The following is a 120887-nucleotide window of genomic DNA, read 5'->3' as shown; positions in this document are numbered from 1 at the left end:
GGACCATGCCATATGTCAGACTGGTGCTCTTAAACTCAAATCAAATGTCTCTGGCTGTTTAAACAGCTCTGTGTTTGACTAAACAAGACAACACGGTGAAACAAAAGGCTTCTTGTCCCCAACTAGTACGTCTCTTGGCCCCAAAACAATTAGCCTCACACATGACAGCAGCACTCCGATGTGTTTGGAGAAAAATACAAATGTACCCTTTCAATCTCATTACCCTGATCCCCTCCAGCAGCCGAGGGCTTCCAACTCACAATGAAGCTGTTTGTAGAGAGCCGAGTGGGGATTTTAGGTTGACATAATTGTGATGAATATGCAACTCAACCAAGACAAACAAGCATGGATATTTTAGGATTCCACAATAATTGAATTAAGACATGACAAGATGTATCTTGTGTCCTGGCATGTTCCCTTTCAGGAGCTCCAGTTATTTAAGAATCAACAGACCACAGCTACAGAACTGTGAGCGCATGTGCACGCGTGTGCCTTGTGTTGTGAATGTGAATCCATACGTTCCTATTCTGTATGCGGTTCCTTGTTTGTGCGTACACACAAATGCATAGGCCTATGTGCATGCATGGCCTGTGTACATCGTAAGTAATTAACTCACTGTGTGACACAGATGACTTCATGTAATTGCTGGGCAACAGAATTTAATCAGTGGGACTCTGCTTACATCAGGCGACATCAAAGAAGGAGGAATGCTGGTTATAGAGGGGCTGATGATAATCTGAACTCCACAGGACTTCACTGAGGAAGAAGCCCAAAAAGGCCACTGAAGTCATGCCATTCTTGCTCTTTGCATGTTTTGAATGGAATTGCATGTCCTGTCCTTCATTCTCGCTCTAGTTGGCAAGCACACGTTTGATGTAAACAGTGTTGCCGATAGTGTGCGACAACAACACAAAGACTTTCTTATTGGTCCAGACTATAAAACAATATACATAAACTGGAGGTTAATGCTTGCATACTGTATATTTTGAAATGGACAAACAACGGGAATGTGTCCCAGGAAAAGGAATGTGCTGTAACAGAGACTTTATTTTATTTTTTTTATCAACAGCGATGTTTCCTGCAAACACAACCGCACAGGTTCATCGCTACATGCGGAAAACACGTTGAGTTGGGCCAAAGGACGCACACTAAAAACACAAACTCCATCGCGAAGAACATGGCAACTTAAAGACTACTTTCAACACCTATCGTAAATCCACTCCAACAATGCTACTGACAGCCTCTCTCTCTCTCTCTCTCTCTCAGCCTCTGGCGGACAACAAGGAGAAAGCAGGAGTGGACAGTGGTGTTAGTAATGAGAATGGATAGCTTCTTGGCTACACCGTCTCGGCCCCATTGATCGCACCGCTGTGAGGAGTGATGGAGCTGGCCGTCGGGAGAGAGCAGCATGTATGTTCTCATTCTGCTCAGATCCATTCTAATTTGGCTCCATATTGATACCTTCTCCCCTAGAACCCGCTGCAGCTACGCGTTGCGCATGTTAGAGTGCAGTTAAGAGTAAACACCCTTTCACAGCCATTGAGCAGTATTCATCATTCTGCAGAGGCGGATATAATTGGAGACATTTATGGATGCATTCAGGACTGCTAGGTGTGTGTGTGTGTGTGTGTGTGTGTGTGTGTGTAGTGGTGATCACTTGCAACCGAAGGCTACGTCGATACATGTATTAATGGTTACTCTGGGCAAATAGCTGACAAATGAATTATTTAAAGTTACTTTAACGCTCGGCCGGCTCGGGGGTTTGTCGCCATCGATCAGAATGACCACTAGCATGTCACTGAATGATGCTGAGGTGGCAAACGCAAGGATGGCTCATTGCGATGGTGACTGTATCTTTGATCAGGACTTTATTACACGTATAGATGAGTCCTCTTTCCTCTCTTTCTCCGTCCCGCAAACACACTTTCAGTCCTCATTCTGTCTCTCAATAGGTTTCCCTCCGACACAGTCGAGTGTTTCGGCAAAGGGTCACATTTGATCCAACACCGATACCCTGTGCTATTTCCCCTTCGTCTATCCTTTACTCCAGTCCATGCCTCATAAATGTCATCCCAGTCTGTCTAAGCATTAATCTCTATGAGGCTGGGGCCCAGTGACTCTCCAAAACAAACCAGTCTTGTTGAACTGCTCCCCTGCTGAATGGTAGAAGCTTGGCAGAGCTAGAGGAAACAGAGAAGTATGGATTTGGAGGGAGGGAGGAGGGGTGTCTCTGTCCATTTTCTTCTTCTTTTTTTTTTTACGGATGCAGGGGAGTGCAGCAGCAGCAGTGGGGTCTCCAGTGGGAAAATATCAGCAGCATTATGGAGTGGGCTTGAGCCTGCCATCACTATCAATGAGAGGAAGAGGCCTGTCAGAGCACACAAAGGGGGAAAAGACACAATCCTAGACAAAGAATTACGCGAGGGGACGGAGGGAAGGAGAGAGGAAAAGAGGCAGAGGGGGAAACAACACATGAGGAAGCGAGAGACGGACAAAGAGAGGGATTAAAAAGTATTCCAATTAGAAATGGAGGAGACAGGAAAAGAGCTAAGGAGAGCACTGATCAGAGACTGAGATAAACCACCACAAGCACACGGGCAAATTGAAAGAGATGGAGAAATGATAGCGAGCCAGAGAGAGGCAGACAAAGATGGAAAGACAAAGCACCAGCAAAAAAAAAAAGGCACAAGCCAAAGAGAAATTAATTAATGACTTTGCAGAATGAGGCAAAGAGGAACAATAGCGAAGAAATAGACAATAGAAGTCTAAATTAGAAGAAAGGGAGAAAAACGTCCTGTCAAAATGACACATCAGAGTCTGCATGTGGCACCCCTTGATAAGACGAGTCTTTGCCACCTTCCATGCTGGCACCCGAGTGCCCCCCCCCCTCCCTTCCCCAACCATCTGTGCCATACAAACACACCAAGCTGTCCGTCAGCGGCTCTAGCTCACGACGACGGCAGTTTTGTGACATCAGCCCGGAGTCCGGCTCCCGGTGACAACAAGGGGGCGCCCGGATCTGTGACATCACCAAACCACAAGTGAAAGGTGCCAAACAATTAGCTCTCACAGAGGAGGATTTGAGTCATGTGAGCTCCAACCGCAGCGAGCTAATGGTTATTCTGGACAGGGCACAGAGAGAAAGAGTTCACTGGGACTGCTGAGGAGCTGATCGACTTCACAACTCTCAAGTTCCGCTCTCCTCCCTCTTTCCTCTCCCTCCATCTTTCCATCTGAAGCGTCTGTGAACAGCTGTGGGTATTTGAGTTCGGCTTACACACCACCCAGCAGGGTAGCACCCGCTGGCCAGGAATGACTGACATCTGACAAAGAGGAGATAGGCGTGGAGCACAGCGTGGCAAAGTTCAACACAAGGATGAATGACAAGTAGAAATCCGCTCACCAAGAATAGAACCCCGTGTCCACAGTGATACCCCCCCCCCCCCCCCCCCATTGACGCCTCGAAGGAAATGTGTGAAATGATGGTAAAGAACAGGGTGTGGTTACAGTCATCCAGTTCAATAATGTCATCCAGGGCTGCAATGTTTTCATTACCAACTGATTTGTCAGTTTTCTTTTTGGTCTGTAAAATGTATTAAAAAAAAAAGTGTAACATTACACCCAAGCTTTGGGCCACATATGGACAGAGGACTGGAGACATATTTCAAGATCCCGAAAAGAACCAAAGCCAGCAGGACGTTTGAGCATAGATTAAGTGCAATAGCAAAAGAGTTTGAAAGAAATCTCTCTACCTAACAAATGCTAGGAAACCGGTTTGTTATGCTAGTTTTTCTCTATGTTCAACAATAACTAGTTTTTTTATGTCCTATAAGTAATTCATGTTAAACTGTGCATCATGGATTAACTGTAAACTATTTTTTTTTTTAGGTGGTGTGAGTTTGTCACTGTCGTTATGTTAATGATATTGTAGGTGATGTAAGTGGCTGCAACAAGCCCACTGCATTCTGGGTGATGTTTCTCCCCCACCTCAAGGTGGACTTCCACTCAATCAATCCTTTGCTGTATAATCATTCATCCTGAAAGAGCATTGCCATGATTCTGTGTGTGTGTGTGGGTGCGTATGGTGTGCACGTGTCTCACGAAAAACACAAAAAGTAAGAAGGGACAAAAAGGTAATGTATCCATAGCGACAAATCAAGTATCCCAGATGAAGAGCGAAAGGGGTGACAGGTAATGGGAAAGGATTAAATGGCTACAAGATATCCTCAATGGGTCAGAGACAAAAAAAGACAGCACTTTCTCCCGCGCACACACACACATATTACATGACCCATCACAATCTCGATATCCGCTACAGTTCTTGCACTGCCTGGCAGTATATAGGAGAAGCTGTAACAGTTCTTCCTTAACCCGGGCAGGTATCCAAAACAGCCTCCACAGGCTTTGATGAAGTGTCCTGTCATGATGTCATGTCCTCCATTGGTCTCCAGCTCACCTGGGACCTCCCTCACTCTTAACGTAACAAGCCCTGGCTGAGAGGAAAGAGCAGAAAAAGAAAAGAAAGAGGATGATATGGAACTGGCCTCCTCATCTACAGCCTCCTCCTCCTCCTCCTAAAAATGGCTCGGCACTATAGCGAGGGAGAAACAATTACTCATGGCGCAGGCTGTATAGACATTAGGAGCTCTGTACTCCTCTTCTCAGCCTTCTCAGGGCCATGTGTTTCTAATTAAACGGTGCACTGGAGGAATTATCAAAGCTTACGATTGCATAATGAGCACTGGCAGAAATCTGCGGCAGGCAGTGACACTCTTTGTCTCAAGAGGCACACAGTGGTTAAGATGAATTAAAAGAGAAGCGTGTCAATAAGAGTCCGGGAGAAGCAATCGGGTTTTTTGTTGTTGTTGTTGTTGTGAGAGGATTTCCTGGTTATAATCTTCAGAGGTGTTTGTAAGAGATTCACTTTACTGTTAAAATCTGATAACAAGATGAAGTAATTCATTCAAGGGTGCTTTTGCGAGGCTGTTTCTATTCATAAAAGACTATTCTGCCTTCAGATGCCATTTCTATGCCTGTGTGATGATCACTAACACCTACCCTGTTTTTTCTCCTCGCCAGTGTTCCTCTTCCATCACACAACACCAGTTGGCCGGAGACGGACATGGTTGATTTTGCGTCGCCAAATGGAGGCATGTTCGTCCTCGCACAGAGAGACACACTTCTGCAATATAGACGTCGGGTCAGCGTTTGTGAACACTCCACACCATGAGCCTGCACACACGCATGTGCCGAGCACACGAAAGGACCACATGAACGCACGCACACTCAAATCCCGGTCTCCATGGTGATTGTTTTAGTGCCCATGTGAACTTGCCCCCTTGCATCTGTTTCTGTTCCTTGTGTAGAAAAAAGAAAAAAAAAAAAAACATAATTACTTATTCATAACCACAAGAGAATTTTCTACACAGGCTTTCTCCGAGCACCATAAATGAGCACAATAAATACCCAGAATGCAACAATAAGAAATAAGTACAGGGAACAAAGAGTTCCTAAATTCCTTAGAGGCCCACAAGGTTTTGTTTGAGCCTGTTCTTGTTTTACGGAGGATTGCTTGCAGCCATGATTCACATGTTCGCCGTCGATGCACACCGTCATCACAGCCATCAGCACACTGTCCAACTTGAAGGTTTTACACTTCTAACAAGGAGGGAGGGCTGAGAGAGGGAGGCCTGCTCTACGCCAAAAAGCCCATTTAGAGCACAGAGTCCATCTGGTGGACGAAATGAGGATCACATGTAGACGCCGTAATTAACCCTAATCCTGTTATTCTAATGTGTAATGCTGAATCTAGCCAGCTCTGTGTATGTACTACAGAAGCTAATTGGATTCTCATGGGGTAACATCGCTCACGCAAACCTGTGTAAAAAAAAAAAAGAAATCTCACACAAAAGCGTATACAACTCGGTATAAAAGAGCGAGGAAGACGCCAGGAGTAATGTGAGGCATGTGTGTCCGAGACAGTCTTGACTCCATGTTATGCGTTGCATGGATCCTATTCTGGCAGAGGAAAAGCAGTGCGTGTCTATGTGTTTTGAGTGTCTGTGCGATGGTATGCTCGTTTTAGAGTCATCCAGAGTTTCCTTCATACACACACACACACACACACAGACCCCACTCGCACACTCGCGGTCAAGAGTATTGGTGAAACTTTCCTTGCCACACAGAAGAAACAGCTTACCAATGTCTGCTGAACTGTCTGAACACCAAACCACACACAAAGTTCAGACTGCCAACAATAAATCTTTTTCCCGTGTAGCTTAGAATTCAAATCACCTTGAGAGGGAAAACTGAAAGAAAGAGTTAACGCCCAAAGATCTTTTTCTTTAAGAGAGTGGGACTGTCATAACTGTCATTCCAGACGTATATCACTTGCAGGACAAATAAGGTTGTTTTAGGGTCACAAGTTAAGGGTTTGCAGATATCACTCATATCTGGAAGAATTTATAGTTTATGCGATTGAAGGTGAGCCCACTTGTTTGTTTTTTTTCAGACCAAACTGCCAGGTGGGTATACTCAAAGCTCATGACTGCTCTGCATAGTGTATGAAGGGTGAAGAGCAGGGCTGATTAGTCAACTAATTTGTCGTTTTGGTCTTAGTCAACTAAGATTTTTAGCCCATTAGTCATTTTTTAGGCTTTTTTTGCATGCGGAGTGACTTATTTCCAAGAAACTTAACACATTTCTGGCAAACCCGAGATTTAAAATGGTGCTTTTGTGCGATTCTTTGAGGAAAAACTCAGTTTTACAGAAAAATTAAATCAACTAACCGTTTAATCGTCATAAATCGTGTTAGTCGACTAAGAATTTCTTGGTCGAGGACGGCCCTGGTATAGAGTACTGAGTTTCTTCATACAGGCGTACTGGGGAGTTTTTTTCCTACATGAGTGCTACTTGCTACCCTGAACCTGAAGTGATCTTTCTTTACAAATTACATCAGCTTATAATCATTTTATTTACAGATGTTTCACAGATGGGATGCAGCGGCAGCCGCCAGGACCGACAACTGCAACATTCGAAATCCTGTTCACTATGAATCCTGATGTATTGAGACACTTCTCTTCCTAGCCAGTGTCGAAAAGGACATCCAGATGTACAGACCGTAGAGCATCCCCACAGCTGCACACCTTAAGGCCTGACACGCACCTTTCTGTCCCGAGAGAACAAAATGAAGGCGGACGCATAAACAGTATCACACGCCCATGAAACCCCATCCACTGTTTATGTTTCCAAAGCTACACTACAGCTTTGGAAAAGTCAGAATTATCTTCAAGACTGAAGATAAATAGCTCAATTGCCCTGCTGCCGTGAAACTGTCAATATGAATATTAGTCTTTGTAAACACGCGGTTCCCTGGTCGGCCATGGCATGAAGAAACCCAGAGGCTTGGTTTACATTCTTCTGACTGTATTAGAGGTATTTTAAGACGTTATTTAAGCGATGGAATATCGGATACTTCAGGCAGTAATGACTGACACGAACGATGACAGATGCTGAAGAAGACAAATTGTTGGAAGGGATGTTACAACAATCTGTATTTGGGCTGATGATAGGCCCAAGATATTAACGTCAACAAGATTTCAAACAAAGAGATATGTCAGGGAATAAAACGTGGATTTTCTGACATGGACATAAAATACATTTCAATGATTGTTAGCTCGTGGTCCCATATACTTTATATCACCGGCTGGCATTTTGAAATCATGCGAGAGGCAAAAGAGTAAAATCCTTCTTAAAGGGCAATTATTTGAAGATTTTGATGATTACCAAAAAGTCCTGCCTCAGTAGAAAAGTGAAGTTTTAAAAGGAACCGTTAACCAGCCGGTAAAAATTTATAAACTTAGCAGGAATCTTGCCTGCAGATATGCAAACATGGCAATCAGCAAATGAGCATGCTCTCTGAAAACAAACAATGTGCACCACAGTATGACGCCTGTGCTCGTTTAGTCGAAATTCTCTACTGAATTTTATGCATTTTCAAAGTCCAAACATCCTCCTCCTCCTCCTCTCGTTCAGCAACATTTGCCATCTGTCTTTATTGCCTGTATCTCGACTCTCAAGGCCATGGCGCTGTAATGGCACCGCGCCTCATGTGTAAGTGTTTACTTCCTAAAGGGCACTCGAGAGCTTGTGTACTGATTACAAAACTCTCCTTCTCCGTTTCGCTCTCTGAACTCCCGCCAACCTCACGACCGAGTCAAGGTCGCTCCCATGCTCTCCTCCATGCCATCAATCTCAAAAGAAACAAAACTTCCTCTCACGCTATTTTGTTCCTGTGCCCCTCCCCCCTCTCCACCCTCTTTTTTTTGTGCTGATGATAAATACACCCCCCCCCCTTCAAAATATTATATCCGCTTATTCCTCTCCCATTCATCTCGGAGCATAAACAAACACAGGTTGACAGACTAATCTATTTCTATACAAGTCTTATCCTTTCCAGCTCACGGCCCACTGCGTCTAAACCGACGCCGCTGCTCTTCATTTCTGAACCACTGTCATGTTTTTCATTGACCGGAGAGGTAGATATTATTGATATCATGTGGAGATCTAAATCCGCATATGCCGCAGTTGTGCGTTGTTGTAAAATAGTATTTTTGCAAACGGGTTTATTCTATGTCGTTCCAGCTTCTTATTTTTTTTTAAACACTATAAAGCTGAGTTTATCTTTGTGCATTCTAAATGACAGATCAATCCAGGGTGTAGAGACAGACTGCGGCCAGCTTGTAAAAGTTTACAGACTCCAACCCACGCTTTAAACAGAAACTCAACCCATATGAATTACAGTGCAACGACACCGTCAGTGGACGCCGAAAGGAGCCACGTTAAAAAGGACGGACACTTCCAAGCATGCAATCCAATAGCCTTGTTGGCCCGCTTCACCCACATATAAGCAACGCGACATCCATCACCCCGTTCCTCTGACCCGACAGACACTTCTCTCTGACTCGCGCTGGGAAAACAAGCCCGTCGGCTCGGAACTGCAATGTAAGCAAAATCTGATCGCAAGCCACAAATCACAACAATCTATGAGTGTTACACAAACACGGCGGTACACACATCTAGATTATGTAAGCACGGCGATTTAACTGTCAGTATTTTTCAAAGTGGTTGATGCCGGTCAAGTACACAATAGGACATCACAGGACGTTTGCGTGACAGGGAACGGACGCTGGCATCCGTTTCTACACAAACTCCTGCTTCGTGTCTCTTTCACCAGGTACCGCTGTGGCATCCGTGCCAGAGGTGCAATGCGTCACAATGTGGTCGAGTGTCCTTGCGACCACAGCCCGCCATCTGTTTGGTATCAATCAACACCCTCATCAAACATGACGCTTGTCATCATTATCAAGACAGCAGGCTTTTGAAACGCCGTCTTGAAACACTTTCTAAAGTTTGTTTCCATCTAAACTCACTCTCCCATGGACAAAGAAACTCCTACACACACACACATATATTACCTCAGAAACCACCGCTTTCGCAACTGTGGGGGTTCTGGGAATCCAGTTAGAAACAGTTAGGGGTCTGGGGTATGCACTCATAGCTAGAAAGTAGTTGGCCGTCAGTATAAACCATAAAACCAAAGCTGCCATGTCTTTCTTTAACAGACTATATGAAACATGGTGGGACATCACCCATACGTTTTAAGGGGACATTCAATATAAAGCCCAAAGTCGGGTTCATGCTGGGTTGCATTTTTGGCTCGTGGCTTCTTAAAATGAAGCTTTGTCTACTTGCAATCGCTAGTAGCAGATTGCATTATGGGTATGAGTCGTGGCCATTTCAAAAGAAAGTAAAAAAATTGTTAAATCTGGAACTCAAGATGTAAAATGATCTATCAATTCAGAAGCAAAGAAGTCAGAAAAAATAGTCTTGTGAATCATTTCATGACCCCTCAAGATTCAGCTTGCAACCTCTTATGTCCCCGACCCTCAGGTTGGGAAACACTGATTTAAGACATTAAGTTATCCTGAAACCACTACCAAGACACACATCGGAAACAGTGAACTCATTTGTTATGGAAAAGAAGTGATCACTTTGTATTTCCAAATACACTCAGAGGTAGATAAGAAATACGTTATCAAATAGGGAATAAGTCATATATGACTTAAAGTAGCGTATACCCATTTACTCAAAAAGGACAGGTAGGTTTCAGTTGAGTTGATGGTGCCTTGAAATTATTTCCACATGCCATCTTCTTCCCTACACCTTTGATCCCTGTAGAAATCTGCCAAACACATTTACGGCCGAAGCTACTGCGATGTGCTGCAGGCCGGATGCGTACTCGCTGAGGTGAGTCAAGAGTATGAAGGTCAACGTAGATTTAGAAACCAGTTCTGACAACGAACAACTTCTGGACGGAAATCGCAAAAATGTCATATTAGAAATTGAGAATTAGTCCGAGATAGTGAGCGGCTTTAAAACTGGCAACACTGGACAGGTACTCTGTCATAGTGTTTATGTGAAGGTAAATTCAAGCACCTGGAGTTTGTGTACAGATAATTAAGCCCATAATCTAGTCTTTGGTTCTCGGTTGACATGTTGCTTTGAAGTCCATTTCCAGATCCTTTTGATAGCTGAAAAAAATGCTAATTGACGTTCAACCTAATCGGAGACACCTTTGTAATTGAAATTTACATAACTTCAAAGTACTTCTCCACAAAGTGTTGACATTACTTTGTATGCATGTGCACGTGGCCTCAGGCGGGTCTAGCCGGCTACAATGGCCCAGACAAAGACCCGATCCTCGGACACCGATGTATTCCTAGTTTCACCGCAGACACGCATTGTACTCGGGCTTCTTAATGCAGACACGCACACGGAAGCGTTTTTTTTTTTTTTTTAAAGAACCACGCCATCACAACGAATCCTCCACCAGACGTGTGCAACTTCAGGCTTGTTACATTCAGCACAAAACGTGTTGAAGAAGTCCTTTCCCACACTTCTATTATGCCAAAAGTGCACACTATTCGAACACCGCAACTGGAGTTTATTCCTGCACATATTGAACACAGGTGCGCTCACTGAGCCAATGGCTGCTCTATGCCAGAATACGTTTTTACGAGATCTCAACAAGAACACAGACGCAGAAAACCAAAAACTCAAGTGCGCGATAAGCACGCTTTACATGCAAGGGGACATATACATAAAACGCATTCATTTCGAATATTAGAGATGACATCTGTTCATTCTGTTGTTGCTCATTCCAGGAATGATTTGCTTTTAATGCACTCCCCCTCTGCACATGCAAACCCACGATCACAGTCGACAGACTAATGATATTGCAACATGTGTCCTTAGGTAACTGCCCAATTTAAAATATCGCCCCTGCAGCTACAACGCAATGAGGACGGAGGGTGTAAGAATGCGAGTGCGCCTGTGAGGCCTCAACACATGGGAGCGGTGAATCTCCAGCTGCTCCTAATTCTCCCTCATGGGTCTCTTCTGGCAAAGGGTGTAAACCGCATGCTAATGTGTGCCTGGGTTGTGCGTGTGTGTGTGTGTTTTAATCTTGTCAGTATCAGTGTGCCCTTTTCCTGCATCGCAGTATATGTGGCATCTGCAGGAAATGAGAGCCATCCTCCTATAGCTGATGAAGACAAAAGGGACCGGCAGACTCTGTGGGCTCACTGAAGCCAAACTGTTGGAGAACATCCAAACTTTTTTTTTTTTTTTACTTTTTGCCACAGTGTCTCGTAAGTAATGCGGAGCTGTGGCGAACCGAAGGAAAAAGGGAATAAAGTCATAAGTCTTATGGCAACAGCATAGCACAAACAATAATGCACAGCCAACCTGTGTGCATGGCTTAGTGTTTAATAGATGGAGATCTTGCCCTAACAAGACCCTGAAACCACATAAAACATCCTTAGCTCTGCACAATGAATAAATGTGGTTTGAACTGGGAACCCTCCCAGATTGTTGCAGAATTGTGGGAGACCCCACACGTACCAAGTGCTTACACAATGTACTCTACTGGAGCCCACACACTTCATGATAATGTAACCAATCTCAACCTGAGATCTCACTCCAGCTTACATTACGCTGCGAGACATTTACACTGCTTGTTGTGCGCAGAGGGAATACAAAGAGACAGATTCACACGAAACTGTGGCGGTTAAAAACCAAATAAAAAGCATGGATGAATTTGGTTCTCACAAACATGACACTACAAGATCAGGTTCCTCTGCTGTTAGGAAATGTCACTTTGAGCGTCGGTTGTCCCCCAACTGGCCTACTTGGGTCAGCTTAAACAAAACGGCATAATTTGACGCAAATGGACAATCTTTGTCTCCCTCTAGTGGTGAATAATTAAAACTGACGGGGCCCTCAAATATGTGGGTCCACGGAGAACTGACATACAGAGTACAAATTGTAAAGCCGTCTGGGACAAACATGTGATTCTCTCCCAGATGAATGATTATAATCTCAACTACAGCACTGCCAAGCAGCAATCATTGCCGTCTGTCTAAAACAGCTGTTTAATATTCATCTTACATCAACACAATGCAATTGTTTAATGCGACAATATTTTTAACATTTATTCGTGTTTCATATTAATATTAGCACAGAGCACATGACAATGCAATGTTATTATCACATCAACAACCATCTACATATATTAGCAACCTTTACATGTAAAGCCATCGGGGGGGGGGGGGGGGGGGGGGGGGGGGGGACTCAGTTGTATTGTTGCAAAGATATAAATGACAAAAATTTAAAATGTATATTTTACTTTTGATCTTTGGAAAAGAAACGACTACATCCAGACACAATCTCTCTCTTACTATATAATCCACAAGAGCCGAGACTTCTCACTCCTACAGTGGCAACAAGGCCACTCATTGTTCCGTCATCAATGGCTGCAGGAAGAGAGATGGCGAGTGATAGATTAGGCAGTGAGAACAACACGGTGCTTGCTTTAGCTCTCACAGAGGTCAGCTTCTGCTCTGTGTGAAACCTCCGTGTTTCTAGTGAGGGATGACAAGAAGTCGAATGTTCACAGAAGGTAATGTTTGTTCGTGTTAAAGTCCATCTGACATGTACATTTATCGTTAAGTGTCACACATTAAGCTAAATAGCTGATTTTAATGTGTAGTCAGAATTCTGCACTCTTATATTACCAGTGGAAGCCACTAGGTGGAGTTATAAATTCAGGGATCTGACAACCATTTATACTGTCTAAGAATGTGTTCATGTTTGAAGGCATGAACTTCATTCTCATAACTACCCTGCCTATTATCAGGAGTAAAGACAGAACTACAAATATATAGATTGTAATCTACATTTCCTTTGCTGCCATTTATCACAGCGCATCGTCAGCTCCCTTTAACGTTTCATGCGCAGAATTAACACGTAATCATTTACCAGCAGGGTTGTGAAAGAGGCACATTGTGTTCACAAAATATACAACCAGACACATTACCTTTCTTCATTAGCGGGGACATCTTTGGGAACTGTGTCGTTGCTCAGCTTACTTACGGACTGGAATGGAATATATAAAATCTCTGCACAGTGAAAACATGACAAATCAATTTGGATCATCATTAGTTGAGCCGAGAAGAATTCATTTTGAGTATGTATGTACGTCCCTTTCTTTTGTCCTGCTCAAACTAAAGCGTGCATCTAAGCCAAGGCAATGATGCAAACAGACGTGTTCCAGTAGGCTAAGATCACAGTCAGGTATCAGACATATATGAGCCTGGACAGAAGTACTTTGTAACATAAGTAGAAGTATCAGCCTGGTTGGTAAATGGCACAGTGTGTTTCTGACTGCAATGTGAGGGACCTGGAAAGTGTCTGTGCACTCGGCTTAGATCAGCTGGTCAGAGTTCAAGAGTCAGAGGTTGAAGTTTGGGTGTCAGCAGCTCATTGTTCCATTTGCCTGTCGAAGATGGGTGTGTTGTTGGGGGGGGGGGGGGGCTGGTGTGCTCAGTAAGGCTCCATCTTGATCCTTCTGTACAAGCAGCTGGTGAACACCATCCCACAGACCTGGAAACAGGAAGTGTTAGGTCAAAAAAAGTGCTGCTCCGTGTCACTATGGAAGAGTGGAAGGGAGTCAAGCAGCCATTGCTGCAGCAGCAGCAACATGTGTGTGTGCACAGGCTAGCACAAGCAGATACAAAAGGAAGCGCTGGAGGTGGTTTATGCACAAATATTCATCACAAATCACAACTACTGTACATGAACACTCCTGAAATTTGGGATTAGACTGATCTGAAAAAGGAAGTTATCCAATAATTTGTCTGACTACATGAACAGACACTGTAGTTACAATTCATCGAAAGGTTTCTACATTCATAAAGACACATGATCTGATGCTGGAATCAATGAGACATGACTTACAGAATCACTGCACTATTCTCCGCTACCACAGAAAAGGCTCCGGAATAAAGGAAGAACAGCAGGAACAGATATTGACCTGTGCCACTGGCTTGATGGATAAACAGGCAAGTGCCCAGATTCAATCTCTGAGTCTCTAAAAGCCCTCTGAGGAAGCCTTATCGAGCGAGTCTGCGTTATGTACCGACTCATCACGATCCCTCTTCAGGCAACTTTCAGATTTTATCCAGTGATGGATATGTAGGAACAATATATTTGGGCTCAGAGAACCATGACAGGAGTGGGAAAGTGATAAAAAGCGGCCTCTTAGTTTTTGTTTTTTTCTTGAAGCCTAATTTTAGAACACATTGACACAACAAAACGATGTAACAACACTAACATTTTTCCTGAATGATGTACTTGAAGGTGTCTGAATAAAACAGAATGAAGTTCCAGCATATGATGCATTAGCTCTTCTAAAACAACATCTATCAAAACTAGGTAAGGTAACTACTCCTGGTACCAACTTTTAAATATAAGAATAAATGGGAATTATGTAAAAATAGTACTTTATAGAATAAGGCACTTCTGTACAAAGGTACAGGAGATTACTCTTGCTAACATCATTGTGCACGAGCAGGTACGTTTTGATGAATCAAGCCATTCTCATGATGTGTTTAACCCGTATTTATCAGCCACAACAGCCCATAATCACAACACACAGAGCAACAATCTGCAATACACAGCCAAAGCCAGGCAGCTGCATGCTTCACACTGAGCGAAAGACCATGCAAGAACGTGTTCATTTAGTATACGCGACGCGTAGTATACACAGTCAACACAGAGCGGACACTCGCACAAGGACAAGCATGCAGTCAGGTATCAGATTCCCGTAATGCCTTCCAACCTTGTCTCTCCAGTTGATTAAACCACAAAGTCGCTCTAGAGCTAAATCACAGCGTAACGGAGTCGTCGTCCTCTTCTTTATAGAGCAGATAAATAAAGCAGGCTGTCAAGACTGCCCCGGCCAGCTACAGCAACGCCACACGCACACAAAGACAAAACAGACATAGAGACATACTGTACAATCCTCCATGGACAGATTAGTGTGGCAACGCAAGATGTAGTTTATGCCAAAAAAAAGAAAGATGAAAACTACAGCAAAATTACAACAAATCTTTTCAGCCAGTCTGACAGACACTGGAGACAGGAAAGTGTACCAACATGTAGACGGACTGGAACAAAGACGTGCAGTTAGGCCACAGTATAGAGGAGAGCAGACACAATGCTTGGATTTACATTTATATCTCCAGGTATGTTCTAAAGATTCAGTACTCCATCTTTATATTAAGCATAATCTCTTTTGATCACTTGAGGATTAAAAAAAACATCTTCACATTACAGCTACGGTTAATGGGAAGCTTTATTACTACGTTTTTACTTTATGTGGCCTTGTTCTCAGTTCCCATCTTCCTTAATAAAACCATTTAGCCTGAACAGCATGTAAAATCATGTCAGTCATGCGAACACCACTAGACAGAATCAATGCAGGTTTGTTTGGTTTCAAGTTTCTCTTTTACCAAGAGATGGTGCAGAGCTACAGGAGGACCGTCAGCCAGCACAGAATGATAAAGACGCCCCCCCGTGTGCCTCAGTATATCTTAAAAGCTCGAGTCCATTTCAGGCTGGGACAAATCAAATAACAACAAAGAACGAAATTAGATAATGATGACTCAGAGACTGGAGTGAGATGAATAGAAATGTCCATTTAGAGGTTGCTGATCTGCGATGGTGCATTTTCAGTAATGGAAAGACCCCATCGGTCTGGGATTTTTCGACAAAGGGCAGCATTCATACACAAAAGGTAAAAGAAAAACTAATAATTGAGCTTCTATAAAGCACAGTTTACTCAGGTGAAGACTGCAGAATAGCACTTCTGCTTCTCCAACAACTATCTGAAGTGCATAGCATATTTGTCTTACCTGCAGACAAGCCACTCCTATCCCCACAGCACCGATGACCAACAGGTGGTCGGCCAGAAACTGCTCCAGCTTAGTGATGCAACCCCCCTGCACAGAAAAGCTGACAGTTAAAATCATGTAACAGATCATGCATACTATTGCACAGACAGCCATTACGCTTGCAAACCCTTCGAAAGCTTGCTTTTATCTGCATCTCTCCGTGACTAACTTCCAAATTATTGCAGCCAAGAAGAAGACCTCCTGCAGGGAATATATTGTGCCTGTAATTTCCCTTTTTATATACAAGTGTGAAGTCCACTGACCTCCACCTTGTAGATGTTGGAGGGGTGGTCTCTCTTGCCACAGTGAGGGGTGATGGTCTTACAGCAGCTGTCAGGCACCACCCTGTCCTCTGCCTGCTTTGATGAAACGTACACACTCGCCATCCAATCGTGGGAGTTGTTGCTGCCACAGCACTTGAACTGGGGAGGCAGAAAGAGGTTTCATGATGTCACACAGTGTTATAACTAAGCAAGTTTTTTTTACACTCCACTCCATCACTTCCTCAAATCATTATTCCATAAATGACAATTCTTGCGACTGAAAAGAGTGGTTCTCTTTCCACTCTAGGACACAAATAAAATGACTTAAGTTATGTTACTTTATAGTAATAGAGTATAGAGTCCATACGTCCTGTTGTAGTCTGTCCACAGCTAATGTGATGGCTTCCTTCCCTGGCTGGGCGTAGTTATCAGTCATAGTCTGGTTGAGATGCTGCTTCAGCTCCTCACTCAGCTGGGAAAGAGGAACAAAGAGAGAGAGACACACACAGTGAGAAACAGTGTGTGAGCCAGAGAAGGTGGGGGAGCATTTATGGGAGAGAACAAAATGTGCTTCATTTATTACACATGGAGCACATCGAATAAAAACAGAATTTTATGCTTCCGCCAACCAGTTAAGTTTCATTTTACATCCACGTCTGCCCACAATGTCACGTCTGGTGTTTGTGTGAAATTGTCGTATTTTACATATGAATTCTTGAGTTATGGCCAAAAACATGTTTCGTGAGGTCACAAGTGACATTCGACCGGAGAATTCCAATCAATTCATCCCAGAGTCCAAGTGGACGATTGTGCCAGATTTGAAGAAACTCCCTTCAGGTGGTCCCTGAGAATGGGACGCAATGATACAAATGTGCAGGGGCAAAGACTAAAAGTTGAGAGAGTGTTGAAGTGATAAGCTTGACAAATGTAAAAGAGTGGGTGGCTTATAGGACAAGATAGACAGGTAAGCAACTCCCACGCATCAGAGAGAGCTGCGGAAATACACAAAAACACACATCAGAAAAATGGACTTCAAATAAAGCCTCTGATGTGTGGATATGATTGTGTGCATTCATGCACATACACACACACAAAGAGAAACAGAGAGGGAAGATGAGAGCCCGTATCTTTAAAGTGATTCTATCCTGTGCTGAACCCTTTTTTCCATTAGAATAAACCTCCGAGCTTGCAGATAGACGGCGCTCTTTGCAGCTGACTGACGGGTAGATGTTTGCGAGATAACAAGATGCTCAGAACAGTGTGTCAGATCGCTGAACTCAATGCTCAGTGGAGGTGGCAAATACTGAAAACCTAAAATTTAAAAAAAGACACTGGGAAACCTTTTCACATAGGGCAAAAAAAGAAAAATAAAGTCAGTTATTCTCACTGCACACTACTTTCTATTAACTACAAAAATAAACTAGAAGGATATTTTCACTTACCCTCTGGTAATACACATAAGCCAGTACTCCAGCCACCAGTTCAATCAAGAAGATCAGCAGCAGGCAGAAGAAATACTGTGAATGGGAAACGTTGTCAGTGAGTAATGGAGAAAGCACTTCAAATGAGTCAAATCCACACATTTCAGCTCCGTAGTCATCACAACAGTTCTCTGCTGAACCAACTCGCTCGTGAAAAGTTGCTGACACTCGTGACGGCTAAATAAAAACTGCCATCGACTGTCACCGTGCTGCATCTGTCACTTCCAACGCAGACGGCGTCGCAGGAAAAGAGACAAACCAGAAATCATTTTGACAGGCGGCAGAATCAGACTTCTCTCGGGGGCATCTTTTAATAAAGAGCTCTCCACGCCGCTTATGTGTCATAATTAACTTCAAAACAACATCTCAGGGAAAACTCAGCTACGCCGATTCAGTATGAATCATCACAACGGCATTTAAACATTTGTTTATGCATTATATTCCCTTCTTTCTTCAGGAAAACAAGGAATATAATGCTTCACACATCAGATTACTAACTTCTTGATATAATTAGTATTAGCCAAAACTGAAGATCAAGAAGCTAAAAAAAATGAAATGTCAGTGAAAAAATACACTGGTGGCTCTCAGAGCTTTATCCTTCATGATAAGCACTAGTGTGTGTTTTGAGCATAGTTATATAAACTGTGTAGCCAACAGGTCGCCCACACATCTAGGGTGCGCCGACAGACGGTTGCAGAATGAGCGAGATCAAAACTACACTTTCTCACGCCAAAATACATTCAACTAATAACCGCCGCATGGGGCGCAACAGTCTCACTGACATAATATGTGAGACACTCGCACTTTGCAGTAGTTATGTCATGCAGAAACACAGTCTGCTCGGTATCTCTTGGTTACAAGATTTCAAATAACACTTCAGTCTGTGTGTGTCTGTGTGTTTCTGCAGCCCACACACAATTCTAACTTCACCCCTTCTGTACACACACACACACACACACACACGTACATGCTGGCATCAGTCATTAATCTCCCAAAGCTAATATATAAATAGCACATCAATACAGTTTGGGATTCAACCAAAATGCTCATCAGACTCCAAATCCTGTACACATCCACCTCTTCACTCCTAATGCTCCATCCATCAACAGTAGATAGATAGACCTATAAATAGTCCTGCGGCAGTGAACGTTAACCTCCCCCCCGCCCGCCTGCTTCTCTCCCACAGGGGCCCCGTCTCTGTAAAATAATGAGGACAGTAAGGTCCCTGTAAGGGCCATTTGTCAGCATCCAGTGAGAGACCTTAGACCAGGGAGAGAGTGGATGAGGTCCCTGTTACGGAGTTTCACAGAGAAACATCTGTGCTCTCAATGTAGACGTGACTATCTAGGATCATCAGCATTGTTGCCCACGTCATCGTTCAAATGGCATAACTTACGAGACAGTGCGGCTGAAGACGCGGCCAACTGGTTTGAATTAACTTTATTGGAAGTGTCAAAAGGACAAAACGGACCCGGATGTTCAGCGTGAGCGCCCACGTCGTGGACGGTCAGTTGATCCGTACAGCGCGAGTGTAAAAGTCTGATGGTGGTGATGTTTCATTCATCACTGGAGGTAAATGTGATTTGTTGTGATCATATATGATAATTCAGTCTCAAGCATAGATTGCTTTTGACCGAGGCACAGATGAGTAGATGAGTGTCATGTGTCCCCTGTCTCACCGTGGACAGGCAGCTTTTCTGCTCCCGAACGACGGCGCAACAGCCCAAGAAGCCCGTAACCACCACCAGGCCTCCGGCCAGGATGAGGATATATGCCGAGACAGCGAAAGTGCTGGAGGCCAGCAGACTCAAGTAGTCACTCTTCTCCACCAGGGTCCAGATGCCCACACCCAAAACAGCTGCTCCACCCACCTGGAAGAGAAGGGAGAGAGAAGGTATTAGAATCAGAGACTATGAATAAGAAGTGGACGTAGTCACTGTGACGTCACGGTTTTACAGCTGCTTTACAGACCCGCAGGTAAAAGATAAAAGAAGAGATACGATACAACCGATACAGGTGCAGCAAAAGCTTTCAGAGATGGAAAGATAAGAGATATGATGACTTGAACAAAGAAAGGAAATATTGTGAAAACACCAAGGGTGTCATGTCAAATAAAAGGAGAAAAGTATTCCACTCTACCGGGCAGGAAGTGACAAACAGGAAGTGAGTTCAATGCTATTAGATGAGTCACAAAATGGAACAACGTGAGAGGACAGCGGATGAGGGAAAAGGGGCATAAGAATGAAAAGAGGAAAGAGAAACAGTGAGAAGTGGCCAAGTACAAAGAATAACAGAAGGATAAGATAATAAGGCCAAGTCAGGGCATAATGACCACTTCCTTCCAAAACAGTCCTGGATAACAGACCCAGGGTGGCGTCCGGGCTCTGTTCCTGTCATCAGTTTCAAAGGCGGACGCAGAGGAAATGCCTCAGAGAGTCTCTCCCACTTCATCCTCTCATTCCATTTCCGTCATAAGCGAGATCCCAAAACTCACAAAAACACACGCCCGACCAAGGAGGTACCACGCGGATAAACAGGAACCTGAGGGGGATGACTTGTCCCAAACTACAGCATATTGAGGACTTTTATTTCTAACAAGTTTAAACCGGATCGTCAACAGTGGGCCGCAGCATTAAAAAAAAAAACGAAATCTGAATCCAGTTTAAAATCTAATTTAGTTGGCATGCATTAATCCAATCCGCTGCATCCATATCAAAAGGGAATGGATTTGATATTTATTAGCAAGATGACTAGCTGAACGTTTTATATACAGCTTTTTTTTTTCTTTTTTTTTTTAAATAGGTGGAAAAGATGTCCTGACAAAAGATGTGCTGCCCCAGAGACTGGTGCAGGTTATAATGGTGCCTGGTGGAAGGAAAAAATAAAAGATGGAGTAGAGCCTGTGGCCCAAGGAGGAGAGGGAGACAGGGTGTATGAATTTTAAGGTGGCGACAGAGCATTAACCCGAGCCTGAAGGTAAAGCTCGATCCCTCTCCTCTCTTTAACCTCTCGACACACACACAATATTCTCTTTGCCTCAGACTTTGACAAGGATTCAAAGGGACCCCAGACACTCGGCACAGCAGCTGCAAGAGCATTCACTTTTAGCAGCGAACTTTGCAGCATCATAAAACGTGGTGCCAGAGAGCCAGCCTGACACTCTGTTTGCCCACCGAACACTGACAAGCCCTAAATAATCTATGACTCACTTTGGGCCAAGTCCATAGCTCAGCGTTTTTCAGAGTCGGAACTCTCCTTAATCCTCTCCCTGTTTCTACAGGGCTCCTTTCCTCTAATGCCTCTCTGCCTGCACTTTTAAAGGAACATTGAGGCAATTTGACTGTGTTACAGCACAGAATATATGGTTCTGCTTTCACAAAACCAAATCTAGTGAAATTCAGTTTTCTTGTCTCTTTTTTTACCGTGAGACCTGTCAGTGTTACGGCTCTGCATTGGCTGCCAAAAGAGGTTGAAGTCGACGCTTATTTAATGCCGTTTGAGCGCCGCATTGCGAGTAAGCACAAGTGAATGGATGAAGACGAAGTGTCACCATTGTAAAGTAAACGGTTGCTTCAAAACATTTTACAGCTCTTACTCACCCAGAAGAGAAAGTTGAAAACAAAGAGCAGGTACTTGAGACACACGGTCAGCCAGTCCTCCTGGTCATCTTTATAAACCGCCGTCATCTTCCGTCTTCAAGATCAATTCTGAAGAGAAAAAAAAAAATGTTGTCAATGCGAGAGGAAGATGATGGGAAATACAACATTCCGCAGCAAAACGTTTGATACTGCATGGCTGTAGCTGAATGATGAGCCTCACACTTTCCTGATTGACTTCAATGTTCCCCTAAACACCAAAACGTTAAAGCACTAGCAGGGGGGAAAAAACGAATTAACTGTGAAACCCAAACAAATTGATAAACTACATCTTACTAGTTGTCAAATGATGCAGCATCCAAGTTCACAATATCATGTCCATATTGTTACGGCCACAAACCACATCTATAAATTATGCATCGCACCGAACAGCCCATAAACCTTTGAATCATTGAGTGAGTTGAGCACAGTTTGACTTCTGTAAATAAAAGGCCGCAGGGTGGGAAGCACTTAGAACCAGAGAATTGAGCAACACCACATCTTTCGGTGCAGGTTTTTTGCGTTTGTTGACCGGGGCGTCATAATCCAGCAAAAGTCTAGTACAGTCAGGGTAGGTCGTATTAGTATGAGGATTATTAATGACACTTAACCAGGTCTATACTTCACTGTGGCACACAAACAACATGGTAGTCGTACGGTTGGTTGATCCTAGCATTTAGCCATGCGGAACATTTTGGTTCTATTTGCCCAGGTTTTGGGGAAAACTGCAGAATGGAAGTTAATTGAGTTTAATCCTGTTTGTCCATAGCATTAGGAATAAAAAAAAAATAATTAACAGTGTCATCTAATACCATAAAGTTGTCCCATTGCTAGGATTATCCAGATTTAAGTGTAAACTGTTGTTAACATTGATTATTTCTTCAAGAAAAAGTAGTTCCAAACACAGTTCTTGTCAGTGCATTCCGTGGGTTCTTTAGAGTATCGGGTTACTCACACATGTTTATTGTTTTGTTGTTGTTTTTTTGTCTGTGAGCACCCTGAAAGGGGTGAAAACAGAGACCTCAGAGATGGATACATGCCTTGGCACCTAAAACCGAGCTATCTCCATGGCTCAGTAGAAAGTTAGCGACAGACGTTTAAACAGGTAGTTAACCTAACGTAATGTGGTTGGAGATTTTAGGGCGCATAAGATGAACGTTACGCACTAAGATGGTTTCTCATACGATGCACTGCTTCGGGAGATTTCGGACTTTGACCACTGCAGGTGTTCTTCCGCGTCACTAGCAGCCCATAATGCAAGCGAACGTGCGTCCTTTACAGTTTAGGACAAACTTTATTACTGGCTCCCTTGTTTTTCAGGATGGGGTGAGGCTCGTGCATCCTGGGAGAAAAAAAATGCATCCCTCCACCTGCGTCGTTGATGCGCAGTACAAAGTTGAACCACATTACCTTGTCGCCATCGACAAAAAAAACGTTTTTCGCTCTTCGCTGCAGACATACTCACCCAGCCAATGTTTAGTGGGAAATAACCTCGTTTTGTTGTTGTTGTTCCCGTCAAATCACGGCGTAGGGCGCTGCAGCAGTGAGCGTTTTGTCCCGGTCAAGCGTGTTGCTTCCAGCGTGTACGACAGCAGGTTTGTGTGGATGATGCCTTTGCGGGCAGCTCGTATGTTCAAAGTTTATAATCATGACGGTACTTTTTACACTGCAAAAAAATAGCCTACCAGGAAGGAACCAAGACATGGAGATCAAACAGCATTTGCTTCAAATTACACACACACGTCTAAAAACATAAACTTGTTTATTGATTTATTTAACGACTATTTTTTTATGTCCGACTGCCCGTGAAGGCAGCGCAGTGTTAACCTGTGTAAAGGGTCACAGAGTGGAGTGACAGAAGGAAATTGAGTTGCTACACTTAACTCTTTACGCGAGATAGGCTGAGTACCAGCGTGCCATTAACAGCATAGCCTTGGTTACAATGTAACCACATATCCCCTGAAGAATCTCTCAATGAGTTGTACATGAATACACAAAGATAAAGAGGAGAATGCACAGACTACAGTGAACAGACTTAGTGTGGGCTTTTTTTTTGTACATAAATGAATGACAAGTTGATGACCTTACTGTTGACTTGACTATAAAATGACTTCTGTGATCCCAAAGGGAGAGATTGCAATTTGGTATTTCAACATTGAGCAGATCGACATTTATACGTTTTTGTCTGGACTTGTTTGCTTTTTTCTTATTTAGAAGTCTTGTAATCACCAAAAAAGTGGAACTATACACAAACCTCCATAATAATTAACTCTATAGGAGAAAAAAAATGTGAACGTAAAAGACAGGCAAGAAGAAAATTAGGACACCAAACTCTTTAGAACAATAACTCAAGATTGTATCTTCTAAATAAAGTAACTGAACGACCTTTCTGGTCCATGTCCCTGTTTTTATCTAATTGCAAGACTTCCTCTCCAACCAAACCAGACTCCTCCCTATTTGCCTCTTTTTTTCCATCTCAGTGATTAAATAAGCGTGCAAGCTATGAGGAGTCGGTGATGGCTGCAGGGGGAGGAACTCTGCAGTGGTCACCTGGACTGCCGACAATCAGTCTACCAAAACAACATTACTTAGCAGAGGATGTCATCCATTAGGCCTTTCCCAAGTAAACATCGTCCAACCAGAACATAAAAAAGGTTCCAAATATCATCGTTCTATGGGAAATTGGAGCCTGTCTCTTTCCCATTTCCTCATATTTGCATAGGTGTCACATGGTAGAACAAACAGAAATGTGGTTTCCCTGAAAGCCAGCTCATTTCTATGCCTAGCCAGTGCATCTGCGACTCATTCTGCTGTGTAGTTAGTTTGTGGCCCGCTATGCTTTCTCCCACAGGGGGGGGTGGGGGGGGGGGGGGGGGGGTGTAGGAGCAGGGCATGACTAAGCATGCATGTCAAATACAAACTGGTTAAGGGGAAAGCAAACATAATGTGCATCGGTGTGTGCATGTGTGATTGTACGAGTGACAAAGAGAAACGGGGGATGTGTTTAAATATAGAGACAAAAAAAAAGACTTGCACACTTGTTTCAGTGTTATGCATCTATTCATTTAATCTCACAATATATTCGCCAAGTTTTAACATCTGTTTGCTTGGATTTGTGCCTGTCTCGATAGGCAATTTTGCACAAAGAGGATGAAAACGGGTTTGAATGTGTGAAAGTAGTAATTGGTAGAATTTAAATAAAAGGATGAAAAATCGTCTTGCTCGAAAGACATTTTTTAATTGGTATGACAAATGTGACTAAACAACACTGAGAATTTATACTGTTTTGGATTATTTCGTGTGTTTCAAACTAAATCACTAGTGTTGCATTAAACAGAGGTACAGTTTGAGCCGCTACTGCTTGTTGTGCCTGACCTCTTGTGGTCAGACTCACCTGGAAGCCACATTACAGACTGGCCTCTTCAAAGAGAGCACAACTCTAGTCGAATAGTCCTTTTTGCATTTAGAGAATTAGAACAGCTCTTATCATGGCGGCCACTTAGATACTTCTGGGTCATTTCACTCAGTTAGGAACCTTCCAAAAGCAAAAAGGACGATACGACCGCAGCCATAGAGTGAGCACCTGGTTTATGATCCTCTTAATGCTTTGCCTTAAAGTCCACAAAATCGGCTTCATCCGAAAGTCATCTACTATTTACAGTTACATTAACATGTTTACGTTAATATTTCTTTGGTTTGAGTACAGTATTGTCGATGCTAGTTTACTGCCAACTACATATGGATGTATTAGTGTTTAGTGATTAAAGCATTGGTGGTTGTGTAAATTTGATTTGTTGTATTTAATCTTTTATTATTTACATTGAAATACTTTGAAGCGCCTGTCCACTTTGGTTTAGGCCAGTAATATTTTATCTACTGATGAGATATTATTTAGTACATATATTTGTGTTTTGTGCTCTTTTTCAGTTTTACAAAAAATACATATTTTCCTTCATTAAGTCCTGCCAAACAACAACCTGTTTGAGCAGTTTGCAGGTTCAGTGTTCTGCACAAAGACTGCAAGATTAGCATGTTAACTTTAGCTCGTCACCACTTTATGTTGCTGATGCTACTTTTGTAATCTTAAAGGAGCAGTTCAACAATTTGGAAATATGCTAATTGGATGTGAAGATAACACTTTCATGTCTGTAGGCTAGACAAGTAATCTTTGAATTATTGAATAAGTAATACTTGACGGACAAACACACAATATCATATATTGTATATATTGGAGCCTATATCATTTGAACACAATAGCTGCCCTGCCAGACGCAAAGGATTCTTTCCACCTCTGGAAATAAGATGATATAAAATAGTTTTCTCTGGAGAAATTACAATTGTGTCAAGACTAGACTATAATTCGAAGGATATGAACATAATTAGCTATTTGTTAGAATTGAATTTGGGGGTGATGTGTATCTTTAAATTTACAAAATAGGCCCCTCTTACTCATGTGAATGGAGTCGAAAGAGTTAATTTTTCTCACCAGGAAGTCAGTAGTTCCAAAGCAGGGGAGGAGCTCTTAGTGACGTCACCATGAGGAAACGAAACTGAGTGAGGAGTTGACGGACAAGTTTTCAAAGTGTAGTTAACTTTGAGTTTTAAGCGCTGCTGCTTTTGAAAACTTCCTCTTTTACAGGTAAGAAATATTAAATAGTTCAACTGTTTTCATTTCCTTTATGCGTTTCTCGTCACACATGAGACACAGTTTCAACAGATTATTCAGCCCATTGACTTGATTTATATGAGTTGTAATCGCATTTGTGTACTTCTTGTCCAGATATGGCCACCGCCAGCAGTCTGCTGTCAGAGGACAAGTTCCTCTGTTCTATCTGCCTGGATGTGTTCACTAAGCCGGTCACAACGCCATGTGGGCACAACTTCTGCAGTGCATGTATCCACACGTACTGGGACGGCAGTGACGCTTACCAGTGTCCACTATGCAAAAGTTTATTTCCTCAGAGGCCTAAGCTCCAAGTCAACACTTTTGTGTCCGAGTTAGCTGATGAGTTTAAGACGTTGGTTCAAGTCAAAGCCTCAACTCCAGACCCACTACTTCCTGGAACAGCAGACGTTCTTTGTGATATCTGCTCCGAGATGAAGGAAAATGCAGTTAAATCTTGTCTGACGTGCCTGGTGTCCTTCTGCAGAGCTCACCTCGAGCCACATCAGAGGGTTGCCGGTCTCAAGGGCCACACACTGTTAGACCCTGTGAAGAACTTTGACCACAGAATGTGCAAGACCCACGACAAGACAACAGAACTGTACTGCAGGACTGACCGGGCCTTTGTTTGTGTGCTGTGTCTCAAAACCGATCACAAGAGCCACAATGTCGTCCCACTTGAGGAAGAATACGAAGCAGCGATGGCGAAAAGAGACAAGGCGATGGCAAATATCCAAAAGATGACACAATCGCGGTACGAGAAGATAGCCGAGGTCGAAAGGTCAGTTGATGTCAGCCAGGCGGAAGCTGAGAAAGAGAAAGAAGCCAGCGTGCAGGTCTTCACCGACTTGATCCGCTCCATCCAGAGAAGCCAGGCCGAGCTGGTCGGGGTGATCGAGGAGAGGCACGGAGCAGCAAAGCAGAAGGCTGAAGATTTGATCAGAGAGCTGAGGGTGGAGGTCGCAGAGCTCGAGAGCAGAAGCGTACAGCTGGAGCAGCTGTCACAGTCTAAGGATCACCACTATGTTCTCCAGAGTTTCCCGACCCTGCGCTCTCCTTCATACGCCAACCGGGCCGACACTGGCGTTCGCAGCGATCCTTCGTTCGAGGCAGCGAGAGGCGCTGTGACTCTGCTGAAACAGAGAGTTGATGAAATTATGGAGGAGCTTCCGGAGATCAAAATGAAAAGAATGAGAGAACATGCAGTGGACTTGACCTTTGATCCCGACTCAGCATATTGTTCACTTGTCATATGTCCGGATGGAAAACAAGTGAGAAATGCAGAAACAAAACAGAATCTTCCCTCCAATCCAAAGAGATTTGAAACGTGTACAGAGGTTTTGGCTCAGGAGGGGTTCACAGCAGGGAAGTTTTACTACGAGGTGCAAGTGAAAGGAAACACTGAGTGGGTTGTTGGAGTGGTCGGAGAGTCTGTGGATAGAAAGGGGAACGAAGCTCTGTCAGAGGAAAATGGATACTGGACCATTGGGCTTGATGAAGGAGAATATAGTGCATATCCATCATGTAAGGTGAATCTCACACTGAAAGAAAAGCTTCAGAATGTGGGCGTCTTTGTGGACTACAACAAAGGAGAGGTTTCTTTCTTTGATGTGAATTCTAAATCACATATCTATTCTTTCACTGGCTCCCACTTTAGAGAGAAACTTTTTCCATACTTCAGTCTTCAAGCCAACACGGATGGAGCCCCTCTCATCATAACCCCTGTACCTCAAACACACTGAGGTTGTTTCTTCTTTAAAGACCACAGAATAAATAACATTGGTCTCTATTAACACACGCAACAAATCTGCTTAAAGTAATACCAACACTTTTCATATGTTGTATAGGTAATCAAACCATCCTTGTTGTTTCTATCTGAAATGTTTTCTGCCCGTGCATGGATGTATAAAAGAAGTGTGACACTGTCTATTGTCTACAGTGCACTTTTCTTGTTTATATGTACACTAATGATTCTAATGTTTCACAGTGATATTGTCAGATCCTGTTGTATTATAATGTCTGAGGTTATCAGTGCTAGATTATAATGATATATTGTAAAGTTACTTTAATATTTTGTTGCTCATGTATATTTTGATAGGATTTTCTTTTTCAAATTTTCACATGTCAGACATTTGTTTTGTTTTGTCATTTGAATGAAGACATGCTGTGTATACAGCCACTACTCTGACAAAGTTTATCATAGCAAGACTTCTAGAAAGGGACAGCACTGGGGGGAAAAAGGTCCAATGTGTAACAACTTGGTCATTTTGCTGGTTTCTTGTAATTTACAGTTGGCTTTTGTGCATTTGAAACATCTGACCAGAATAAACGAGACATGTAGACTCATGTTGTCATGTCATTTCTACCTGTAAGATTCACTCACAATAATAAACTCAAAGTTGTAAAGCGTTTAAACAACTCTTGACAATAGACATGACCTATTTAACTGTTTGAGCAGTTTGCAGGTTCAGTGTTTCGCACAAAGACTGTAAGATTAGCATGCTAACTTTAGCTCGTCACCACTTTATGTCGCTAATGCTACTTTTGTAATCTTAAAGGAGCAGTTCAACAATTTGGAAATATGCTAATTAGATGTGAAGATAACACTTTCATGTCTGTGGGCTAGCAGCCAGTTAGCTTAGTTCAGTTAATCTTAGTTTAATTATGACGAATTACAATTTCAACAGTTGAGTTTTTGTGCAGATTAAACAAACGAGAGATAACGTGTTAATTAGTGAACTTCAGATCTGCTGGATTCTGTTTCCTTTGTTGAGTTTACTGACTCAAAACACAGGCGTCCACTTCTGTCCGTCTTGTGGACCGTCATCCATCTGTCTTGGTCGGGAAGAAACATTTCTTCTTTGCCGTAAAGGAAGCTCTGGATGTACTGCAGGAACTTTGAGTCTCTGTGAAAAGAGTAAATAAATAATAAAGTTAGGAAGACAAAGAAATCTTAGAATTAATACATTTGTGATTTTATATGTATAAACAGGTGTAGAATACTGGATGTCGCTCATTCACACAATAGCAAACATTACTTTCTCTTCACATGATAAAGACACACTCACATTTTTGTCCATGATGAGCACCAGTAACTCAGGTGGTTGAGTCAGATGAAGTGAGATTAATAATGTCAGATTAGTTTAGACGATAACATATTGTATAATAAACTGTTTTCACCAAAAGCTCATACTCAAGTTTATCGTCCAGCGAAAGGAGGCAGCTCAGGTGGTAGAAAATGAAAAGTAATTATTAATAAAAGACAAATAATCTTTGCATTACAGAATAAGTTAAATTATATGTATACATTTTCAGAAGCTCATACGCACCTTGTTCGTCTGAAGAAAGACAAAATATTTAGTAAAACAAGTAATCTTTGAATTATTGAATAAGTAATACTTGATGGACAAACACACAGTATCATATACTGTATATATTGGAGCCTATATCATTTGAACACAATAGCAGCCCTGCCAGATGCAAAGGATTCTTTCCACCTCTGGAAATAAGATGATATAAAATAGTTTTCTGTGGAGAAATTACATCTGTGCAAAATCTAATAGCAACGTGTCAAGACTAGCCTATGATTCGAAGGATATGAACATAATTAGCTATTTGTTAGAATTGAATTTGGGGGTGATGTGTATCTTTAAATTTACAAAATAGGCCCCTCTTACACATGTGAATGGAGTCGAAAGAGTTAATTTTTCTCACCAGGAAGTGTGTAGTTCCAAAGCAGGGGAGGAGCTCTTACTGACGTCACCATGAGGAAACGAAACTGAGTGAGGAGTTAACGGACAAGTTTTCAAAGTGTAGTTAACTTTGAGTTTTAAGCGCTGCTGCTTTTGAAAACTTCCTCTTTTACAGGTAAGAAATATTAAATAGTTCAACTGTTTTCATTTCCTTTATGCGTTTCTCGTCACACATGAGACACAGTTTCAACAGATTATTCAGCCCATTGACTTGATTCATATGAGTTGTAATTGCATTTGTGTACTTCTTGTCCAGATATGGCCACCGCCAGCAGTCTGCTGTCAGAGGACAAGTTCCTCTGTTCTATCTGCCTGGATGTGTTCACTAAGCCGGTCACAACGCCATGTGGACACAACTTCTGCAGTGCATGTATCCACACGTACTGGGACGGCAGGGACACTTGCCAGTGTCCATTATGCAATAGGGTATTTCCCCAGAGGCCTGAGTTCCAAGTCAACACTGTCATGTCCGAGTTAGCTGATGAGTTTAAGACGTTGGTTCAAGTCAAAGCCTCAACTCCAGACCCACTACTTCCTGGAACAGCAGACGTTCTTTGTGATATCTGCTCCGAGATGAAGGAAAATGCAGTTAAATCTTGTCTGACGTGCTTGGTGTCCTTCTGCAGAGCTCACCTCGAGCCACATCAGAGGGTTGCCGGTCTCAAGGGCCACACACTGTTAGACCCTGTGAAGAACTTTGACCACAGAATGTGCAAGACCCACGACAAGACAACAGAACTGTACTGCAGGACTGACCGGGCCTTTGTTTGTGTGCTGTGTCTCAATACCGATCACAAGAGCCACAATGTCGTCCCACTTGAGGAAGAATACGAAGCAGCGATGGCGAAAAGAGACGAGGCGATGGCAAATATCCAAAAGATGACACAATCTCGGTACGAGAAGATAGCCGAGGTGGAAAGGTCAGTTGATGTCAGCCAGACGGAAGCTGAGAAAGAGAAAGAAGCCAGCGTGCAGGTCTTCACCGACTTGATCCGCTCCATCCAGAGAAGCCAGGCCGAGCTGGTCGGGGTGATCGAGGAGAGGCACGGAGCAGCAAAGCAGAAGGCTGAAGATTTGATCAGAGAGCTGAGGGTGGAGGTCACAGAGCTCGAGAGCAGAAGCGTACAGCTGGAGCAGCTGGAGCAGTCTAAGGATCACCACTATGTTCTCCAGAGTTTCCCGACCCTGCGTTCGCCTTCATACGCCGACCGGGCCGACATTGGCGTTCGCAGCGATCCGTCGTTCGAGGCAGCGAGAGGCGCTGTGACTCTGCTGAAACATAGAGTTGATGAAATTATGGAGAAGCTTCCGGAGATCAAAATGAAAAGAATGAGAGAACATGCAGTGGACTTGACCTTTGATCCCGACACAGCATATTGTTCACTTGTCATAAGTCAGGATGGAAAACAAGTGAGAGATGCAGAAACAAAACAGAATCTTCCCTCCAATCCAAAGAGATTTGAAACGTGTCCAGAGGTTTTGGCTCAGGAGGGGTTCACAGCAGGGAAGTTTTACTACGAGGTGCAAGTGAAAGGAAACACTGAGTGGCTTGTTGGAGTGGTCGGAGAGTCTGTGGATAGAAAGGGGAACGAAGCTCTGTCAGTGGAAAATGGATACTGGACCATTGGGCTTGATGAAGGAGAATATAGTGCATGTAAAGTGAAACTCACACTGAAAGAAAAGCTTCAGAATGTGGGCGTCTTTGTGGACTACAACAAAGGAGAGGTTTCTTTCTATGATGTGAATTCTAAATCACATATCTATTCTTTCACTGGCTCCCACTTTAGAGAGAAACTTTTTCCATACTTCGGTTTTCAAAACAACACGGATGGAGCCCCTCTCATCATAACCCCTGTACCTCAAACACACTGAGGTTGTTTCTTCTTTAAAGACCACAGAATAAATAACATTGGTCTCTATTAACACGCTCATCAAATCTGCTTAAAGTAATACCAACACATTTCAAATGTTGTATAGGTAATCAAACCATCCTCGTTTATATCTGAAATGTTTTCTGCCCGTGCATGGATGTATAGAAGAAGTGTGACACTGTCTTTTGTCTACAGTGCACTTTTCTTGTTTATGTGTAAACTAATGATTCTAATGTTTCACAGTGATATTGTCAGATCCTGTTGTATTACAATGGATGAGGTTATCAGTGTTGCTCTCATGTATATTTTGATAGGATTTTATTTTCCAAAATTTCACATGTCAGACGTTTTTTTTTTCTTTTATGTCATTTGAATGAAGACATGCTGTGTATACAGACACTACTCTGACAAAGTTTATCATAGCAAGACTTCTAGAAAGGGACAGCACTGGGGGGAAAAAGGTCCAATGTGTAACAACTTGGTCATTTTGCTGGTTTCTTGTAATTTACAGTTGGCTTTTGTGCATTTGAAACATCTGACCAGAATAAACGAGACATGTAGACTCATGTTGTCATGTCATTTCTACCTGTAAGATTCACTCACAATAATAAACTCAAAGTTGTAAAGCGTTTAAACAACTCTTGACAATAGACATGACCTATTTAACTGTTTGAGCAGTTTGCAGGTTCAGTGTTTCGCACAAAGACTGTAAGATTAGCATGCTAACTTTAGCTCGTCACCACTTTATGTCGCTAATGCTACTTTTGTAATCTTAAAGGAGCAGTTCAACAATTTGGAAATATGCTAATTAGATGTGAAGATAACACTTTCATGTCTGTGGGCTAGCAGCCAGTTAGCTTAGTTCAGTTAATCTTAGTTTAATTATGACGAATTACAATTTCAACAGTTGAGTTTTTGTGCAGATTAAACAAACGAGAGATAACGTGTTAATTAGTGAACTTCAGATCTGCTGGATTCTGTTTCCTTTGTTGAGTTTACTGACTCAAAACACAGGCGTCCACTTCTGTCCGTCTTGTGGACCGTCATCCATCTGTCTTGGTCGGGAAGAAACATTTCTTCTTTGCCGTAAAGGAAGCTCTGGATGTACTGCAGGAACTTTGAGTCTCTGTGAAAAGAGTAAATAAATAATAAAGTTAGGAAGACAAAGAAATCTTAGAATTAATACATTTGTGATTTTATATGTATAAACAGGTGTAGAATACTGGATGTCGCTCATTCACACAATAGCAAACATTACTTTCTCTTCACATGATAAAGACACACTCACATTTTTGTCCATGATGAGCACCAGTAACTCAGGTGGTTGAGTCAGATGAAGTGAGATTAATAATGTCAGATTAGTTTAGACGATAACATATTGTATAATAAACTGTTTTCACCAAAAGCTCATACTCAAGTTTATCGTCCAGCGAAAGGAGGCAGCTCAGGTGGTAGAAAATGAAAAGTAATTATTAATAAAAGACAAATAATCTTTGCATTACAGAATAAGTTAAATTATATGTATACATTTTCAGAAGCTCATACGCACCTTGTTCGTCTGAAGAAAGACAAAATATTTAGTAAAACAAGTAATCTTTGAATTATTGAATAAGTAATACTTGATGGACAAACACACAGTATCATATACTGTATATATTGGAGCCTATATCATTTGAACACAATAGCAGCCCTGCCAGATGCAAAGGATTCTTTCCACCTCTGGAAATAAGATGATATAAAATAGTTTTCTGTGGAGAAATTACATCTGTGCAAAATCTAATAGCAACGTGTCAAGACTAGCCTATGATTCGAAGGATATGAACATAATTAGCTATTTGTTAGAATTGAATTTGGGGGTGATGTGTATCTTTAAATTTACAAAATAGGCCCCTCTTACACATGTGAATGGAGTCGAAAGAGTTAATTTTTCTCACCAGGAAGTGTGTAGTTCCAAAGCAGGGGAGGAGCTCTTACTGACGTCACCATGAGGAAACGAAACTGAGTGAGGAGTTAACGGACAAGTTTTCAAAGTGTAGTTAACTTTGAGTTTTAAGCGCTGCTGCTTTTGAAAACTTCCTCTTTTACAGGTAAGAAATATTAAATAGTTCAACTGTTTTCATTTCCTTTATGCGTTTCTCGTCACACATGAGACACAGTTTCAACAGATTATTCAGCCCATTTACTTGATTCATATGAGTTGTAATTGCATTTGTGTACTTCTTGTCCAGATATGGCCACCGCCAGCAGTCTGCTGTCAGAGGACAAGTTCCTCTGTTCTATCTGCCTGGATGTGTTCACTAAGCCGGTCACAACGCCATGTGGGCACAACTTCTGCAGTGCATGTATCCACACGTACTGGGACGGCAGGGACACTTGCCAGTGTCCACTATGCAAAAGTTTATTTCCTCAGAGGCCTAAGCTCCAAGTCAACACTTTTGTGTCCGAGTTAGCTGATGAGTTTAAGACGTTGGTTCAAGTCAAAGCCTCAACTCCAGACCCACTACTTCCTGGAACAGCAGACGTTCTTTGTGATATCTGCTCCGAGATGAAGGAAAATGCAGTTAAATCTTGTCTGACGTGCCTGGTGTCCTTCTGCAGAGCTCACCTCGAGCCACATCAGAGGGTTGCCGGTCTCAAGGGCCACACACTGTTAGACCCTGTGAAGAACTTTGACCACAGAATGTGCAAGACCCACGACAAGACAACAGAACTGTACTGCAGGACTGACCGGGCCTTTGTTTGTGTGCTGTGCCTCAAAACCGATCACAAGAGCCACAATGTCGTCCCACTTGAGGAAGAATACGAAGCAGCGATGGCGAAAAGAGACAAGGCGATGGCAAATATCCAAAAGATGACACAATCGCGGTACAAGAAGATAGCCGAGGTCGAAAGGTCAGTTGATGTCAGCCAGACGGAAGCTGAGAAAGAGAAAGAAGCCAGCGTGCAGGTCTTCACCGACTTGATCCGCTCCATCCAGAGAAGCCAGGCCGAGCTGGTCGGGGTGATCGAGGAGAGGCACGGAGCAGCAAAGCAGAAGGCTGAAGATTTGATCAGAGAGCTGAGGGTGGAGGTCACAGAGCTGGAGAGCAGAAGCGTACAGCTGGAGCAGCTGTCACAGTCTAAGGATCACCACTATGTTCTCCAGAGTTTCCCGACCCTGCGCTCTCCTTCATACGCCGACCGGGCCGACACTGGCGTTCGCAGCGATCCGTCGTTCGAGGCAGCGAGAGGCGCTGTGACTCTGCTGAAACAGAGAGTTGATGAAATTATGGAGGAGCTTCCGGAGATCAAAATGAAAAGAATGAGAGAACATGCAGTAGACTTGACTTTTGATCCCGACACAGCACATTGTTCACTTGTCATAAGTCCGGATGGAAAACAAGTGAGAGATGCAGACACAGAACAGAATCTTCCCTACAATCCAAAGAGATTTGAAACGTGTACAGAGGTTTTGGCTAAGGAGGGGTTCACAGCAGGGAAGTTTTACTACGAGGTGCAAGTGAAAGGAAACACTGAGTGGCTTGTTGGAGTGGTCGGAGAGTCTGTGGATAGAAAGGGTAGAGAAGGTCCGTCAGTGGAAAATGGATACTGGACCATTGGGCTTGATGAAGGAATATATATTGCATTTAATTCACCAAGGGTTAATCTCACACTGAAAGAAAAGCTTCAGAATGTGGGCGTCTTTGTGGACTACAACAAAGGAGAGGTTTCTTTCTTTGATGTGAATTCTAAATCACATATCTATTCTTTCACTGGCTCCCACTTTAGAGAGAAACTTTTTCCATACTTCAGTCTTCAATGCAACACGGATGGAGCCCCTCTCATCATAACCCCTGTACCTCAAACACACTGAGGTTGTTTCTTCTTTAAAGACAGCACTGGGGGAAAAGGTCCAATGTGTAACAACTTGGTCATTTTGCTGGTTTCTTGTAATTTACAGTTGGCTTTTGTGCATTTGAAACATCTGACCAGAATAAACGAGACATGTAGACTCATTTTGTCATGTCATTTCTACCTGTAAGATTCACTCACAATAATAAACTCAAAGTTGTAAAGCGTTTAAACAACTCTTGACAATAGACATGACCTATTTAACTGTTTGAGTAGTTTGTAGGTTCAGTGTTTTGCACAAAGACAGTTCGACGTCGAGGGGTTTGATCTAAAACTACATCTCACCTCTAACCCCACCCGCTAGAAACCCGTCTCAGTGAGCCCCGCCTTGCAGCTCTTAATAGTTTAGGTGGCCGATGCTACTCACAGAATAGAATATCTGCTTTGTGAGATTTGTAAATCAGTCAATAGTAGTCTGCCCTCAGCTTTCACTCCTGCCCCCACACTGGTGTGTGTGTGTATGTGTGTGTGTGTGTGTGTGTGTGCGCACACATTATCCTCGAGTGTGATGCGTGGGCCGATGTTCTTAAGCACTACTGATGGAGCTCATCCATAACTGTCACTAAAACCTGGTGTGTTTCATTGTGTTTCATTAACGGGACACAAGCCCATTTTCCGTAGTGACAAATATCTTGTGATCATTTTTCAGAGATATTTATACTGAATCTTTCGTTACAGCATGAAATGAGTGAGGGCGTCAGTAGACTCATGAAAGCGATGCAGACAGCAACCGTATGCTATAGAGAATGGAAAACAAACGTCCAAAAGTACGAGATATTTACACATTTTCCAGGTGGAAGGCAGTATTTATTGTGGACAATTTTGTTTTCATATTGTATGAATTTTAAAATGGTATTAATACAATTGCATATTTTGTCAAAATGTCTTCCTTTTACACTCTCATTTAAGAGAAGGAAATTCCAGCGAGACATACCTTTTCTCTTTCAGTGACGTCTCTCCCTGACAGACAGATGCAGGTCAGCTCTGTCATCAGGTGCAAAATGGAAGTAGAATGATTTTAGGGTTGGCCCTACGTCAGGTTGACACCAAATATGAGTCAGCGCTCTAGTTTCTTTGAAAAGAAAAGAAGCAATTACTGACTATGTTTATCATATGAAGACTTTTATAAAGAGTTTATATAGTCTTGTAGCTATGAGCTGAATCTCTCTGATGACCCGACTCCACCCACTAGACTCCAGGAGGGAGAGGTTTGCTTGGAGACAGTTGTCACAGCAATTGATCACGATCACAACACTTTGAATTTAATAACATACATTGTGCACTATTGTGACTGGTCAGTTTTTTGATTTTTTTTCCTGTCCCTGACATGAACATGAGCGATAACCCAAGAAATCAAGATGATTGAGATATACCTACATGTTGTATTGATTATCGTTTCATATGAGATTACTATTCATTCTTGTGCATTCCTGATAAATGTACATAAACGTATCCTTTTCCATTCATTTATGATTCATGATAATTCATGTACCCATATCATAAAATATCACCAGTTGTTTTGTGTCTTATCCTCTTTGTTTTATTCATTTAGTTTATAATTGCTAATATATTGTCCCAATGTCTCCTTCGAATAGCTTTCTGCAACATGACGATGAAAGACAAACTTGTAGAACTCCTTTTAGGTAACAATAGAACTACATGAATAATAAAAAAGAATACGTCTTTGAAGCGTCGATTCTGATTGGCTGAACTGAATTCTGAATTTTCCTTAAAACTGCACAGCCATGACTATGTAATTTCAATAATTAATTCATGTATCACTGTAAATTACCAGTAATGAGCAACAGGAACCTGCAAATGTCACAATATGTACTTCATTTAGCAGTACCAGAAAGCATACAACCACATAGACAAAACAAACATTTCGTAGTCGACGTTATTTTTACCCAACACATAAAAAACCTAAAATATGTTACATAAGCGAGCGGCTGAGAGGCTCATTGGTCGCCTTGCCGGAGAGCTGATTTCTTTCTTCCTCTGTGGGAAAGTCTGGTGTGAGGAGAGGAGGCATCTGTCCTTGGGAGGCAGAGATTTAGACCTTCTTCTTTCTTTTTTTTTTTTGAGACGGTAACATATTTTCGTCACGATTCATTTCGTGTCAGCCGAGGGGCTCGTGTGTGACTGCAGTGCACACTCACAGTTTGAACCCTTTTTAAACTTATTCTCCGGTAACCCCCCCCCCCCCCCCCTCCCTCCCCTCGGGATTACGCAAAAGGACTTTTTCCACAGCGCGCACGAGGATAAGAATTTCAGTCTGCGAGTCCCAATGCTGAGAGATGCCAAGCGAGTCCGAGAGAAGTAGAGGAGAATACGCGTTTTCTGGTGTGGACGTTTGTTTTCCAGACGTTTTTTTTTGTTCTGTGGGTGACACTTTACATTTCCTGGAGCAGTCTTACCCAGAGATTTTAAAACCAGAGAGCAGGTATGACCGCAGTGTCTTGCACGAGGACTTCTTCTTCTAAACGGGGCGCCCTGGTTGCTGGGTTGGTGGACACAAGGGCTCCTGCTGGGATCAAACCTGCAACCTTTTAGTCGCAGCAGAGACCTTCCAGCCAACGGACGTCTCTGCCCATCCCCGAGTCCTCGCTCCAAAACAACCTGTGTCTGATTCACTGTATGGCTTGCTGTACGTTTCATCTGGCGCAAATCCATTCAACAATCCATTTAACTTTTCTACACTTCATTTGGTGACACCAAACCTCCTTTCGTCTGTATGGCAGCCATGTATCCGGTGGCTTAGTGCTATTCATTTATTTTTGACACCTTTCTATACACATTTCTACACTTTGAAGAGTTGTAGCGCAAATCTCGTCGGCTCTCATGGGACTGAGGCATTCGTCGCGTTGTTTGCTGCTACGGCGGAAGATGGCGGAGGCGGACAGCTCGGAGGTAGGGACCTTGTGGTGTCCTGCACCCGGCAATAGCGGGACCGGGACAATGTCGTTATGCTTATCTGTATGGTGACAACACATTTGACTTGAATGTAATGAACGCTTCTTTGTTTGTTTTTTTAAATTATTTTCTTGCCGTCATCTTTAACCGCTTTGGAATCGATGTTGCGCTATGATGGCGCGCAAGCGAAGCAACGTGCATTTTCTCAGTGTCTTGCAGATGTTGTGGGTAATCTGAGTGGATCGCTGTAATTGCAATAGTAGCGATAATGCACGCAGACGGTTTGTAGTCGGGTGTTAAATGGTCAGCCTGAGATGTATGGACGTATTGAACGGGGCCGTGGCCGCTGTCCTTGGTGCTGAAATGGAACCTGCATCTTTGACCGGCTCTTCCCTGAGTCTCCACGTCTGTATAATGTCGAAGACTATATGTGAATGATTGACAGCTTATTATAGGAATCCCTTGTGGCTTGCAATTCAGCTGCCAGCCCATAATATATTCAGGTCCACTGCACATACAATCCTCACACCCTATGCTGGTTCTCTCATTCTTGTCTGTAGGTTATAATGCAAATTCTCCCCCTTTTCCTTTCTTTCCTTCTTTCTTCCCCTTAAACAGCGGCAGCAGCCTGTTACGCCCCCCCTCTCTCAGTCTGCCCAGCCCTCCCCACTGCCTAAACCAGTGCCTACTACCCGCCATGTGCCCTGCATCCCCCATACGCCTCATGTAGCAGCCCTGGCCAGCTGTCCTGGTCGGGGCAAGATTTCCAAGTTCATCAGCCCGGAGGAGATGACATCACGGGACTACTACTTCGACTCGTATGCCCACTTTGGCATCCATGAGGTAGGCAGGCCAGGCTGACAAACGGCAGCTTGGTATGTAAGACCGGAGTAAAAGAACGACCGCAGATGTCTAAGCTGATGCTCCTTAAACCGCCACATCATTTCAACCCTGTCGGTGTAACGTAAACGATTGTAAAGTAACGGCAAAGAAGCCAAGTTTCATTCCTCCAGCGCTTTCAAACACGAGTTTAAACAAAGTATGAAACCAAACATCATCAAAAACATGATGATTCCAACAACTCTCAGAAGCCAATAGCACTCCTGGTAAAAAAAAAAAAATCAGTCAATACTTACTACACATCAAAATGTAACTTAATGATGCCCCCAAAGTAAACTCCAAATAAAAACCTGTGAGGCAACTGTCCGCCTACGAGCTCGGGGAGAAAAAGAAATAAAAGAGAGTGGAGGGTGTCTCACAGCTGACAAAAGAGGAGGCTTTTCCATTACCAGCTAGCACTAAAGAAACCAGATATGTGATAATAGTCCGTGTTCAGTATTCCATCAATGAAAAGAATCTCTGTCTTTCTTTGACAGAAAGTGAACATCTAAGTATATATATATATATATATATAGCTATACCCTATAGCTAATGACCTTGATCTGCGAGGGAGTGGTGGTGGTGGGAAGGTTTGGGGACATATAGACCTTTTTTTAAATGGTGTCCACATTTAGCATGTGGGACAGGTTTTTGTCTGCATGCAGACAAAGAGTGTGCCCTGATTAGAGGAGTGCAAAGCGAGAAAGACCAGAAAGCGGCATGTGTGAATGAGCTCAGGGAGATGGATATCAGGCCGTCCCCAAAGGCTTTGTGTTTTACTCTATTTCAAGAAGCTCTGACATTGTCACTGAGGCTTTTGGCCTACATACCGCCTTATCTACCTCATTACACAAGAACATGTGGACACATTTGTATGTTCATTGTACAATATTCTATGTATTATGTATTCCTTTGGGGATTTTATGAATCCCACTATTCTTCAGGTACACCGGTTCAGTATGGAAGTGGTTTGCATGTTATTCTAGAATGCGAATCATTATGTACCACGGCTATGAGCTCTCGGTTTTTAATCTCTTTAATTCAAACAGGAGATGCTGAAGGACGAGGTGCGGACGCTGACCTACCGGAACGCCATGTACCACAACAAGCACGTGTTCAAAGACAAAATCGTCCTGGACGTCGGCAGCGGCACGGGGATCCTCTGCATGTTTGCCGCCAACGCCGGCGCAAAACACGTGTATGGGGTGAGGCGGATTGGATGCACCTTTTAGCCGCGAACAGATACAGTTTCTAATCTTCATTAGTATCATCCAACAGTTTCCGCTAATAAATATTAATGAGAGAGAGAGAGAGGATCCGCACACCTTTTCAGTGCCCAAATTGGTGTCATATCTGGCTCTGTTGTCACATTATGTTGTCATCCGTGGCCTTTCCTTCTCCATAGAAAATGAACTAATTCCTCTTTTGGGCCAGCTCCTTGTGTTCTGTTGAGAAATATCTTTCAGACAGTCTTACACACAGAGAATAAGAGACATCTGGCTCCCCTTGTCAGAGGTTATACTTTGCCGGCAGCGTCTCCCACAGTAATGTATAATGCATACACTGTAATACACTTATGGATGGGAGAGCAAAATGATGTATTAGTTTCCATGCTGCACCGGCTCTGATGTGAGTGATCAGGGGCGTTAGTGTTTGGATGGATTTGAAGGGTTTGATTAAATTTGTCCTTTTGATATTACCCCAAAGGTTAACCGTCTGTATATAGGGTGGGAAATGGTATCTAACACCAAGGCAGGCCAAGTCCAATGGCAAGAAAATTATAAAAAAAAATTCGAACTGAGGAACATATTTCTTATGAATTATTAAAATGATGAAAAGTGCCTGTTACCAGAAGATGAACCAAACAAACAATGTAGATATTGCCACACACAGTGTTCTTGTTCAGAAGACACCACCTCTGTGGTTTTGCCCTTGTGCCTATACAGATTGAATGTTCAAGCATATCCGAATATTCTGAGAAGATTATCAAGTCAAATCACCTACACAATGGTGAGTAGAAGTGGTTTCTCATTACTGCTCTATTTGTCATACCCGTCTGTCGGAATGCAGAACAGCCCGATGGCATCTGGATTAGATGCGGCGTGAACAATCGGTATATTTCACATCATTAACGTCACACAACGTTAGTCACAGTTCTGATGGTTAACTGGCAGCTCGCCTCTGATGTCAAATAACCTGCCATCAATCAGAATTCCCTCAGTGTTGGTGATTCCTATTGTAAAGTGCCACCCTTAGCGTCACATTGTTTTGTTTCATCTTTTTTATTTACATCTCAGGTATTTTAATTAAGATGATGGCCTTACTAAGGCATACGAGTGTCAATAGTGTTTTTCTTTTTTTTTTTAAATCTATCTCCTAGTTTCTCCATGGGCCAAAAAGAAAACAAGACAAATTCATGCATGAAGCACAGACGCATGCGTTGAGCGTAGTAATTAAAGCCATACTAATTCACAGAAATCCCAACGCATAAAAAAACAATGTCATCTGAGAATAGAGCTATTGTCCTGCATTAATGTGACGACGATGCCGTGTGGTAATTTGTTGCCTGCTGTACACTTCGCAGTCATTACCATCTTCAAGGGCAAGGTGGAGGAGGTGGAGCTGCCCGTGGAGAAGGTGGACATCATCATCTCGGAGTGGATGGGCTATTGCCTCTTCTACGAGTCCATGCTCAACACCGTCATCTTCGCCCGGGACAAGTGGCTGGTATGATAGTGCTGCTGGAGGCTTTAGGGATGGCTGGGTTTAGTGTGTGTGCGTGTGTGTTTAGCTGGTTGGACGAGTAAGGCTTTGGACACATAAACACACCAGACAGTGATGAAGTAGAGGATTTACTGTACGCTTGTGTGCTTGTGTCTGCTGAGGTCTTATGTGAATGATCTGCTCTAACCTCAGTAGTTGCCTGCAGGCTTTAAACTCCGCACATGTCATCGTATACTACATGGCAGGTGTGCGAACAGGAAAGGTGATGGATGGCCTTTGTGTGTGAGCGTGTGTGTGTGTGTGTGTGTGTGCATTAATACCAGACGCTTTTCTTGAATTCAGAAACCTGGAGGCCTGATGTTCCCTGACAGAGCAACTCTCTACGTGGTAGCCATTGAAGACAGGCAGTACAAAGACTTCAAGATACATTGTGAGTGATTATGGAAGATTTGTGTTTCTCTCTCTCTGTCTCCCTCTAAGCTGTGCAGTGCATTATTAATGACCGCTGTGCAGATGAAGTCAAATTGTATGTTTCCACTTTCTAATAAGCCGTTCTTTTTTAAGAGCTGGAGCTAAACGATTTGGAAAAAATCTGTTTGGCTGATATATTACGGCAGACTGCGGGAATGAGTGAGTCATTAATAAAAGGCCATGTGGTTGTCACATGTTAATGAGCTATCAGGTCAGCAGTTATTAATAATAAAGAGTTTCAACTGCAGAGTAACCCATCTGCAGTCCATTGATAAATGGATCTTGGTCAGCAGACATCAACTTACTTATTTGGAAAACTTCTACAAGTGGTCCAAACGTCTAGTTAGCTAGCAGAGTTAGAGTTACAACAGCTAAAAGGATTTTTTTCCCTACCCGGCAACTCAAATCATACATACAAGTGGTCATGGATTGACTACTAAACGGGCCTACCGGGCACATGCCCAGGGGCCCAAAGTGTCAGGGGCCTATCTGGCCTTCACCTACAAAATGTACTCAAAGAAACGTAAAATGACTCCAAAGAGACCAAGACAACTACAAAGAGACACAAAACGACCACAAAGAGACACAAAACAACAACAAAGGGCTAAACAACTCTAAAGTCTGTGTGTCTTGCTCCTCCATGCGAGAGGTGGTGGGGCCTTTGGCTGTGCCCAGGGGCCCATTGTCATCGCAAATGTCACTGATCGATAAACTAATAAAAAGTACATATTAACTATTAACAAAAGCATTATTTCCAACACAGAAACCCCGCTGTAACATTATAAAGTAGAAGAGTAAGTAGTTACACCAGCGAGGCGCCTTCATCCTGCAGTACATTCTGTGCTCTAAACTCACTTTATGTGTTCAAATATCTATCACAGCAAGAGTGCTGAGCTTAACATTGTGATCCAGATCAAAGCACCAATAATAAAGGTGCCATTCACACTTGTACTAAGGCATCGGATCCGGGTTAATAACTCCTGCTGAGTTTCCTTTTACTGCACAGGTGGCCTTCTCTGTTCTATTACATCTACGTGCACATAAAGGTTCACGCTTTCGCATAAATCCCAGAAGAATTCAGTGTACCCAAACCCTTTGCGTTGTTATTTTTAGTTTCGGTCTGCGTCGGTGGCATATTCCACCTTCTCCTCACTCAGACTTAGCGTTTGGCCCTCTGACAAGGCAAGGTGGAGTGGAGGGACAGAGGGAAAGGGGGAGGGAAAGCCTGCTCGGTGTGTTTGCAGCCCAAATTACAACATATAAAAAAGCCAGCCAGACATGGTGGAGGAGGCGGAGGAGTCCGGAGTCTATTTCCAGAGGGCCATGTCTTTCTCCACATAGGGACTGGATACACAGAAAGACAGCGTGGGGACGGCAGTGGGGGACGGCTTTTCCTGGTAGGGTTAAAGTGCTTTGTTATGATATTTTCTCTCCCACATTTGTTTTTTTTGTGTGCTGACAGCCTGGCAGGAGCAGAGAGAACAGAGCTTTGCAAGTGGATACAAATTCAGAAAGTAAAAAAAAATAATACAGAAAACACATACTCTTCGCATGTGTTACTCATATGGGTGCTGTTTCCGTTTGTGTATGCACAGGGTGGGAAAACGTGTACGGGTTCGACATGAGCTGCATTCGCAATGTGGCCATCAGAGAGCCTCTGGTGGATGTGGTAGATCCCAAGCAGGTGGTGACTAACGCCTGCCTCCTGAAGGTTAGTCTACGTCTTTGTGTACGAATACATGCACGGCGAAGAACGTACCTCAAGGGTGTGAACGTACCTCATGCATTCGTTTTTTTTCATGCCATATTGTATTTTTAAAAGCCTGCGTGCTTGAGGCAAACACCCCGACACGCAAGGTTTTCCATCTTTTGTGTTCTGCTACCAACTACATGCATCCTAAAAGAAATCCGAGACAGCGATCAATCCCCAAGTCTGGCGAGGCTATTTTCTAGTACACAATAGAGGTTTCTGGGGAGCTGGAACAGTCTTCCCCTGTGTTTCCATGCTTGAAAGTGGCTCGTCTTATATCTCATAAATGAACAGAGGATAGGAGCACTCAGGGAGGTGATAGCTTTTTTTGTTTATCCTGTCTACCTTTCACATCATTGCTTTCCCTCTTTCACTGTTCCTTTTCTCTGATTAATATCTTTTCTATTATTATTTTGAGTTACCCATATCTTTTAATCCTCTCTCTCTCTCTCTCTTTTATTTTTTTGGTTCCATATCAATTTGTAGTCACATCTCTCACTCTTCCCTTCTTAATCACTTCTTCTTGCTCTTCATCTACCGTCACATTCTCTTGAATTAAGCAATGACATGCCTCAGTAGTTTGAGCGAATAGGGGGGGGGGGTCTCACTCTGTCTCTCCCTCTGTGCGATGGTGAAATGTGACACAAGAGCAGGCGTTGAGTCACCAGGCGGAATGAAATGGACTCCTATAGGCACCCACCATCCTTTTGTGTTCAAAAAGGTGATTTATGCGTCAGGTTGGAGGGGGGGTTACTAGTTAAATGGTGATATGCCGGTCTGAAAATTTCTGTTTCACGTGTATGTATTCGCTTATTCACACCTTCCCGCTGCCAGACACTTCACCCCATCTTAATTCAAACTGCCACTCATTCCTCACACGCTAAAAATGACAAAATCGCTCCCGGGGACTTCTTTTTCTTTCTCTCTCTCTCTTCCCACAATTTGCTGTATATGACACTGGCCTGGCATCATTGGAAAGGACAGAGGTGTTAAATCACAATCTGCCATGCCGACGCCACATGGCCGAGCGATTCATAGGCCGAGGCGCGAGATGAACAGGTTGCAGTGTAAAATCCTCCCTCCCCCCCGTCCTCTTCCACACAACATCATCCACAGTGCATGCATGACCGTCTCCACTCCTATTTTGGAACCGCGGTGATGCCTGCCAGGTAACAAAATGTGATATTTAAATTGGTGGCCATATTCATGAGGCAGTGCTTGATATAGACACAAGCGCACACACACGGACACACACAAACACACACACACAGCCTCCCTCCCTTGTAGACTTGAGGGAGGACACCCACACAGCATGTGTACTGTGAACAGGCTTCGTTTGCCAGCCGTGATTCAACCTGTGGGCTTTCTCACACAAACGCTCACACATGCACAATAATTATGGGGAATAATCAAGCAAGGATTGACATACATGTACTGCATGTGTGTGAGAGATGGCGAGTGTGTGTGTGTGCGTGTGTGTGAGGGAGGGGGGGGGTGACGACTTGTGCGTGTCTGTGCTTGCACACGCTGTTTTACTCTGACATGATATGTCATGAATTGAAAAAAGCACAGCTACGTATCTCTTGAAAGACGTCCTTGCAAAAATAAAGCGGAGTAAATAATCGTTTGCCTTTCCGTGCAGGAAGTGGACATCTACACTGTGAAGCCAGAGGACCTGTCCTTCACCTCAGCCTTCTGTCTGCAGATCCAGCGCAACGATTACGTCCATGCACTGGTCACCTATTTCAACATTGAGTTCACCAAGTGTCACAAGAAGACTGGCTTCTCCACGGGTGAGTAGTGTGTGTGTGTGTGTGTGTGTTCACCCATGACCCGTAAAAAACGTACTCCGGCTAGTTGTCTACTTTATATCACACAAATAATCAAATATGGACAGGTTTTATGCAGCTCTACATAATGTGAATGGTAAAACTTTCCACAAAAAGACAAGGGTTAATGACATTTAAAGGATGCTCTGGCGCCCTGTGTTTGCACTGAGCACTTCTGGTAACGCGGCGTCGAGGACGCCCGTTATAGAGAGAGTTGCAATAAGCTGTTATGTAAGCTTATGTGAATACGTTCATGCATCCAGTGCTTACATAATGTTGCGTAGAGGAGGTTCTATGTTCGGCCGAGTCTGTTGGGCCTGAGGCTGAGCATCACTGAAGGAGTTCAGCCTCTGTATTTCTCCCACTTGGTGAGCCAGTTTCAGGTGCTTTTGCCGTCATGCCCAGGGGAGCCGAGTGTCCCTTGGAACGGTTTTGTTATTTATACATGTTCTCACGCTCACCCTTTACTCCGTTGTTCTTTAACCTCCGTACACCTTTTTCCCCCTGTTCCCTCATGTACACAATGTTCCTCCTGTCTATCTCAGCTCCAGATGCTGCCAGCACACACTGGAAGCAGACAGTGTTTTACTTAGAGGACTACTTAACTGTCAAGAAGGGAGAGGAGATCTTTGGCAGTATTGCTGTGAGGCCGAATGAGAAGAATGTGGTAAGACTCGTAAAAATAAAGCCCCAATAGATTTGAATTTCTGGCAGAGAGCTAGTTTTATGTCACATCTTCATCTAGATTTTTAACTTAGCTACAGCATAAATGTAGCCAAGTAGAAGGTACATTTCTTAATTCATTCATTTAAAATCGTGTCATCGTCTGCAGCGTGACCTGGAGTTCACTATGGAGCTCGACTTTAAAGGGCAACTATGTGAGGCCGCCATCTCCCACGACTACAAAATGCGTTAGGCGCAACAACAACCGACCAACTACCCTCAGCCCCTCTCGACACACTCCCGAGTGTGGGGGACGGCGCAGCCTCTCCAACAGGCATTCCAGTTGGCCAGCAAGGGAGCGACCGGACACATCTGATTGGATGCCATATCATGCCAGCACCCCAAGTTGATGTCATCAGAAAAGGCAAATATCGATCAGCAATAGTGCCATCACCTGTACCAGCTTGATCGACTCGGGCACATCGTTGAATGTAACATCCTAAATGAACTTGATTTCTTTCTCTCTTTTTTTCTGTCACTAATTTCTGGAAATGATGCTACATTTTGAGCATAAATGAGTCTTTGTATCGTTAGTGCAGCTAATTGAAAAGCATTGATCTGCGTGATGTCGAGAGGGTCACAGCACAGTCGTCATCTGATTTTCCTTTAGTCATTTGTTAAGATTTAATAGGCACTGTGTAATTGTTTAGAGGGTGCAGTGATTGTGTTTTATTTGTTATTCATCATTTGCCAATTTCTTTTGCTTCATTGATTTCAGAAAGGTGAGAAATGTACTTTTTAAAATTTCTTTAATTGGGGATAATTCAGAACAAACGTACTTTGGTGCCAGAATAAAACAGAGCAACGCCTCAGAACAGCAACAAACACAGATGCAATATGTCATGTAACACTTTGTTTTGATCGGACAAAGAATATGAAAAGAAAAGAGATGAACAACGATGATGAATAAAATGTCAAAGAATCAAATTTTTCTCTCATGATTTTCATTTAAAACAGCTATTTGAATGAATTCCAAATAATTTAGTTCAGTTGAAGCTTACATATAAAGTACGACTACATCAACATACACAAGACAAATACAAAGAAATCAAGACTTTTAAGCTGGCATTCATTCATGAAAAAAACTACAGTTTATTTATGATTTCTCTATCGAAAGTAATTAAAATACAGAATATGTTTCTATTTTTAAATCTTATAGACAGCACTGCTGTGATTTGGCAACACAGCGTTATGTACAGGGAATGGGGCAGCACCTTATTTTTTAATCCAGATGAGCTCTTCCTCTGAGCCTCATCGTTCAAACTTGACAGAACCAGACAGTCCTCCGTGTGGACGTCCAACATGTTGTGCATGTGCGAGTCAAAATGAAGGCTGCTTGTTAAAAGACACATTCTATGATAAAATCAAAGAATGGTTTCATCGTTGTCTTATGACGCTGCAAAAAGAGATCTAGAACTTAGTAAATTGAGTTCACACTTCACTTGCAGCAGGCTTTCTTCTTTAAGGGCAGAGCACTCAGAATGACTGTTGTGTCTCTCACCCTGTCCTCCTGCTCCATTAGCACTCTGAGTGAAGACAGAGACACAGAGAGCACACTGCATGAGCCACCGACGCTGTACACACACACACACACACATCCATTTCCTCACAAAAGGTTGCAAGGACAAAGAGCCGTCAGTAATTTAATCATGCATCTGATGACTGGTGCGCAGGGAGTCTGTACGGTGTGTTCCTAGACAGCTATTGTTGTTTGACACCCTTATTAGATTCCCAGCTGTGATCTTACCTGGCCAGGTGTGTGAGGGACTCTGTCACATTCTTGGCAGTGTAGGCGCTGACCTCAAAGAACATCACCTTGTTTTCCTACACAGGGTTTCGAAACGGAATTTAAATTTTGAGCGAGCATTTAAAATGAAACGATCCACGAGCTTTGAATAAAACTCACATCAGCCAGCTGCTCAGCTTCTTTGAATGACACCTCCCTCTTTCCATCCATGTCCATTTTGTTGCCCAAAAGGAGGATGGGGATCCCTATTCCTGCTGCTTCCTGAAAACGACGAGTCCAGTGATTGTCATAATAGACATTTTTCCATGTCGCAGTAGGAAAACAATGTTCAACATGCAACATTTTGGGAAAACTACAAATGCTATAAACCCTATAAATACCAAAAAGCATCAATTCAAATAAAATCAGTGTAATCTTCTAACTCTACACATGAGAAAAGCACGCGCTGCAGAAGACTTCCTCGGGTCAAAGGTCAGACCTGGACATTGCTGAGCCATGGTTGCACGGCCCTGAAGCTCTCCTTCACGGTGACGTCGTACATCACCACCACACCGTCGGCCTTGCGAAAGAACTGCTTGGTTATGCTGCGGTACCTGTGTCAATGACAGAGATTAACACTACACTGCACACACCTGCTAGTATTATATGATTCGAGTACACAATACTACTACTGTATCGTTGTATTGTTAAGATATCTTTAAAAGTGTAAGAAAAGGGATTTCCTTCAGTTAATTCATCCATTAAATATACTTCATAACAGGACACAGAAATCCACATTAATAGTGTATATATTTCAAAATATCCTACTTTTAAATACTTCTACACTAGTATGTGTTGCCTGGCAATGTATTTAGGGACAAATGTACACTTGTAGTAATGCTTATTAGCATACTTATTTTAAGCTTAGTACAGTGAAGCACTACATGAGGAACACCGAAATGATATTCTTAAAATGTATTTATTTGTACACTGAAAGTACAGTACACACGTAATGCATCCAAAAAAACTGTCTAGACATTATATAATTTATACTAGGTTGCAGTTGGTAAATTATAATAATGTCAATTCTACGTCTATTAATTATATGTTGATTTTGCGAATCCAAGTTGTGGTTTGAATGAAAATATATTCACAAGCTTCACTTGTTTTGTATGTAAAACTAAACAGAAACCCACCTCTCTTGACCTGCCGTGTCCCAAAGCTGCATGGCCACCTGCATATTGTCCAGGCTCAGTGTCTTCACACTGTAGTCAACACCTGAACAGCACACAAAGATCAATATCATTTAACCAGGATACAGACAGACAAAAGCGACCACTAGGGGGGTCCGGCGAGGTGTGATACCGACTGTGCCTCATTCCAGAGGAGGGAGGGGGGGAGGGGAGGGGGGGGGGGGGGGCAAGATAACAAGGCTCGAGTGAGGATTGAGAAAGATGAAAGCGAGGAGAAAAATTCATCAGAAGTGACATAATCCGCAGTACAATGTGTGCCGGGACTCTGAGACGGGCAGTGTGACTTCACAAGCCCTCTCATGTGATGCTAAGTCACGCTCCGATCTTCTGTGTTAACATCCACAAACACATGCAACACAATACCACCGCGATGTTTCTCTTCTCACCCACAGTAGCAGTTGTGTTAGGGTGGAAACGGCCCTCACAGAAGGAGCGTAGCAGGGACGTCTTGCCTACACTCGAGTTTCCAACCAGGACCACTTTGAACAGGCGGTCCGGGGCAAACAGCGCTCCTTCTTTTGTCCTCTGAAGCAGATAAAACACGGGCAAAAGCAGAGAGACAGAAAAAGAATGTTAATCTGGTTCATTACCTCTGCAGGTAATAACACATTTACGTTAGGATCAAAACATATTTGGAGCTCCAAAGATGTGGACATACTTGCTGGGTCTCCTTCCCGACAGGCTGTCCACGAGGAGACATGGGCGTCTTTTTCGCGTGGGTTGAGCGGGATTTCCTTGCTGGAGGAGCTTCTGCCGACACGGGGACGTGACTAGAGGGTGGGTTGCTGGACAGGTCTGCCGCCAAGACGACACTTGTTTCAAAGTCACTCTGAGCTCCCTCTTCCTCCTCATCGTCGCCCAGCTCGTCTTCCTCCTCACTGAGCTGGTGCAGTAAAGGTTGAGGCCCCCCGTGGAGCAGGTGGGGCAGGTGGTCCTCTTCAATGGAGATGACCCGACGGAGGGGCCACCCATCTGGAGGGGCGTCCAGGACCTCCTCTTCCGCCCCCGTCTTCTTCTTAATTTCCACTTTCTTCACTCTGTCTCTGTCTCTCGCCGTCACCCTCTTAGCGGCGGCCATCTGTCCGGGGGATTTCTTGGCCTTTGGCCTCACATCGTGCGCTTTGGGTGGAGCGGGGTTGGCGTAACCGTTGGCTAAGCCAGAGTTTCTCTTCGCAGCGGGGTGTTGTGGACATGCGGGGGCGCCAACGGTGGCGATGGAGGAGGAGGAGGAGGGGGCGGCAACGGGGGTGTCATCGTCACTACAGGAAGAGGAAGCAACAAACACGATATGAAGGTGCTCTATAGGCAGGGCCTCCAGAGACTGGTAGGACCCATCCACCAACAGTGGGGCTCTTTAAGAAACAGAAGAGAAACAGAGGATATACCGGGTCAATTCACTCGACTGAGATGGAAATCTAGAGGCCAAAGCACTCAAAGGTTTCTGATTTTAGTCTCATCTAAACAAAAAAAGTTAATTCAGTGGATTATAGAATCAGATATCCTCCGTTTTTCCTCCTTTGATACGTGATTTTCACATCAAACTGAGGCGGACATTCTTCTTTGTCACACAGGAAACACTCTGACAGATGATTTGTGTTCAGGAGTGTTTGGAAGATAAATGAATCACCTTTTCGCTGGCTGGCTGGTGTCATCAAATATATTGGCGAGGCCCGTTCTCTGCTTCTGCTTCTTTCTGAGTGAGGTCCGGGGCTTGTTTAAACAAAGGGCGTGCATGTTAGTGTTACAGAGGTATTTGTTATCAATCAGGATGACGCCACGATAGATGCTGCAGCAGTGCAGTTACATGAAAACGTATACTCACTACGCCGCAGCATATGTCCCGTTCGTCTTTTAAATGCTTGTTCATCTCTCTGGGGAGATTGAAAAGAGAAATGAATGAGAAAGATGGAATCTGCTGTGGAAAAGGATGCACGGGTTAGATATGAGCTCATGGGATGTCATACCTGAGGAGGTCGAGCTGCTTCATGAGACTTTGCTTCTCTCTCTGCAGTCCCTCGGTTACTCTGTACATTTCCCTGAAACAAGACAAACTCAATATTCAGAAGACGAACAAGTGAGTATGTGTGTTTGTAGTCTTAGAGCCGAGACACTCTTCAATGATTCTTCATACAAACAATAATTAAAGCACGTGTAATAGGCGCGAGTACCCACATCTCTTTCTCCTGCTGCAGACGGGCGGCCTGCTCCTGCAGCATGGCCAGCTGTTCCTGGGCCAGCCCCAGGTCCTGGCTGGTGCCGTCCAGAGCTCGGGACAGCTCGTCGTTGGTCATCTTCAGCTTGACATTCTCCACGTGGCTCTCTTGCTTCTCACTGTTCAGCTCGAGGCACTGGAGTTCTAACTGGGAGAGGGAGAGGGAGATATTCGCAGGAATGAAACGCACTAATGCCGGCTGAGTGTGCTTGAAGTATGTGTACAGTGGAAAGGGAGCTGTGTGGCTGCTGCTTAAACCCCTCCCTACAACAGAGGGAAGGATTAATACCATCTACATGCTTCAAATGTTTCAGCACTTTGAATTTACTTTTATTTTCCACCTCACTACAATAATAGTATCCAACCTTCGTTGTCTTGCCGGAGTTGCACCAAGCCCTTCTTGACTAAATATAGGGGCAATCATTTAAAAGGAATGTTTGATATCTAGAAGTTGTGTGACGGGACGTTGTTTATTTAATGTGAGTATGTTGAACATATATACACGCACCCGTTTCTGCTTCTGGAATAGATGCTCCAGCTCTTTCTCCTTGGAGAACAGCTGATGCTCCAGGTCGTGGCTGTGCACCTGAACACGCTCAGCGTCCTGCACGGCCAGAAGAAGAAAAGGTCAAAGAGCTAAGGAGCAGGCACATGATTAAGATCCCTTCCAGACATACACATATTCTGCACAGTAAAGGTCAAACATCCAAGCGAAGGAACAATAAACAAAAGACATTTACGACTGGAGGGGAACTTTAAACATTTGACCAAAACAACAAAGATTTGCTGCAGTTATTTGGTTGCTACAAGAGGAGTTGCATTGATAGGCTTCGTGTGTGCGTTTGAGCTCTTTGCACCTTTAGTATCAGCCGGTCTTTCTCGTTTTTGATCTGCGCCTCCATCTCTTCGTATAAATAGCGGATCTCGCTGTCGTGTGTTGCAGCCTTCCTGCACAGAGGGACAGCAGAGACATTACATTTAAGGTTAATGGGGGAGCTGATGAAAGACACGCAGCGTGACATGATATAATATTAAAGGAACAGAGCCGCATTGTTGTCTAGGTTGAGCTCAAAGCCGTGTCTTTAATTGCATGTAAATACTTGAGCACACGCAGCAACAGAGCTTCCTTTTCAAAAGAATACTGAGTGGTATTTACATTCCCTCTGACAATTGTTAAGACCCAAACAGCCAATTAGTAAAGTCTAGAGGAATAATAGCTGGTACAAAGTACCATGCAGTGCCATGGGAGAACTGCGTATGTTTTACAAACAGCTTAAATCACAGATACTACTGGAACAAAACGAACCCGAACAATTTAATTAAAAGACTGATATAACTGATATAATTAGAATAATAATATTATTATTCATTCATCCATTATTTACTCATTTTTCTCTTTCTACCGACTTGTCCTTTTATTATTTATATTAATATTACTTTTGTTATTATTATCTCCGACAGGAGAATTATGCGATCGGTCTGTGAACAGAGACACAAATGCCACTGTGAACAGTGCCAAATTTGGCAGTTTGCTCTGCATATCAAACAATTAAATATATTGACCAAGATATATTATACTTCTTATTGCTTTTGGTGTCCCTTCAGGCATAGTGTTAATGGATTTTTTTGCAACAGCAGAAGGTGGTCTGGCTTCAGAGCGGGCCTCCAGATTACTGGTCATTTGACACGGATAAAGAGGTCGTTCTATAGAGAATTACAGGGACATCCATGCAAACACTCACAGGCTGCGTCTCACACACAAACACACACACAGTCACCATTATGTCACAGATTATTTAGGTGCCTAATGAGAACATTTGCTTTAAATGGTACATGAAGTACGGTACTTAAACACTTTAAGTGTGGGAACCAATTGAGAAATGTGGTATTTTAATCCAGAATCTACTCTCACTTTTCACACCTCTTTTTCACTTTACATGTCCCGTCTTTCACACTTAGAGACGCACAAAAATGGAGTAAAACACTACATTTTGAGGGAATACAGGCTCTTCTTTTAGCCATAAGTGCAACTATCCTGTAGTTCTACCTCTGTAGGGCGCTCTCCATCTCCTTCTTCTCCTTGTGGGCGTCTTTGATCTGGTGGGTGACCCTGGCCAGGAACTCCTCGAAATTGGACAGGAGGTGAGGCTCATCCCGCCTGAGCTGAGCCCAAAGACTGCGCACCTCGCCTGGACTGGAGAGAGGGAGGGAGGAGGAGGAGACACAAAGAGGGAGATTAGTCAAATTAAAGCACACCTCAGGGTTTCAAGTATGGATTGTGGCTGTCACACAGCGTGTTTTCATGAGCAAAACACACCAAAAATACACATAAACACGGAAGGATTTGCAGTGATTACACTCACTCCTCAAACACATTACTGGCCCCGAGGCTTTCCAGCAGCATACAGAAGTGCCCCTCCTCCTCGTCTTCACCGCCCGACAGCTTGGCTTCCCATTGGCTCTGATAAAGTGCTTCTTTGGCCCTAAAGACGGGGCCGGGGGCCTGGCTTTGGTCATCGGCCACAGAGATCCTCCGGCCATGCAGGAACTGACCTGAGAAGCACCAACACCAGGAGGCAGCATGGATGTATGAATGGGTGGCAGCAGAATTTTTAGAGTAGCACGTGGACATTAGCTTTAGAAAAAAACAAAAAACACATTCTTCTTCGTGCAAATGAAACGGTGAAGTAAAACAATGCACCTATGCTTGATTGAAAACACTCGGGGGGGGGGGGGGTTTGCTGCTGCATTTGCAGCCTTACTTGCAAACTTTAGATAGAAGTTGTGTAACTGACATTACTGAGTGAGGTCATTGCCTTTATGACTCTACTCTACTTGTTACGCTACATTTTAGCATGTGTTATTATCCGGTCAACTTTACTTTTACAGCTCGACAAATTACAGTCCAGCTAAAGCATTTATTGACTTCAAACACAAAACAAAAGGAGCAACATGCATATCGTTTTCCATGAAAATATCTGAGTTTTCCTCTTTTGAAGTACTCGACACCATATTTCATTGTCATTTAAACTTGAGATTTTCAGGCCTCTGACGGCAGGAGACCTACTGAATCCGGAGGAGAACGCCTCCAGCGTGAGGTAACCAGTGTGGTCCGTATCCAGAGAGTCAAACACATCCTCCAGCTCCTCTGCAGACAGAGGCAGCCGTCTGTGGAGCCTCTGCCAAGAAAACACAAACACACGAGGCGTTTAAACTGCTTGTCGTGCTGAGCAGGAACAGGAGTCCTCAGCATATAGAGAACATGATCATAGACTACGGACGTGTTTAGTGAGGAGTTAGATTAAGACACTAGAGCTAAATCAATAAAATTCAGAGCCTTAAATCCGCCATATCCAGCTCTGTACTGCTATAGCTCACCTATCGCAGAATAAACACTGGCACAAAGTGGCTCTTTTATGTGTCGCTGAACAAACGGCAACAAAAGGCCTGATGCTCACAAGGGCCCTGTCCTAATTACACTGCAGTGTGGATGTTGTTAGCATTTTGAAGAGGCTTGTGTGTATTGTTCCTGCCAGTAAAATGATGGGTGTGTGTGTGTGTGTGAGAGAGAGTTGAGGTGAACCTATCCTCCTAAACCTTTCCATCAATGGTGCTACTCTGCCACTTCACCAGCTGCTGGAGTGTGATGAGTGGGTGAAGTGCTTCTATAAAAATGGGGATTATAAGATGAAAAAAAAAAAAAAAAAGATTTCAGAATCGATTAAAATCGGCAAACATGACGGCGTTTCCCGCCTTGCCATTCACCGACGTTACATCACGACGGGACACTTGGTTATGCCACAGGGATATGCGTGGCCCCTCGGCCTGTTGTTCTTCTTAGCGGAGGCTTAATGCATTCGCAGAGCATCAGTAGATGTTAAAAGACAGAATGTAAAACCTTAAACAATGAGTTTAAGGCAACTAGGCAAGAAAAAACCTCTTCAAAGAAAACGTTTGTGCTTTAAAGGAAATATAAAATCAGGCAGAGCTGAAACAATGAATAAATTAACTAATTAGTTGACAGAATATTCAACTGCAACGGTTTCTTTTTTTTTTTTTTTAAGAAATGAAAAAATGTGATCTAGCCTCTAAAATGTGCAAAAACGTGTCAGTCATTTTTCACAAACATCCGACCGTTTAAAAGACCAAACCATTAATTATCTATAACCAAAAAGGTATTCAGCAGATTTGTCTTTAAGAAAATAAAACTAAATTGCAGCTCTAAGAACATGACATTGATGCCTCTGGGGATAAACTGGACAGCTCAGATCCCTTAAGGTATGCAGACTTAGTCTCCTCAATGTTGGATTGAGCGTGATAGAAACACATTAACAGCGCACACACACGTCCTGCTTCTCTAACCCTCATATCGGTGCGGGATATAAAGCCATTGCCCTCCACATCGCAGGTCTGGAAGAACTCCTTGGTCTTGTCCAGCAGGGCGATTCGCCCCCAGTCTGAGTTCCTCCTCCCTGGGGTCAGTCCGCGGCCGTTCACCCGGCCTTCCTCCTCCATGTCGGGGACTTCTTTTTAAAGGTGTGTGTGTGTGAGTGGCATGAACTTCAGTTCATTCAGGAGTAGACTCAGACATCAGGCCTCCTCATTGGCCCTGTATCCGCTGCTCTGGGGCTCTTACAGTCGCCATGACGACAAAGACAGGAAGGTGATGAGATCACTGATAACTTTGTGGTTTATGAATATACCAAAAATGGTTGCAGGCTCCTGTGAGACAGAGAGAAATAGTATAAATACAGCAGTCACACTTAACTGAAAAGGCGACTTTTTGAGTGAACTGGTGGTCAAATGCACGGTTACACAAGTGATCAGAACATTAATGCAACAGTACCACACTTCTCACGACGATACAGTACTTCCCCTTTCGAATAAGCCAGCAACAAGCAACTCACAAAAGGCATGTAAACACAGTGTAAAGGATTATCTTAATACCCGGCCGTACAGAACACATGACAGCATAATGCCTGCAAGAGCGCCAGAGCCGTTTCCAAGAGGCCGAGTCACAGCTCAGTTCAGAGCTGCGAGGTATGAAACAGTGGTTTCTTGTTTTGTCGCCACAACTTAACCGCAAGACAACTTTTTGTAAAGAGCTGTGCTGCAGTTTGCAGAAATGTAAGACGCAGTCAAGATATGTCGACCAACCTCTCGTGGTGGAAAAGTTTGTTTTATTTGTTAGTGAGACGTTTGCACCAAAGAAAACGTAATGCTTAAAAACTGTAAATTAGTCATTAAATACATTACACTCCTATTAGTATCCTCATGGGACTTTTTGAACACATGCATTCCCTTCATGCAGGCTTCAAGTAAGTTAGCCTCTGTAGAATAACATTACTACCAAAAACTCTTCTAAATATGAAGTATGAAGGACACAGAAAGTTTTGGGCCTTTCTTTAAAACAAACACAAAACTTGTGGCAAATTCTCTCTGCTCCAAACCTTCCTACTTTAGCTTTAACATACTTTCTAGTCAACTACAAACGGCATCTTTAAATAAACCAGAAACAGAAGGAAAGCTCTCTTACCGTTCACAAAATGACAAGCACAAGAAACTGAAGCCTTTCTTCTTCTCTCGGTATCAACAGAGCAGTGAGCGCGCTCTGTGTTTAGGAAGTCTTGCCTCACAGATGAATGTCAGAGAAGTCATTCTGCAACCATGTGATGTCATGAGGAAGCGGCCGGAGGCTTTTCAGCCTGCGTCCGCACACTGCTCCGCCGAGGGAGGAGGTTGCTGGGTGAGTTGGCTTTAAGCGGACTACGTGTGTGCAACAGGTTTAAACATCGCCTGATGACAGCAGGCGTAAGAACAGACCAGCATCTGAAATGTTATTTACAGAGGTTTTATTAATTACAGTGGCCGTTTACAGCTCGGCATTACCAAAGTTAAATCAGAAAATAACAGATTATAACGTTTAATTCAAGGATTTGTAAATGTTTATGGGTTAATGAACTCTAAACTGGTTTACTGTTGCTAAATGACAGCTTACGTCATGATTATTTGGTTTCATGGTAATAAGCTACAAGTAGGATGTGTCGACCATTTGAAATGAAGAGCGCTTTACATGAAGCTAAAACGTTTGGTGATTAATAAAAGTCTAACATGAGCATGTTTTCCCATCTCTCCGTGTCTTACAACGCCATCTTGTGGTCTCAGTTTAAAATGAGCAATTTAATTGGTCTTTCAGGGGCAAAATAACAGCATTTAATGTGTCTGACAAGCACAATCCTGATTGTCCTCAGGTTGTCATTTGCAACAGTGATTCAATACCACAGTCGAATAAAAGTAAAGGTCCGCTCTCTTAATTCTTCAGTACCAGCTCTGACTTTGGGAGTCATTTCCCGGTTCCTTGGGTGATCTTCTGAAGCAAATAGTCCATTTGGAGGTTCAGATTGGGCTGTCCTTTCTTGGTCTTTCTGCTCAGCATCTGAAACGTCTCCAACTTTTTCTCTTTGTACTTCTGAATGGCTTCGTCCCTCTGCTGGCTGCTTTTCAGATACTCCTGGGATTACACAGGACATGCATTCAAAAGAAAAAGAAACCGGTCAGACTGCAATTCATTCGGAGTCATAGGTAAACGTTAACAAATAAAAAATAATATTTCACCTCTTTCTTCTTTTTCCGTTTTTCTGTGATTGCCTCAAATTCCTCTTTTGTCTTCTGGTAGGACGTCTTCTTCAGCACTTTTTTCCTCATGCGGTTGCTCATTGGAAGACTGGAAGAGAATATCATTCAGGCAGTATTAATCTGTTTCCCAATCTGCTCAGCACTCCAATTCAAGAAATGTTCATGTTTTCCAATTAAACTGTTCCCTTCATCACAGGTTTAGGTAGTGATTGAACTTCTCTATGTCTTTATACGGTCACTTAGATCACTTAAAGTCACTCTGAATCTCACAAAGTCAGGCTTTTAGGAGATTAGAGTCAAGACATTTTCTCACCCGTCTTTCTCTGCAGCTGCTCTTGTTTCAGGATTCTCAGTGGCAGAATCTGTCCGCTCAGAACCACCAGTAACTTCTGGATCGGGCTCCTCCTCAGCAGCAGCAGCAGCAGCAGCAGCAGCAGCAGCCTCATTCTCACCCCTCTCCTCCTCTTCCTTCTCCTGCCATTTCATTCTCAGTTTACTCCTGTTCAGTCTATTGGTCCAGGCTTCGTTCTTCAGTTTCTTGGCCTCGGCCTCGTATAGGTGCCTGAGGTGTTCCGGGTAGTCCTCCTTGTACATTGCTTTGGACTCTGGGTGTCTCCTCCTCTCCTTCCGCAGCAGCTTGTTGTACTCATGTTTGACCTTTTCTTTCCTCTTTAGAGCAAACCCCTGACCTGAGGACGGAAGACAAAGGCATACCATTGGAAATTAAGTCAACCATATATTTTAATACAGGTTTGCTTGGTGGACCTTTAAATGCTGGATTTATTGAAAGTCTGATATATTTGGCAAAATAAGATTTTAGCTAAGATCAAAGTGTGTCACGTAGAAATGCCATTTTAACTCCCATCATGTATCAAACTGTTGTTCCTCACTACTCACGTTAGTTGTGTTTAGCAATAACGTACCTTCCTTAACACTGCCTTCGTATACTTTCTGCTCGGGCACCCATTTCCTCTTCTGCTTGACACCCTGGCCGTTATTGTTTGACTTCTTCCAGTTGCCATCTTTCGCGGTAAACTTCTTAGTCTTCCTTTGTTGATCCGTCGGCGCCATTTGAGTTAAAACTTGCCAGGAAAAGTCAAATGTTTACCACAATCATGCGGGTTCGGGTCGCACGCCGTTTCCTCACAGTCGCGGTGTGATGACGCGTTTACGGCAGGCATGAATAATCGATTACGGAGCCTCCAACTTTGATACAATTTATTGAAATTTCAGAGGCAAATCTGATGCAGTATTTTGGCACATATGAAATGCCTACCGTTGTATGTACGCTACTGTGTATTTTGTTTAAAAAAAATGCATATTGTAAAATCATCGAACAGTCTTTTCGGCTGCTTATGTCTAGGCGTACATCAGCAGTGGACGACTACTTACATGCTTCACTCGGGCCTCCTTTAGAGAGCTTTTTAATATGTTTTCCGCTGAATACAGCCTCGCAGAAATTCAACGTCGAATAGATGAAGTTCAGCGGTTTCTGTCTGTAACACTGAGCATCGCCAATGCTCACACTGTGGAGTTTTACACTCACGACGCGTGGAACCGCTTCATGGCCGTGCCACCTCAGCAGGTCCTGTCAACGGTTGGCTCATGTAGTGACCAGCAGGGTGAGCCAGAACACAAAGCAAATGGTAACTACCATATAAATATACATTTACATATAAAATACCATATAAATATATATTTGCTTCATATTTGACTGTGTATAGTTTTAGTATCTATCATACACACAGAGTGAAATTCAAAGTTCCACGAGTTCCTGTGTCTGTTTCCAGAATCAGAGCAAACCGGGACCACATTTGGGTTTTGCAATGATACAAACCGGCTGGTTGACACCCGAGAACTGTTCCAGGCGGCCAAGGCCCACTCTCTCCCTGGCCTTGGAGTCTGCATGAGCAGGGATGAGCTACTGCAGGTCCTCAGAGGGAACGGGCCCGAGTCTGGTGCTCCAGTAGCAGCTATAGGTAGGAAAGAGCGGACTGTCTGAGCACATTGTTCCATGCTGAGGGTATAGGAAACCAGTCAAGGAATGTCCAGCTGTGTGTTTTATTTCGTAAAGGTACATTGCACGCAAATATGACTTTTGTTCTGTCTAACCCAGATGCTGAGCTGGTGACGGACGAGTTTATGAACTCGAAGAAATCCCACGAGGTCAAGTCCATGTCTGAGGTGGTGGCGTGTCTGGCCCAGCGCTGCAGAGTCAAACAGGTCGAGTGACATTTTTGAACTTGCAATGAAAACCTTAAAGGCTCCGTTTAGGAGAGGTTTGATAGAACTTTTATCCCAGCAACCTGATTTGGTTACTCTCTCTCTCTCCCGTCCAGGTGATAGATGTCGGCTCGGGGAAGGGCTACCTGAGCTCCTTTCTGTCTCTGCAATACCGCCTCCGGGTCTACGGCATCGACTCCTCCAGCACCAACACCCACGGGGCCCAGGAGAGGAACCGGAAAATGAAAAAGTTCTCCAGGGCGTACCAGAAACACAACAAGGCAGTGATGTCACAGGGAGAGGCCACACTTTCACCTCAGGAGGAGTTAGTAGACGTAAAGCCTGGACTAGATGGAGATGACGATGTCGTGTATGGCGATGGGGTAGGAACTGTGTCTCAGGAGGAGGAGGTGTTAATCGGCCTATCAGACGTCAACCCTGCAGTGGAAAGGCATTCAGAGTCGAACCCAGACACAGAGGAGCTCTTCCTCAGCGCCCTATCGGTGGATGTGATACAGCCTGCATCCCCCAGAGTTCCCTCCAGCCAACTGAGCGCCGAGGAGAGGGAGAGGAGGAAGAGGGAGAACCTGGAGAGGAAAGCTCAGAACAGAAGCGGCGGCGGCAGCGGCATGTTTTCTCCCCTCACTTCTTACGTTACCGCTGAAACGGAGCTCCGAGAGCTCATCAACGAGCTGGAGGTGAGCAGATCCAAAGTTTTAAAAAGAAAAGTAAACGTTGGAAATAGATCTACTGTGTGTTTGGGTGCCGATAGGAGGCCAACCGCACAGTATAGTATCAAAGCTCGATTCCCACAGCAGCTTCTGAAGTTACGAGTCTTGCCACAGCAGCTGGAGTTCGCATTACTGGAGCAAATGTTAGATGTTTTTTTGCGGTGCCAAATCTGCAAGCGTGTCACCATCAATACATTTTACCATCGATCTCCTCCCCCCCACCTCCCTCTCCCCTTCTTCTGTTCTCTCCTCTCTCTCTCCGCACGCTTTCTCCGAGATTCCAGGATGCGGTCATGGTCGGCCTGCACACGTGCGGCGACTTGGGTCCCAGCACCCTGAGGATGTTTGCGGCGAAACCGGAGTTGGCCGCAGTCTGCAGCGTGGGCTGCTGCTATCACCTGCTGTCTGAGGAGTTTGAACCCGCTGCCGGACAGGGTAACCAAAACGCACACACACACACACACACACACACACACTGGCAGTGACACACAGAGATGCAGATCACAGCCAGGGACAGATACGTGTGTGTCTGTCTCTCTGTGTGTTAGAAAAGCTGTGACAGTCACACTCCGTCCGTTTTTTAAAGGAACATATGGTTTCCGTCTTCTTCACTCACACACATCCCATAACTCGAAACACCTGCAGCGTCCACTTCATCACTCTGACCCAATCCGAAAGGAAATATTACCTTCCCACGCGAAGCCACATAAACACTTATAGTCATATTTTACAGTAAACAAGTCAAATGTTCCGCTGAGAGTCTGGAGACTCAGCCAAGCTGCCTGCTTCTGGAGATTGAGTTTGAGCTTCCGAAACTCGCCGTTTGAGCCGTCAGAGTGGATTTACGGAGTGGATTTAGGAGAGCCGTTTAAGGCTGCTGAAATTGTGATTGATTCCACGTCTAGCGTGTTGTATGCTCTTGGTTTAGTAGGACTTCACTGTTATTTAGTTAGCCTGGACTTCAGGATAATAGACCGACACCGTCCTCTTTACGAGGTATGAAGTCGTCTACATGCGTCCTCGTGCAGTGACTGCAGCCTCTGCCTCACTATAAGAACGAGCCCTCGCTACAGTCGATACCGTGTCGCGTCATCTCCCGTTAACGGCGTGACCTGCGACCCCTCGCGTCATCGGGGGCCCGTCGTGGCATCAGCCAAGAGCGAGCGGAAAAATTATATCACGACGGCTCATTGAAAACACTTCTTTCCACGCTTGTTTCCCGAACTCCAGCTTGATCTCTTAAAGAAGTGAACAAAGGCAGCCCCCCCCCACACACACACACACACACACACACACACACACGCGCACACACACACACACACGTTCTCTCCCCTGTTGGCCTTACAGTGCAGTCTGGGATGCAGGCCAGCCCCTGTGTTGGCCTGCCTCACACTAAAACAGAGCTGAAAAGCTTTATTATAGAAGGCTTAATTTATGTGATCGTGCTGATTTGGGAATGAAGCGGTTACTTAATTGCGTCAACCACATTTAGAACCTTATGTGGAATCCGGAGTCAAATGTCTGTCGTGCTGTTTACTCACAACAAGTTAAGTACATTCTGGCGTCTTAAGCTCTGGAGCCAGCGTGTCTCCTCACAAAACATTTGCAAATGTACGATGGCACCACAAGGACAAATCCGAAATATTTGTACGTAGGCCACTTCAGATGCGAACTCTGTGGCCAACATGAGGCTAGCTACTATAAACAGATCTCTGTATGTGCTGTAAAGGCTCGTCCACTTTGATTGCCTTCAGAGGGCCCGTGTCAGCAAGCCACGTGTCTGTGCGGGGGGGCGCCGCAGCTGCACATGTTACTACTGCTTCTTTTGACTGCATCCCTCTGGATTCAATGCGCCTTGGCCTCAGTCACTGACCTTTTTAGAGATGACATGAAAAGGATGGCAGGCTGTCAAGTAGTCACATTCAGTACCCTCCTAGTGGGAATCTGTGCGTGTGCGTGTTAAGCTCTGCTACGGTTAAAACATGTGTGGCGCTTATTGCTCGTCTCACAACAGCAGACACAGGTCTCTTTAAGGCTTAAATGTTAAGGAGCAATGAGTTTTATCTTAATTCTTCAATTCAAAGACATAAAAGAAGAGGATGGAATTCTTTTGTCTTTATAAATTAGAAATAAAATCCTGCTGCTCTCTTGAAGTTTCCCTTTGCAAATATTTAAAATCCACACCGCCTGATTGCCGTCGTTTGAAAAGCCGCCTTTAATCAGAAGGGATCCATCAGTTGTTATCTCCGTGTGTTCCCTCGCAGAGTGCTCGCGCGGCGTGTGCGGTTTCCCTCTGAGCCAGTACCTCCGCGACCGGTCCTGGTTCTGCGGCAGAAACGCCAGGATGTCGGCTTGTTTGGTGAGCTTGTGCGACAGCGCGAATCTTTCCCACATAAACATGTTAACGGCCCTTTTTTTTATTTTACTGTACGAGGGTATGTTGATGAAGCAGTTTTTTACCTCACGACTACAGCTTCAGCTCAGTTTTTCCCAAGAATTGTCTTAACGCTCTTCCATTTTTCAAAAAAAAAAAACAGGCCCTGGAGAGAGTTTCACACGGCCAAGGGGTAAGTAAGGCATGCGTGCTAATTGCAATCAATATATAAATTCATAGCCACCATCGCATTAAATGTCTTTCTCCAAACTGTCATTGCTTCAAACCCATCAAAACAAATCTGTGAAGTCCTTTCAAACATCGGTGTTCACAATCACTCCAGACTGCGTTATCTTCATCGTAGATCTTCAAACAGCCTGTGATCGACTACGTTGTGTTTATTTCGGAGCTGCGGGCCAAAAGCCTGATACACGATCCCACCATCCATTAATATGGAATGTTTATAAATATTAATGCAATCACGGTGAGATTGATTAGTTGTTGGAAGCAAGGGTCTGAATCCAAAGAGCAGGCTGATTGCTTGCTAGTTCTTGCATCAGGCTTGGAAAGTGTCAGAAATATTCATCAACTGTTCCGTACACACGCTGAGCGAAACACACGGGAGAAGCGATCTCTTTAAGAAATACAGCAAACTGCATCATGTTGAGTCATCTTTGATCTGTCCTGCAGATTCAGATGGAGTCTCTGTTCTACCGAGCCGTCCTCCACGTCATTCTGAGGGATCACTACGGCTGCTTTAAAAGGTATCATCCAGCGGTTTGCATCTGGCATCACTTTAATGGGAGGAAATTACAGCAAGTGTACAGCACTTAAAATGTCTTCCGGGTGTTATTTAACAGTGTCAACACACACAGGAACACATGTGAGCTCCGCACTTCATTTCAGTGGCAGTCGAGAGTATTTTAGTTTGGTTACGAACGAGCAAAGTAGCAGAGCAAATATTTGCATCATTGACTTTAGTGCTGAAACAAAGTGGTCAATTTCAGATTTCAGTCTTGGACTTTAAGTTGGACAAAGCAAGCTTTTTGTAGACGTCATCTTGGGCTCTAGGAATGTGTGAGATGCATTTTTTTTTTTCAAATTAACGATGATAAAAGGAGGTGAGCCGTTGCATGCAGAAAAGAAAAAAACAAATATGCTTAATATGTGCACAAATGCAGTCACGAAATAACATAAAAGACACTAGTTTGGTTTCCAAATGTGTTCAATTCTCTCACTTTTCTGCAGTCAGCGGCTACGTTCATAAGAGTTTATAGATAATGAATAAGAACAATAAGCACATTATTGGATAAAGACAGAAAAAAAAAAGCTGGATTTGTTTTTTTATTTGTATGAATGGATCTTTTCTGCTCATATAGTTCCTAGAGGAGCATGAAGAATGAGGTCCAGATCCTCACTAGATTACCACCATTGCAGCACCTATTCATCACAGTCTAGTCCTTTTAGAAGTGTCTTCACTATTTGATTCCGGTTGCTAATGTTGTTTGTGTCACCGGGCAGGAATGAGACGTTCAGACCTGTATCTTGTGTTTGCTCTGCAGTGAGAAGCGAGTCGGGAATGTCTACTCCAAGGCTAAATCCTTCGTGGACTACGTCCGTCGAGCTCTACGCAGGCTGGAACTGGACGAATCAAAGGTGAGGGCCAGAACATCACAGTCGTCTTACAAAAACAAGGCCTCCCAGAAACCAACTGTGGCAGTCTTCGTTTTGGCAGAATTAGAGGGAAAATATGTCCTCGTTGGTGTTTAGGCACCAGGATGCATGCCCTCATATTCAGTGCCACTTTCATTCATTAAAGTCCGGACTCTCACGCATGATGCTATGCTTCTCGTCAGCTCTCTGACGGTGACGTCCAGGATTACCACGACACGTACAGACCACGAATGGGCGAGATGCATGCCTTTAATATGGTGAGTCCTCGGTAATGATTTAGCTGAACACGCTGATTACGAGAAAAACATTTTTCATTCCTGTAAAAATGAGATGTTTAATGCCAATAAATTGCAGACCATTAAGTGAGGTCACCGTATAGTCTGCCGGGTAATGGTTGTACAGAACGGGAAGAAAAGCAGCCTCTGGTTGCAGCCGAGACCACTAATTGAAGTGTCAACCAACATACCAATTTTCTGTCATGACACAAAGCAGTAGAATGTTTTTTTTGGGGATGGCCCACCAGCTACCGGGAAGACACTGGTCATGGTGGGTTTTAGTATGTAGGGTCAGTATTGGGAGTAGCTGGAAAAGGGATAACCTACAAGCAACTTTGCATCAGAAAAGCACTGATATGAAATAAAGAAACATATATTTAAAATCATCTCATGTCGTCATCTTTGTGCAGTTGAAGGTGACCCTGGCTCCCTGTATTGAAGGTCTGATTCTCCTGGATCGCCTCTGCTACCTGAAAGAGCAGGTAAAGTCATCTCAGTCGGGACACGCCCATCAGTCGGTCGTCGCAAAAATAATCTGAATTCATTTTTGGAGGCGTGGCTCTGCTCTCACGATGAACCCCCTTTGAAAGAACCTGGAATACATGAGGTCATACTGAATAGACACAAAGCATAGAGTTTGTGTAGATGTAGAAATAGAGCGCCAACTCAATTTGTTTCTATCGTCCGCCAACTGTAGTGGTTAGTTCATGATTATATATATTAGAAAAAGCATGTGGAGCAGGTATAAAAAAAGATTCCTAGCTGACCTAAGCAGCTGTGTGACACACGGCTCACTCTTCCTCCCCGTCCCAGCTGGACTCCTCTTTATAATCTGCTCGTACAGCTCGTTGATTGGGATTTTAAATGTGCTTCCCGTGCGATGAAAGCAAAGACGCCGAATTCTCAGCTGAGATCTCCGACAATAATATAGGTGTCGGCTAAATTAAAGCCAGCCCGCAATTTGACGTTTCATGCTTCTGCAGCCAAACACAACATCCCGTAATCTTCAGCCCGAGTCAAGTCTGATGGGACGCGTGGAAGCCGAGAAGCTTTTTGAAGTCGTGATTGCATGCGTGGCTGTGTGTCAGATGGGACTTCCTTAATAATAGGGTCCTGTAATCAAACTACATCACGTCGAGAGCGCTGCTCAGCTTTGAGCGATCTCCCCGGAGGAGGAGCAGAGGAGGGGAAAAAGAGGAGGTGATGAATGGATGTGAATATGATCCATGTGATGATAAGCGTGCCGCAGCATGAGTTGTGATTATTACTCAGAAGCATACTGTAGCTTTGTGTAGGTTTCCATAGAGCGTTGATAGTCAAACAGTGATGCACTTGTTAAGCAATGTGTACACTGTGACGCGATGTCTGCTGAAAGGTCAAAGGACCAAAAAGTGTCGGATGAAATATACGTTGGTGATCGTGTGTGTTAGCAACGAATCCAAAGAGTGTTATTCCTCAAACAATCAAGGAAACTAGTGTTGTGTGTGTGTGCTGTTTCTAGCGATGGGATATTGGTGTGTTGGTCCACCACTGTGGTCCAGAAATATCTCATTTGACGGATTGCCATGGTATTTCACACAGGCATTCATTGTCCCCAGAGGATGAATCTTACGGACTTTTGGGATCCCCTGACTTTTTCATCTGGCTCCACCATGAAGTTGACATTTCTGCTTTAGAGTGAAACGTCTCAACAGCTATTGGATAGATGTGCCACTGCACAGACATTCGTGGTTCCCAGAGGATGAATCATAACTCACTTTGGTGATCCCTTCTTTCCATATAGCGCCGCCATCAGTAGTGCTAACTCAAATGTTAGCATGCTAACTTGCTAAACCAAGATTGGTAAACATGGTAAACATTATTCCTTTTTATGAGAAAACCAGTTGCAGCTTTTGCAGTGAGATCAAAATCTAATTTAATGTGAAGACTAATTCAATTAGAGGATTAATGGGTTTTCCCATTCTGCCGTCATTTAATGGATGCAGTAAAAGTAAGCCTTCAACAGCAGCTAGTGTGGCCGATGACTTCGTCCTGTTTCTTCTCCAAAATGACCTATTACTGCACAGATAGCCACCGAGGAAGACAAACGTGTTCTACACATGAACAGGGGTCCACCTGACACAATATTTGTACAGATGTTTCTTCTCTGGGGATTCAATAGAGACCTCTTTAACAGGGAGAACATCACACAGCAGAGGATGCCAGGGGGGGGGGGGGGGCTCACAAAGCCAAGGTGGGAGGAGGATCTAGACTTTTATATCCACGTGTTTTTTATTCAGTTCTATTGTGTTTCCTTGCGTCCTACAGGAGGATTTATCGTTCTCTGCACTGGTGCAGCTCTTTGATCCCCTGCTGTCTCCGAGATGTTACGCTGTCGTCGGACTGAAGAGTTAAGAAGACAGAATCTCATGTTGATTAACAAACATATGCCCGTGATTACAATACACTGCTTGAGAGGTCATGATTATACATGATTGTATCAGCACACTTCAGCGATTGTGTTATGTATGTTTTCTCTCCTGCTCGTTTTGATTATATGTATGATTTAATCTAAATTTAGCAATTTATTTATGCGGCCTCTGTATCACTTTCAGCCACATCTTGTTTTATATACACTTTACTGAAAAATGAATCTCCAGAATGTTTAGCTTTTAGTCCTTGACTCTGTGCGTCTTCATAAAAACATATGGTCAAAACACCTGGAAAAACTGTCAGTCCTGTTTGATTGGATTGTGTCCATCTCAGGCTTTTGTCTTTCATGAGTCTTGAGAAAACACTTGTTTTTAAGGACCGTTCAGGGAGCCAGGGGCATTGTGGGATTTAGGGAGGCCTCAGATCCCCTCTGTTGACAGGTCTGGAAACCGCATTTCTAGGCTCCCGGACCAGAGGAAGTAGGGGACACGATAGACGGGGCAAGGGGCCACCTTGACCCCGTTTTACTTCTGTTTTGCTTTGTGCTTGCTCATTTAATAAATCATTCTCTCCTTACATGTTTGATAACAAATGTTATAGTCTTGAGTACAGACGTGAATTATGGTCATGGCAGTTACACTAAAGCGGATAGAAAGCAGGCACAAGGTAGAGAAGGAAATGGAGCCTTTAGGGCACCAACAACATCATTCTGTGGGATTGTTATTAACCTAATTTACAAGTTTAGAAATACTATTTGAAATACCACAAGAGACAAATTCTTATAATTGTACCATTTGAGACTGTAAACTTCCCTTTGTTCTGTTTTAGACTACAATGACCAATTACCAACCAGGGCGGCTTCTGCAGTAGCCAGGGTCATTTAGAAACATCAACTTGATATATAAATTGTGTTTTTATTAAGAAAATAAACACTTATTGAGTCAGCGATAAAACTTCACTACCTTGCTTTGCGATTAAGAGTACATGAAAAAAATAGTTAGCAAGTGGAGAAGTTAAAGCAGCTAAACGAAGCCAAATGGTTGAAATAGAAAACTTCCTCGCTTAAAGTTAAAGGTTGTTGAAATATTATAGTATTTGATAAATGGATGAAATAATAAGCTAAAACTTATCGATAAATGGTGGAAACACATGTGGAACATAAGAAGTTGTCATCATTGAAGGGGTACTTGAGTTCATCTAACAGGTCTGTGTCTGACAAAAAGATGTTCTCTTTCCTAATGAACCTTCATTCTGTCATCTTATGCCCCGTGTGTCTCTCTCACTATCCACCACTGAGCAATGTTCATAACTGCTGTGCATGTGAACAGTGTTGATTAAAGCTCTGTAGGAACATCCTTTTTTTAAAATTTAAATTACGGAGACAAAAATAGCCTGAAACAATGGTCCCACTGTGCACTGCTCGTGCAAAGCGCTTCCTCATATCACACCTTCCACTGCTTCATATTATTTGTCACTGCAGCTGCAGCAGCCTGCACATCTGTATCCATAGGTTCTGTCAACGTTGCTGTGGTGACACCGCGTCCCAGAGCTTTATTTTTATTTTTACCTCGGTAAAGACAGATGGTGAGGCTCTCCGCTGCGTCTGGACCATGTTTGGATGCGGCACCGAGTTTCACGCTGACAGCCTGCTGTAGCGGCCAAACCACACTGACTCGAATGCAAGCACTTCAAGACGTGAGCGGGGTTTGTTTTGGGATACAAATGTTGCCGGGGTTTTGTTGTGGCTGAGTGAGTCATGTCCTGTCGACCTGCCCCGTCCTTGATTCTTGCACGCATGTTTGCCCACATATATGTATGTATAAACACACCCTGGTATAGTCCTCTTTCATGTGCCCACATAGAAGACAAGGAAAATGTTATGAGGAAAAAGGCCCGATTCCAATACGCACAAACAAACATGGAAACTTGTAAAAAAAATCAGCAAAAGCTATCAAGGCAACGCAGTAGGTAAAACACAGTTTGCATTTAAGGAAAACAGGGTTACAGGATGTGATGACAGCTTGGAGACAGAAATATTCAGCAAAGGGGAGAATCATGCAAGGCAAATCCCACCTCAGATGACTTTTCGTTGCAAGTCAGGAATGAGAGGAAGTGGAGGGGAAGTGAGGGGAGTGCGTCAAACAATCCGGCCCTTTGCTGTGATCACTGTTTCTCACGGCGGTGTTTGGATATGACTCAAGTTCCTGTTCACCTCTTTGATATGAAAAATCATCCCAGGGTTTCCTCCTCCTTCATGAACAGGAAGGGACCTACATTTGCGTGCTTTTAAACCGTCATCCAATCACGTCTACGAGTTCTCAGCTGGTGGATGTTGTGATTTGGATTGAAAGAATAACCTTTCTTCTGGCTCATAAAGTTATGACAAGGAACTTTGAACATCCTGATGCCTCTGTATGACCTATGGGCCGTATTTGTGGGCCCGCTGGAGGGAAGGGAGGCCCGGGAGAACCAGAACCAGGACTGAGCGGGCAGACTGTCAGACCCTGCTACAGTATAATGAGAGGTTTTCTGAAGGTAATCCGGTGCACGGAAACACTGATTTTGTCCGCAGGGACCGGCAAAAATCAACAAGTAGCTTCAATCAATTTAAAATTTGGAAGGAAAATTGGCAGGCTGTACGCAGCATCAACCTTGAAAAATGAAGAAAGGGAGTGAGAGAAAGAAGGGGGTTAATGAAGTGAGCATTTAGGAAAAAGTCGGGGAGAATGGTGACGATGAAAAGGCCGTTCAGAGCTCTGTAACATCATCACGAGCACACCAAGACCACCATCACGTGTACATTCAACTCCCATAATGTCTTCCATCTGATCGTCATGTTGTCCTGTTTTAACTGTCCCCATTGCACAAACTGGGATTTTTGTTTTTCTGTGCCTGGGCAGACAGCCATCAGAGCGAGGAGTGCCAGGATGTAGCCCTGGCTGCCGTCAACATGCCCCTTCAGTCACAAACTGACTGCACTTCTCTGCCAGATGCCCTGCTTGTGAGAAAAAGAGGGGATTTGGCTGGATGTTGAGCTGGGCACACATGACTCGTTACAGATTAAAATCTGCTGTTATCACCTCCAGTCACGACAGATTTAATATCTGGAGAGCTACATTTACAAAAAAAAATTGCATTTCACACCTGTCAGGGTTTTTATCTGTGGGCGTGTAAACAGGCGTGTCAAACGTTTGACTCTCTGAGCCTCAGGAAACACACTGTTTTCAATGTGAAGCCCAGTCATCACGTATCATCAAATAACAATATTTGTCCCTCTGATTCATATTTTCCATGAATCTTGCCCATGTTGTCCAGATAAATATCAAATTAGATAAATCTAAAACATCTGGCAAGTCATAGAAAACAGTCAGAGAAAACTAGAAAGACTGTTAAGTATGGCTTGAACTCCTATTCCACAGCTTCAAGCTGTTATGCAAAACAATGCAACACTTCATTTCCCCCTGTCTTAATACGATTTACGTGATTCAAACTGGCTTTGATTGTATTTTACTAAAATCGAATGTTTGAAGAATATAAATCCAGAATCTGTAAATATCTTCAGTAGTGAGCTGTGATTTAAGGGCTACTGGGATTACAGTACATACTGTAAAATACATTCGCTGAAGAATTGACATCATGTTTGTACAAACTGCAATGTTTAGTGGATGTGACGGAAAGAAACTGAAGTGGAGGACCACACCGATTTTCCTGTCACGTAGAGTAAACTCCGTGTTTGTGCTGTCCTTTATTAAAGGCTTATAAACAGTTTCCTGAGGTAATAAAAGGCTTTACGTTGTATACATTGGATATGTTTTACAGTATCACTGAACTCAGGAAGCGTAGTATCAACAGGAAAGCCTCTAATTTAACCAGTCAGGTTTAGCATCGCTCCTCTTTTGCAGCTTCAGTCTCCAAAACACATCAAATGTATTGCACACATGAGCAACATAAAATAGCATATCAGATGCTGCATTTTATGTTTATATGGTGTTTGATTTGATCTCTTTTTGTTTTATTTCATTTTCACAGTCTGTCTTTTCTGAAACAATGCAATCCACTCACCCATTTAACTGGCATTCAAGCCGTTTTTACAGTCCATCATCGGTGTGGTGTGACAGTAAACTTACAATACAACTAAGTATCCTTCTTACTTCAGCGCCAAACCCAAACAGTCATCAAGCCCACCCCTCTTATTCCACACAGTTATATCTCTGATCTTCCTGAGCAGAAGGAGGAGCTGACTCAGGGTGGATTTGATTTGGTGTGTGATGTCTCTTGATTTTCGGTCGATGGTCAGTGTTGATATTAATACCATGGAAGCGCTATTTCTGTTAGGGCAGGGCCCCCGGCCCGGTCTTTACAGCTGTGATTATCTGTTTCCTGCGTGATGTTTATCTGCTGGGGTGAAGGAGCAGTTTTTTCCGGAGTAAATAGCACAGGAAAATGACCATTACTCGCTCTGAATAGCTCAAAGGGGAGAGGAAACCTCTTAATAACAGGGTTGATGGAAATACAGTTTGTTGTTCGAGACTATCCTCTTGAGTTTTGTCTCTTAAATTTGCATGTGTATGTTATCTTGTATCACAAAAAAACCATGACGTTATGCATTTCTGTATAATAACCATTGCACGATGCTTCACAATCCTTAAGGGAATAATTTGACATTTTGGGAAGTATGCTTTCATGTCAAGAGATGCGTCAAAAGTTCCATACCACTCGCGTGTGCGTTACATTTGAAGCTGCAGCCAGCAGCCTATTAGCTTAGCTTAGCATGAAAACAAGAAAAAGAAAGAAGAAAAATACATTCATCAGTAAATGTAAATACCCCCAATGATTTACCAGAGCCCTCAGCTCTGCCCCCTCAGACTTCGTCATCTGAAACCCAAAAAAGGATGTTTTATTCAGGACTCTTGCCTGTTTACAAAGAGCAGGCGATATATTCCAAGGTGGGGACGTCACAGACGAAGTAAACACTTCTTCTGTAAATGTGTTTGCTTTGCCCTGGGTCTGTTTATACTCTCGACAGGAGCATGTTTCCCTCGTTTCCTTAGCTAATCCCTTAATCACTTGTGCCGACTTGCAAGACGCAGCACCCCTTTATCCCCCACGGGGCAGAGTCGTGCATCTTGCTTTGTGTTTGCCTGTGGGTTTGTTTGGGTTTATGTTGTGACAATGTTGGTGTACAACTCCCCTCATCTGACTAAACCGGCAAGGAGAAGGCTGTATCATAAGGTTGCGGCGTGACAAACAGGACTGAGTGTCTTCCAACAAGCCAAACAAAAGGCTCTCATTCGTTACAGCTGGACGCTGATGAATGCTAGAAGAGCATAAGTCTCAGGTACAAAAACACAGAGGCCTGTCCAACAGGTTCCATGAGGTCAAGGTCAAGTCTTTTTCAGCATGAGGGTCTCCGGGTGCCCCTGTTACAAATGACTGCTCTCGCCCCGGCACTGTCTCACCCATCACCGGCTGATGCCCTTGCGCTCTAACAAGCCCCTCTCCGGCCATCTGTTTTCCTCCCTCCACTGGATTTCTTTGCTCGGAGCCCCGACTGAGGGCCAGGCGTCGGTCCAGCTGGTAGTCAGCGGGACCGGGCTGCACGCTTCCAAACTGACGCCCAGATGCGTTCTCACCATAGGGTGAGGTACAGTTCATCGATCACACCCGCTATCCCAGTTTAGCCTCTCCATAGGGACGCTGTATAGCAAATTAATCAATATTTTCTATTTGGGGGTTAGAATGAGATGATGTGATAAATATGGCAGCAGCCCCATCTCAGCTGTTTAGCAGGGCATTAAAAGTGTTGTCAGATTTGCCCCCCATCAGCTTCCTATAATACTGTATATAATAATAATGTAATCTTCATTTTACAAGCAGAGGTCAAGATATGGGTCCTACATGGGATTAATTAGGTTATGTTTTATACATGTTTACTGTCATAGTCTATATATTTTAGACATTATCATGATGACTATCATTTTAGATTATCTCAGTTGTGGTAGTGATTCAGGTTTAGGCTTTGTTACTTTAAATTTGCGTTCATTTAAATTTTATTGTAAAATGCGCAAATGATAACAATTCAAAACTTAAAATCAAGGTTGGTATAAAGTGGCTCTTTTGTTCATGCCAATGTATTTTTGTTATATTTCCCAGTTTAAAATAAAATAAACCCTAAAGGTAACATGATCTATTGAGTAACACTAAATGAAATACACACACAACGTTGGACGTCTGATATAGATTAACATTCGTGACTCCCTGTACACGGTTGATCATTATTCTAGTCCACCAGTAATGCACAAAAACACAATCACTTATTTCAGGCACCACCTTTTTTTTTTGTCTCCCTCCAGCGCAGCTCCCATTGCGCATGCTCAGCCTTCCCAGAAAACCACATGCGTCTCCCCGCTCCGCTCTCTCCACTGCCGAGGCGGAGAGATGCGCACACCGAGGACACCGCAGCGAAGAAATGCGCACAGCTCCGAGCCGAACCCGGCTATAGCGGCACCTCCCAGCAACCCCGACCCGTCTCCCAACACCATGGGTCACAGGGAATATGGCTAACTTTGACACACTTTGCATGTCACGGGGGAAAAATGCGGTCTGGAGCGCTGTGCCGCCGAGCGGCTGAATTGAGAGCACAATAACACAAGAGACTTGAGAGAAGGAGGGTGGGAGGAGGAGGAGGAGGAGGTGTGGGGTGGGGGGGAGACCTGATTCCAGTCATTTCTATCCCAGCTTCTCTCCCCACTTTGGCTTTGAGAGATGATCACGGAGCTGGTGTGCACCGCCGTGGCAGTGGGTCTCTATCTGAACACGCTGGACGCGGATTTCTGCTACGATGACAGGTAGGTGCGGAGCGCAGCAGCAGCAGCATCATCACCATCCGCTCCTCCACTTGTCATCTCCTCTTGTTACCTCTGCGTGGGGGGGCTGGTCGTTGCGCCTGCCCGCATGTTTGCATGTGCTTAGCCTGTAATGAATCACTGCTTAATCCTCGGCTGGAGTGAAAGGCACAAAGACATGGAGAAGGAAGGGGAACGTGCTGAAGCCCAATATCACTAAAATAGAACTTGGACCCCTGCTCATTGAGTTCATGTTGCTTTATTGCTCCTAATTGGGTTGATTTGCCTTAAATGTCTTGGCATGAATGTTATCTGCGTAACATATATTATTATTATATACATTATTTATATATATATATATATATATATATATATATATATATATATATATATGCTTTATAAAGAGAGCGCACTGCACGTGTCCACATAACTACAGCAAAAAAGTTCAACACGTTGTGGACTGGCAGCAGAACTCGGTCCCATCGCCTGCTGCTCACACTGAAGCGCTTCAGATGCTCTTCTTTGTGTTGATGGAGCGCTGGTGCCGGTTGTAACTACGCCCGGCTCCCCGGGGAATTGCAGCTAATTTGAACCAGGAGTTTCATTTTTCGCAAACAGCTGAATAAACATGTCAACACTATCGTGCTGTGGAGGGGCATTCTGGGAAAACCTGTGCTGCCTGGAGAGTGATGTAGTGGTAAAGGAAAGGGTGATTATTATGAGAAACTTTCACTTATACATAATACAGTTTAGTTAGTCATATCTATGCATGTGAACATCAGTAACGTTCATATAGACCGGTGGTTCCAAACCTGGATGTCGAGAGCCTCTAAAGACTCCCGAGACAAATCTGAGGAGGTTCACAAGATGATAAAAGAGAAAAACATAAAATTACTTTCATCCTCAACTAAACTGCTGATCTATAATATTTCAGAAAACAGTAAAAAGGTCCATCCATTTGTGTCGAAATTGACGTGTGTTTTTGCCCGACCAACAGTCCAAATCCATTCAGTTTACGATGATATAAAACAGAGAAAGTCAGTGCATGTGATTAATCAATCATTACAATATCGCAAATTTTTTTTCCTGTCCTAAAACCTATCGTTTCTTACACAAAATAATGTTTATTACAGATTTGATTTATGTCCAGGGTTAACCTGTGATGAGGTGTCACTGGGCCAAAAAAGAACGACCCACTGATAGAGACTACTCTGTGAATTATGACTGAACCGTTTTCCAAGCCACAAAAAAAGAGAAATATGCTGTTACATTTTTTTGCTCGGCGAGTGCGCTTGCCATACATCTGTGCTTGCGAGTAATCGCCCTTCATGTAAAAGTTCAGCACCACAGCTGGTCCCCCTTTCATCGACTCTGAAACACTGTTTATGGGCATGAGGGGTTTTGGCTCCTGCAACGGTTCTGTCCAAACTCACATTAATTAGTCTTCCCTTATCAAGCGTTAAATCACAGGATGAACTACTGATATGCAAGGTATGTGGCAGATTTCTCTCTGGATTAAAATAACGAACAGCGCACAGGGTGCCTCCCTTATTCGTCCAAAGCTCCATCAGTGGTTGCTGTCTGGTAAGCATCTCCAGACACCCCTGAAAGGTCAAAGATCCCCCCTCTTTACTTTTCAGCACCATCGGTGACCCCTGTGTGTTATAAGACAGAGTGTGTGTGGAGGTGAAGGATGAGGAGACCGTAGTGGAGAGACATGGGGTGGTGGTAGAAATGAGCTGAGAATGCCGTCGCACCTCTCCAAGTATCCCTGTAAGGCGCACGGCGGGAGGTTTCTTCATCCATCAGCCTTGTCTGTACATGGGACCGTGACACCGCCAGTTTGTCAAAAAGCCCCTCTGGTGACAGATCGCCCCCGCGGCCCCTGCCCTGCCCGCTGCTTCAGCCTACGCTCCCGCACTCCCATCCCCTCAGTGAGAGTTCGGTATCTGCCAATGCTGTGCATCGATCAAAGTCACCGTGGTAATTTACGCTCTCGGGGACACACTCTGGCGTTTTGGTTCAGCGATCTTAGATGGAGGAGGTTGAATACCAATCAGAGGTCTGACCTTCTCTGGTCGTTCATCAAACGCCGTCCTGTCTCGGGGTCAGGAGTCGCACGCTCCCGGTCGCTTCCCTCAGGGATTAGAGGAGAGTTATGAGCGAAAGGTTAAGGCGAGAGAGAGATTGAGGTAGAGGAGCGTTACACTTAAAATTCTGACCCGGAGATGTCTAAAAAGATTGTCTCTGTTGTAGACAAATGTATCCCTCTACGTTTGTCTTTTTAAGCCGCCTTGTTACGAGCTGAGACAGTCTTATCTGACCTTTCACCCTGTAATCAAATCATTGTCAAATGTCACATGCTGTTCTCAACGTTGTAGACGAGATGGCGGAGCAGATAGTTCTAGACTTGTGGGGATGTTCTGGCCCGGCTCTGCTTTTTCAATCACGGCAATTGTTTTTCCTGGGCCCTGCTCGGGGCGCAGCCGAGCGCTCCTAGTATTCCCAATGAAAAGCCTCTAGGTGTGAAATAGCTACGTTTTACGGGAGCTGGAAGAGGACTTGAGCCAGGCACATTTTTGATTTAGGAAATAACCAAGACATGATCTGCTGGTTTACAGTTTCTCATCTTTAGGATTTGTTTTAAACAAGCTATTCACAGTGATGCTGTGTTAATGTATCTCAAGCCTTGTTAGATTGATTGCTTAAAAGTTGTGGATTTAAGATTGGAAAATATATTTACCGTAACCTCTGGGATCTCCTTTGACTACTCATCATCGGGGCTTTTGACAGGTTAACAGACGACGCTCCGCACGATGCCGACATTTCAACGATACGTTTTTTTTAACAACACCTTTTTGACAAATCGACCAAGTAATGGATGTCTTTACCAGGAAGACTTGGGTATTATTCCGTAGACAGCGAAAGTGAAGCAAGGACAAGAGATAACAGAGGCGACATTGTGAAATGAAATGCATCCTAAGTGGCTTTCAGCATTCAGAGTCGCGTATCCCAAAAGGTCTGTGACCCCAATCACGTCACAGTCCCTCTCTGTAAGAAATGCATCGCGGTCCCTCGGGGGATTAAAGAGAAAACCTTTTTGTTTTTTTAAATGAGCAAAATAATCTCTGGGCAAGGAGCCGGGTTCCAAGGAGTTTGGATTTCCCTGACTGGCACATTCCCCGTTATAATTTCGGTTCCATTCTCTATATGAAACACCCTCACCGTTAAAAGAGAAAACGCTCGTCCCACGCAAGGTTTTAAACAAGTAAATATGCCACACGAATGACACGGAGGTGACGCAGAGTAGGGACTTGACAGAAGCGCCACAAAGAAGACAGACGATCTCGGAGTTGGTCGGTTGCAACATCTGTTACTTTTCTATTCTGGTTTCTGAGGTTAACCGATAAATGCATCAATATGGGATTGTCTTTAAGAAGCGCCCTTTCATCTTAGTTTCAAACCATATTGCTTTGAGTTGAAGTGCTAATGATTTGCCTATACGTATGTTAATGGCGCGCACATTGTTTTAACCCCCTGGATCACCTTTAAATATGGAAAATATCTCGGTGAAACGTTCCAAAGAGCATAAAACAAAAACATGAGACGAACTCCTTCCTTCTTTTTTGTCCTTCAACTGCCATTTGTCCCATGTATGAATTCATATGTAGCACCATATGTGGACGGGTGCTCAGTTAATAAGCATTGTTGTGTCAGGAATGTCCATGTGCTTGAGTCAACTGAGATAAGAGAAGCAGTAAATTCAGTTTTCATTACAGTGTTTCTGTTGTGTCTTTTCTACTGGCTGCTGGCTACTTTAGATTTATTGTAGGCTACTATTAGATGTATTGTACTGTGAATAGTGTTGTAGTAATAGTGATCATTGAAAAAGTCACTTCCTAATTACTCAATATCCACTAGGCAACTCACAACAAAACAATCTAGATTGATAAATAGCACTACAGGAAAGAGCAAAATATGTGTTTTTGATCTCGGGATGTACCGTCCCTTTAAAATATATAGATACAGTCATGTTTCTCTAAATCACATAATCTAGACCTAAGAGTATGTGTCATAATAGGGTTGCAAATTTATCTTTGTTGGCTGATCAAACAGTTGGTGCGTTTCCTGCAGGCCTTTGATTATGTTCCATCGAAAGGACCTGAATCATCTCTGTTTTCCATAACTGCTCGTAATTGTTATCTCTTACGGGTTGGCGCTCCCAAGGCTCGCTGTGATGGGGTTTCGGCCCACTCGCTGTCGTTAATGTTGCCAGAAATCTTTATGCCTCTAGTGGAATAATTATCTAAAACACGTGCCCTAGTTTGTGTTGAGGCTGTTTAAGTTACAGTGTGTGCTCGGAGCAGATAAATATTGAGGGAAGCAGTAGGCTAATGAAATGAGCGGGCCAAATCTCTTTCGTTGACAGTGTGCAGGAAGTAATGCGGTTGAGGTGAAAAAGCTTGTTACTGTCAGGGGGAATTTTCACTGTCAGCGTTTTAGAGAAGTAACACCGCCTAAAGAGGAGGAGAGAATCTAAATGAACAATATAGTGAGTAAAACTGCTGAAATAAGTGTTTGTGAAGGGTCATTTGAGATGGTTTTGAGGCTTTTAACCAGATTTGCTCACATAAAGAAGTATGTGTTTTCGAGGAGAAACAGGCAAACATCATGAAAAGTGTGGTTTGGTGGTAAACAAAAAGAAATCCCGATGCATTTCAGCATTAACATGTTTTTACTCATTGACCATGAGTCTGTAGCCTCCTGAGAATTGGTGTAGAAGGGATCAAACTGTTACTCAAACAATAGGAAGGCAGGAGCAAAGAGTCTCTTTCTGATTACAAGCAGATTTATGTCACGGAAGCACTTAATGGTCAACTCTGCAGATGTTGTTGCTCTGAAACTACTTTAAAGCCACAATTGATGGATCGAACCCAGTTATGTTGAATGGGGTGAATTATAATTTCTCTTCGGGTTTATAATGGTGTCCGGTTCAACGTTGAAGCAAAGAAATGGCAGGACATGTGCTGAAGGCAAGAAGATCAAATAGCAAAGCCTATCTTCTTGCGCTGGGATGTGCTCCAGCTTTTACAATCCTTAAAGGGGCAGGAAAACATTCTTCTGGCAAACTGAAGAGCTTGTCTTTCGTAATAAAAGGGTATTGAGGCACACATAAGGCAGATTTATTTTTATCAGAAACATTCATGAAAAGGTATTGTCAAAATAAACTACTTACATTTTTGAAACAGTCTGCTCATCCCGGTACTAGCCTGCTAAGGGCCAGAGTTTGAAGTAGCTGCTGGCCAACCTTGGCTGGGAGCTGCAGGTTACACTGAGTAATTGAGTAGTTTCTTAATTGCTATTAACATTAGTTTAATTGTTTTGTATAGCCAGTTTTAATAATTGTAATACTTGAGACCACCCTTGCCTCTTGAACCACTACTCAGATTTGGAGAAGGGATTTATTTTTAGGTTGCACGATGCTGGTGGAGGCTGCTGCTAACCCTTGGCTGCCCCGTATGCTTCGCAGGCCGCAGTCGACCTTCCTGTCTGCCAAGACACGACCACCAAACCTCAGCCCCAGGACCCACCCTGTATACACACCATATTTGGATCCCAAAACACTGGTATCCATGGACAACAGGGCGAGCACCCTGCAAGATATATGTCAAAGCCGTAGATTTGTCATGCTACATTTGGGAGTGTGACAACCACAAAGCATAGATAAAGGGGTGAAAACATAATCTTACAAGTTTCTTATCTGGCCAACCGCATGCTAATTGCGAGGCTTCATAACTGCTCAGCAGCATGGGCTTGAATTTCAACTCAGTGCACTAAACTAACTTTGAAAGCAAAGCTTCTTTCAGTGGCGTTAGATTACACTCAGAGTTTATCGTCCACTTTCTCTCTTAAACTACAAGGTGGACTTCTAAAGCAACTTACAGCAGTTGTGGCGTAATTCAAAACCAAACCCAAGCTGGGGATCGCACGAAATTGCAAGCAGTTAGCCTTGCTACCTTTTGTAATCAATAGCCATTGAGTATCGTCTTTCAGTGACTGTGGAGTTTTTTTTTGTCTGTAGCCCAGAACAGCTGTCAGAAGAGAAAATCAAAGGTGGGTTTTTTCCGCAGTACTTGACGATGCGCTCATATTTCAGTACATACAGCTATAGTATCAGCTCTGACTGTGAAAAGCACTCTGGAAGTGAGGTTGACCTTTCATCAGCCAGTTCCTCAGAATCTGAAGAGGTCTGTTTGTGCATGTGGAGCGGTTTGTGTTTTTCTTTCCCTGGTGATGGTGAGGCTGTCAGCAGTTAATGGTGTCAATGATCAGGGTGACGGAGCCAGTGCTGCCAGATTGGGTGGTTTTCTGCCCAGTTGGGTTAGTTTTGATTTAATTGGGCGGGCTACTTTTTGGTTTTCACCAACAAAAGGTTGGTATAGTAGTGTAGTTGTAGTATGAGAGACTGAGTTCAGTAAGCTCAGCTCGACACGCAATGACTTATAACTGATGACTGTCAAAACCAAATGTCATTTTAGTTTATTGCAACTAAATTGAAACATTTTGTCCCATTCCAAAATAAGCTAAGCTAGTTGTTTCTCTGTTTTATTTTGTACCTTACAGATATGTCAGTGATATCCATCTTAACATCTAACTCTTGGCAAAAAAACTGTTCTTTAACCTGGCTGAGGCTTACCATACTCAGAGTTTTTCAAATGAACACTCCAATGTAGATACCCAATATAAATTAAGAAACAACACATTTTGTTTGACCAATACTTATGATGTAGATATCGTACCATGCAAGCTATGATGAAACTCCCATTAGTCTCAGCATGGTATACTGACCACTGTGCTTTGCATTGATTATATTATAAGTACGAGTAGCTTCACAAAACTAATAGAGATTCATTAGCTTGGCAACCTTGGCACTGAACCCTAGCTGAGCACTGCACACGCTCTATCCATTTCCACGCATGGGTACTCCAGCTAACTCTTATAAAATATACTAATATGCATAAGACTTCCTGGGCCAGAACAGGGCCAACGGTGTGTGGGGGAAAATTGGCTTGTGCTTCTCACCTCATAAAAAACCTGAGAGGGGGGGAGGAAGAGTGTTGGTGTGAGGGCTTGAGGGATTTAAGATGCAGGAGAGATCAGATAACAGCCCTGCTTCCTTTACTCAAGGGCACAGTTATAGTGTTTGGTATTGAGCTCTGTCGCCCAAGTGTCCTACAGTTGGTATTTGTTTGCCTTTCGATGTCTTTGTATCATGACATCAGACACTTTCTAAAGACATGTGCCGAAATAGAAACCTGTAGGAGGTCACGGACGTGTTGTGAGGGATTTTAGATGGGTATGGTGTAAGTTATCTCAAAATTTAGGATAGCATTTTCCTTTATATACACGTATAAAATGTCTCAGAAAGACAGAAGAAGTGTGGAGGTCTCAATGCAGCTCTGCTGTTAAGAGGTTCTCTTATTGTGGCACAATAGAGGGCTATTTAGAAAAGCAATGATACAAGTTGTATAAGAAAGGAGATGAAATTGATTATAGATAGTTGGAAATAGAAGGAATTGGTGACTGTGGTTGAAATAATGGTTTGTTCGAAAACAGGAAATCAGCATGGCTTGATGCTAAGTTGTTCACAGTGGGAATTGAAGCTTCCTGCTTCACCATATGGCCACAGCTTTTGGTTTTGTGGTACACCATTCCCATCCCGATGGAAACACACCACTCCACTCAGGTTTGGCTCTGTCGCAAGCCAATTATTCTGTGTTTAGAACCATAAAGCACGGCATCCTTCAAGTTAAGTATCCTCCTTCATTATCTAGGCAGGGACAGGATACATTTAAGCCAATCTTCCCATTCTGTTGGCCTTCCCATTTAAACATCGATCAATAGTCTGCTCACACATCTCACAGAGGGGAATTGAACTCCTCATTTCTGCACAGTTGGTCTCAGTAGCTGGTTTTTCAGGTACTCTGGGCTTTCTGGAGATAAGGTAAATTGCTGTTTAAGTAAACATGACGGTCCTGACTGTAAGCAACCCACAGTGGAAGTTAGCCTTGATAAATGGGAGAAATCTACATTTGATAATGACTGTTTTCCTGCCTCAGTCAGCCCGAGATAAACCAGTCACCGTATTTATCGTTCCACGATCGTATCGTATACATATCGTTGAATGTAATTTGTTTTCCCCCATCATTCTGATATTCATAGATCAATGGCTCTGGGACAGGCTGTATGTTTCTAATGGTTTCAAGATGAGCTGAGATGAGAATTTATTTTTGATGTGTTTTGGCTACCACATCACTTCAGAATTCACCCTTTCAATTTATCATTTTCATCTTTTAATCTGGTGGACTCTACTGAAGGTCACTGAATTATGCATGTTTTGCTTTTGATAAGAACGTGGCCGGTTTATATGAGCTCTGTGGTGCATTTTTACTTTCATTTTGATTAGGAACACGCAACAGAGAGCTTGGACTGTCAATACTTTTATTGGTTGACCCCCATCTTAAAGAAGTTCAGTATCCTAAGGTAACATCCGAAGGCACTGTCCTATTGTAGATTGGTATCTCTACTCTGTAGACATGGCGAGCAGATAGATTAAAGGTCACCGGCTCATCCACCTCGCTGGGTGCATTTCATCAAAAAAATCCACACAGACACTTTCCCCCCAAGGCTCGCTCATTACCGGGATACCACATCCAGTCAATCCATTACCAAGGCGGCTGACAACAGCAATTTAATCTACACTCTGTGGCCTCCCTGTTTTTTTTACTGCATTGACCAGCAGCATCTACTCACTGTTATCATTATCAGCACAAGAAACAAACCATGTGACATCCCTGTTGCTGACAGGATAGATGTCTGTCTGTAAAGTGGAATGACCTATCCTGGTCCCTTACTCACAAAGACATGGAAATGGATGCTATCTTTTATTTACTTGAGAGATGGCCTCATCTGTTCTTGTTTTACAGTTATAGCAAAAGTTTGACATTTTCGGAAATACTCTTATTCTGTTTCTTCCTGAGAATTAGATGAGTAGATTGACACCACTCTCACGACCGCACGCTCATTTTTGAAGCCACCACAAGTAGCTGGCTAACTTAGCTTAGCACAAAGACTGGAAACAGAGAGAAGCTGCTGAAAGTAACACAATCTACCTGCACATCCGAAACACACATGATATATATGAGTTGTAACCTTCAGACAGAGCCAGGCTAGCCATGTCCCACTGTTCCCAGTCAATGCTAAGCTAAGCTAACTTTCTTCTTTAAGCATAGCCTCATGTCAGTACTTTGTAAACTGTGGAAATGTTATGGAAGTGTTCCTTTCATCACTGCTCTCTATAGCTGTGAATTATATGAATAACAACAGGCTTGGCTACAATCCCTGCAATACAAATGTCATGACTTCGTAGGATGACATCATGTCTGCTTGTCCCTCCAGTCCATCTCAGAGGGGAATATGGTACTTTTATGATGTTACATGATGCATTTTATGGTTTCATAATGGAGTTTCCTGCAGCATTTTAAACATGGCCATATATTTTGGAACCCCTGCTGACAGTCTGACAAACTTGGAATATATTATACCTCCTACAGGGAATTGCATCTGACATATTTAGTTATTGCACTGGATTCTGTTTGTCTCATAATTCATACTTGCCTTTGGACCATTGGTAGAATTATTGTGTTGCTAACGTGTTTCAGAGCCGAGTGGAAACGTGGCTCGACTTAAAGTACCTTCGAAACACTTTAGCCAACTTTTGCTTTGTCCTAAGTTAAGGGTCAAATGGATGGGGTTTGACTTCATTGGTTCCAATGTGAGAGTCGAGTTCAGGCAAATGGTTTCGTTGTACCAGCCGTGTTCAACAGATCACAGATCAGAATGTGAAAAGATCTGAGATAATTAGCACAGATCCTTGAAAAGAAGACAGATTTGGTTTGGGTTGGCCCCTGCGGTACCCCTCTATAGCTACAGTTTCTCTCTGGCTAATGCTGGAATGTGACAACTGGTCACGGCAGAAGAAAGGAGGGCCTATTCCGGATTGGATACAGTGCTGTACGGCCTGTTAGTGCAGTGTACTTGGCCATTACAAACGCTGCATGTGAATCTGACCACTGAAAAAGTGTTAAAGCACAAAGAAGCCTCGCTGCTCCCGAGTGTGACACTGTTTTCGGCACTCATGCCCATTCTTTACATACAACATAAATACACAAATCCTCTACATTCTCAAAATTGCCGCATTTAAAAAAGAAAAAAAAAATGTGATCAGATTACAAACCAATTCTGGTGGAGGATTAAAGTTTTTTCTTTCTTATCAGAGACAGAAGGCTTTTGAGCAGAAACAGAATGCTGCATTGTTTCTCCAGCTGCTCCCTCCTTGGCAGCGCCGCAACACTCAGATCCTCCACTGGCTCCGTGATTTGTCATCAGCAATTAAAGTCGTCCTCGTTATAATCTCCGCCGCAGATCAAAACTGATCCGGTTTCTCAAAGGAACGCAGAACTTTAAACAGAAGTTTGGTCTCCAAGGAACAGATGTGAAATATGGACTCTTCATATCCACATTTGATTAGCCTTCAGCCTTTTTTTGTTCAGAATGGAGAAAAGGAACCTCTTTCTTTGGCAAGGGACAGTAGACCCAGCTAGACATTGCCAAAGTCTGCCATGCTGTTGATTCCAGTAAATAGTGTGCCCGCAACCCTCTGGGTTAGGGTACTGGTGGGTATTGTTGATGCAGCGTGTCCACACCTGGTGCTCTGCGAGTGTGTGAGTAAATTGGAATATGTGTTCATGCAAATTATACAGCTGGAGTAAGGTGAAAAGTGGCGGCCTTTTCTGAGCCGTGACTCTTAAGGACCCATCAACATGCATCTATTCCCTCTAGAGAAAAAAAAATCAATGCCAGTCAACGTATTAGTCCTCGGTGTTCCAAGTCCCCCATTTTAATCCAAGCGAGGGAGTGGGGCTTCCATAATGTTGAGCGTAGGTGGCTGGAGGTGCACGGTTTTATAGGTCACTGTGCCAACACCCGCAGCTTTGCTGGAACTAGGCCAGTGGAATTGATTGTAGAAGCAGAAGGTAAGGTGCATTAAGGAGGTAAGGGAAAAGGGGAATAGGAGTTGTACCTGGTGCTGGAATACATACATGAACATATGCTGGTGATAGTAAAGTAGTCATGCCACTGGAGGTGTAATAGTGACCTCTGGAGAATACTTTGACAGGAAGATGGCTCATTTTAATGAATTAGAAGCAACAATTTGAATAAATTCAAATGCATGTAGCCTGATCTTAATCTATGGCTGTGTCTGAATAACTCCCAATTTCCTACTATAAATTTCTGTCATCTATTTATACAAGTGTAGGATTTCTGAGTGTGAGAAATATGCAGTATTGTGCCCTCGAAAACTCTTTTCTGGAACAAAAAAAGTTCTATCCACGACATTTCATCGAGCCCATTACAATTACAACTCCAGTTGTAACTTTTCATAGCACTTGCTCGACACCTCATCAAAATGATGTGACGTAAGTCTGAGAAATGTACTGCTCACTATTGAGTGTCCATTATGTAGAGAGTATAGTGAATGAGTGAACAAGGGAGAGATTTCTGACACAGCCATGTAAGAGGTTGTATAGTATTCAAGAATTCCGGCATGCTCAATTTATTTATTTTAACAATCCCATTTTGTAAATGCCAAACATATCACCGATTCGATTTATTCTAAACTATTGAGTGTCCCTTATTCAGAGAGGAATCAAACAGTTAATTGCAGAATGAATATCTTAATTTTCCCCTCATTCAAATGTTTGTTGGAGTTTTGAACGGAAAGTCACAGCCCTGTTGAGCATTTCTGCATTTTATAGTTTATAGTGTAAAGCAGCAAATTAAGATACCAACAAAATAGCATACATTTGCATAAATTCTCGCAGATGGAACAATGCTGTATCTGCAGCAGCGACATCTGTCTGGCATTTTAAATCATATCGTCAGCCTGCACACAGCTGTGATTTATGTATTGTTTGGCGCAGTCAGAGAACCGTTTTTAATCAGGCGTCACATTTATCACTGTGGATGCAGGCGACTCAGGGAGGCCACCCTAATTACCCGTCCACAGTCAGACAGTGTAAACAACTGTCGGGACCATACTGGATGCGGAATTTGGACAGACTGATTGGCTGCTCATTTGTTTCCTTGTAACACGCTGGAGGTTGTTTTCTGGTTGGAGCTCTCCGTTGGGATGGATGGAGGGTGTTAAAGCTGGCCACTGTTTCACTGATAAGAGCTGGATGTGTTTGGGGAGCCAAGGAATTTACAAACCCTTTAAAAAACTCAGCATCCAGTGCTCCTGGATATTGGCTCATTTAAATGTGCTTCTCACTGTGAATGCTGTTGGGCACAGTACCACACTGTAGGCATATGGCACATTTATTGGGTGAGGCGTTTTTTTAAAATACCTCTGAATTTCACATTAAGAGCTCCTATTTTAATGTGTAAGGGAGGAACAAAACTGTATTAGAACCTTTTTTCCAAAGACTCTCCTGGTGGTCTTCGGGGTGTTCACGGAGGTGTGAACCTGTAATTTGCTTTTGAACTGAAGTGAGCTTTACACTCCCCAGACCTCCCTCTCAAGTGTTTTTCAATTAAATTACATTCACACTTATTGCTTTTTTAAAATGGTACAAATACTCTAGTGGCAGGTCTGCTTTTACAAAGACTTCTTGTGCATCTGAATTTGTGCATTACGTTTTCATGTTCATCATGTAAATACTTGATTAATTTACGCGGCTTTTTTTGAGGCCCGAGTTTTGACCCCTCGATTCCCAACCCGGTCTTTCCTTTCACTGCATCTGATGTATTTATGCCCTGTAGAGAGAGCATTAGTTTTATTAGCCATTGATTTCCCATAGCCTTCCCCCTGCTTTCCCCCGGCAGAGGATTCATCACTGCCTTTTATTGACACCATCACTCAGGGGACGCTGCGGTGGGCTCTGCCTCCTTTTTTTCCGCTGAGGTGGCAGCGGTGGCATTGTTGTTAGATCGCCTCTATTTTGTGCAACCAGCTAATGGGGAAGCAATCAATCACACACTTAGATGGAGATAAAGACTCCGGGATCAATCTGCTGAAGAATAGATGAAGGAGTTGCACTCTCGATGATTGGGTTCGTAACTTTGAATCGCTAGAAGTTTGGACCTGAAATGATGAACATGCACAACTGTCTGTGCTGTCCTTGGGTTTCCTGCTTCAGATTTTAAAACTGGAAAAAACACGGCGGCCGTTCTGCCAATCGTTTCCAACTTTGAGTGCTCACGGAAGTTGAACCATGCCTAATTTCTAGATCTACAATATCTATCTATTTATAGCAGTCATGAGATAGGGAAGTTCAGAGATGTGGGTCAACAATCATTACAAATTCAGCACTGTGCGTCACCATGGCTTCCAACTGGCTCCCAGCCGATGCTTTTCAAACTAATATCCTGAAAACAGAGATGGTGGGTGAGGCAATGTTTGATACTCACTTATGAAGCATAAAAAAGGACATTAATATGATTTATATATGTTTCAAGTAATGGTCTATTCTATTCAGGTTAAGTACAATGAGTTGACTCTGGCCTATATTTGGAGTTAGTTGTTCTTCTAATCAGGAAACCGGCTTCACAGTGGACATGAAAGCGAGTCCTTGGCTTGACAGAAGAGAGACAGACAACTTCCTGACGCTTAGCTCAGACTGTTTCAGCCTCTTTGAAGCCGCCGGAAGAAATCGTTTCTCCTGATTGGCTGCTCGGACAGACTGAGGATGTAGAAGAGACTTTATCTTCATATCAGGTATCAGTTGATTGTTGGGCTCAGCTTGATGATGACTTCAGTGATGAGGAGAAACTAAGTGTGTTCTTTTGCTTTAAATTCATGAATACTTATATTACTTATTTGGAGAAATATTGATGTGAGTGAAACTTGTTCGTAATTATCCTCAGTCTTGTATTTTGGTCTGTGAACAAAAAAGAAAATAACTGCAAATATTAAGCTTTGCTGTTTTAGAAAGAAAAGAATAGAATGTTTTAAATAGACTGCTTTGTGTAGTTGGCTGTGCTTTCAATCCACTTTCTGCATGGAGAGTTAAAATAAGTCATTTAACTGGCCTTTCATTCCAACGAACTTCTGGCTGGTTATGCTGCACCCTTGGGAAAAAAACACTGGGAGCTGCAGGATGGGCTATTTTTAATCAATGAAAAGATAGATCCAGTGAACTGAGCACTGAGAGATAAAATGTAGGTTACTGCCTTGAATACAAAGTGAGTTGCATCCTCTGTGTCTCAGGTTTATTTTCAGTAATACATATATTTATATGAAAGAGATGAAAATCTTGCCAGATTCGTCCTTTTTTCCCCCCCACGTCATCAGTGCCCAGCTATGTTGAACACTATCCAGCAGCGGTTTATCACTGTTCACACATGTCAAGTGACGGAAAGAAACTAATAATTCCATCTGAGCAGTGCATAAAATCTGTCAAATTTCGTCTTAGGCACCGGCAGAAGGAAGAAACTCTGCATGGTTGAGGATAAATCTTTCACAACTAGGCCACTGGCAGTATGACAGAGTTTTATGAATGCTATCTGGACATTTATGCATTTTTCCTCTCCTTCCACATTCGTGCCAGTATGGCGTGGGACTGAGTGTGGGAAAGCTGCGGTGCCACTCATGGTGGGGAAGGGGGGGTATTGTTCTGCCAGTGGTGTCGGTGACGTATGATGTTTGAACACACCCTCAATGCTCACTTCCTGACCCTTTCAGCCTACAGATATACAAACTAAACAGAAACAAAGAGCTGCTAAAAAAAAGGAAATATTTGATTAACATCTCTGCAGCGTAACCATTTAGTGAGCAGGCACGAAAGGTATCTCTATTAAAGGTCGGAGGAATATTGATGAGGACATAAAATCAGAAAGCCAGAGCTCATCTTACTCTTTCATCTTCATCACCCCTGCCATCATGCTGTGGCCACGTACTGGCAGGATTATAGAAGCTGATTATCAGCCAATGAATGAACCGCTCAGGCCCAGCCGGCGGGCGTAACGGCTTTTTACGCATGATCGTTCCACCTTGCGACCGTGATGGATGGGTAGATACTTCGAGGATAGATCCCCACGTGTTCACTTGCCTCATGTGGTGCAGTACAATACGCTCCCCGCTGCAGTGACCATTGAGCGGAAATTTATGGGATTTTTTTTATCCTCAACCAGCTGTGGCGTTCGCCGGGAACAAAGCCACGACCCTGTGTTTTCCTTCCAACTCCAGCACCACATGGATTTAGAACACCGCTTCGTATAGATTACATATCGTGGTCAATCTATAAGCACGTGGAGTGCACATACACACAACCTTTGAAATGAGATTACTCTTTGACCCCTGACCCTCGTGTAAGTCTCAGAATCTCCATGATCGCTTTCTAATCCTGTTAGGTTTGGATTAACACAGAGGTGATCTGGACCCTGCAACCCACCCACACATACACTCTCTCCATCCATCTTTAATACACTGCCCCATCGTCTCCCTGCTCGTGCTGGGAAGACAGAATCGACAATGACGATGATGAAATCAATAATTGGTAATGGATGCGATGAGAGACTCCTCTTCCAATGCAAATTGTTTTGAGAAGTTCGAAAAACGTGCCGTCTACAATCGATTTGTAACAAGCATTTGTTCCTGGCTTAATCAGGACAAGTCATTGGAAGAATAATTTATACTTGTTTACAGATTAGCAGGGATGAACTAGGAAGAACAGGGAGTCTACTGGTTTTAAATTACTTCAATTTTTTGTTGTATTTGTCTGTATTATCTTTTTGGGTCTAGAAAACTTGAGAAAACATTTTTTTCTAAAGCCCAGAGGGAAGTCGACAGTCGTCTTCTTTTGTCTGACCAACAGTAAAAAAAAATCTAAAAACATTCTGTTTGCAATAATATAAAACACAGAAAACCAGCAAATCCTCATGTTCGAGAAACTGAAACTAGAGAATGTAAATTGACTTGATTTGTTGTCTATTATTTTTGCAGCAGTGACAGTAAAGGAAACATGAAAGTGTTCCCTACTGGAATGGAAATGGGGATGTTGCAGTTCTATGGCCCTCTAACTCTGTGTCTGAGAAGTCTTCTGTGACTCTTTACCATTTCGGAACAAAATGGATGTAAATTCACAGTGATCCCGGCGGATTTGACTTGTTTATAAAGGTGGCAGCTCTGTAATCATGGCGCTCTTTAGTGGCTCCACCTCAACACATTTTACCTCGGTGCTGCTGCGATATGGATTTGTTGTCCCTTCAGTACGGAGGACTTCTCTCCTCACAGAGTCTTAATCATCTGTGTTGCCGTGCACAAAGCCAGCAGCATCAGTGGAGTGTTTACTTCAGCAGGCGCGCCAGCCCAAGATTAGCATTGTGTGAATACGACTGTCTGCCGCTCTGTGTGCTTCATTAGCGCTCTTGGTCAGTAGCGAGGTGGAAATTGAATAGATCTTCAGACAGACAAGGGGCCATGAAAAGAACGTTGGTACCACAGCAGACCTGTTCACATGAGTTACATCCTTAAGGGAGAGTAGAGATTAAAAGGATAAAGGCGCAGAAAGGAAGAAAGTAACGGTAATAAATTAGGGAGGGAAAATGGATTGATGAAATGATATTAACTTCTTAGATATTAGAAATTAAGATAAAAGAATGGATGGAGGCGTGGAAGTTGGTGGCTAGAAAGAAAGAAGTAATGTCAACAGGGGGGGGGGGGGGGGGACGAACAAAGAGGTGATGATATCCTTGAAATAATGTCCAGCTCAGTATCCATTAGTAGCGCTGTTTTTAGGATGATTGGCTAATCCATCTCATTACTGCTGTCAGGGAGCCGGAGGATGCACTCTGCTACTAAAGGGTGCAATTCAGCCAGTCCTGATTACGTTAGGCGATGGCAGTTTATACTGCAGATGTTTATTAGAGCGGAGAAGGCCGGCCGGTGCACATGCAGCAGACAGACAGGCTGGACCAGAGCCCAAATATTTTAAACAGACTCAAGTGCAGTGTTTTGTGATGCAGTTAGTTAGTATTGCTGTTCTATTGGTGCACAAAACTATTTAAACTAAAGGTGGGTTTGTTGAGGCTGACCACAGAGAGTAATGTACTTTAGTGTGTGTTTGTGCATAAACGTATCAGAAATCTGTAAACTGAACTTAACAAGATGCAATTACAAAAACAACTATTTTTATAGGATGCAGTCTAATTGAATTTCCATAATAAATATTGATATTATTTGGGAGTAGTTGTTTAGAATAGCTTACATTACTGTATGCTTAAATAGTTCAGCCTGTATGTGGTCAGTTGTGTAGAGGCATACTGTATATTGATGTAGCTCTGTGAATGTACTCTTTATTTAATTAAAAAACGTGCCATGGGGCTTTTTTTCCACCACAAGTAGCTTGTTCCGAAAATGTGGGCGACACAGTCCTTTTTTCTCACTTTTCTTGTCGGTTGGTGGCAAAGACGCGCAAAGACTTGTGGCAACAAATATCGGGAAAAAAATGCAAATGTTTAAAATTGACTTTGTAAATGTAAGATGCACTCACATTTGTTAGAGCTCACTGATGCATTTTGGTGAGAAATACTTAAAGTAAACATTACTTTGTGTGCAAGAAAACTCCACTATGTTCACCTTTAAATATTAAGAAGATTTTCAGCAAGGAAACTCTGAATACACCTATTTTACCAGAAGTAGCCACTGATACATACACCTTCTGATGATCTGACCAACAGTTAATGTTGGTGAAAATACTTAACCCATAGCCCTGTGCACTTTATTCCCTTGTGCTAAGCATAGAAACTGTAAATATTGAATTAGGATATTATCCCGACAGATCTTTTTATAGCTGCGGCACAAAGACATGGAATATCTGTCCGTAGATTCTGCTCCACCTTAGCTGTATTTTTGGGAGATGCAATCATTTCCGATTCACCCTAAATCATGTAGTTATCTCTAAAATAATCTCCTTTATGACTGATGTGTTATAATAATGAATAATGGCTTTCACTTCATCTAAATCAGGTCGGAGAAAATGTCAGTCGGTCCCTTATATTTTGAACGTTCAATGTATATTTAGGGACCGTAGGTTCCAACAAGAGGCCTAGTGTGTGCCTGTAGGCAGCCACCGCACTTGAAAAAGCAAATCACTGTTGGGGAGGTGGTGGAGTGCTTCATTTGCATTTTGAAAAGAAACATAGCCAAACACTGAAAGACAGCCAATTTTCTCGTCACTAAAAGCAGTGGACAGGTGAAAGAAGACCTCACCCTCTTACAAATGGTCCTAAAAAAAAATCTCTCTTTTCAGCCCCTGATGGAAATCCGTCCCGATTTGACCTCCCCCGCCACAGAAAAATAAAAGAAGAAAATTGAAAAGACCTAACCCGTCCTGTACTTTGAGGATTGTGAATAGAGTGCCCCGCAGCCTGCCTGCCTGCCCCACATACGGTGGCTGAATACAAAAGACCCCCCTCTGTAAGAGCAATCACTACGGGAGACCACTTTATCTGCACCGCTGCAGCGACGGGTCTCAATGAAGCCGTCAGCACAGGCTCTACTGTCACACACGCATGTGCACACACTCACAAACACAAAGACAGGCTCCATGCACGTCGCCATTTATTTCTTCAGCCCTTATAGCCACAATGGAACACACACACACACACACACACACACACACACACACAAACAACCAGTACTTTCAACCCATTCCCCTCATGGCCGATGCTTTCTTTTCATCCTCCAGTGCCGGGCAGGAACAGGGAGGGAGATGAGTGGCTGGCGCTGATTTGAATATTTAAATTATTTATCGCCAGAGAGCATTGAGATCCAAGGCATACCAGGGGACGCGAGGGAGCCGGGTGAGGGTGAATCTAGCCATGTGTGGATTTCATAGTGTGCCGTTATTGCCTCGGGGGGACACTGGAAAGTGGGAAAAACATGGCCACAAATGCAGATTTCGCTGGTTATTCTGCTTCAGTAATGAATCAAAATGTTTCATGTGCATTTTTAAGGCTGAGTCTGTGTTGTAATGTCAGACTGCTGTAGTCTCTCAGGACATTATTGTAAATACAGCATTAATAAAACGTTCAATGTTGATCATCTTTACATTTCAATATATGTTTATTGCTCTTGTATCCCGAGTCCCCCCGTCGTCATATCATACTCCGCACTGTGGACTGTAAAACGTTTTGTGAATAATAGCTCACTGTGAAATTACAGAAAAAAAAACTGGATGATGTAATGCATCGGTTCCTTAGAAATATCAGACGAGGGAGAGTTCCCCTTTGGCTTGTTGCAACTCAGAGCCTGAGAAGCACACTTTCAAAGAACAATCCTGGGAAATGAGGGAATTTATTACAGCTCATGTGATGACAGGGCTGTTGAAGGAAATTACATTTAAATTGGGATTAACACATTGAGCAATTCTCACTTTAACACCCGATTCGTGTGATTTATATTTTTTCCGCGGTGTCAGTCTTTCCCTTTCTACCTTTGCTGCTCTCATGCTGGGTACAGGCTGGCAGCTCGATCTCTCCCTCCCTCTTCTTTATGCACTCAGCACTAAGTTGCAATCTCTAGACAAAGGAAGTCCTCGGCTGGCCCCCGTGTCGCTGTCTTTTCCCTCTCTGGTGCGCCGTGCACGAGAACAGATACAACGCTGGTGGTCATCAAGCCCTGAGAACAGAAGATTGCCATTAGGCCAGTGTGATCAAATCTTGGAAACCTTTTATTGTTGGCTTTTATAAGTTTTCCTCTCACTGGAAGGTGGTTTGAAATAACTTTTTCTTTCTTCTTTGTTGCTCCAGTACCTGAGTATGCTTGGTCCTCGTTAGGTGACATTGTCTACAGCTGAGTGTCGTTTTTATGAAGCCCTTTAACCTTTTTACATCAAGTCACTATGTTATTTTAAAAAATTCGTTTTTTCCGTCGGTGTGTAATATTTATGCCAGCTTTATCTTCCATTATATTTGTAATACTGGATCTTGTGGGGGATTCCCCCACCCGACTCTGAGTTGTTGTAGCTGCCATCCATCACTCTCCATGTGGTGAAGCTCATTTGTTGCAGCCTGTGAGTGTACACGAACGAGCTTGTGTCCCCTGTAATGATCCCCTAATTATGAGAATCCACAGCAGCCTCGGGGGTGTGAAACCACCTGAGTGAGTGTGTGTGTGTGTGTGTGTGTGTGTGTGTGTGTGTGCGCGGAGGTATCTGTGACATATGTGCATGCTGCGAGTGTGAGAGAGCGCAACAATGCACACGTCTGTGCATTTAATCACACACTCTGTGGCCCGTTTATTACATTTTACAATTACAACTTTGTCTAATTTCAGATTTGATTTTAGAGGAAACGGTGCATAGTTACAAAATAATTTCATTTCAGGTTAATAGCAGACCACCTCAAGGTGTCACTCAGACAGAACCAGGACGTTCTGATGTAGCATTTCAAAATTAAAGCTGAAATGTCATTCATGAGCATTTGGTGTCCTCATTGCATTTGTCTATTAAATTTCACTCATGACTGGATCATCAGCAATGTGGAAAACATATTATTCCATATGAGGCCATGCTGTACATACTGTGTGTGTCCAATAAAAAAAAATATATCTATATCTATATCTATATCAGACTAAACTACTTCACTAGTGGTGACATAAAACCCAACTTTCCCAAACCAATTTTCATTTCATGGTTTTGTTTTTTTGGCCCACAGCTTTACTTTTCTAAAAACGATCCAACATAAAAAATAAAGAAATACAGCCATTCATTATGTATCACATTGAAGATATTATTTCATGAACTTTATGGTTAAGATTCTATTTTTCTGCTCCTTTAGCCGAGCCATTAAGACCAACCAGGACCTTCTTCCTGAGACTCCGTGGACCAACATCCTGTCTGACGACTTCTGGGGCACCCTGCTCACTCACAGCGGCAGCCACAAGTCCTACCGTCCGCTCTGCACCCTCTCCTTCCGCCTCAACTACACCCTGCATGCCCTGCGTCCCTGGGGCTACCACCTGCTGAACGTGGTGCTGCACGGGCTGGTCACTGCCCTCTTCACGGCCTTCAGTCGCCCGCTTCTCGGCGGAGGACTGTGGAGCCTGCTGGCCGGCCTACTTTTTGCCTCTCACCCGGTTCACACTGAAGCGGTCGCTGGTGTGGTTGGGAGGGCGGACGTTGGTGCCGCGCTGTTCTTTTTACTGTCTCTCCTCTGCTATGCGAGGCACTGTGGACTTCGCAGGGACCCACGTGGGACTTTTCCGACCAGGCGATGTGGCGGCAGCTCAGTCAGCTGGTGCTGGGGCTGGATGCTGGGCAGCCTGTGGTGTGCGGCAGCCAGCATGCTGTGGAAGGAGCAGGGGGTGACGGTGCTGGCCGTGTCGGTTGTGTACGACCTCTTCGTGTTCCAGAGACTCCGGTTGCGCCAGGCGCTTCTCCTCCTGCTAGGAAAGGTAAATGAATGCACGCCATGCATGCCACAGGGGCCGGCATGTTCACCGGCTCTTGCCGTCTCCACCGGTTTCCTCTTCATTCCCCCAGAGGCATTCCTCATCCAGCCAGCTGTTGTGGTTCCTGTATGGTGGATTAAGTTGTGTGTGTGCATGCTGTTTGCTTTTCATTAGCAGTGTAATTAGGAAAGCTGTTTGCCGATGCGAACCGCACAGTTGGTGAATGGAAAGTAAGCCATTGTCATTTGTCATCTGCTAAACAGGAAGGAACTATGTGCACAGGGGAAGTTTTCCACTTCCTCGCAACGCTGCCACCAACTTCAGCTTGCTGCAGTAAATAGATGCAACGGAATTTAGATGAGGGTCTCGGCCTTATTATGTTTGTTTCAAGGAAAAAAAAAAAAAAAAGAGCAGTAGCACAGGAAAAGCTATTTTCAGGACGAGTTGGTTTTTTTGTTCAGTATAAGGTGACAAAAGGTATGTGCAGAAAAACAATAACACGTCCTACTCTGGCAAATGGTTTTTTTCCACTTGTCGAGTAAGCTGCACAAAAAATACACACACACACACACACACACACACACTATTCTTCTTCCCCTTCAAACTCAAGTTGTCTGAGGAGGACAACCTTGACGCAGTGGCTCATCTGGTTATGGGGATCAGTGTTTGACTGGAAACGCTCCTCTCACAGGCACTCTACATTTGATTAGAGAAACTGCTCCTCAGCCAACATGATGGCCCTCGTAAAATGCATAACTAGCGTAATAAAAAGTCCCCTTGGGTTTACTGAGCAAGGACAGTCTGGCTCTCAATGGTGTGTGTGTGTGTGTGTGTGCATGGGAGCCTTTTTATATATAATCTATAAATACCTTTTTTTTTATAGCCAGGTTTGTGATGTAACCTTGCATAGCTCATCACAAATGTCCTATGGAACTTTTCTGGTGCATGCAAACTACAGCACAGACTTTAGCGTGCCAATCTTATTTACACAGCCAGCCTCTAAATGAAAACACGTTCTACCTTCAACTGTGTAAGGCTTTACCGTACCTGTTGGGCAGCTTCTCCTGTTTCTGGTAGAATGATAACTCACAACTGTTATTAGTGAGCGGGGAGGGGGAGAAAGAGGGAGTTATGTTTTCTCTTCTCAGTGCTAGGCATAAGTGACTCACGCATATGTGTGTGTGTGTGCTTTCACAACTGCAAGACCATCCAAAACAACACCTGTCTTCCAAATTGTACCCAGTCATTTATTAGAGCTGCTCAATCATGTTGTGTATTTTTGCAGCACACTAAAAGTATGTAACTCTTTTGCAGATGATGAAGCAGACAAATATTTGATCTTGATTGCCAGAGAGAGGGAGAATGTAGAGTACAAAAGAAAATGAGACCTATTTTCCACTTCTCAATCAATCTCTTTCCTCCTGAATGTTTTTTAATCTGCCAAAGTCAATAGCCAGAGGAGAAGCACCAGTTCTCAACTGTGCAACTGAAGATCAAGATGTCAGATATGATTGAGTTGTACTGACTGACCCACAGATGAGACAGTGGGGTTTAATTGCCCATGTCTTGGACAGCATCTCAATTTAAATTATAAAAAACAAAGAAATATTGAAAAAAATCAAAATTGACTAAAATGTCAAACCCTCTTAAAATGCAGTATTTTTCAGGATTGTATTGTATCATAAGGCATTTACATTGTTTTGGTCTGGCCCTGTGTAAAACAAAGAGAGTTGAGACCGAGCCCAACCTGAGAGACATCCAGCACTTTTTTCCAGTCTGTTGCATTACGGTCTAAACGATTTCATCACCCTCAGTGCTTGTCAGAAGCCATTATGAAAAATCCCATTTCCCTGTGTGTTTATCACACAGGAGAGCAGAGATATCAGCAGCAGCCTCCGCCTCTCTGTCCAGACACAATAGGCCTGGCTGACGTCCCTGTGCCAGCCTGTCAGGTCCCGGTGCCAATCCCCCAGTGCCCCACTGCTGCCTCCAGCACATCTGGCTCGTTTATCACTCTGGCAATGCCCTCCTCTATTGCCCCGGTCACAGCTATCTTGGCAGGGAGCTCGTTATGTGCCGGGGGCCAGCAACGGGGGCAATCTTTTCCTCGATTATGAGCCAGACGTCTAAAGGACGCATGGGAACACAAAAGGGAGAGGGAGAGAGAATAAGAGAAGGGGAGGGAAATTATGCCCTCACTTCCTGTCCTTCATCTGGTCTTGGGTCTTTGTCACCTACTGTGCCCTAAAAGCACTTTGGGAATGGACGACCATGGCGTCTGCTGTATCACCCTCTGCCACTGAGGCACACTGTCAGTAGCCAGCCATTGAATTTGATGGTAAGACGGAGAGGTTGAAAACATTCTCGCTGGAGAACAATGTAGCACGTGCTATTTTCTATTTAAATTAAAAAAAATGTCCCATTTCTTCCACAATGAAGCAAAAGATTGGAACATCACGTTATCTGACCGCTGCCTCACAGCAGCCACACACAATAAGGAAATGTAAATCAGCTGCCGTGGAGAGAGCAGGAGACAGATGCGCTTCGCTTTGGCCGGCACCCCATTTCTCATCCTATTAACTCCCTAATCAGACTGAGATGAGATTTGAAATGAGGCGAGGTAGAGCGGAGGGAGTGTTAGATGGAGACAAAGAAAGGTGTGGCGTTAGCACTGCAGCCTATTGAGAAGGCAGAATGAGTCTCACATGCCAGGATCATAAGAACATTGTTCTTTTCCACTCCAGTTTGTCAGTGGCTAAAACAAACAGGTTGATGAATGAGGCTCCAGGCTTCAGACAGGTCCAGGGAAATAGTTTGCTTTTGTTGGTATCAGGGAGGGTCACATCTCTCTGCTAAGCCCGAGGTAAACTGTGAAACTTTGGCAGGCAAGATTGATTTCATTGAAAGATGTTTGTTTTAATGTTGAGCAAGGATTTCAAGCATTTACTTGACAGAATAACAAAGGCCAGTGATTAGACCCTGTGTTGAAAGCACTAAATCAAAAGGTGTGGAACATCGTTCCTCAAATAATCCTCCATACACCACACTTTTTAGATTTCCATTTGACTTGAGGCACATGGGCATTAGAGGGATTTTATTGTGTTCTTAAAGTGGTGCCTACTCCTCCTCCCCGTTTGCCTCAATGAGCGCTGCAGCCTCGCAAAATTAAGTTCAGCGTAACCAGCTGACTGTTTGAGGGATGTTGTCCCAATTATCTCGAAGCAAAAGCATTCAGCTGTGAAATGATGCCCTCTGTTGCACGTTCTGCTGCATGCTCTTTATTTAGCTTGGGAAATAGGGAATGGTCAGACTTTTTGGCAAGAGCATTGTCTTATTTCTTATCCTAAACATATCTTACACAAACTATTATAAATGCAAAAACTTGCCAACACTGACACCGAGACAAAAATCGGGTTTGTGATCTTAGCCATTGGTGACGCATATGTGGATCCGGACACAAGACTTTGAAGTGTAAATGGACCTGATCTGTTTGTGCAAGTGGTTCTTGCATGAGACCCGTTGTATTGTTGAACCTGGAACGATATTTTAAGATAATTATCCTCAATAGCACAAATTTGTAATTACAACAAGACGAACAAAGCTGTATGACATTTGATCAAGGATCCTCATGTCGTCGTGCAACCCCTTACACAGTGATGTCCCTAAATTAGTCAAACAAGGAAGCTCTTTAAATGTCAAGTTAGTACCACCGGCGCCCCTCCGCTTTCATCAACTGTCTTGGTGGACAGCACGCGAAGGCTTCAACCTGTGACCCGTCTCATTACCGTTCCCTCTGCCAGCAGCAGCGGGGCTTTCATGGATAGAACTAATGGGGTAATTAGGTCACTCTATCAAAGTCAGCCCTCTCAATGCCAGCCAATGCTGCTGTCTGATGACTTGGGTGAGTTGCGCCAAGTCAGCAGAATCCGGTACACATTAGAGAGTTGGAAAAAGAGCTGGATGCATGCCTCATTGTACCTTTCATCCCAATTTAACACGTCACTGGTAATGCATCAAATATGAGCACGGCTGGATGTGTGCTGTGCAAACACGGGGTGTCCAGCACTTTGAAGGCCTTTCCATGCACATGTCAGTGAGAAAGAATTGCTCCACAGTAGGGGGATGTGGCCCCCACCTCAACTTGAACGCAAGAAAAATACACCTTTTAATATTTAAATAATCTTTTAGTTGTAATAAGTAGCGTAGGGAATTAGACTTTACGGTTGGCATGATATTTGTTGTTTAGTTTTATCTACATTTTGGAAATACAAGAAATCTTAACATTTTCAAAATAGATTTTGGAGCATAACAAGATCTTGATCTAAATTTCTTGAACAAGTGGGAGAAAGCCCATGCATGATCAGCCCTGTGTGCTGGAAAGAGTTACGGGCGGTTCGAATTGGACATGACTTTAACAAGAAAAGTCCGGAAGATTGATCCCCTGCTGTCCTGAGTCAGTCCACAGCAGCTTTTAACAGTGCGCGTATGAACTCAGCCGTATCCCGCTGTTTCTTCAGGCGTCTTTTAAACACTCTGCACGCTACAGTGTCAACAGGCGGACCACACACTTCTGGGATTAATAAAACGAGAGCTAATAATGAATGGCACCGTTAAAAGATGAAGGCTTGGGAGCTTAATACTGTGTGTTTATGTGCGGAAAGAGAGCGACGGAGAGAACGAGAGATGGGTTAATTCAGGAAAAAAAAGTGGATAATAAACTGAAAGTGGAATAAAAAGTAGTAGGGGGAAAAAAAACACAGAAATGGACGCTGAATTTCCAAATGAGGATCCAAAGTGGAGGAGATATGTGGAAGGTTCAAAGGCTTGGAGCGAGCGGGATGTTGCGTTTGACAGTTGGCTGGGGATTATGCCAGCCGTCCTCTGTGGACACACACAGATCACATGAAGGCAAATCAATCATAGCAAAAACATGTTACCAGGGATTTAAGTTACAGTAAAGCTGAAATCAGTCAAATTAGAAACAACCTGAAAGTACATACAGAGAGTACCCCCTTGGAATTAGCTATTGTGGCTAACTGCGTTTGGATTTCAGTCCGGGACAACTTGCCATATAATACATTTTTTGCCAGACTTTCTTTTAGCACATGCCATAGTTAAAATGGCCACAAATAAGGAAATCTAATATAAAAATCCTTAAATTTGACTTATTTTATGTTCTCTTGTTGAAGCCAAGAAATCTTCCTGATCATATTTGGCTGCTGTAAAAAAAGAAGGAAGTGGCTATTGTGAATTTGTCCGATTTTTCTTTTTACTTACAAGGAGATGCAGGAGCAGAATAGTCCTCCCTTGTTGTAGGAGTCTGGCTTGTCAAACACAGGTGTGACTCGTAACCTTAATTAGCTCCGGAGAGCAGGGTCATCGTTAATGTGATTAGTTCCACCTGTGCTTCTCCTGCCAGGAGTCAGAGAGTGCACCAGGAGAGAGGTCCAAGAAATATCTAGATTCTAGAGTTTAGTTCGTTTTCAAACTTGATAACAAGAGCAGATCCATAGATACCTGTGAGAGCTGTACGTGCCCATTTTATGATTTATGTAGACAATATTCCTTGTTTTAAATCACATAGTTTTAAATCACAAAGCCAGTTCATTTTGAGAGCTGTATTAGTCAGAATAGTGCCCTGCCAATAATCCTCCGACCATAAAATGACAATGTAAGCTGGAATTGTTCGGAAAGTCAATGAATCAACAGTTCAGAAGAGAGGTTAAAGGACTTTTTGCAGCAATTATAGGGTGTAGTTTAGTATGGAATTATTCAGTTGTTGGGTTATTGAAGATCGATTTTCAACCGACAACAGAAGACTCTACTGAACCAGCAATCCTTTCACTTCAGTCCTGGTGCATCAATGTGTTGCTTCTAAAAATCACACAAGGGATTGGTGTGTCAAGTTGGCCAGACAATCTACAGTTATTTACTGCTGAGTTTGTGAATTCATGGTCATTCATCTTTCAAAAGCAGATCCAGCCTCCTTCCAGAGTTGTGTGATCGATCGGGAAGTCAGTTCAGGAACGATTTAGAAATAGACAAGGCAGCGAGGGGTAAAATGAAGCTCATTCACCTAAATACCACAAATGACTCTCTTGCTGCAATTGGCTCATCTTCTGATGCCAAGCAGAATTGGATTTCTCAGACAGTTTCCTCCCTTGATAGGCAATGTGGGCTATCCATCAATAAGCCCCCCCTTTGTGTAAGAAGCACTCTCTCTTATCCTTTGTTTACTGCCTTTCAGTATGCAAATCAATATCCAATTTTTTTTCCACTCTCACTTTCCCACCGCTCATCCGAAATGTTGAACTCCTGGAACTGGCCCTATTCCATCTCTCTATCGACAAGTGGCTTTCTGTGACTAGCTGTGTCTACACTGCCTCCCTCGGCTAACCTCATGAGGGAACATGCTTTTTCCATGTGAGATATGCAGAAATCAGCTGGAGCCAGTCGGTCACGGGAATCAACGCTAAACCTCTTATTCTAATCCTAACATGGGTTTGTTATGGTTAACTTGTTGTTTTCCATCATGGTTCCTGAAAGCGGGCATGGCCTTACTCCAGCATGCTCATTGTAAGTGAGGGAGTATTTTCTCTCAAAAGGTTTATTAATGAGACAAATGAAAGCTTGTTCTTTGTGCTCTGTGCAGCTATTATCTGCCTATTGTGCAATTCATTCAGCGCGGATTATACAGAGAGCGTAAATTATTACTGTAGTAGAGTAAACTCAATTAGGAGATAAAAAGAAAAGTCGGGCTACTACTGGATCAACACTTTGAGTTGTAGAAGACATTGGAGGACATCAAAGCCAATACAACGACAGACTACTTATATCCTCCTGTGCTGCACTTTCATACCAAACAGTATGAACAGCAATTCAATTCTGAAAGTACGCACTTGTGCATGTGCACACACACATCTAATTCCCCCCTGTGCAGGTTCAAATACAGTTCATATTGCTCTGAAAAAATAAGTGGGCTCAGAAGATAGGAAGTGAGCAGCATCTCTGTGCTCATCACTCTTGATGTTATGTCGTTTTTAGTCCATTAGGTAAACTCTGTTAGGAACTTTTTTTAGTCAGGACTGCGGCCGCCTGTCTCTGTCAATAAGCCTGAATGACATTTTAGTTTAAAGTTAACGAAAGACATTTCCCTCCCGACCGTCAACGGCGAATGTAATTCAACAAGACCACTGATCAAAAGTCAAGGATGTGATCGCACAACTGTATCTCAATTTATGCATCAAAGACTGATTTTCCTGAAGCGTCACGCTTCACTATGTTTCCTTCCAAGTATGTATCAACACCATCAGGGGTTTAACAACATTCAGTTTAGGCCACCGTGACAACCGGTTGCGTGTGCCAGTTGGTTTAAAGGTGTTGCGTGATAGAGGACCTAATAGTGATCATGCTGCAGAATTAATGCTCTTATGAGATGCAAACAGCATCTACAGTACATACCAACACAATAAGTCTTAAGCCGATTAGCAGTCACACTCACTGCAACCCTGGCAGGCAACAAGGAAAGTCTTAGAGAAATCCCCTCGTGCTTGAAATGAACTTCAAAGTTGACCTCAACCAGGTCAGAACTGAGGCGAGTGTGATTTACTAATATGTGGAAAGTTGTAGTAATAATCTTTACTTCGCATCTTTGTGGAAGTATGTTGATTTCTTTCTCTATTCTATGTGGCTCTTCACTTTTTACACACAACTTATTGGCAAACCAAACGTGAAATTCAATATAATGAATCTTCCACCAGTTTGAACATCACATATCCCATTTAAAAAAATGATTACTTCTTAATGTGAATAGTCACATTGTGGCTGACCCATTACAGCGCCCAGCTGTCCAAATCCCACTGTGTCTTTCATCAGCACGAATGTTATGTTTCACAATTTTAATGTAAGCCGAGCTGTGTTGTTTCTGGCTATGATGAATTTAGATTTTAAGAAGTATGCTAGTTTTTTCAAAGAACTGTATAGTTGTACGCGAGTGTGGTCTATGCCCCAGGAAGCTATCAAAAACATTCCAGAGATTGCCTTACACAGTTTCTCTTTCTATAGGGGATAGTGGGATCATACATTTACAAGCTTTTTCTTTATTTCAAAGGTGGCTTTATAAATCAAACCCTAAAAGCTCATACCAAAGGACTGAAACATCCTTCTTAATAACTTGTTGTCGACAGTGACCCCTAATACATTAATAGGACCGTTGTTGCTCTGATTCAGCTCTCATCAAGACCGTGACAGTTATTGAAATAGCTTTGGAATGCTGACAAAACATTGCGGCTTTGACTGAGCTCTTCTGGACTAAAATGTTGATTTAGGTGTTTTCCTTTAGCATGACTTTTTTACTCTCTCCTCTCTTTGCAGAAAAAGAACGTCAGTGTTTTGCTGAGTCTCGGCGTCCTGGCTTCCTGGGGAGTGATCCTGCTGTCTGCTCGCCTCTACTGGATGGGTAATAAGCCTCCCAACTTCTCCAACTCTGACAACCCTGCGGCTGACTCGCCACATTTTCTCACTCGAACACTAACGTTCCTTCACCTGCCGGTCGCCAACGCCTGGCTGCTCCTCTGCCCCGACAAGCTCAGTTTCGATTGGTCCATGGACGCTGTGCCCTTGGTCAGGTCCTTGGCCGACTGGAGGAACCTTCACACTGTTGCCTTTTATGGTGGATTTGTCCTCCTGAGTTTGTTTGGCCTCCGCGGCCCCACCTCCACATCCAAGGAGACCAATGGGAAAGCCTATGTCACTAATGGGAAATCAATCACCAATGGGAATGGTTACCATGCCCCTGACACAAACCATAACACAGACCAGGGGCCACCAAAGACCACCCTTAACGGGTCAGCTGGAGTCCACCACTTCCCTCCACGGACGTCCCTGCCCCACACAGAAAACCTAGTACTATTATCATTAGGGATCGTCTCATTGCCTTTCTTCCCAGCCACAAACCTGTTCTTTTATGTAGGTTTTGTTATTGCAGAGAGGGTACTGTACATCCCCAGTATAGGCTTTTGTTTACTGGTTGCTGCTGGTGCAAGAAACTTGTACGTCAGACTGAGGACTAGAGGCTGCAAGGCCTTAATGTTGTGTCTCTGTGCGGGACTAGTGCTGCTGAATGGACTCAGAACTGTTCAAAGAAACAGGGACTGGAGCAACGAGGAGAATCTCTACAAGTCTGGGATTAGTGTGAATCCTGCTAAAGGTAAGAGACGGGCGGCAGTCCTCATTAGGGATGGGTATCAAAGTCCCGCCCCTTTAAGGGGACAACCATGGGACCTTATTTTGGCATGCAAAATTATCTTTTAAATTATCTTTTTGGTCAAGCACCAAAAGCCATTTAAAGCAATACAGTATAACTTGTGAATAAAGAAACAACACATTGTTCTTCTTGCAAATGAAACGTTACATTCATAAGCAACAAAACACACAATTGTTCAATTGAATACATCCTAACATCTCTGCTTGGGAAACGTTTGCGTATATTTGTCATTTGATTAACTAATTTATTCTATTCTATTTTTGCTTCGTTATTTTTATTTCAGCAAGTTTGACGGCAATAACACTTTTTAAATGAATACCAACGTTGTGTATTTGCGCTCTGAAAGTGCAACTTTTGACTGACACATGTCTCCTGTAGCCTGGGGAAACTTGGGGAACGTACTAAAGAACCAGGGCAAGATGGCGGAGGCGGAGAAGGCATACAGAAACGCTCTGCACCACCGAGGGAACATGGCCGACATGCTGTATAACCTGTGAGTGTTAAAAGACGCCTGCTCCCCCGTCCTCCTGTTTGCAAAGTCCTGAAACGAACGGGTTCCGATTCCTCCCGTTCATCGCTTGAGATTGCAGTGGCAGAACAAGAAAGGCAGGAGGGAGAAAGTGAAACAGCATACCGAAAGAGAGAGAGAGAGTGACAGACAGGGAGATCTTAAAGACAGCAAAAATAGATCTAACGCATGAGGAAAAGAAGCAACTGAGACTCAGAGCTCAAAGTGTGATGCAATAGTGTGACGAATAGGAAATAACCTTGTGTGTCCATGGTGGCTCTTTGTACCTTCTGCTGCCTTGGTTTGCAGGGCCTGTGTGTGTGTGTGGGGTGGGGGGGGGGACACAAGGCCGCCTCCAATCCTGGAACACAGGGTGTTAAAGGTGCCAAAACCTCATAGAAGACCCATGTCTCTCAAGCTGACACAGTTTTTCTCCCCACTTCTCTATTCCCTCTCAAGTTACGGGTGTCAGGAAGCTGGCAACGCAACATGGGAAAAAGTGAAAACCTATGCATGGTGTTTTTTTATTCTTTGAAGCTGAGGTGCAATTTCAATATTATGGATGGTCGGGTATATTGGGGATCATGCGTTGGTACATTGGGTAAATGATAAAGTAGCTGCTCTAGTTTTGGCTGTTTTATTTCTCAGCTTTCACCCAAAGTCCCCTCATCACTTTGACGTGCTGTAATTTTGGGTAAAACCTTCACAGATTTAAAAATACCAAGACAAATCCTAGGTTATGCAGTTAATGGCGTTGTAAAATGTGTCACATTTTTGCATTTCTTTGTGTCTTTTAGTGGCTTGCTGCTGCAGGAGAATGAGCGTTTTTCTGAAGCACTGCATTATTACAAACTGGCGATTGGGAGTCGGCCAACACTGGCATGTAAGTAAACTAAAAGTCTCAATTTGTGGCTGTGGTTGAGATCAGGGGAAGGAGTTATAAGCGATTCGATTTTCTCTCTCATTGATTAACCAGATGTGAGCCAGGGGCCGTTATTGGATCACCGTCATGGTCCAATTTGAGTGCTGACTAAGACCTTCTTTTTCCACATACTCATTTGGGGGGCCGTATTCAGGCTATTTCAGGTTGACGGTGAAATGATGAGATTCAATCTCACACTTGAGTGCCCGCATGTGAGATGAGGGTTCGTCTCTTACTGTAACCAAGGACAATTTTTATGAGAGAGGACAGGACAGGTTCCGGAATGCTTTTTCAACTTGATAAGTTATCTTCACTTCGTCCTTCGCTTCATCTTTTTTTTTCAGCGTCATTTATTTCTATTTCTCACTCACTTTTCTTATGGTAATTTAACCTACGTTTGACCTCTGTGCTGTCTCCCTTCTGCTGTATTATTGCATGTCCATCTTCCCCGACTGGATGTGTGAATGAATCAGAGTTTTTTTTGTTTAACAACATCAGAAATGACTATATTTATTTGTTGGGATTGTATTGTTCGTCTGTTTATTCAAAGATCTATCAGGGAATGTGTGAGTGACAGCCGGTTCTACTCCTGTGGTTTGAAATTGCATTGGCATGTTGTGCCATTTAATTAATTTCCTCTCTTCCTCACAGCGGCCTACTTGAACACAGGAATCATCCTGATGAACCAGGGCAACCTGGAGGAGGCCAAACGCACCTTTCTGACTTGTGCTGACATTCCAGATGAGAACTTGAAGGACCCCCACGCCCACAAGAGCTCCGTCACCAGCTGCCTGTACAACCTGGGAAAACTGCTCCATGAACAGGGCCAGCAGGAGGTTAGGACTCAAAGCTCAACCATATAATATTGAAGTCCCTCATCTTTATTATGCTGACGCAAAGCAAAAACTGCACTGTTTTCCCCTACTTCAGGAGGCGCTGTCTGTTTATAAGGAAGCGGTACAGAAAATGCCCAGACAGTTTGCACCGCACAGCCTTTTCAACATGATGGGTAAGTTACTGCTGGAGCCTGTTTCACCCTGAGTCTTTGTTTGTAATGCAGAACTCAAATTGCAGTATAAAAAAAGTCACTACTTGACGATATCTGCTTTGAAATGAAATTTGAAATTAGTATTTTGATGCGGTAACTCAACCATTTGATACGTATAATTATAAAGAACAACATCATGCTTGTTTTGTGAAGCGAGTACAACCTGGTGCAAGTTTGGCTTGAGTTTCAGTGATTCATTTTTACATGTTTGTTTCCATTGTAGATGTTGGTCGACCATTTCTTCTGCGCATTGAATTGAATTCAACAAATTGAGATTAACTCGCTGCCAAAATAAACCTTGAGAGGACTTGGACCACCTGTTTGATTCCAACACTGCGCAGACGTTGTGTCCTTCTTGCAGAGGATTAAAGCTAATCCGTGCAATAAATCACATCTCTCTCTTTGTTATTTTAACACTAATTACATTATTGGAAGCTCATCCTGACGGCACGGTTGAGATTGCAGGGAGATGTCTGCATATGTTCCTTGGACAAGCTAAATGAGAATGGGAAGTGTGTTTTGTCAGGTGGTGGGAGGGGTTGATGGAGGGCAGTGTTTGCATTAGTGCGATGTCCAGGGGCTTTGTTTAAACTGATGTCATTTTACCCCAGAGGGCCCACAGCATGTCCTCAGATCAAAAGGAATCTTAGAGAGATTTACACACAATTGTTCTTTCAGAAAAAAACGTTTTTTTCAAGGCTAAATTGATTTAGTCATTCAGCGTTTGAAGACCTGCACCTGTTAGAAAAAGGTTTGGAGGATTTTTTTGAGAAGCTAGAAGCTGAAGCTTCAGAATGTATTTAGACCCCATTCACTTTTTGCACGTGTTGTAGATTCAATTTTAAATTGATCAAATTGACATTTTTTCCCATCGATCTACACTGAAAAGACCATAATGACGAAGTGAAAATGACATAATAGTCAGACGTTTTGCTGTGGCACTCCAAATTGTTTGCAAAGGAACTTCCGTTACGTCTTTGTTGTCTTTGATGGACGATGACTTGGCTTACAATTGTCATTGAAAGACCAGGACACCACCTTGGTTTGGTCTTTTATGTCGAGGACACATAAATTAACACAGACAAAGTTATGCTAATACAAATAGGGTCGCATTTCACATTGAACAACACATTGAACAACTCAAAATGGACCACATTTGGTACATTAGGTGCCAATAGCCTCCAGAAGCAGAGAGTAAGTGTTGTAATAATAATACCGACATGTATTTCAGCTGTATTTTCTGCAGGAAATGCATATTTATGTTTCCTTTGATTCATTATCATCCCCCAAAACACAAATTGTGACTGTTGCTGTGTGCTGTGTTTCAGGAGAGGCCTACATGAGGCTGAACAGGCTGGAGGAAGCAGGTCACTGGTACAAAGAGTCCCTCAGGGCCAAGCCCGACCATATCCCAGCCCACCTTACGTATGGCAAACTCCTGTCCATCAATGTAAGTCCCATTACTGACACACACACAGTAAGAATCACAAGGCAAGCCGAAGCATTATCTTAGTAATGATTGCAGTGGCTAACTACCTGGCAGAGTGTAATTAAACGTGGAGCTGAAGTGGCAGAGTGGACTGACGAATAATGCATACTGAGTGACTTATGGGAGCATAGCGATCGATTTCTTCCGCAGAGCCTGGAGAACTGTGATAATTGTTATGAGGTGTGAGCTTCTGACTCTGAAATATGCATGCAAGTCTTCTCCCCTGATCAGAAGTCAGCTAGAGGAATTGTGGCGCATTCATGAATATATCGTTTGACCTCAAATGCTACTCGTTAGTCTCGTGGAAAAGTGGATCACACGAAGACGTGATGGAAGCGATAAATACTTCTTTTGTGGCCTTGAATCAACCCTGTTCCAGGACCAGTGCCAAACAGATGAGAGAACAAAGCAAGCGTAGCGGCATAAAGTCATGTCTGAAGGTCACAGACGTGGGGAGGAAAGCTATCCCTCTGTGACTGGACGGGTTCCACATCATCTGTGTGTTTTCTGTCTCTCACTGTGTCTATACATGTGAGTGAAGACATTGAGGGCGCCGCAACTTCTCTCAAATGTTACCTTGCCATTCCAATGTTTTATTTTTCGACAGAAGAACTTCCCCTCTCCATCCTCCCACCATCGCTCCCATTCCATTGAAAACAAAAACACGTTTGTGTGACAACAGATGTGTTCACAGCTGCGTCACGTTTAGACGTGGGAGTTGAACTGTGTGCTCTCTGCGACCCCTCTAGAGATGTTTGACCGCCTCCCTTCCAACAGCCTTTGGGTGCTGAGTAAACCAACCTGCGGCGCCTCACTTGCAGCTGCAACCCTCACTGGCTGCAAACCTTAGTTCTGATCATTTCCTCTCTTTGTTTAAAGATTTAAAGATATACATAGCGCACACACACACACACACACACACACACCACATGTAAAGCACAGGTTCAGATCAGTGGCTGGACATCTGCTGTGCTCCCTCAGGCTCAGGACTGCAGATCCATGCAGGGCCCTGACTCTCAGAGAGGCCCGCTTCACTGCTACAGGGCTTAAGGAACAGGAGATTGGACGGACCCTGGACAACGGGCCAGTGGACAGGCTTATAATGCAATTACTCTCCTTCCTTATTAAATCACTCCCATCAGCTACGTTTTTGGCTGTCCTGCCGCTGTCAATCGACAATACAGACACGGAGAGGGAAAGGTCAACCTGAAGTCTTGTACTGCGGTTCACCCCAACACGTCCTGTAGGGCTGTTTTTCTTGAGTAGTATTACACATCAACTTTCAAAGTGTCCATCCCCCCCCCCTTCTTAAAGCCACACAATAATAAAGCTGGAACCTGATAGTCTTGTGCCCATCCACATCCCTCAAGAATTAACAAGTGCACCTCCTGAAGCCACTAATTTGCCTCATTCTTCCCAAGGTCAAAGTGCTCTCAAATAGGCCGAGTGTAACATTAGAGCCCTGCTGTCTGTCGGAGATCTCTTGCTGGATTCAGAAGGGTGTGGTGTGCATTAGGGAAAGTTGTGGTCAGTCGACGCTAAGCTGATTTATGTATTTGAACTCAGCTGTGTCTTTAGACATATTCATCACTGATGCTCAATAATGCGAAAACATGGTTACACAGCTTTAAATCCGTTTAAAAAAAAAAACATACCACAAAATTGTTTTTAGATAGTTGTTTGAAAAAAACACAATTAACTTTGCCCTGAATGCTTTCATAAATCATTTAAATGATGACTTCCTCCGACCTAACTGGACTGAACCACTCTAATTTCAGTTCTGATGGATGTCTGGGGGGAAAGGGGTTAATTGAATGTAAAGAGAAAAGTGCCAAAGAAAATGTGAAATAAGCCATCGAGGCCCCGTATTCGCTCATTCATTTAGAGGGATTGGCGGGCATGGGGGGGTAATGAAGCAAATGTAATAGGCCCAGTCCTCTCATTTCATTGTGCATGGCAAGTCCATTGGCAATATGGAATCAATCAGTGCTGAAGCATGAAACAAAAGAGGTGGAGAAATTGAGCCTCATGCACACAGAAGCTATATGTTCCGCAGTGCGGTTGCAGGTACACACACACACACACACAACTTGGAGGTTTTTCTGTAAAGGTTAGGCATAGGAGGTGGGGTACTATATTCTTCATGAGCATCAGTTTCCTGCTATTACTAAGCCTCAACTGATGTATTAAAATGCCTCAAGCAGACACGGTAAAATACAAGAGAGGTTTTTGTAGCTGTGTGTGTCCGTTTACGCATTTGTGACACAAGATGTCCAGCTACACAGTATCCATGTTATGTGTTTATGCTGCATACTGTTGGTATTGACTCTGCGGTCCTTGTAGTCCAAAGCTGCAGCAGATCTCAGCAGTTTGCACTTCAGGAGGGCATCTCAAACATATGTTAACCCAGCTATTTAAGCCCCATTCCTTCTGGTTGCTTCAGGTGTTTGGACCCCGGTATACATCCCGCAGGTCTACTATATTTATATTGTGGTCGACAAAAAACCTTAGGTCAAAGTGTGTCTTGTCAAAAACTAAATATACTAAATAAATACATCAAAATGTTACAGGTAGCAAAGCAAAATCTTGTGAAAACTATTCCTTAACTTGAATTGCAGGTGTAATCTCCTTCCTTTTTCTTTTAGGGGCAGAAGACAGAAGCAGAGAAGTACTACCTGAGAGCTATTCAAATAGACCCGACGAAAGGAAACTGCTACATGCACTACGGTAAGAAGAGATATCAAAGGCAAACATTTTCTGCAAAGCCTATTTGAAACATTAGAATCATAAAAATATGGATGCCTGTGTCCTCGTAAATGTCTCCTGTGGTTAGCAGAGCTATGAGAACATCATTTAAAGTCCTTTTCGACCAGCTATAACATGCCTGATTGCCTGTAATTCAAACCTCTGCCATTCCGCATTTGTAGGCTTTACTGTAATGATCGGACTTTGCTGCAGTAAGCTGTACTCAGGATGATTATTAGGCAGGGGGTCTTTAGACTCTTTTATCCAAGACCTATACTTTGTAGTGTCACCTTCAGACCCGGAGTCATTAAACACACCAGCTCCTCTTACGACTCGTGTTGTAAACCACCCTAGATCCAAGCTCATAGCTTATGTAACCTGATAGGAGTTTTGGAAAGAATCAAAGCAGCGTGGTAATCATTTGGAAGTGTCAAATACCCCTGTAACAGATTTGTGGACGTGTGAGATCATGTCATTTACTTTTGGTATCAGTGCTGGGAGTGTTGGAGCTGCACACATGCAAGGCTATGTTTATCCGAGTGGGGAGCCGGGGATCAGAGTACATTGTTTACCATTCGTAATGGAGATTGAAATGCCGCGTTCAGCCTGTGCTGCTCTTGACGCAGTATTTGGTATCAGTTAGGAGAAACAGGCTCCTTGCCGCTCCATGTCGCTATCGTCAGGATATTTATAGGAAATGAAATCTGTCCTGAAGGCACCATTGTACGTTGTCCCATTCTCCTCTTCCTTATCTCTCTTCGTTCCTCCTGGTGCTTTCTCTGCGCTGGATATCTCGGGGGGTTTAGCTCTGGCCCCAGCGAGGGGTATGTTGCTGTCTTTGGACCAAGCTGTTTCCCCTTGCACTCTTGATTCTCCCTCTCTGCCTCTCTGGCTATTTTCTGTTTTTCAACGTTATCTTGTAGCTTCTTGCTATAGGTGACGTGTGCTACGCCGGTCCCCCCTCCTGTATTGCAAATCTGGCTGCTTTGGCAACCCTGGGTCCACTGGATGAGCTCCAGGTGTTAGTGTGTAAGGAAGAGATGGTATCAGTCCACTTTGTAACACAACAGATGCACACACAAACACACACATACGAGAGAGTGAAAGCAAGCGAGGACACAGAGGGTGATTGCTAAGACAAGGCCCCCCCTTTCCTGCCATTGTTCACAGTAACTCATTTTAATGCAAACTGTCCCTCATATGAACCGGTTCTAAATAGCCTGCTTCGGTGTCTAATGGCTTGAATTTGAAAGCTGCGCTCAGGCGAATATAGTTATAGCTTTCAGTACAAGAAAAGCCAAAAGAAACGCTCCTCAATGGAGCTTCTCCGCATTCCCCTCTTCCTACATTCAGCAGCATCTGCGGCCGAGCCCGGCTGTTGATTTATAGCCGCTGAGTCAGGCACTTGCGGGTGCCGCACCAGGTGGCCAGACTCCCACAGGAAAAGGCATGAAATACCTCCGTCTCATCTGTGCTCTCAAACGTCGCCGAGCAAAACAACAATCCTTTCACTGTCTCACTTTTCGCTCGCTGTCTCTGCCTCCTCGTTGCATTTCCTGTGGCACTCTCCTGCGTCATTCATCTTCCTTTGTCTCCCCCAATGATCTCCATCTTTGTCTGACAGAGCTTCTCTACAAGCTTTCCCCCGTCTTTCTTGTCCCTTCAATGCAACTTCTTTCATTTTGCTCACAATGACAACGCTAACGTGGTGATTTATAGCATCTATACCATTTGACCTGATGATGGCGCTGGATGAAAAGAGATATTACTGTTCATCCCGAGGGGGACATGGATGGATTGCCATGAAATTTGATCCAGACGTTCAACAGTTGTCGGCAATTCAATTACAACCAAAAGGGTCAATCTCATTGTGTCCCTGGAGGAGAATTCAGGGATCACCAAAGTCATTTGGAATCATCATCTGGGGACCATCAATTACTGGCAAATTTCATCTAGTTGTTGAGATATTTCAGTCTGGACCAAAGTGGAGGACAACTGCCATCACTAAAGCCGTACCATGGCTAAAAAAGCACTAAACAGAACTTCTACTACGCCCAAGAAATACATGCTCTTCCTCTGTCTTCCCCTCTCTGCAGGCCAGTTCCTGCTGGAACAGTCACGTCTTGGCGAGGCGGCGCAGATGGCGGAGAGAGCTGCAGAGCTGGACAGCTCAGAGTTTGACGTGGTCTTCAGTGCTGCTCACATGCTCAGGTTGGCTAAAGTGCTGACAGACAACCACACGGCTTGAAAGTGGAGTTTCCCCTCCTTGAAAAAGCATATAGTACAGAAAATGTAATTATCGTATATGTCAAGAGATGTCGAACTCCTGTATTTACAGACTTTGCCGCTTTCACCATTTGTGGGTTTATTATTTACCACCATTTAATAACCGTCTTTGTAATAGTTAATGTATACTCTATGGAAATCGCTGCCATAAAAGCGATTATGTATTACATATATAAAGAGCAGTATAGCTTCAGTCTATCATAGTGATGTTTCAGTCCAAGGCTTGTAAAGACGCCATTGGAGAATTTTCCCTCAACGTTTGGCCAAGCACGCGCACCAGACAGCGCATAAGTCTTAATACGCGTCAACGGGGTCTGCAAATGTCCGTTCCTTTTTGCTCTACATATCTGGAGAAGTCATTACTGCTCTCTGGCATCCATCTAAATGCAACACCACAGAGGGTTTGTAAAAAGTTGAAAGTCTCAGGGTTTGGCTGAGGCTTTCTTTTGGAAAGAGCAAATCTAACTGACAGATCATTCTGCCGTATCGTGGTCTGAATGGTCGTTTTCAGCTGGAGACTGACTGAGACATCAATCCATACCAATTAGGATTGGGTTGAAGGAATGTGACACACCTGTCATTAGCTGGATTTCAAATTTAAGCTGCTCTGCTGATAATAAAGGTGAGCTCTGCATATTGACAGACCATAACCAGGATTATAAAAATGACCCGCTAAATCAGTTTTTCCTTTAAATGCCTTGCATGTACCACGCCTACATTTCATTGCAGACAAACTCTTAATAATAATTCAAATATTGTGTATATGATTTCTCCAATAAAGCAGTTTTTATATGTTTTGGGTTAAACCATAATGCATGTTTTTTTCTACCCAGTTTTACTTCCCATGAACCCTGACTTCCTGAACCCCTGATAAAGTGTTGCATGGATTCTCAAGGCATATTTTACTTGAGTCACACAGTCTTATAAATATGAATTGCCATGTCGGGAAAGCATGGTTTCCTTGACTTTATTAACGTTGGCACTGCAAAGTCCGGTTCATGTACTCTTTGGATAAAATTGCATGGAGCAGATTTAACTGTTGCCATTTTATGAACCCAGCTGTAACATGTGACTGGTTTGGTGGAGTGTTTCTGGCACAAACAACATCCATCTATCTTCATTATACTCTAATGCATAATTAATAAGGCATAATGGAGTTCAAATCAACTCTAAATTGCATTATCAAGATACATATTCACAGTTAATACACCGCTAAGGAATGTATCGCCTCTCACAGAACATTATTTCCTTTTATTAGAAACTAAAGTATTTAACAAACGCATATAAAAACAATAGCAGCCGAATAAGGATCTGTACCATCCGTTGGCTATTATGTTAGTTTATTCAGTAGTGTCTGAATACTAATAAGTCAGTTTATGGCTTGAGAAACATCTTTGTCTGCAGGAGAGAACTGTAACATAATTTTGGCATGAGCTATTATTATTTAATTAGAAATGAATGGCAAATTGCAATCTGGAGAGTAAAAAGTTTCGATTCGAAACAATTCATGTTAAAAAGCAATGAGAATTTACTTAAACATTTGCAATTAAATGAATACAGTTAAAGGCGTCTTTTTTTCAGACTAACCTCTAGTCTTTGCTTTTTCTTGTATTCATATCAATAAGTAAAAAACAACTGGCAGACACATGGATGAGGGTTCGTAAGTAGACCTTGTTTCATTCACAAACCAAAAAAGGTTGGAAACTGCTCTGGCACGTTTTGAATAAAGTTGATTAATCTGTATTGTACCTGCTTAATATGACGGTGCATTTGTATTTATGTTATCCTATATTTAAACAGTTAATCTCAGAAAGATGTCTTTTTTTAAGAGAGACCTGTGCACAAGAAAAAAAAAGGAACATACAGTATTCATTAGCTGATTAGCTGCACAATAATGGAGGGATACAATTTGTATTGGTACAATATTATTAACATAAACTGTGTTATGTCACATTCTTACTCTTCCTTTCTCTCTGTTCTTCTTTCTCTTCAGACAGGCCAGTCTTAATGAGGCAGCAGAGAGGCAGTATGAGCGGGCAGCCAGCCTCAGACCAGATGTAAGTACCTGGGACTACTGGGCCTGTTAGCACTTATCATGGAAATGCACACACACACACACACACACACACACACACACACGCTTGCACTGTAAATTCAATTTACAGCCTAATATGTGTTACCCATCATTCTGACACGATATTATAACACTGTTGTTCCTGGCAAATGGAGGGCTATAAAATGGAAAAGTGTGTTCTGTTCATGGCTGTGAACTGGTGGCTCAATGTGCTTTATGTACACACAAAGGATCCCAAAGAGAGAAGAGTTCAGTGGTTACCGTCACCCATTCAGCTTCCGAGCGAACACTTGTTCATCACGGTAGAGTCTACCACACAAAGCCTTGAGGGATGTCATGTCTGTCGATGTCAGCGCACGCGGTTGAGGAAGTTGGGGGCTATTATATCCAGTTTCTGTACATCAATCAGGCACTTCAAAGAGAAAGGGGGTCTGTGAGAGGTAACTTAGAGCCGTAGGAACCCCTGCGTTTTCAGACAAGACCTAGAAGAGCTTCCTGCAGTCATTTGTCATGCTAGTCTGCTTAGCGATGGTCTGCTCTGTGACTTATGTTGCAACAGGAGAGAGGGTTGGACTTTCATCTACATGCCTTTCACTGGAGTAATTAGTGTTACTGTATATTGCAATGTATTCCCCCACCTTTTCTGTGTGGTGCTCATGTGACCGTGGCGTAGTTCGTTTATAGCTTAATGTTAGCTTTTAAGTTCTACCAATTGCGTTCACATTAAAAAAATCATAAAAGTGGTGTTCCTCGGTGAAGATTATTTAGCTGAACAATACGTGTAAGTATCATAAACTCGTTTTTGCCACATAGCTTATTTTCTGCAATAATCGAAAATGCAACGGAAGAATCTCATTGTAGTCGAGGGAACCAGGGCGATGCTAACTTCCACGGTTGGCGTACAAAAATGCGTCATCCCTGCAGCACTCTATGGTCGCATTTATTTCCTTCTTTTTTCAAATTAGCAACTGCAGAACCGCCAAGGGAACAAGGAGGTCTACTAGCCGGGAATCACTGCTTTAAGCATCTGCCCTTTTTTTAGCTAAGGTCTGCCTGTCTGTTTATATCCTGGTTAAGCCTTAAAAGCTGAGTAAATCCATCGAGGACAAGATTACTGGTTGTCCATTTTAATTTGGAAAGTCATGTGTTTAGATTTTATTCTGTAAAAAAAGTAAGCTACCTACAAGTCATTATAATACTCAGTCTGGAAGCATTCATGTGCACATCCAGACAAGCCGAGGGCTTCTCTTGTCATTTGTCGCGAGTAAAGCTTCTCTTGTCGATGACATTTTCTATGCACGTGTCTGCTTAGCGAATGACAGTTTCTCAAATTTCAACTTAATCCAGTAGCTTTCAGGTCATGAAAGATTCAGCTCTTGCTGTACGTGTTAAGAAATAAAATGACTATGTGCCTCCAGAGAAAGGTGCAAGTCAAATCTTTTCACTTTGCAGACTGAAAAATGCTTTATTCACACCAAGTTTACACCAGATAGAAGCTCATCTCAAATGTAACGCTGTACTCTGAGCAGAATAGGCTGTTTACTGGGGGAAATTGGAATTCTAAGTATTTTTTCTGTATGTCTTGAGGATTATAATTTATAATTTACAATATAATAACGGTTCAATGTAGCTCACAGGGCACGATGCATCTCAAAAGCTGAAGATCAGATGCAGAAGCAAGCTTACCAATACTGTATGTCCAACTTGCTGAAGGTCAAGAGGAGCTTACATGTGTTTCACCACTGTGATTGTAGTGTAGCAAGACGTCAAGAGAAAAAAAAAAGAATTACTCTCTGTCTGCCTCCCTGTCCACACAACACAAGCAAGGCTCCATTTCTGATGATTTAGCCCGGTCTGTGTATTGCATATCACCCAGTTGTTTAGAATGGCAGAGGGACCCTCGTTAATCTTGCTTACTATGTCACAGCTGCTTACAAAGTTGCTGAATGGTACAAAAAAGCAGAGCACGGGCTCGGAGCACTTTGAAATGGAACCGCATGATAGAATCAATTGTTGCACTAGGTGAGAAAAAACAAACCCGACTGAAGGGGGGGGGGGGGGGGGGGGTACTGCACTGTAGCTCCTCTCTCTGTCAAACTGCCTTAATTAAGACGAGGTGAGAAAAACAAGCTGCCACTCCCAACTCTCGTCTCCTAACACCGCTTTGGGAAGTGGAACGTAAACGAGAGAAATATCAATGAGGGACGAACACTTGTGTTTGGGGAGAGAAAAAATCTGTGAAGTAGTTGCCAAGTTGCGAACCATATGTCATGCAGCGAGGACCGCTTGGCCTGGGAACAAGGCCAGGTCCGGGGGATGAGGTGCCGATGGCTTTTAGGATGAGATTTGTGTGTGTTTGTTAGTTATGGCACGCTGAGATTAATGTCTATTGACCTGGAGTTTGTAGATTTCCACGACTGGTACACTATTCACAGACAGATGGTTTCAATTTGCAAATTCAGAAGATGGTATTTTATTAAATAAGACTCCAGAAAGACACCTCTAAATTGGTTGTTCATTCATATAAAAATAATCTATAATAGCCACCTATTTGTTCACTGTGGCACTATCTAGGGACACCCATATTGTTTTTTGGCCGTGCAAGAATTAGATTAGGGCTAATTGAATGCATGTTTGATTTTCTAAGCCACTCTTGTCTCCTTCTCTCACTGGGTCTTCGCCCTCTCCTAGTACCCGGCTGCTCTGATGAACCTTGGTGCCATCCTCCACCTGAATGGGAAACTTCCCGAAGCGGAGGCCAACTACCTGCGCGCGCTCCAGCTCAAACCCGATGATGTCATTACCCAGTCCAACCTGCGGAAGCTGTGGAACATCATGGAGAGGCAGGGACTCAGGATCAAAGCGTGGGCTCGGGATGCAGAACTGCGGCCTTTGAACTGAGAAAGTTGCTCCACTGTTCCCCTTCGTGATGCGTCCTGCAGGGAGTGAAGCAGGACGGGATGAGAAAGAGCTGGAGGCGAAAAAAAGCTCTCTCTACGAGACAACAAAGACTACTTCTTTAGAGATGTGTCCCGTGATGCTTGTTGAAGACAGTTTGAGGCTTGGCATGTTTGGGATTCAAGGGTGTAAGAAGTCTGCCCAATAATACGTCACCACCAGCGCTGTATGGTGGCTCAAATGACTCATGTTACCTTTATTATTACATTCTAAAAAGCAATGCTCAATGTCTTTAAAAGATGCACTGAAATCAAAGGCAAATAATTGCAAAGGTCCAAAAGAAAAAAAAGCTCTCAAAGATCAGATGGTTATGATTTCACTATCATTAAAAATCTGGGTATGTTTTAAAGCACTTCATTCGAAAGAGGATGTAGAAAAAATATTTAAATCTGCACTGATGAATGATGCCAGCTGGTTTGTGTTGAAGGTGACTCCACCGATTTTACACTGCGAGTACCACTACCACACGTAAAAAACATTCTTTTGTGGCTGCAGAGAGAGCTGCAACGTCTGA

At 43.3% G+C, this 120887-nt stretch overlaps 7 protein-coding genes and 1 pseudogene across 9 annotated transcripts; 5 read left to right on the top strand and 3 right to left on the bottom strand.

Moving 5' to 3' along the window:
- Positions 1–12694: 12694 nt before the first annotated feature.
- Positions 12695–23334, bottom strand: tspan11 (tetraspanin 11). Its single transcript, XM_076111680.1, has 8 exons — positions 23200–23334; positions 21699–21806; positions 19779–19970; positions 18061–18135; positions 16986–17090; positions 16619–16777; positions 16317–16403; positions 12695–14004 (listed from the first exon to the last, which is right to left on the bottom strand). Exons 2-8 carry the CDS (start codon positions 21783–21785, stop codon positions 13945–13947), a joined length of 765 nt encoding a protein of 254 aa, XP_075967795.1. The 5' UTR covers positions 21786–21806; positions 23200–23334; the 3' UTR covers positions 12695–13944.
- Positions 23335–26277: 2943 nt separating this feature from the next.
- On the top strand, positions 26278–32582 carry LOC142970863 (uncharacterized). The gene is made up of 3 exons (XM_076111307.1): positions 26278–26373; positions 26515–28131; positions 30406–32582. Exons 2-3 carry the CDS (start codon positions 26517–26519, stop codon positions 32019–32021), a joined length of 3231 nt encoding a protein of 1076 aa, XP_075967422.1. The 5' UTR covers positions 26278–26373; positions 26515–26516; the 3' UTR covers positions 32022–32582.
- A 1373-nt stretch (positions 32583–33955) lies between these two features.
- On the top strand, positions 33956–36015 carry LOC142970893 (zinc finger protein RFP-like). The gene is made up of 2 exons (XM_076111359.1): positions 33956–34107; positions 34249–36015. Exon 2 carries the CDS (start codon positions 34251–34253, stop codon positions 35871–35873), a length of 1623 nt encoding a protein of 540 aa, XP_075967474.1. The 5' UTR covers positions 33956–34107; positions 34249–34250; the 3' UTR covers positions 35874–36015.
- A 1557-nt stretch (positions 36016–37572) lies between these two features.
- prmt8b (protein arginine methyltransferase 8b) lies at positions 37573–48121 on the top strand. Its single transcript, XM_076111361.1, has 10 exons — positions 37573–38821; positions 39443–39667; positions 40753–40908; positions 41650–41713; positions 42288–42430; positions 42770–42857; positions 44494–44609; positions 46291–46441; positions 47023–47144; positions 47310–48121. The coding sequence occupies exons 1-10, from the start codon at positions 38753–38755 to the stop codon at positions 47391–47393; spliced, it is 1218 nt and encodes a 405-aa protein (XP_075967476.1). The 5' UTR covers positions 37573–38752; the 3' UTR covers positions 47394–48121.
- cracr2ab (calcium release activated channel regulator 2Ab) lies at positions 47933–58088 on the bottom strand. Of its 3 annotated transcripts, none has more exons than XM_076111356.1 (18): positions 57928–58088; positions 56754–57113; positions 55459–55570; positions 54755–54944; positions 54439–54585; positions 53249–53339; positions 52900–52995; positions 52352–52539; positions 52144–52215; positions 52002–52050; positions 51807–51889; positions 50838–51531; positions 50566–50704; positions 50123–50204; positions 49426–49540; positions 49107–49208; positions 48948–49024; positions 47933–48726 (listed from the first exon to the last, which is right to left on the bottom strand). In XM_076111356.1, exons 2-18 carry the CDS (start codon positions 56904–56906, stop codon positions 48639–48641), a joined length of 2478 nt encoding a protein of 825 aa, XP_075967471.1. In that variant the 5' UTR covers positions 56907–57113; positions 57928–58088; the 3' UTR covers positions 47933–48638. The 3 variants fall into 3 exon arrangements, 2 of the variants coding, with proteins under 2 accessions (XP_075967471.1, XP_075967472.1); XM_076111357.1 differs by having other exon boundaries at positions 50838–51438; XR_012959311.1 differs by lacking the exons at positions 47933–48726; positions 48948–49024; positions 49107–49208 and having other exon boundaries at positions 50570–50704.
- A 138-nt stretch (positions 58089–58226) lies between these two features.
- ccdc59 (coiled-coil domain containing 59) lies at positions 58227–60190 on the bottom strand. The gene is made up of 4 exons (XM_076111360.1): positions 59951–60190; positions 59341–59716; positions 59007–59115; positions 58227–58902 (listed from the first exon to the last, which is right to left on the bottom strand). Exons 1-4 carry the CDS (start codon positions 60096–60098, stop codon positions 58735–58737), a joined length of 801 nt encoding a protein of 266 aa, XP_075967475.1. The 5' UTR covers positions 60099–60190; the 3' UTR covers positions 58227–58734.
- Positions 60191–60347: 157 nt separating this feature from the next.
- mettl25 (methyltransferase like 25) lies at positions 60348–69292 on the top strand. Its single transcript, XM_076111358.1, has 12 exons — positions 60348–60673; positions 60818–61006; positions 61144–61250; positions 61367–61948; positions 62266–62416; positions 64246–64340; positions 64519–64548; positions 65046–65119; positions 65918–66011; positions 66212–66286; positions 66715–66786; positions 68612–69292. The coding sequence occupies exons 1-12, from the start codon at positions 60457–60459 to the stop codon at positions 68696–68698; spliced, it is 1773 nt and encodes a 590-aa protein (XP_075967473.1). The 5' UTR covers positions 60348–60456; the 3' UTR covers positions 68699–69292.
- Positions 69293–75481: 6189 nt separating this feature from the next.
- On the top strand, positions 75482–120311 carry LOC142971220 (protein O-mannosyl-transferase TMTC2-like; annotated as a pseudogene).
- The last annotated feature ends 576 nt before the right edge of the window (positions 120312–120887 follow it).

The sequence above is a fragment of the Anarhichas minor genome, unplaced genomic scaffold (genome assembly GCF_050575085.1).
Source record: "Anarhichas minor isolate MPS153535 unplaced genomic scaffold, ASM5057508v1 ptg000045l, whole genome shotgun sequence".
In the NCBI taxonomy this organism is placed as follows: domain Eukaryota; kingdom Metazoa; phylum Chordata; class Actinopteri; order Perciformes; family Anarhichadidae; genus Anarhichas; species Anarhichas minor.
This window is presented reverse-complemented; position numbering and strand designations above follow the sequence as displayed.

Coding starts and splice junctions, on each gene's coding strand:
- tspan11 (XM_076111680.1), bottom strand. CDS start 21,785: ATGACGGCGGTTTATAAAGATGACCAGGAGGACTGGCTGACCGTGTGT. Junction 17,091..18,060: donor CTTATGTGTATTACCAGAGG/GTAAGTGAAAAT, acceptor CCTCTTTCCCAG/CTGAGTGAGGAGCTGAAGCA. Junction 16,778..16,985: donor TGGACAGACTACAACAGGAC/GTATGGACTCTA, acceptor CTGCCTCCCCAG/TTCAAGTGCTGTGGCAGCAA.
- LOC142970863 (XM_076111307.1), top strand. CDS start 26,517: ATGGCCACCGCCAGCAGTCTGCTGTCAGAGGACAAGTTCCTCTGTTCT. Junction 28,132..30,405: donor CATAACCCCTGTACCTCAAA/CACACTGAGGTT, acceptor CTTCTTGTCCAG/ATATGGCCACCGCCAGCAGT.
- LOC142970893 (XM_076111359.1), top strand. CDS start 34,251: ATGGCCACCGCCAGCAGTCTGCTGTCAGAGGACAAGTTCCTCTGTTCT.
- prmt8b (XM_076111361.1), top strand. CDS start 38,753: ATGGGACTGAGGCATTCGTCGCGTTGTTTGCTGCTACGGCGGAAGATG. Junction 42,431..42,769: donor TCGCCCGGGACAAGTGGCTG/GTATGATAGTGC, acceptor TCTTGAATTCAG/AAACCTGGAGGCCTGATGTT. Junction 42,858..44,493: donor CAAAGACTTCAAGATACATT/GTGAGTGATTAT, acceptor GTGTATGCACAG/GGTGGGAAAACGTGTACGGG.
- cracr2ab (XM_076111356.1), bottom strand. CDS start 56,906: ATGGAGGAGGAAGGCCGGGTGAACGGCCGCGGACTGACCCCAGGGAGG. Junction 52,216..52,351: donor CTGCAGCAGGAGAAAGAGAT/GTGGGTACTCGC, acceptor GTCTTGTTTCAG/GGAAATGTACAGAGTAACCG. Junction 50,705..50,837: donor TCGGGAAGGAGACCCAGCAA/GTATGTCCACAT, acceptor TATCTGCTTCAG/AGGACAAAAGAAGGAGCGCT.
- ccdc59 (XM_076111360.1), bottom strand. CDS start 60,098: ATGGCGCCGACGGATCAACAAAGGAAGACTAAGAAGTTTACCGCGAAA. Junction 59,116..59,340: donor GCAGCTGCAGAGAAAGACGG/GTGAGAAAATGT, acceptor ATTCTCTTCCAG/TCTTCCAATGAGCAACCGCA. Junction 58,903..59,006: donor AACGGAAAAAGAAGAAAGAG/GTGAAATATTAT, acceptor GTGTAATCCCAG/GAGTATCTGAAAAGCAGCCA.
- mettl25 (XM_076111358.1), top strand. CDS start 60,457: ATGTTTTCCGCTGAATACAGCCTCGCAGAAATTCAACGTCGAATAGAT. Junction 60,674..60,817: donor GCCAGAACACAAAGCAAATG/GTAACTACCATA, acceptor GTCTGTTTCCAG/AATCAGAGCAAACCGGGACC. Junction 62,417..64,245: donor TGAACCCGCTGCCGGACAGG/GTAACCAAAACG, acceptor GTTCCCTCGCAG/AGTGCTCGCGCGGCGTGTGC.